Source organism: Abramis brama (genome assembly GCF_963993115.1).
Source record: "Abramis brama genome assembly, chromosome: 16".
In the NCBI taxonomy this organism is placed as follows: Eukaryota; Metazoa; Chordata; class Actinopteri; order Cypriniformes; family Leuciscidae; genus Abramis; species Abramis brama.
In genome coordinates, this window is record NC_139978.1 from 22,341,717 (window position 1) to 22,462,486 (window position 120,770).

The window sequence follows — 120,770 nt, forward strand, 5'->3', positions numbered from 1 at the left end:
CCCGAGTGAAGACTGTGCGCGAGCCACAAACAAACACAGTATCCGCGCCAATGATCGCAGCGGCACTTTTATCACTTGATTTAAGCATAAGGATGTACCGTAGTGTGATGACGATCCGAGATCCCGCGAGATCCATGTGTTTGGCATCTTGTCCTATCTTTTAAGTCATGCTACAGTAGTCTGAAGGAAAAAGTGCTTTATTTGTAATTTAAAATAATGGTGCTGATGATTTTTAGAGACCCCCACAGGTGTATGATTTTACTGCTTTCATGGGAGCTCATCCTCTCTCTATGGGAGCTCAGCTCCCACTGGCTCCCACGTAATTCGAACCATGAATATATATATTAATATATATATTATTTATTTTTTATAAACATTAACTTTAATTTACTGAATTATTAACTAAGTATACTAACTAAGTATACTTTTAAGTAAGGGTTAAATAAGGCCTCAGGTGTTTCTTAATGATTTTCACTTGCGTGAGCGGAGGCTGTAAATGGTTGAGAAGTAAACTGGGTGGCTTATGAAATGGAGAGATTAGAGTCCTGCTTTATCACTATTATAACCTTGAACAAAGCACTTTGTGTCTTTGGCTATAGTATTAGGCTACTTCTGTTCAATAGACCATAAAAGTGTTTCGCGTGGCTTGTGCATGATACTTCAGGTCTTCTGAAGTCTATAGTACGAGCAACAGACCAAAATTTAAGTCATTAGCCTATTCCTGGAAAATATTCCCCATCGCTGCACATTTTAAATCTCAACTCTATTCTGTGTGTTCGAACGTGGACACAATAAAGAATTGAGCTTCGGCAGAGAGGAAGATTATCAAGGGAAGAACATCTCACATAAATCTGAGATATGCGCTATATTTTATGGACTACTTTAATGGTGCTTTAACCCTATAAAGCCTACCCCAGATCCGGCACAGACCTGTCATTTTTATCCAGCACAAAATATAGACTAAATATCGTTTCTGCGTTTGATAGGAAAAATGTTTCATTCTTACATTTATAGTTTGAAAAGTTCACTCAGAAAAAAAACTTGATATTACAGTAAGCAATATGTAATATGAGGACGTGCAAGACCCTACATGTAAACAGGTCACGTGCTGCGTCTGTCCAGTCAGTAACACTGACACAGCAAATATGCAAAAAATTACTTTAACCCAGGGTTTAGGAATGTGCAGTGTGAAATGGCAGTTTATGAATACCAATGATTACATGTTTACTCCGGGTAGGCTATGAGCAGTGTGAAACGTGAATAAAAATAACCCAGGATTCTTTTTACCCTGGGTTTAGAATGAGGGTTAACTATTTCAAGTGTGAAAAGCCCTAAGCTATCACGATTTTTATCTTACTTTTTGCCATATAAATATCAACAACTGCATCAGATTGCATATTTTTCCTCAGTTTGAGCCTCTGAATAAAACAGGTGTTTTTTCCTCCCAGAGTATGAGCTCCATGAGCCTGATTTATCAAATATGTTACTAATCAAAAAGACTTTTAAAAAAATATATATATATTTAAAATATTTTGTCTAAAGGTTCAATAAACTGTTCCATTTTATTATTCATTTCTCTGACTATTATTTCACACGTCAGGCTTCACAGGGTTAATGACTTTCTTGTCCTTGACAGATGAGGTCATTATAAACTTCATAAAGTGCAACTTTCATTCATTCTGTAGATTTGTTACATTGAGAAAAATAAATGAGAAAAAATGACAAACTGATTCTCATGTGCTCAAGCTGATTGTACTTTTCAACTCATTGGAAAATCTGCATCACTGTTGCTATAATTAGTATATTAGCATTTCACTCACTATGTCATGCACTGTTCCACAAGGACTATAGTGAGAACACCTCACACACACATACAGACACACACACACACACACACACACACACTGAAACCGACTCCAGCCTGTTGGTTCTGGTTAAAACTTCCTCACACCAAGAGGAACATGTCATGCAAAAACACTCATTCACAAGCACACACAAATGCATTACAAACACACTAATCACATGTATGTATCTGTATAAATACACTTCTGTGAAGGGTTAAAAGTGATTTATAAGTCTTAACAGAGGTCACAGGTCAGTATCCATATACTCATTCAGGCCGTGATCAAATCCCATCAGGAATCGTCACATCTAAGGAATTCAAGACCCTTGTTCTCTTCCCATGTTTTACTGCATACACATATTCTTGAGCACATTGTTAAAGGTCAAAGCCAGCAGCCAGCAGATCTCTCATTTCCTTCACAAGCTTTTTGAAAAGCAACCACCCCTCTACACTTTCAAATCCCTTCCTTAAATCAGATACAGATGGCCACACAGCCATCTCCTGTCCACCAATCACAGCAGAGGCGGGTGTAGGCTCCACCTCCCGGTGTACTGAAGGGTGACAGGGTGCATGTGGAGATGAAACACCCCCTCCACATGCAGTAAATATGACGCGCATGACCATCACAACAAACATGCACACCTATATACACATGACAGGGATTGGCAGTGCGGTGGGATACGGCTGCTCTCGTGGTTTAGAGCAATAACTCTCATAGTCGGTATATAGTACAATACACCATGCAAGGTAAAAAACAAACATATATGTATAGATATATAAAAGTAGAAGTGCATCATTTTGTGATGTCTAATTTGCAGAGACAAGTAAGCCATTTGTTGGTCTGCATTGCAAAAAATGTAAATACTGTGCACGTGCAGTGGAATTAAAACATTGCTCTGTTTGTTTAAACAGTCTTGTCTGAAAGTAATCGTAAGTTTTGCTTCTTAATTTGGTGCCATGGTACTATGGAGGTCAATGGGCCCCGTCAACTGTTTGGTTACTCTGACATTCTTCAAAATATCTTCTTTCGTGTTCAGCAGAAGAAAGAAATTCATACAGGTTTGGAACAACTTGAGGGTGAGTAAATGATGACAGAATTTTCATTTTTAGGTGTGAACTATTACTATAAGTCATCTTGAGGGACCCTGGTTGAGAACCACTGCTCTACACCATTTTTATTTTGTACAGAGGACAAGACAGTCTTGCTGATATGTTATTTGGGCCTAGAACCTGTTTCTCAATCTGTGATCAATACATGTTGATGGGTATTTAGTGATCATTCTTGGCTTGGATCAGTGAAAGAACATAAAATCCCCAGTGGGCAACACATTCTTTAGTTTGCTCTATATGTGCATCTGAATTAGGCTTTTAAATCAGATGTGTTATACTGCATTCTGTACTATCTAGAGCATGTCACATGCTTCTCCCTCCACATGCCTCCCCTTAGTAACGGAAAAAAGAGCACAACTTCTCTGAGTGTCTCTGGTGAGCGTCATGGTGACAGTTGTGGTCCTGTATTGGCTATCTAAATGTATAACAGTATTTGCACTTTATATTTCTGTTGTACTGAAGGTCTTGTGATGCAGGGGTAGTGAGTTTAATCTGTATTCAATGGTCGTTTGACCTGAACTAATCTGTCCTCTAAACTGGAATCTTTCCACCTGGCTTTATCCAGTACTGTCAGAATCGCACAAAAGATTCTTACATGAAAATGAATCACTAAAACAACCATAGATATAGATTATTTTTGAATTGTGCTGTTCTTCGGGTTACGAATTCTGGAAATGACTTTGAGATAAGCAGAAGGGATAGGCTATTAGAACACGCTTATACAACATTAACCATGCCAATTGAAATCAGAGAGCCATCCACCCTGTTAAAGGTTGTGACCGACCGTATCCACAGTTTAATCACATTATTCTGTTGAAGTACTGCTCATCTCAGCTGCTGATGTAAATATTTGGTTTGTGTGCAGAAAAATAGACTTCTGTTTATCATAAATGGAACAGAAACCGGAGAAGATACAGGTGGTTTTCCTCATGAACTGCAGGGAGATGTTTTGAAAGGGACTTGAGAAGAGAAGAAGTGCAGCGTGGATAAACAGGACTGCGGACTAGCTTGCTTGTGTTGTGGGTTAAAGTTCCCACATGTGATCTGTTCAAACAGAGATGGGTCATTCTACATCTGCAGTAGTGAAAAAACAACAGATAGAGGGAGAGGATTTGGCTCTGTGATATGGGAAAGATGTACACTTAGAACAAAAAAAGAAGATATCTTGATATTTGAAATGACTGTTTTTGTTCATATAACATATGTCAGTGTGGCCAACAACACTGTACACTTTAATTCCATGGACAAAAAAACAGAAACATTTTCTTTTATGCTCCACAGAATAATTTTGTGTCATACAGGTTTGGAACAACATAAGGGTGAAATAAAAATTCAAAAACATCCCTTTTAAAATAATTGTTTATGGAAACTCCTCTAAAGCTAAACCTAATCTAGCTTTTAGCCTGCTATACGTAGATCTCTAACCAAATTATGTTATTGTAACCGGTCAACCCGCCTACGGTCCTACTGTTTCCGGCGTGGGAGCCAGGTGCGCTAACAATTAAGGACGCTTAAAACCGCAGCCTCACTCTGGAGACGCCGGTGAGTAGGACCCATTACATTTAGTGCCGTGACCCGGATTTGATTGAGGTTTAGGGGGTTGAGTGTAAACCTCACTCCCCTGGCCTCAAGAGTGCTAACGACTGATGCTAGAGTTTGCAGTCTTTAGCGTCCTTGTTAGCGCACCCGCCTCCCATGCAAGATGAATCCCGCTTGGAGCGGGTCGAGTAGGACTGGTTAGTGCTTGTTTCGAGCTGTGCTAAACATCATACTGAACTTAAAAAATGTGTTGAAAAGGTAATAATTTCACCTTTGAATCTAATTGAATTGACACATGGATCATGTTAGCAATAATGTTTTTGGACATATGGTACCTGTAGCGCATGACTATAGAGATCTGAGAGATTCCACTTGTATTGATGTCCACTCCTATTTAAAGTTGGAATGCTTGTGTGTGGGAGTTTCCTGGAATTTCCGTTTTTTGATAGAGTTATTACTCTTACTCCTGCTGGGGGGGGGGGGGGGGGGGGGGGGGATATTTTCATATTTTCTCTATGAAAATATATCAGCTTCAATATATAAAAAATATATCAAATCCTGATCATTGCTGTCAATCATAAACTAAAGACACACCCGGTAAACCATTGTAAACTGCATGTCTGTTGAATGTTCACACAAATGTTTCAGTAATTTCACAAATGCACAGTTGGAATACTGTGGTGAGAATGTCCAAATTGGACTATAATTATTCCAAATTAGACGTGCAAAGTCATTTGAAGCACACCAGAAATATTCATATAAACAGAACAAGTTGTTAACCAAGACTTATTTTCAAAAAAATTCTTTCATTTCAGTGTTCTTTTATATGTCAGTCTCTGATTCAGTATGCAGGAATTTGTTCTCTTTGCTGCTGAGACTGGAACTCATGCTTATTAACAAAAGGCACTAATTAATCTCTGCTGGTACAGCACAGCAATTTCACATGCTGTCAACTGTAAATGAGAGAATGGGAGACAGTAGAATATTGGTGAATACAAAAGAAGCTGCAGACATTAACTAGTCTACAAACATTAGGGATGCACCGATATAAAGATTTTGGCCGATCCTAATAACCGATAATTCTTTATATTTGAAAGCCAATAACAGATATATTGGCCAATAAATCTAAACCCAAATTTTTATAGCCTATAATTTTTGAAAGTCTGATTTCAAAAAGAAAAGTCTCAACATTTAAAGCCATGTCCCAAGCACACAATTATAATGTTCTCATTATAATTTTATGTACCCCATATGACAGACTTGTGCTGCATGTTGCATTTAACTGTATTTTCTTTTTTCTTTTTAAGTGATTCCAATCATATTTCAAGCAATTCAAAACCATCATGGTGAACAGTGCGCATCTGAAGTGTCTCAGCGGAAGGAAATAATCCATTTTTTTTCGGCTTAGATATATCGGCCAAATTTTCTCATCGATAGATTTATCGGCCGATATATTGTGCATCCCTAAAAAACATCCTAAGGATGTCTAAGCATACTTTTAAACAATAATTTTGCTTGAGATGTAATCTTGCATAAGAAATCATGTCTTTTCAAGGGTAGGCTACAGCAAAAGTAGCCTACTGAGAAAATGTAGGCCTACTTAAAGAAAGAAAAATACTGGAAGTAAAAAGTAGCCTATCCACATTAAATAGAATTCATAATAATTCGTAATTCACATAATTCGGCCAAAATACTTTTCAACACGTTTCAGTTCTGGCCTGGATTCAACTTCAGTTAAACTTTTACTTACTGATTTTTCAATCACGCATTTTTCGTTATCTTTAAAAAGAAAGTGGGGTTGTAAATAACATATGGCATTAACTTCAAAGGGTCGTCCCTGTGAAGTTTTAACATCACGTTCAAAGTCATCATAACTCCTCGTGTCCTTGTAACTGGAGACTATATTGCACCAGCGCTCGTGGGGCCGAACAGTAGTTGTGCGCATGCGCAGCAGCAGGGTTTCTATCATAGTCGAGCGGATGGGTAAAGTCACACCACACATATTCACGAATCCACGGAGCCATTCCGAGTTCTCCATGCTGCTCGGTGAACCGGGAGCTCACATCACAGAAGGATATCGCACACTTGCAACCGGAGCTGGTGAATGAAACGCGCAGGTATGTGTGTGTATTTACAGGCTGTGGACCACACGGTCCGGCTGGAGAGAGAGGGGTCCATTTAAAAGTGCATCTTGAGCTTTAGAAGAACACAATGAATTAACATGAACTCTGGTGGTGCGAGCACACTCTCTTTGTGATTCATTCGCGATGTTGTAGTGCGCGCAGACCTGCAGATTGAGACAGTTGTGGCCATTTAAGACGGGCTGTTGAGTAAAAGGGGGTTTGTAACCCTCCAACACCGAAACAGACCCTTCTCTCACAGACCAAGAAGTGGGTCTCACTCTCATTTATCACGTTGTTCGTTTTTCTCGCCGTTTGAGTTTATTGCCACGCTCGCGTATCACGCGCTCACGTGCGCAAAGAAGGATGTGCTTTGAAAAAAAAAAAAAAACAACAGCATCTGTTCAGTTGCGGATATATCCATTGTTTTATCATTTTGATAGTTATTTGAAGATTACTTTTGTGCTTTCACTCAGTCATTTAGTCTTAGGCTGGATCAAATCCTGATGAAATGCCTACCTAGATAAGTTTTTGAGCATCCGAGGCATGTGCTGTGTTTTTATATATGATCACCAGGTTTTGAGACATCGAGTAGCTTGTTTTTCAGAGTAATTTGGCCAGTTTGTATATTTCTTTTCAACCAATGTCACCAAGCAACTCAGACCAAAAGTGGGTAAGATAAACACTGATGGTCTGACTTTTAGAAACACACTGCTTGTTTTAAAGGGTTAGTTCACCCAAAAATGAAAATTCTGTCAGTAATTACTCACCCTTGTTCCAACCGCGTAAGACCTTCGTTCATCTTCGGAACATAAATTAAGATATTTTTGATGAAATCTGAGTGCTGGATCACTTCTCCATAGGCTGCTAGGTGACCGAAACTTGCTAGCCCAGAAAAGTTATTAAAGAGATCGTTAATATAGTCCAAGTGACTACAGTGGCTCAATCAAGTATATCAAGCGACGAGAATACTTTTTGTGCGCAAAAACAAACAAAAATAACGACTTTATTCCACTATTCATTTCCTTCTCTCAGTAATTACTCACTCTAATCACTCTAGAGCTGTCTTACTCCTCCATAGGCCTCTTGGTAATTGAAACTTGCCGGCCCAGAATAAAAAAAAAAGAAAAAACCCCCCCAGAAAGTTAGTAAAGACATCGTTAAAATAGTCGATTATTTTAAAAAAGTGACTACAGTGGCTGAGTCACAGTTGTTTTCTTTGTGCGCAAAGAAAACAAAAATAATGACTTGATTCATTTTTGGGTTTTTTTGCGCACAAAAAGTATTCTCGTCGCTCAATAAACTTATGGTTGAGCCACTGTATTCACTTGGACTATTTTAAACATTGTCTTTACTAACTTTCTGGGCCGGCAAGTTTCAGTTACCTAGAAGCCTATGGAGGAGTGAGGACAGCTCTCAGATTTAATAAAAAATATCTTAATTTGTGTTCCGAAGATTAACGAAATTCTTACGGGGTTGGAACAACATAAGGGTTTTTTGGGTGAACTAACCCTTTAAGCTAAATTAGAGCTCCGCTTCCATTCGTGAGAGGAAACCGACACTCTGAATAAACAAATATTTGGGTCAAAATTCTAGCTGTATTTATATAGTCCATTTTCATAATGGATTCTCATGAGGAGAATCTGATTTATTTTATCAGTTTTTTATTGCAGGGGAAAGTTTCAACATCTCTGATATTTCATCATGAGCTTATTGGTATCTGATTTATTTTATCAGTTTTTTATTGCAGGGGAAAGTTTCAACATCTCTGATATTTCATCATGAGCTTATTGGTATATCATCAATTTTGCAAGCTAATCTCATGAGGTTAAATGTAGGTCACCAAGTCACCTCAGATTTAATCAAACAGATCTCTACTCAATTTAGGAGAAGAACTAGCATGGTTGGTAGAGATATGTCAGTGAGGTCACACTGATATAAGGGCACAAATGGTGCCGCTCTGTGTGTGGTACTATCAGAAACCTGATATGACTTTGTCTCTGGAAATGGAAATTGGGCATAAGATGCACACACAATCATTACTTGACAAAAGAGGAACCTGAAACTATTTCAGTAATGAATTCCAGAAGGCTTCTGATGCAATTTCATTTCCAACTTTGACCCACATTGAGAGTGTAAAGATAATCTCCCATAAATAAAACTGCGTATGTAATGTTTGTTTAAGTCCATTTGACTGGGCTGTTATGTGTTGTTTGAGATCTAGTTGGCTGACGTAAAGTTCAGCGGTCACGTCAGATTTGGAATTGATCAAAGGTTCACACAAGGGTAAATGTTGAGGTTGTGGCAGAAAAACGGGTTTAGCAATTCAAAAGAGTCACAAGAGCACACAATTGAATTGATTTGTGTACTAGGATGCCAAACTAGTCTGTCACCATCAAGCGCACCGTGATGGATATTATATTTTGTTACAGGTATTGTTTAGTGCTAAGTTTATTATATTTCTTTTCACGTATAGTTTGTTGCTAAGACAAGCCACAAACTTATAGTGTCAGCCTGTGGTCGTTTGGCAGGTATACGCGTATAGGCTCACAGTGGTGGTTTGTGTGTTTGTGGTTATGTGCCCTGTATTAGGTGGCAATTGAATATGACAGAAAGGACGTTCTATTGTTGGCTAGTTATGAATGCCACAAACTCCGCCGCCACCTCGTCTACTGACCACGATACAGCCATTTCTTTTTTTCAAGTTGCGTGAACCAGTCGTTTAAAAAAGTTGTGCAAACAAATGATTTGAAATGTTGCTGACTTTTTAAATCTAGCGGGTTTGGTGTCTCGTGTCACAAATTCAATAATGCTGGTGACGATTCTCTCTGACCAATCTGTGATCTGCAGTGTTTACACGTCACACTTTAGTATTGGTACGGCGGCTCGCTTGGAACCTCAACTGAGGTGGGTACTAAAAAAAAACTAGGTACTGTACACAGTGGAACCCCAACACCCCCACCCCCCCAAAAAAGTGAGCCGTACCATGCAGTGTAAAAGCACCATCAGTCTTAACAGCGGGAATGTATTGGGTAACTTAAAGGCTGTGGTTTGATGAAGGGGGGAAAAGAGCTTAAAGACATGCTTTCTCATCATCTATCTATTGAGTGTGTCAAGTTTGAGAATCAAAGGGGAATTTGAATGAGAATGGAGCAAAAGGGGGAGGTGTGTATGGCTTGGTGCTGGTCCATCTGGCTGTTCTACTGTTCTCTTGGTGGTAAATGTTAATTCTATTGAGATGCGCACTCTTAAACACTTGTCAAAACCCTTCAAGCAGTGGTTCTGAACCTTTTTTTACTCCCAAGGCCTGCTTTGTCCACAGCAATATTCAAAGGCGCCATAACTTTTAGAATATATTTATTTATATTTAATTTCTACTCATTAAATATTTTAGAGCTTGGCATATCTTGTAAAATGTGTTCATTATAAAAATGCCCAAGATTTTATTAATGTACATGAATTGTACAGGTCTAGAAATCACACTTTTAAACTGAGGCCTCCTCATAAATCCTGGTTTTCCAAGACCATGGGAATCCTGGTTCTTCAAAGATTTTTTTTATTTTTTTAAGGGGGTGAATTAAAATAAATATCTTGTAGGGATGCACGATATATCGGTATCAACCGATATATGCTCATTTTTGATGTTATCGACCCAATAAGAAAATTTGGCTGATATATTAAAGCCAATAAATTATTTCCTTCTGCTGAGAGACTTCAGATGCGCACTGTTCGCCTTTATGGTTTTTGAATCGATTGATTGGATTCACTTAAAAAAGGAAAATACAGTCAAGTGCGACATGTGCAGCGCAAGTCTGTCATATAGGCTACATAAAATTATAATGAGAAGAGAACATTATTTTAATGGTGAGACATTTGTTTTTGTGTGAACAGTGAAGAGGAACTTAAAAAATGACTTAAACCTATGAATGAATGATTCTTTTACAAATTGGACTGATTCTTGTGCTCGACTGACTCCGTCATTTAATCCGTTTGCAGCTTTCAACAGCGTTTATCAGTGTAGAATAAATTTTGTTCTATTCCTCACACAAAGTTATTGTATGACTCAAGAACTTGTGTAGCAAATATAGCATGTTTCGAATGGACTATTATGGTACTTTTTAGAGCTTTTTTGCCTTTAAGCTTGAAAGCTTCAGTCCCCATTTTTTGTCCTTAATTGGCAATGTAATTTTCATATTTGTGGGATGAATTATTGCTTTAACTCTGAGTGGAAAGGAACTCTATCTCTCTTCACATGTAAAGGTTTGTGCTTTAGTAGTCAAATGTTTCCTCGTCAGAGCCCTGTGGAGACAAACAGAGACCTGTATATCAGTCAGAGACCAATGAATGTTGGGGGAGTGTTTAAACCCACCTCTCAGGACTCAAGACTTTGAAGGGGCAAGTGATTTTAATGTATTTGTGTAAGTGCCTGTGAAATTGTTTTAATGGCTATTCCTTATACTGTGTGTGTGCTACTTGTTTCACCCATTAATAATTAATCAGAGTCATATGAACGGCCCTTTCTATGAATTAATGATTGTGGGCCCACTTTTAGATTTCCATCAGGCATTATACTGAGCAGTCTGTTTTCAGAAGCAAATAACTTGCTGTGTGTGTGTACTTTGGCAGATTGAATGGATGAATAAAGCATGTCACTCAGTACCATCCTTTTTGCTCTACTGAGAGTGAGAGAAAAGGGATTGTGAAAAATAACATCAGTCTGATAGACTTTACAAGGCCTTTGGTTTCAATGAACTGTAAAAGTTCACAAAATTTAAAATGCCTGTAAGCAAAACTTTGACACATATGTGTTGGGCGTTCTCTGTCAGATTTCATAAGAAGAGGAAATGGTTTGAGGAGTTCTTCAGGGTTGTTGCAAAAATATACAAATATTTGCTCATGTTGTCGTGTCATTGCATATCATTCCATATGGCTTCCTTTTCTAATGTGGATGAATGTGGAGTTAAGCTTTCAGAATTCAAAGTACCATAAAAGTATGGACCATACATCATAATTTTTCTGAAGCCATACAATAAATGATCCGTTCATGAATCCGTTCTCTCATGAGCCCACCAAGAAGAGAAGATTTTCATTGAATATAGACAATATCAGTCTGTTCAGAAGACTTAGAATATAGCGATACTTTCATAATGTTGTTTTCAAATAAAATCTGAACCCTAATTTCTTTTGTGGTGTTCCAAGTCATACAGGTTTGAAATAACATGAGAGTGAGTGTAGTTTAGTCACACTGGTTAAGTTCAAAACAATGGAGTATGTCCTTCTCTATTTGCAAAGAACTTTTGACGTAAAGTCTTTAACCTAAAAGATTGTACTCCAAGGCATAGGCTACATATTCATTTTATCACACTTTCCCCCCTGACTTTTTGACCATTAATGACTAAACATTAACACTTGTAAATATTTCAGACCAAGAAGTTTCAGGAAACGATCACTCCCTTCTTTTGAGATGCAGCCAGATGTCATGCGTCTATTGTCTTTGGTGAAATAAGATAATTCGCTTCAAGGAACCATTGGCTAGTAAAACATTTTTGGTTACTCACCAGACTACTGATATAGTGTGTGTGTTAGAACTTAAGTAATTAGGAAAATACAACTAAATAAACAAACTACACCACAGTCCCACCAATTCAATGTCACCATCATTAAGCTTCCAACAACTCTTTCAGTTTTTATCTAAACACATTTTCCCAGAATGTTTGAGTTGGAATAGTTTGTAAGAGCACAATTATAAGCATAGCTCTCAAGCGCTCATACATTATTTTCACTCGCTGAGCACTCGGACTATCTATGCTATGCTAAACTTATACTTAGCCTCTTAACACACACACTGGCGAGTAAAATCTAAGAATCTGTTAGCCAATTGGCAATTAGCCAATGGCCAATGGCTAATAGACATTTTTTAGTCGCCCATATTGAAGATTTAGTCGCATATGTGAGTGATTTACATAGGGGGTTGTGATAAGCTTTAGTACTGCTCAATATACACTGTATAGCCTACTACCTGCTTTGTTTTTAAATAGTGCATGTTTAGCCTAATGTTTAAAAAAGTGGAGTCCCAGTTTACATCTTAAAATGTCTCAATTCTGGGCAGTCAAATCATGAGTCATATATTGAGCCATAGACATTGCAACATCTCATATTCATCCATTGTGAAGTGTATTGTGATTGTCAAAACATTTTAGTAACTAAACTGAATTTTATTAGGTTCAGTGGCAACATGTTACAATGTTTACATGGTACAATTTCTGGTAAGCTACGTTTTGTTATTATTGCTTGACACAAATTTCACGATTTCAATTAAATTAAATTAAATTCTTGTGATTTGATTTAATATTGACTCATTTGGATAAATATTAGGTACACAAGATAAGCGTTAATTTTTCTCAAGAAAAAAAAAATCTCACCTAATGATGTAAACATAGCTACAGAGAGCCCTATCAGCTATTATTTAAAGCAACACCAAGTAACTTTTGCTCTCGGGGTCCCCCTACAGTTGGGAAACAGTATTGTCTTCTACTACTGTCGTAAAATCTGTCATGGTTACACCAGGGGATACATGTGCATTTGTTGACAAGCCGATACCCCCGAACTCTGCAGAAGGAGTTCTCACGTCTTGGGCAGACTGCCTGCGTTGCGTGTGAAATGTCTTTATCCCAGGTACAGTGGCATATATTTCAGCATGTCATATGAATATACTTGGTGGTGGTGGTGGTTGGTGGGGGAAGTGAGGTATGCCGTAAAGCAGTCGAATTTTGTAGTTCTTTTTGTGCTCAGGTTACTACCCGAACCCCGAAGTTCCGTAGTGCCAGTAAAAGTGATACAGACATAGCTGAGGGCTCTCATTATAATGGCAGCTGTAAACTGGTTGACCAGACCAGTGCCCGGTTGCATAAAGTACCTTAAGTGTAATTTTCCCTTAAGTTCTCCCTTATGTTTCCCTTAAACCTAAGGGTGTTGCAGAAAAAAACCCTTAAGTGTTACTTAAGGGTTTCTTTAAGTGAAACGTCATAAACACTTAGAATTTCCCTTAAACGCTGTTTTAATCCCTTAAAAAGCGTCAAGTGTTGCATAAAACCCCTTAACGGTCATTTCCCTAAGTATAACTTAAGGTTTGGAAATCGTAACCTTAAGAGTAACGCGGACAAAAATAAGACGATATGGCTGAATTTATGGAACAAGCTGAAGATCATTATGTGCCAAGAATAATTTTTAGGGATAGGGAGAACCCTTTGGACCATCTTAGCGATAAAAAATGGTTGCAGGAATACCGATTTGATCGACGCGCAATATTTGACATCGCTAACAAACTAGACGGCGACCTTGACCATGTCACACATCGCAACCACTCTTTACCTGCGGTGTTACAACTGCTTATAGCACTGCGTTTTTTTGCAACTGGGAGTTTATGTTTTCCACGTGCATAAATCGTCTGTCAGCAGAGTGGTTCACCGGGTTGCGGGGGCTGTCCCGTCATTTAAACGCAACGGTCAAAAATTGTTTTTCTTTTACCATATTCGTCAAGAAGAATGCAATTCTCCTCCTCTGTCCAATTAGGCTTTCTTTTTTTGTTTTTATCCATTCCGATATCCTAGCCTACTTTATTTGATGAAACTGCGAAAGTGTTAGTGTTAGTGTTTTGCGTATCTATGGCAACAACAGACTTTTATAACGTGAATCCAGGATCGCTGTCGTGAAACACTTAAATGTTTCCTTTACCCAAGAGAACCGTTTAAGATATTATATGCAACACCCTTAAGTTATTCTCTTAGGTAAGGCGAAATCGCCCCTTAAGTATCATACTTAAGGGAAAAACTTAAGGTGCTTTATGCAACCGGGCACAGAGCTCTAGTCTAGACAGCTGCAATTGGCCATATCTAAAGTCTCATAGTCTCTAAGTGGGTGACTACATATTTATTTTGTTTATCTACCATGCTCTCTCTTATTAAACTGTCATTGGCTTTTCTGCATTAATTTTCTGTCTTTTAAACATTCCAATGGAAGATGCATTTAATGTTTACAGATATTTTGATGGAGGTTGAATTGAAGGTTTATTTATATTCAGTAAGGCAATCTATTTAAAATTCTTGGGATTTTGTTATTCTTTTGAGCATCTCAGAAATGCATACTCGTGTCTAGCATATATAAAGTTTTAGGTTTTATGATGGGTTTATTTGTAGTGATCTGTTTTGTCCAGTGCCAGAGAGCACGTTATGAGCACCTCCCCGACCTCCCGATAATTTTTAAACATGTTTAAAAAATTCGGGTAGTCAGCCCGATTTTCACCAGCTGTCCCCTATTGCCAAATCATACACAACCACGTCGATGGGGCTATACCTCAGTGGCAGCAACCATACAGCGTGCGCATACACTCTCTCTCTCTCTCTCTCTCTCTCTCTCTCTCTAGTTTTTATGTTAAAAGGAATGGCTACTGTTCTTTGCTTTTCAACAAATCATTTGCACACACATTTCTGTCATTTTTCTATCTGAAGCTTTGCCTGGCTGCATGCAACATTGACGGTCTCTGTGTTTAGCGCGAAAGCTCACGTGTTGCTCGCTCGGGATAAAATTTGTGCAGGACAGTCGTGCCGTGTACCAGCTGCTTTGACACGATTTTCAGTTAAACTGACTCGCAACGTGTGCAATATCTCACGACCTCCCGAGTGTCCGAACTCGCACCGTGTACGCCCGCCCTTAGGGACAGCCAAAAGTACTTATACTTTTATAATGGCTAATATTGATAAAACTGAAATTTAACAAAAAGAGACTGGGTTGAGTTTTGTCATTTTAAATTTTAATACAACGAAGATGATCTGTAATGTTGTTTACTGCAAAATCTGTTGTTTAGTACAAATGCACATATTGCCTGGACCATATTAAAATGTTTAATATTTTTATATTATATTTAAAACGAAAAGAGGCAGGTTTGTATATAATCAATACGCGTTGCCTGAACCACATTTGTGTGGCTATAATGTTTAAGATTTCTTTAAATTAGGGATGGGCGGACCGATACCAGCGTAATTCAAGTATCGGATTTTCCCGATCCAACCTGTGGAGATATCCGATATCCATGAGTCATGTCTGCGCTTTAACGTTGTCTGCTGAAATGACTCCGAAAGTGATTCCCGCCGGTGAGCCTGCTAGTTATGAGACACGCCCCCGCTCACGAAATCCGTTCCGCAGTTTGCGGCTAGCCAACATGTCGCTTCACACTGGAAACGCAAAGACAGCAAAATGCAATGTTTGCAAAGCCGTAATTCAGAGCTCTTTAAAGCTCCCTCGCGTCGTACAACACAACGAACGCAATCAAACATTTTAAAAGCAACACATTACTGTGCGTTCTCACCAAACGCGAATAGCGCGTCAAATTCGCGTCTACCGCGTCTAGTTGGACGCTTGAATATTTTGAATCCATTCGCGCGCCCAGTACGAAATTGACGCGCGTCTGAGGCGAAATCCGCTTGTCTGTTTGCAAGATGCTGATGTTGATCGAGCATTCATCGGGAGTTACCGAATCGGAGCGAGGATCACCCTTCAGATAGTGTGTGTGTAAGATGTTTACACTTGCACTTTTCTTATATTTCAAGACTCAAGTATTTGATTTTGACATTTTGGGAATGTAATAAATATTGACATGACAATCAATTTGAAACCCTTACAGTTGCATATTTGTTTTCAAATGAATGAGATTTTTCCTGTTAACAGGATTTTCTATTTTTCTGACTTCCTTTTCTGACCTTATTCTTACCTCAAGTTGCCTTTTGGGGCATACATACATGCATGCATACATATCATACTTGCCTGTTGAGAGAAGTTTATTTCAGCATCATATAAAATAAACAATAATGATAACAAAAATATTAAAGCAAACACGGCTCTGGTATCGGAATAGTATCGGTATCGGCCGATATCCAAATTTAGGTATCGGGATCGGATCGGAAGTGAAAAAATGTGGATCGGTGCATCCCTACTTTAAATCAAAACGAAAAGAGTTAGTATGGTGTTTTATAACATATTTCGTTGCCTAAAATATACACAGAGATAACCGGAGTAGCAGAGCGAGCTGAGTGATGCGCGCTGCATCCTTTACCCATATATGGATTGGCCAGAAAGTGGGCGGGGTTAGGATTTCCCAAGATTTTCAAAGATGGCGCCGCCCATACCCCCCATGAACGGCTTCAAAACCGTTCTTCAGAAAGTCTATGGGTGACGTCACAGACGCTTTGTCCATATTTTTTACAGTCTATGGTTATACTTCCCTGCAATATGTGCAATGCCAGTCACAAAAAGTTACATTTTGACTGTGCTCTCTGCAGATGTTCATTCACTTTTTTTGTATAAGCTGTTTTTGATTGTGGTATACAGCAAACATTTCAAGTCATAACTCTTTATTATTTAGTTGTGAATAAGAGCGGCTTTGTACGTTACTAATTATTCAGAATATGCGTAAGTCCACAAGCATTATGTTCAGAATCAGAATCAGAATCAGAAAGAGCTTTATTGCCAAGTGTGCTTGCACCCACAAGGAATTTTTCTTGGTACTGAAGCTTCCAGTGCACATATACAAATACAAATACAACAAGAAACATAGTAATACAAATTCTAAGAATAAAAATATATAAAAAATAAATAAAAATTGTATAAAAGTAAAAAAGTAGGGTCACAGTTGGGTTTAGTCCGAATAAACATTTACAGATTATGAACATATTTACAGTATTTTGAGTAGTATGAATAATATAAATATAAATATCACCTGAGTTAGAGAATATTGCACCAGACAGTGGGAGTCTAGCGCATGTTACAGATTATAAACATATTTACAGTATTTTGAGTAGTATGAATAATATAGATATAAATATCACCTGAGTTAGAGAATATTGCACTAGACAGTGGGAGTATTGCACTTACAGGCATATGCCTTGGGGGCATGTTAAGTGTTCAGAAGGGAAATGGCCTGTGGAAAGAAACTGTTCCTGTGCCTGGATGTTCTTGTGGCCAGTGATCTGTGTCGCCGTCCTGACGGTAACAGTTCAAACAGGTGGTGTCCAGGGTGAGTGGAGTCTGTGATGATTTTACCTGCTCTCTTCCTCACTCTGGAAGAGTACAGGTCCTGGAGGGTTGGCAGGGGGGCACCAATAATCCTCTCTGCAGTCCGGACTGTCCGTTGTAGTCTCCTGATGTCCAATTTGGAAGCTGAACCAAACCAGACAGTGATGGAAGTGCTTAAAACAGACTCAATGGTGGCTGAGTAGAACTGGATCAGCAGCTCCTGTGGCAGATTGAACTTCTTCAGCTGGCGAAGGAAGTACAGTCTCTGCTGGGCCTTTTTCACAATGGAGTCAATGTGATTTGCCCACTTCAGGTCCTGAGAGATGGTAGAGCCCAGGAACCTGAATGACTCCACTGCTTCCACAGTGCTGTTCATGATGGTGAGAGGGGGGAGTGCTGGGGTGTTTCTCCTTAAGTCCACAATCATCTCCACTGTTTTGAGTGTGTTCAGCTCAAGGTTGTTATAACTGCACCAGACAGCCAGCTGTTCAACCCCCAGTCTGTAAGCAGACTCGTCACCATTTTGGATGAGACCGATGACAGTGGTGTCGTCTGCAAATTTCAGGAGCTTGACAGAGGGGTCTTTAGAAGTGCAGTCATTAGTGTAAAGGGAGAAGAGCAGTGGGGAGAGAACGCACCCTTGGGGGGCGCCAGTGCTGATGGTGAGGGTCCTGGATGTGAGTTTCCCCAGTCTCACTAGCTGCTGCCGGTCCGTCAGGAAGCTGGAGATCCACTGACAGATTGAGGATGGCATGGAGAGCTGAGTCAGTTTGGCTGTGAGAAGATCAGGGATGATGGTATTGAAGGCCGAACTGAAGTCCACGAATAAGATCCGTGCATAAGTCCCAGGTCTGTCAAGATGTTGCAGGATATAGTGCAGTCCCATGTTGACTGCATCATCCACAGACCTGTTTGCTCTGTAAGCAAACTGAAAGGGATCCAGCAGGGGTCCAGTGATGTCCTTCAGATAGGCCAACACCAGTCTTTCAAACGACTTCATGACCACAGACGTGAGAGCGACAGGTCTGTAGTCATTAAGTCCAGTGATTTTAGTTTTTTTGGGAACCGGGATGATAGTGGAGCGTTTGAAGCAGCAGGGAACTTCACACTGCTCCAATGATCTGTTGAAGATCTGCGTGAAGACTGGGGCCAGTTGGTCAGCACAGGCTTTTAGACAAGCAGATGAGATGCCGTCTGGGCCTGAAGCTTTCCTAGTCTTCTGTTTTTTGAAGACTCTGCTCACGTCCTCCACGCAGACCTTAAGCTCAGGTTGGATGGCAGAAGGGGGGAGGAGAGGGGTTGCAGGAGGTGATGGTGGATGTGTGAAGTGCACATCAGAGCGGGTGTGAGGTGTGAGTCTGGGCTTCTCAAACCTGCAATAGAATGCATTGAGAGTGTCAGCCAGTTGTTGATTCTCCACAGATGGGGGGGATGGTGATTTGTAGTTGGTGATGTTCCTCAGGCCTCTCCAGACTGATGCGGGGTCGTTGGCTGAAAACTGGTTTTTCAGCTTTTCAGAGTAGCTTTTTTTAGCAACTCTGATCTCCTTTGTCAGTCTGTTTCTGGCCTGGTTATACAAGATTTTATCCCCACTTCTGTAAGCATCTTCTTTGGCATGACGAAGCTGTTTGAGTTTCCCAGTAAACCATGGTTTATCATTAGTGAATGATAAGAATGTCCTGGTAGGAATGCATGTATCCTCACAGAAACTGATATATGATGTTACAGTATCTGTGAGCTCATCCAGATCGGTGGCTGCAGCTTCAAAAACAGTCCAATCAGTGCAATCGAAGCAGGCCTGTAGATCCTGCTCTGCTTCATTGGTCCATCTTTTTACAGTCCTTATTACAGGTTTAGCTGATTTCAGTTTCTGCCTGTAGGTCGGTATAAGATGAACCAAACAGTGATCAGAGAGCCCCAAAGCTGCCCGTGGGACGGAGTGATACGCATTCTTTATCGTGGTGTAACAGTGGTCCAATATATTACTGTCTCTGGTAGGACATGTAACATGCTGTCTGTATTTTGGCAGTTCACGGGAGAGATTTGCTTTGTTAAAATCCCCAAGAATGATTAAAAGAGAGTCTGGGTACCTTTGTTCCATTTCAGCTATATGTTCAGCCAGCTGTTGTAGCGCTGCGCTCACACACGCGTCTGGAGGAATGTAAACATTCGCGAGAATGAATGAGGAAAACTCCCGCGGCGAGTAGAAAGGTTTACAGTTTATGAAATGCGCCTCTAAATTAGGAGAGCACATCTTCTTCAGTGTTGTTACATCTGAACACCAACTTTCGTTAATGAAGAAACACAATCCACCACCTCTCGTTTTCCCCGTTAGTTCCGCGATGCGATCCGCTCGGAACAGCTGGAAGCCCGGCAGATGTAGTGCGTTGTCCGGTATGGCTTCACTCAGCCAGGTTTCAGTGAAGCACAGAGCAGCGGAGTTTAAAAAATCCTTGATAGTGCGGGTGAGGAGAAGAAGTTCGTCCATTTTGTTAGGAAGAGATCGGAGATTCGCAAGATGAATACTGGGTAGTGCAGTGCGGAGGCCGCGCTCGCGGAGTTTAACCAGCGCGCCCGCGCGCTTCCCGCGTTTGCGTCTGACCGCGCGTTTGAACAACACCGCTGCCCCTCCAACGAGAATGTCCAGTAAAACGTCTGAGTTATCAAAATCTGTAAAAAACTTGTCTGGTGTGTGTTTCCTAATGTCCAGAAGTTCGTCTTTGGTGAAACTGATAGGAAAAGAATGACTAAACGCAGAACAAACGAACAAAAACAACACAATGACTGGAGAGCTCCACACCGAGGCAGCCATCCGCGGCGCCATCTTGGTTTTAACTTTTTTGTATCTTGTTTGTATGAGAGCTGCTGGTACATAATTCTATATTTTTGAACGAAAACGGTTTGTGAATTTGCTACAGCAAAATGTTTTTTTTGTTTGTTTTTTGTCTGAAGGATTATATTGCTCATTGGAAATAACAAGAGGATGTTGGTTAGAAGTCTATTATTAAATGCTAGAGATTCAGAATATGCTGAAGTTTGTATTAATTTACTACAAGTACGCTGCTAGTACAGGCACACATTTATTTTCCTGTTGGTTCTTTGCAATGTTGGGACATATGCTGGCAAATGTAACCTTACAGTTGACTTGCCAAATCACTTCCATTTGTTTTATTAATAAAATTAATATAGGAAGTATTGGAAGTAAGTCCGTTATGGGTCATCATAAATACTTTGCTTTAAAAGTACCAAGTAGTAAAAAAAAGAAATCGTTAATAATCGATAATCGTTACCCTCTGAATCATAATCGAATCGAATCGTGAGGTGCCTAGAGATTCCCACCCATCAATCGTCGACGAGAAGAGCAAGAGAATTCTTCACAACGATCACAGATGCAATTCCACCCCTGAACAATTAACAATAATTTACTGTTTATAAGCGACGACATGATTATGAAACTTAAAAGGTGGAATTCAGAATGAAGTGCATTGTGTCCTGTATGCACAGTATAAATAAATGAAAAAAATCATTAAGAACTTTGTTGGCTCATAATTTTTTATTAGAGCATTTGAAAAAGGAATGACTGCCGAAATGTATTTGCACCGTACTGAATAAATTATTTTGTGTGCTTGAATGTACCCTGTATTTGGCCCCTGAATGTAACATGTGGCCCCTTAATGGCCCCTGTTACAGAAAAATCCTAGAACCGCCACTGGGGACAGCGTAGGAAGTAGGGCTGCACGATACTGAAGAAAAATGCGATATGTGATTACTTGTTAAATAATGTGATATTCGATATGCGATACAATATTGCTTTAAGTGTGTATAATACATTTAAATTATATTTTAAATATATTTAAAAAACTGAAAATGAAATAAACAATATATGTTTCACATTCTTTCTTGGAAAGGAAAGCATCAGAACTCCTGAAAGTGAACAGCAGTGTTTTAGCATTACATAAATAGTAATGTCACAATTCTGACAATGTCATTTTAACATCAATTTAAACAAATAAAACAAAAACTATTTAAATACTATTTAAATTGTCAGACAGTGCGAGTACTGCAGTGAGTTGTTTTCTGCAGCTTATTGAGCTTAAAGGTGCTCTAAGCGATGCCGGGAGTCGTAACTTCTTGTTGACATTCGAATTGTTGTCAAACAAAACGGAGGCTAGCTAGACCCTCCCTCCTCCTCATCCCGTCTCCTCCCTCCTCCCCTCCCTTCCGGCATAAAGGAAAGTCAAAGTAGTCACTACAAATAAAGTTAAGTTTTACTGATACTTCATTCAATGTGTAATGTCGCCAAGTTAGATAAAGGGTTTTATATATTGCAGAACAGAATGCAGAAAAAGAAACATTATTTTAAAATCGTTTCGCCACCTGAAGCTATAACTATAGCTCCCATACAAGGACGCAATAATAGCAAGATAACGTAGCTTCGCGTTTCCCAGTGAGCATAAACAACGGCGGCATCGTAAACAAATTTAGTCAAAGTTGTCAAAAGCCTATAAATGAACATTCAAATTCATAACAAACAGTGGATGGAAACAATCATTCACACAAATTGTCGTCCTACTGTGAATTTGCTTGATCATTTACAATAGAGATTGATCGCTGCTAGAAACATAACATTATATGTTGTATTCACCAAAGTTAATGCTGACTGCATAGTTCTAGCTAATTACATCCTTGTGTTGGTTTGGCGAACATGAACGTCAGTTTAGAAAGAAATATGGATTTACCTGTTCTGCAAAAACAGAGCAACCTGAATGTGGATTGGAAGCCCTTCTGCCGGCGGAGTTCTCGCCACCTTTAAAAGGTTTTTCCGATGTAAATTCGGTATTTTGCGCGTTCCTTATCCTCGTCCCTTATCCTTGTCCCTCTTCTTTGCAATTTGTTCATCGGAACGTCGTCTCTTTGGTCGTGTTTCGGCCATAATTCAAACTTCCCTCTTCATGTTTCTCTCTCCTCCACACACCCACTTCATGTGCACTCGCACTAACCCCCCAAACCCCACCCTCAAATACTTCTTGTCGGTGACTGGCTGGAGCACTCTTTGTTGTGTTTCATGGTGCGGGTGAGCCCAGTTTGTTTTTGTTGCTGTTTGTGGAGCCTGTGGTGTCTACAGAGACCGCGTTTTTTTACAGTGTGTTCAGGGGACAGGCAGCTAGCGGATAATTAGGAGATGTTTGCTGTATGTGACAAAAAATGTTTTGGCCTAAAAAACGCGTGGCATCGCTTAGAGCACCTTTAACTCTTTTTAACATCAAGCAAATCACACACAAGCAACTTTTTGTAGTAGCCTATTAAAATGATTCGGATATCGCAAGCCGTTGCGATTAGGCTATGCAAAGCTCGATATGCATATTACGATATATACATTTGCGATATTTCAATAATTTCTATATATTGTGCAGCCCTAGTATAGGAAGTCATATTTATTAGACTTATTTAACCATTAAGCCATGCAAAACTAGAGATATGCATTCTTATAATTTTGTATACTTGAGTACTTGACAGATTAATCACTAGAGTACCTGTCAAGTTAATATGAGACTTTCTGCGATAGTTGGTGTTACACAGTATTCGGCCATACACCGTTTACATTACTTGCCCAACGCAGTCGTTGCCATCGTGGCCTAATGGGTTAGAGTCAGACTGGTAACCCAAAGGTTGTTTGATTGGCCTGTTGAGAAACAGATTTGATTTAAATTGAAAAGCATGAACTGACATTTCAGTCTCCAAAGAATTTCACTTAAAATGTTAAATTACATTTATATGGATATTTCACCGCTTGAAAGATGAATCTGTATTTAAATTCGGTCATTTATGTAGTAGAAATGTGACATTATTTTAGAAGTTGGTGCCTTCTAGACTGAGAAAAGCCAGAAAATGTATTTTTGGCTCATGTGGATGAAAGCCAACAACTCCCAGAATGCACTTGCTTCGCTGCCCTACGAGGCCACTCCCAAGCCACGCCTACCGGTTACAGAGGGCAGTATCGGAAGAAATGATACAACTAGGCTACTAGTTGACTCGAAACTGAAAATACGTCGTTTTATCTTGAGATCCCACCCCCTATGGGCGGGTTGAAAACATGCGGAACGAGCTCCTACTACTGGCTGTAGTCTCTAGCCTCTGGCCAAAAAAGCCTCCGATGACGCAAAATGACGATTTTTGCCTCATCTGAGTTTTTTTTCCAGACACACAATACAGAAATCTCTCGTCTCAGGGGGACATGAGGGACGGAAGCACGGTCGTTCGAAAATATTACCAGGTTTCCACCAATACAAAGCTTAATGCTAATTGGTGTAGTATCCCTTTAAGTTTCAGAGAGCAAAGTGAAAATCCACTGAAAATGTGAACAGAATATGGAATAATACTATCATGGTGTGTATGCAAAATGATCCATGTTTAATGGGATTTAATTAATGCTGGCTGATGATGGATCATCTATTGACCAACTAGTCAACCATTCTGACTTATCCCAACTTTAGATTAAATGCAACACCTGACCTACACTGAGAGGGTAAGAATCTGCTTCCTTTTAGTGCTGATCTCTTGTCTCTTGTAAAAAGCACAAGACCATCATCTCTCAACCTATGACTAGTCAATATCCTGCAGCTCCCAGTAGAGAAATATTAGGCCATAACCTCTTCGGTTGAGAGTCTGACTGATATACACACAGATCCACTTTGGAGAGCAGTTCAGGACATCCACAGACTCTCAGGAGACCGCTGAACCAGCAGCCTGTCCAACACTGCAGTCTCAGGAGGAAAGAGACTCTTCATGTCTTAATTGGGCCATACTGAAGCATTCTGGGAGATTTACAGGCTATTTAATTTTAGACATGGTCATGGTTCAAGCAGTTTTTAAACCAACATGATTTCCACATAGATATGGATGCATACATTGTGTAGATGTTTTAATAACATTGTACTGATTTTAAATTCATTTCTGACCCCTGAATATTACAACATTGTTTTGCAGTAACCAGAAGTATTAATCTTTGCTTATTTGTTTTTGCAGGGTTGTCACACTTTATTAATGATTTATAAATAACGTTATGGCAGTTAAGCTACACTGCCCTTACAAGGGCATATATGCGAAGTCAGCGGAAAACAAAAATGCTTATTTTTGCTAGATATCTTGAGGTCGCAACACACACGCACCTTAATTTTTCCTGTACCAGTTATAAGTAAGATTAAATGCATACGTTTCCAGAGGATTAAAAGAACAGCGGGTAGGAATGCATAAGTCTTATGTATGAGTTGATCTGGCTCCAGCTGATCTGGTATTCTGCTGGGGTTTTGGCCCCTCACAGGTCTCAATGGAGTGTGTTAGGAAACAGATCAGCACTTTAAAGTGCTCAAGCCTACAGATTTTTCCAGACTCAGGGGTTTTGTCAACATGTGATTGTCTTCATTAGCCCATTGCGCGTGAGTGAAAAAGCAACCGGGCATCCAAGTGAAATTTTTAATCATTTATTGCGGCTCTGTTTCACATCCTATGTGCTGTTTGGTATTTCTCATAGGAAATGTTGTTTTGTGTGTGTGTGTGTGTGTGTGTGTGTGTGTGTGTGTGTGTGTGTGTGTGTGTGTGTGTGTGTGTGTGTGTGTGTGTGTGTGTGTGTGTGTGTGTGTGTGTGTGTGTGTGTGTGTGTGTGTGTGTGTGTGTGTGTGTGTGTGTGTGTGTGTGTGTGTGTACAGTGAAAAAAATCCAAATAAGCAAGTTGTGAAGGTGATTGACAGATTTGCAGCCCAATTAGGATTAAGAGAAGGGGTTAATGCATCACTTCATTGGCAAACCAAACAGAGGTTAGTCTGTCTGTAGTCATAAATAAAACATCACAAGGAAGTTGGAGAATGTGGGATCACAATGCTCAAGTCTCCATTCTCAGTTTGTTTACAGAACAATTCAGCTACTGTGTCTTTGAGCTTGTCTGACCACAGATGTTTGTACATTTGATGGCATCAATACAAGATGAAATCACATACTGGATTGAAACAGTCCCATGCAAGTTGACATGAAATCAAAATCAAAAACCGTTCCCACAGTTTTGCAAACTTCTTACTTACGGATTTGTGGCCCGTCCCTCATTTTAGTTCTGTAGTCTATTCACACAAGAAGAACAAATGTTTCTGTATATTGTTTTATTGTGTGTTATTAAGAATAACAGTCTTAAGAATAACAACAGGTGAAAACTGGCCCGCCAGCAATAATATCTGGCCTGGGCCCGCAGCCAGATTATTTTGATAGCGGCTGGTTTTGAAATAGATCTGTCAGCAACAGTTACTCACAAAACCTTCATGTTTAGTGATTTTGCCTTCAAAATAAAAGTACGAGAACGTTTTTGCAGCAATGTTTTATTTTGAGATGAATTGAGAGCTTTTAATTAAAAAAAATTCTGCAATGCATTCAAAAGAGTCTGTGGATCGCTTTTTTGCAGATAAGACACACCGGCTTTGGATTCACAAAACTAGGTAGGATGAACGCATAGTCTTTCCATTCTTTGTATGCCCTATTTTCCAATAGATAGTGCCATTATCTCTCACCAGCTTACATTTTAACATCACTCTGCACACGACGTAATAGCATACCTCCAGCACGCAAACCAAAAAAAATGCAGTTTAGTACGTGAGGATGCCAAGGAATAATTCTGAGTGTAAAAGTAAGCTACGTCAAATAATTATTACAATAAGTTAGGCTCCATTGTGTAACAAGCAAATTAAAATGATACACATTTATTATTCACAATATGCAAAGAGGAAATAAAACAGTTTGTTAAGAGCATAACTCAAACATGCCATTAATGGGCTTATTCAAGTCCTCTTTTATTTTTGAGTTATTTTTATCCATTCTGCATCTCCCACATATGTGTTTTAGCAAGGTGGTCTGTGTTGCAAGTTGGTGAATGAAGATACTTGGCAGGTTACGTGTCACTACTGCTTTATTAATTTATCCAGTGTAAAACCCGGACACCGCCCCACAAATGTGGCTTTTTGTTAATGACCTTTTTTTGTTAATCCTACTACAGGATTTAACAACGAGCTCACTACCAGTTACAAAAGACACTTTTAACAGTCTGTCACAGGCAAATCTAGTTGCATTTTTCATCAATTAATTTCTTAAATGTTTAACATAATGACGACAGAGTTGCGACGGTTCCCTGCTACTTGAAAACAAAGAATGGCTGCTGCTGGAGAACAGTCTTTCGAATCGGCTTTGGCCGCGACTCTGGAGGACTTGGAGTTAAGTTTTTCTTTTGAGAAAAGAGCAAAGAACGGCACTTAAGTCATTCTTAAAAAAACGGAAGATGTGTTCGTAGTTTTGCCGGACCGATATGGCAAAAGTTGAATCTATCAACTAGCTCCGCTGTTGGGAAAACGCTCTGGTTGGTTGAAGCACTGTCCTATTGCGTGCAGAGTGAATTTGAAAGACAGCCATTTATCCCACCCCTCAGATTGAGCCGTGTCTATGGTGAGTTGCCAGACCTAAGATCTTGATGTAGGTCTGGCTTGCCAGGTGTGGAATAACAAATTTAAGAATCTATTTCAAATATGCTTCCGTACATAACATCACGGTAAATAATATTGTATTTAGCTTTTAAGGTTAAGATGATGATATCACACGAATGATTCGGCTCAGCAAAGTTGCAATTCCTGTTTTCTCCATTATAAGTTAAATGAGTCAGATCACTGAGGCTGTCACCTTTTGTTCTGCAAATGGCTTTCGGAGCCCAAATGGCTCTTGGAGCCCCAGCCCCAGACGTTGAATCATCAGGCTGATTGGATTAGCAATGCAATAGACTGTTATGCTGATTGAATTAGGATTGGCCAGACCCTCAGTCTAGGGTGTGTTACCTAAACCTGTATACTCATTTGCATGCTTTGTTTGGATTTGTCTAGGGATGGCGAAAACTAAACATTTTCTTGACCGACCACCGAGCCTCATTAGCCGGTTGAAATTGCTACGCTATTTGAAATAACAGCCATTTCGAGCCGCGCCTGCAGTTTCGCAACTCCGTCGCATCTCTCTGCCGCTCTGCCTCCCGCTTTGGCTACCTTTCTCACCCGAAGAGGCTTGCGGGTGTCGCGTTTTCAGGTGATGCATCATAGATGATGTGCTACTACTGTATTTAAGCACTGTATCACACAAGTTGCAACTTACATTTGTGTCATTCTTTTTGGTGAAGTGGTCCCACACACTACTTTTCTTTGCACGCTTCATCCTGCCGTCTGCCCTGGCTCTAACCTCGAGTGTTTTAGCCTGTAGTCTTTACTTTTCGCAAACCTTGTGAGCGCGCGAACCCAAGCGCTGTGACCTCGCGCCAAATGTTTTTATTGGTTTATTAAATACAAACAGGCGAGTTATGAAAAATTGAGTGTGAGGGATTTGTTCACTTCACACAAAAAGATCTTGGAATGAGATGGCTAACTGTAGTAGCGTTTAGTCCACTGTCTATAATAGCCTAATTTAGAGATCACTTCTTTTTTTTTAACCGACTACCGACAACTTTGATCGGTTAACGTTGATACGGTCAACCATCGGTCAAACGGTCATCAGTTAACATCCCTAGATTTGTCTCCACCTTTTTCAGTCCCTCCTCTTTGTAAATGTATAAAAAACTATACTGTAAAGAACTAAGTTAGACTGTTGGAAGAACTGTAGCAACGCAATGCGAAGTTCTCAATAAAGAATAACTTCTGTTTGAATGCGATCCCAACATCTCCTGGTCTCTTCTTTGAAGAAGGAAAAAGTTCCCTATACAGGCTAGCCGACCCCTGTTCTAGGGCTATAATTTGTAGTAGAGGGTGGAAGGATGGAATAGTTTTAAAGATTTTTACCCAATTTTACCCCTTTTTCTAATGCAAACATTAATACAAAATACATCAAACATTTTCATGACAACCTTCAGTCAGCCAAGGAGTATAAGCCTCCATTATTTCAGACCATAGGATTTATTGTTATTAGGCCTATTATTATTTTTAGGGCTGCACAATACATTGAAATATAGCAAATTTAGGCTACATAATGTGATAAGCATATCACAAATGCTTGCAATTTCTGAATGATTTTAATAGGCTACTTCTAAAACTTAGATTTTTCACAACTTTATGGTTGATGCATATAGCATAGAGAATAGAAGTTTACGTGTGGCGCCAGTGAAAGCTGCTCTTTAGAAATGTTGAGTTCAGCAGGAGTTTCTTTCTCAAAACAAGTGTTCTGCATTTCAGTATTGGCAGTGATGGAATATGTGTAATACTTGAAGATCGAACAGCTGCTTAGATGTCTCAGTGTCTCATTCATTGTTATCTGCACAACTCTCCAGTATTTTGGCTGTGTATAACAGTATAACAATAGATGTCGGTCAGGCGGTGGTTTTTCTGTAAACAACTATTGGGCAGGATACTCTGTTGTGTGAAACAGACTTTGTTGTTTGTCAAAAGTTTGGCTATTTGAGACTAGAGGTCTTCGCTGTGTCTAGTGGCAGAATGACAAGAGCCGTTCCCCACTAGAACAATATGTGCGCCCACTTTTAAAATGGAAAAATGTCTTAATTTTGGTATCTCTTTTATTTGTATTGGCTTAATGTGCGGTAACTGTTAGTCTCAGTTCAACCCTCTTAAATGTTTGGCACATCTTCACGTATTTGTTAGTGTCAGCTGCTATCTTGAAAAACAACCCTCACTCTAATATTTATGCCAAAAATCCCTGCTCACTGCACTCGATTTCACCAATTATAAAACTGCTGAATCTCTCATCATCCTTTGAATGGCTGGAGTGTACTAACATACTCTCATGCTTTTAGCTTCTTCAGACATACAACAGCAGGCCTTGAATTCCCATGAATTCAGTTCCCATGAAACAATTCCTATGATTCTGCAAATACCATATGACCTTATTAATAAACTGGTTTTAACACAAAATGAAACTACATTGTCATGATTTCTAAGAGATAACATAACCTATACTTGACTAGGCACAATATGTAAACATTTTTTATTAAAATATTTTAAAAAAAACACTAGAAGAATGTTAATTAGTTGATAACTTGCATTATCCCAAATGTTTCCAACAATGTTTAAATCCAAAGAACTTATAATTGTTTGCTCATAGCTCAACAATATTGTTTGAATCTCTTGTTTTTTTTATTTACCACAAGTTGCATGTTTATACCCAAAAAGTAAATTAGACAACACTATTTTGTCAAGTGGCTTACATAGCATAATCAGAAATAGCTTTATTTGTACTAACAGTAATACAGCTTTTTCTCCACCATACAATGTTTTAAAATAATTGCATGTCTTTTAGCAACATAAGTCATCCATCTTTTATTAATATGATAATTCGAATATCGATCTAGCTTACTGCAGTGTGCAACAAGTGTCTCATATTAGCCACAAGGCACAGAGTAATGTTAACATAATCAAATGTATTTTTATTATGATTGGTTTGACCAAGTAAAACAGTGCTTCGCTTAAACGGTAGCCCCTGAAGTGCACGTGTCACCCCACACATTACCCCACATTAGTTGCATCATAGCAGCTATTTGAGTTCTCAGGTAAGTAAGTTCTGCCTGAAGCAACAAATAGAGGACTTAATTAAAATGGGACTCCTTACCCCCATCTGTCCTCTCTGATATATGAACCTTCCTCCTATCTGAGGCCCTGGCAGTGATTTAGCCTTCACCCCTCCAAGCACACATACCAGCCTAGACCATGACTTTCATGCTCAAATAAACCTATTCTGTGCTCTAAAGGCTAAGAGAGACAGAAAAGACTGTTTGTGTGTGAAGGCACTTGTGCCAACATCTCTGTTCTTCTGATGGTTTTGATGTCTTTTGATGAGGTCTCGTATGTTTGTGTGTTTTGACATCAGCTCTGTTAAAGAGTAACTAACTATAGCAGTTACGCTCAAACTACAAGCTGTTTACACAGTGTTTTTGTTCACGCTTTGTTCATTCACATGCTGTACTCTTGCTCTGTCCGCGTGGATAACTTTCCCTGAATTGGATCTTGTCCAGTGTGATCTACAACAACGTCTGACACGGTTCACAAATGGTTAGGGTTGAGATCTGTCATGTGAATCCTCTTATTTCAGTCTATGCTTGTGTGCCTTCTCTAAATCCTTCTCTTTTTCTCCTCATAGACTGATCCAGTTCGCTTGAAGCTCAGCTGATTCTTCTCTTCTTCGTCATCATCCTCGTCAGTGTGTGTGTGTGTAAAGATGCCGCCAGCAACAGGAGGGCCGGTAGGCTACACTCCTCCCGAGGGCGGCTGGGGCTGGGCAGTGGTAGTAGGGGCCTTTATCAGCATTGGCTTCTCCTATGCCTTCCCAAAATCCATTACGGTGTTCTTCAAAGAGATCGAGGTGATTTTCAGTGCCACCAGCAGCCAAGTGTCATGGATCTCATCAATCATGCTGGCTGTCATGTATGCGGGAGGTCAGTTTTGTTTTACTACTTTCACTTCTGTCCTGCTTGGTACTTAAAGTCCCCCTGTCAATTATTTAATTCCTTAAAATTCATCTTTTATCGCCAAAATGGTACATTTAAATCTTTTTTTTTTTTATTAAAAAAATTATTCATGCCTTAAAATAGCTTGAATGTAACTCTACACCCTTGCTTCATTTAGCATACGTGGATCATTTAGTATAGTATGAATATGCAAACCCCCGCCTCCACTCACTCAAACAGGTTCGTCTACAGGTCGATGTATCAGAATGGTACCAGTATCAGAATTAGGTGAACACGACAACTCCCATGATTCCATGCTCCATCACTGCATCATCAAGTTACATCTTTGTTATTGTTTTGAGTAAACAACCTCTTGTGATGAAACTTACATACTTTGTAATTAGGCTTCCCATGAATGCCTGTTAAAAACGCATTCTGTGTGAATATCGTACTGTTTGTAGTGATTGAAATACTGAGGTAGGTGATATGGATCGAAAGTGCCCAGAACTTGCGGTTTGTTCACATAAATTAGTTTTCCTTCTTTTGAGAGGTGATCTAAATATTCATGGCATGAAACTGATGGAAAATAGACAGGCCTGTGCTGCAGTTCAATGCATGCGTTTCCCTCCAGGTCTCCGCACCAGCCACCTGACTGAAAACTATAGAGTTGTTCAATTCTGAGTTTTGTGTAAAGGCCCGTTCACACCAAGGATGATAACGGTAAAGATATAGTTCTAAAAATCATTCTAAATATAAGAGAATAGCTGAGTCCACACCACAGCTATAACGATAATAGCAAAGGGAAACGATATTGTTAGAATCACTTTCAGAATGATTTTGTCCAGCTGATAAAGGATAAAAACAGTGACAGCCAAACGATAATAGCAAAGGGAAACAATATTGTTAGAATCACTTTCAGAATGATTTTGTCCAGCTGTTAAAGGATTAAAAACTGTGACAGCCAATCAGAATCCACCAAACATTAAAGAGCTCAAGCATTTGAAGTGGCAGACGACAAAACTGCTGTGTGCGCTTATAATAAACCGAACATTTATATCGTCTGCTGGTGTGGATTCTAATAGAGTTATTTTTATAGTTCTCGTTCTTGGTGTGAACGAGCCTTAACTCTCTCTCTAGCTGTTTTGTTTCTTCTGTGTTCTGGTAGAGTAAAATAAGGTCAGATCTGAAACACAGCTGTATGTTTAAACAGGTTTTCATATAATTAAGCTGATTAGGTAAATGTAGGTTTAAACTAGTTTTCCTACCAGATGTTCTAACAGGCAAAGAAGGCAATCACCCTTCTTTACTTCTATGAATTTTTGGTTTAAGGGTTGAAAGGTTGCAGAGTCGCTTGACACTGTACTAGGGAGGATACAAACTTACACATAGTATGACTAATATTTGCAGTCAACTACCACGTCAGAGAAAATGTGACTGAGTACGCTGTAGACTGATGGTGTCACTTCCTGTTGTCAAGCGTGTGTGGTTTCCACCTCACTTATACACACTGACTACATTAGGTTCATGTTGCTTTGCACGTAGCCTGAACTCAACAAAGAGGCTCTTCCAGTCACGCATAATCTGAGAAAGGCAGAGCGGGGGAGGGGAGGGGCAGAGAAAGATAGTTGCTCTTTTCTTTTTTCTTTCTTGTGAACCAGTTGTTGTAAATGTGACTGAATTTAAAAAAGTGAATGTTTGAAAGGAAAAGTGTAGTTTAATAAATGTACAGAGTTGATGCAAGTGAGCATGTGCTGTAACCTAATGAATGAATCAATCTTTATTACTTTCTATCCTCTTTTTTTCTTCTTTCTTCATAAGGGGTGTTCACACTAATCAAAATGATGTCACTGCTATATGGTGTCATTCAAAAGTTAGGGGTCAGTACGTTTTTTAAAATACTTTTAATAAACAAGGATGCATTAAATTAAATTGATCGAAAGTGACAGTAAATACATTTTATTATTTGAAATATAAATCTTTTGCAGCATAAATGCTGTTCTTTTGAACTTTCTGTTTATCAAAGAATCCTTAAATTGATTTACTGTTTACAACCCTTTTTAACAACCAAATTAGCATATTAGAATGATTTCTGAAGGATCATGTGACACTGAAGACTTTTAACATTTCACAATATTACCGTTTTTACTAGAGTTTTTCTTTGTTTTCGTTTTTTTATCAAATAAATTCTGCCTTGGTCAGAATAACAGACTTATTTCAGAAACATTTGGAAAAAATAACATTCCTAAACTTTTGAATAGTAGTGTATGTTGTCTGCCATTTATAAAAAATTACAATATTAATGATACATTCAAAAAATACTCCCTTGACATTGCCAAACATGCAGCTTCTCCTAATGAGTAAAGTTTATATTATCTAAACTTTCAAAAATGAGTGTCTTTGATTTGACCAGTCTGTGACTTTTAGACCCTCTCTTGGTCAAACAAATTGTTGCCATACAATTTGCAGGTGAGAGTTCACCATACGTGAACTTTGGCACACTAAAATGAGAATATCTATATCATATTCAAACTACTTTTGTCTGCTGATCACATTTGACCTGAAATATTTACTTAAAATTCCCCTTGGGATTATAAGTTGTTCACAGTTCTGTGATGTTGGTTAATGGTCACATGACATGCTGCAGGTAAAGAAAAAAAAAGGATCTCTGTTTCCACATGAACCCTGCTCTTTTAAAAAATGCTGGGTTGTTTAAGCCCATGTTTGGGTAAAATTTGGACAAACCAAACATTTTTGTCCATATTTGACCTAAACATGGGCTGAAACAACTCAGCATTTTTAAAATCATGTTCTGTACATATGCTTTTGTATATGAGTGAATGAAAGAAATTGATTTGAACACAAAATCTAGTGTGGTGGCCCTTTTGTCCTTTACTTTTATTCAAGGTTTGGACACTTCTCATGTCAGCACTTATTGAATTTATGTAATATAATATCTCTTTGTGTCATGTATTGAGTCAGTAACTAAAAAGGTATTCTGCATCTGCGCACTCTAGTGTTGAATGCGATAATTGCAATTGCGGATATGGCAGGCTTGTCATACATTGAGCTGCATTCCCTTAAAGAGACGGACCACAAAATGATCTGGGTGACTCCAATTATTGAAGGGGTAAAATTGAAGATGGAACTTGACACAGGATCAGTGCTGTCAATATTATCATACATGGATTGCAAAGACAATTTACAAACACCTACACAGGTGTGAAAACTGCACCCATGGGAAAATTATGAGTCAGACCAAAATGTGAAAACAAAAGGTGTGTTTTAGGTCCTTATGTTCTGAAAAAGGGTGGAGTACCCTTATTTGGATGTGAATGGCATTCAGCTCAATTTGCAGCCTATAAAAGACATGCGAGTTACCCTCAAGGTAACATTGTGCTCTGTGCAGGACAAACTAGAGTATGTGCTTGTGCAATCCTCACACATTTTCTAAGATGGCATTGGAACACTGAAATGCATTAAAGCAAGGCTTACTATTGATACTGGTTTGCAGCCAAAATTTCACAAGGCACAGCCTGTACCATATTCGGTACGCCCAAAAGTGGAGGCTGAGCTAAAATGACTAGAAGACCAAGGAATTCTGTCTAAAGTAAGCTGGACTGACTGGGCTACACCTATAGTTCCAATTGTCAAGAAAAGTGGTGATGTAAGAGTCTCTGGTGACTAAGTGTTCCGGTGATGGCAGCAGCACGACTACAGCGTTTGGCTCATCCTTGGTGGTCATGACTATTCAATTGAGTTCAAGGGCACAAAGTACCATGGCAATACAAATGGATTGTTGCATCTTCCTCAGGAGAACCTAGATGATGTCAAAGATGACATTGATATGTTTCACATCGCTCAAATGGAACCATTACCTGTCACAAGTGCTCAAATACAAAGGGAGGCAATTCAAGATCCTGTAATGGCCAAAGTGTTTGACCTAACCATGAAAGGATGGCCAGCTAGAGGAGATCCACAACTTCCTGACTACTCAAACCACCGTGAGCAGCTTTCTGTAACACAAGGATGTGTCATGTGGAGTACCGAGTGAGTGTGCGAAGTACCCACTGACTTAGACAAAGGACATTTAGTTGTTGTTCAAATGAAAAGCCTGGCCAGAAGCTATATTTGGTGGCCTAGACTAGATCGCCAAATTAAAGATCTAGCTAAAACATGTTCTGGGTGTCACAGATCCAACGACAGATTCAAAAACAGATTAAACGACAGCCACAAGTAGCCACTTTACATGTGTGGGAATTTCCCACAAGTCCCTGGCAGCGAGTCCACATCGACTAGGCGACACCCTTTCTTGACAATTTGCCTGGTAGTTGTGGATGCATATTCAAAATGGCCAGAGGTATTTCCTGTCAAAAATGCTACACCTACACTGACTGATGAACTGCTCCGCACATTAGCCCTCACTGGCTTACCAGAGCAGTTGGTTAGCAATGATGGAACACCGTTTACCTCGGAGGAATTCCTGTAACGAATGGCCTGGCTGAACGCTTTATTCAGTCCCTGAATCCCATGGAAGGAGAGTGCCACTGTGAGAAAAGATTGCAAACTTTCTTTTGGCCCATAGGAACTCCGCTCATGCAACCACAGGTCAGTCTCCAGCCACACTCTTTATGGGAAGAAGTCTTTGTTAACGCCTAGACTTACGCAAATCTGACTGGTGCCGACGTGCAAACTAAGCAGTGTAGCCAAAATCCAAAATGACCTTGCAAGTTGGTCAAAATGTGCTTGCTAGAGACTATAGAAAAATCACACCAAAAGTGGCAACCAGGTAAAATATTGACTAAAGCCGCTTTCCGACCAAGTAGTTACAGGATCTTAGTTATAGGAACTGTCCACTTCTAAACAGTTCTATGAACTACTCTCCCCCAAACTCGGTTTTGCTGTTTGCGTTCGCACTGGCCAAGTGGCCATAGGAACTGGTAGGAGGGGTAAGGGAGTGACACAAGCACGGCGACTTTTATTTTGACGGAGCGACGGACCTTTACTTTGGCGGCGCTGAGAACGCCAGAGCAAACAATGCTCACATTCTCTGTGTTCATTAGTTAGCGATCTGTCTAACAGTACTGTTTATGTTATTAGATAGAATTGTTATAGAAAGTACACAGTATATGAAAAAAAAGTTATTAGTCTATGCCGTGTGGTTGATGTCCAGTGTTGCTAGCTGAGCAGAAATACATAATCATGTTTGACTTGGTCCCCTCAAAGTTGCGTTAGATTTTCTCTTAAGCATAAAGGTTTAGAGGCCCATCTATCACTGTTTTCCATGTTTATATCTAGTTTCTGGAGTAAATGTATAGGCTATAATCTGTGTGTTTACATATAGCTATTTTAAAAATGTCAGGTGCTGGTGTTTTGCGTGCGTTTGGTCATCAGCGTACACTAACGTCACGGGTAGTTCCTATAGTGCTGGTTTAGACCCTACTCTGAAGTAGGAGCTAAATTAGTTCCTCCAAATGGAGTTCCTAGAACTAAAGTCGTTCCTAGTGCATCTGCGCACTCTAGTGTTGAATGCGATCGATGCAATTGCGCAGTAAAGACGTGTTCAAGATGAGCTCCGATCTGAGTGTCTTCTTACTGTTGTATAAGTGTAAAAACATAACACTGTGTGATCTGTGGCTGTTTTCGGCCTTGTAGAGTGTTCGAGGTTTCTCCAGTGTTTGTGAGAATCACACTTCTGTGCTCCTGTACATTTTAAATTATCTCTGTAAAACTGCAAAAAAAATACTTTACAAGTAGCTCTCAGACTCAATATCTAAAAAGAAATATCCTCTTCTGACTACAGTTTTTCTGAACCAGTTTATATAATCGTGTATGTGTGTATTTGAATCACTGCTGTTTTTGTCTTTTTTTTCCCTTTTTTTGTGGGCTGGAAAGGATGGCCTGTTTGGTGCTACACAAAGCCTGTCAGAATAAATTAATTCAAGGAATGTGACTGGGGGACAGACAAATTGCTTTGAACTCTGATTGGCTGCATGGAACATACGGGAAAGTTCCTCCTCCTGATGATAGATTAGCTTTTATGGTGAACTGGCACATGTACATTTTGCAAAAAATTTGTAAACAAAGAATTTATAGTAGTTTTAGTGCTTTTTGTCTTTACTTTTATGTGTACTATAAGGAATTATCTATCAAGTATTTTTTTAAAGCTACATTACCTTGACATGTTATCATTAGCTTGGGTTGTGTGTACACAAAATTATATGCTATGACTTTTATGGAGTTTGCGCTAGATTCTTCTGCACTGTTTCAGATTCTCTCAATGGCTCTGTGATGGATTCTCAGATTCTCATTCTTTTCTGTGTCTGTTTATTGTTTAAAAGTCTTAGTTACCGTGACCAAACCTCATTTTAAAGTTATCCAATTTCAGAAAATTCTGTCATGAATTACTCAGCCTCATGTCGTTCCAAACCTGTAAGATCTTTGTTCATCTTCGAAACACAAATTAAGATATTTTTGATGAAATCCGAGAGCTTTCTGACCCCTCTATAAACAGCAACGTCATAACTTTCTCATATTTCTCAAACTCATACTTTAAAGGTGAACTAAGTAACTTTTTTTACCTTAACTGAACAGCTTCGGAGTCATTGGAATGGTTATATTACTTATTTCGGGTTGAATAGTGGTCGTTTCGCACCCCCCTGGTGCCCGTGAGCGGAAAATACGCACTTGCAACTTTGAGCCGGCGGGCCGCCGGCCGCCGCTTCAGGAAGTCTCGCGTGATATCAGGTCTCGCGATGTAAACAATTGCTTTACGGCCAAAAGAAATCTGCTAAAATGCTGTCATTATTGCGCTCCCTCACGCTGTCCGAACCCGAATGAAGAAGACGTTTTAAAGAATGTCCCATCTGCTTTGATGTCGTTGATCTATAGCCTCTGGTGTCTGAGAATCACCAACGAGTTTTTACAACAGTGTTGTCAAATATCTATTCCGAAGCTGTGGGGGGAGCTCTAGAGAGAAACCTGCGAGCAAAAAGCGAGAATACAGCGAAGAAATCCCGAAGCTACTGAGTGCTGCTTTAAAGGCCCAGAAAGGTTGTTAAGACTTTGTTAAAATAGTCCATGTGAATACAGTGGTTCAAGTTTAATGTTATGAAGCGACGAGAATACTTTTTGTGCACGAAAACAAAAATAACGACTTTATTCAACAATTTCTTCTCTTCCTTGTCAGTCTTCGAGCCTATTCACGTGAGCATGCGTGTGATGCTGACGCAGGAGCCGGCCAATACTGAGCCGGCCTTCTGGCGTAGAACCTGGAAGTGCTGCACTGTTTACAACGTGAACAGCGTCAGAGACTGAAAGGGAGGAGAAGTTGTTGAATAGTCTTTTTCTTTTTTTCGCACTTCTGATGCCACGGCCGCACAGAAAGAATAAAATGCCACGTAGAGGACAGATGCGAAATGTGTGGGGAGAGTAAAATCCGGTGAAAGCAGTTTACAGGTTTCATAGAAAGTTGCAGCCAGACAGCCAAATCTGTCGCGGTAAGAATACTGTCATGTTTGCGAACCAAATAGGCAATATTTGAATAACAAATACGAGAGGCAATGAGAAATGCAAAGACATCAAATTTAAGGGTTTCAGGGATGTTTAGATTACTATAAAAGTTCACATTCACTTTTTCTTGAAAATATTTAGCTATTAGATCTATTTAAATGCTTCAGTTTGTTTTCATATTATAATATGAAAACAAATTGAAGCATTTAAACTGATATATTATATCACTTCAAATACTTCATTTTTTTTCATACTATATTATATTTATTGTAAAGAATTGAACTGTCCTGCAGGAAATTTTGTAAATAGTTAAAACAGTTAACAGCACTGTAAAAAAAGATTCCTGGGTAACCTAAATGGTAACCTTAATTTAGTGACTTCTTAATTAACTGATTGTTTTCAAAAATATGATTTAATACCAAGTTACACCACGGTTTTTGCTCAGGTGGCGAAAAATGTCTGCCCAATAGAGAAGTTTTGCCTGGCAAGAAAAAAAATTAGAGGGAACATTGGTCAGAAACCTCTCTAATTTCATCAAAATTATCTTCATTTTTGGGTGAACTAGCCCTTTAAGGGTTACGCTGCTCTAAATGGGGCCTTTCACAAGAAGAGCACTACACTGATGAAGCAGTTTATTCACCAAGAAAAAGAGGAAGAAATAGCCGGGTTCTTTTTGTTTCTGAATGCTCTTTCTTGTACTTGTATTGCTGTCTTCTGTGATGCACAGTACAGCTCAGAAGTATTCACTGTGTATCTTTGAAACCGCTTATTAAATCTTGCAATTGTGTATTTGTGTGGGAACTCCTAATTCTGTCGAAGAAAGGAAGGTTGTATTAGGCTGCTTGTTTTGTCTGCTTTCCATAATGTTTGAGCCATGTTACTGAAATGAACAGTAGTCTCTTCCTGTTCTGATCACTTTGGGTCAGCTTCATTCTGCTGATTAAGTTCTTCTCCCTCACACCACCTCAGTTGATCACATGCCATGTAGTGAAGTTTCCTTCCTCTGAATTGTCTCCTGTGTCTTGCTTTGAAACAGTCAGTGGTGTGAATGACTGTGATGCCATCTTGTGGTGGAACTTTAAAAGGGTACAAAATGTAGCCTAAAACTCTTAAAGTGATTTTCCTTTTTCAACAAATGGTTGGTAATGTTGATTGTAAACCTCAGGGGGTCAAATTAACATTTTTTTATTTTTTTTATTTTTTATATATTCTATTCATTATAATATGTTTAGAATTGTTTGCAACCCTGTTACACAGGGTGATGTGTGTTGTTGTTGTTGTTATTATATTAATTTTTTTTTAATTAAAATATTTTTTTTATAAAATACCACAGTGGGTTGCAAATTTATGTTTAGCTCATTTGTTTGTTTTTACCTCTTTTTTTTTTTTTACCAACATATTTTCTGTTAAGATGACTAGTCAAGTTTACAAAAATGTTACCCAATCTAGTGTCTTATATTTAATTTGTATTTAGCTATATAAATAATCACACAAATCAGTTTAAACTGTAAGCAGACATTATGTCAGATTTTTATTTTATTTTATTTAAAACCAACTTGTTTTTTCTCAACAGGACCAATCAGCAGTATTCTGGTGAATAAATATGGTAGTCGACCCATCATGATGGCTGGAGGGGTTCTGTCTGGCTCAGGATTAGTCGCAGCATCCTTCTGTAACACAGTAGAGGGTCTTTACTTATGTGTGGGAGTTATAGGCGGTAAGTACATTGAATGACACTGATCATGAAGACAGGGTGAGTACAATTAAATAATTAAAGTTAAAAACTCACTTTCTGAATCATGCGTACAAGCTTTCTCTCCTCTCCTCTGTTTCTAGGACTGGGTTTGGCTTTTAATCTGAATCCAGCATTGACCATGATTGGCAAATACTTTTACAAGCGGCGGCCAATAGCTAACGGCATCGCGATGGCGGGCAGCCCGGTGTTCTTGTCCACCCTGGCCCCGTTGAACAGCTGGCTGTTTGAATATTTCGGGTGGAGGGGCAGTTTCCTCATCCTGGGAGGAGCTTTGCTAAACTGCTGTGTTGCGGGGTCGCTAATGCGACCCATTGGACCAAAACCACAACCTGCTATTCCTAAAGAAGATGGCGAACCCAAACGTCAAGAGAAAAAAACATGCCTTCAGACCGTCAACAGCTTTCTGGATCTGACCCTGTTTACCCACCGAGGCTTCTTGCTGTACCTGCTCGGAAACGTCATCATGTTTTTCGGCCTCTTCGCACCCCTTGTGTTCCTCAGTAACTACGCGAAGAGTAAAGACATTTCCAAGGATAAGGCTGCGTTCTTGTTGTCCATCCTGGCCTTCACTGACATGATCGCTCGGCCGTCCATGGGCCTGCTGGCCAACACACGCTGGATCCGTCCACGCATCCAGTACTTCTTCGCAGCATCTGTGCTGTATAATGGCATCTGCCACTTGATGGCGCCATTCTCCACCGATTACTTGGGTTTTGCCATTTATGCAGTGTTTTTCGGTGTGGCGTTCGGCTGGCTCAGTTCTGTGCTGTTTGAGACTCTCATGGACCTGGTGGGCACTCAGAGATTCTCCAGTGCTGTCGGGTTGGTCACCATCGTGGAATGTGGACCTGTGCTGCTGGGGCCGCCGTTACTGGGTAAGGCTGGGTGTAGACCAAAAATGACAAAATAATTCTCTCATCATTTACTCACCCTCATGTCGTTCCAAATCTGTATGAAGAATGTTGGCTACCAAACAGTTTTGTTTACCACTGACCATTTGATCATCCAAAGAAGGCGGCCAAGCAGGTTTGGATTGACAGAGTAAATGATGACAAAATTAGTTTTTGAGTGTAATATCCCTTTTAAAGACGTTTTTTTTTTTTTTTTTTTTTTAATGTTGATACATATTTAATTTATAAAATGCTTGAATATTTTCTCATCATTGCAAGTGTTATTGTGAAATATTAATATGACATGACAAAATAGCAACAATTTATGGGATGTTTTTAGTTTTTTCAGAATTATGAATATAAATAAAATTATAATAAATATATTAAAAATAATAAAACAATTAAAAATAAAAACAATAATAAATAAATATTCCTTAAATATATTAAAAAGCCATATTAATTAATATTATAATTAAATTAATATGTAAATATTGAATTTAATTGTACATGTTTTCATCAACAAAAATGTATGAACATGACATAATGACTAAAGTTAAAGGAATTTTAATCAAAAATATGAATATCAAATTAAATATTGTTACAATTAATATGTAAAATGTTTGAATATTTGGTTTATTGTTCTCATCAACTAAAATATTTAATATAATAAAACCTATATATATATATATATATATATATATATATATATATATATATATATATATATATATATATATATATATAATTAAATATTAAAAACATTTTAATTAATATAAATTAATTAATGTTAAATTAATATATAAAATGCTTGTATATTCTAATTTTACATACTCTCATCAACTAAAATGCTATTACTGAGATAAATGAGTGACTTGTTAAAATATTGACTAAATATAAAAGCTGTTTTTATTTATTTTTTTAAACTGTGACTAAAAAAAAACACTGTGTTTAAAAATGTTAAAACTCTAATAAGGCCCCGATCACACCTGATGCGTTTTTTGCAGTGAGAGGCGCCTTTTTTCAATTGGTTTCCTATGGCAGTGAGCGTTCTGCGCGCTGTTTATGCGCCTGCTGCGCCTCGCGTTTTTACAGTTGAAAAAAAGCAACTCCGAGTGGAAAAGGCGCCTGACGTCATCACGTTTTTTTCCACTGTCCAATCGAATGAATGGAGAGGCGGGCCTTCCGTTTTAGTGATGAAAGCTACAGTTGCTTGCCTTGAACGCCCGGAGAGTGCGATGATGGAGGATAAACTTGTGGTGCTCTCGCGAGTTACCTGGAGCTTAACGACTTCACGGACCGTAACTACCACAATGTTAACAGAAAGTAAATAAAGTTAATAAAAGGCTGATTTGACGTTTACTTGACTGACAGGACAGCTGTTTCAGTGGTTGCCTAGCAACATAAAAAACGCAGCGCACTGCTCGTTCTGTGTGATGTTACCTCGCGTTTTCGAACCTGAAAAATGAGTTAGGCCGTGTGTCCACCAAAGCGTTTTTTCACGCGGCTAGTGTGTTTTTTCAATTGTTTTCAATGGGAGCGCCGCGTTTTTAAAACGCCATGAGCGTAGTGAGGTGCTCAGCGTTTTTTTCACGCTGAAGCGCCGAGCGCTCGGCATTTTTTACAGGTCGCCGAGAGTTAAAGAATGTTCAAGGCGGCGCTCACATATCGCGCATAAAAACGCGTCGAAAACGTTCTCCTTTTTCCAAAGCGCTCGAGGTGGTTGCGCTTCGGAGGCGTCTGTCGTTGCTAAGCTTGGTTCTTGTCACGTGACCTGCGGTGCGCTTGCGGCATTCTGAAAAGTTGAGATGTTTTTATCTCGATGCGGCGCGGACGCGCTTGGAAAAAACGAGCGCGTCGCTCCGCGACCGCGTCGCTTCCATTATGAGCGCGCATACCGCGCGGCTACATTTGAAATAACGAACTTGCGCGCGCAAAAGACGCGATATGTGAGCAGGCCCCAACTTTGGGTAAAACGCTGCGCTTATCACTGTCACTTTTTACCCAACCGTCCAATCACAGTGGAGGAGGGGCGGGACTAAGACCACACCGACCAACCACAACATTCTGCTTGTACAACGTCAACAGATGACAACAACAAGCATAATAACGGGAAAAAAAAAACATTTAAAACAAGAGCCAGAGAAAATGCATTACATTGGATCGACATTTTAATATAGAATCAACACAGAAACAAAATATGTGTGAATTGAGATACTAGTAACATTTTCGCGGATCTTCCGTATCATAACAAGCAAAGTGTCTCAACTGAAAAAAACGCAACGCTTCCAAAACGCTCTCTAGCGCTCACAGCTAGGCGTTTTCAGCAGAGCGTCTAGTGTTTTCAGCTGGCTAAAAACGCTTTGGTGGACACATGGCCTTAGGTGTTAGCTAAGTGAGCAATTTGTAAGTTCCACAAGCCCTGTGGCACTTTCAGAATGTCCAGTCCTGACCAGTTTGTCTTGGCTCAAACAAAGACCAAAGATTGAGTCGGGACTTAACGTGCTTCAGCTTTAACTACACTAATCAATGAACGTCATCGCATGTCCTGTTCCAGTTACTGTGTAACAGAGATTGATGAAAACATTTTCCCATTTCTTTCCTTGCAGGAAGACTCAATGATATCTACCATGATTATAGATACACGTATCAGGGTTGTGGAGCCGTCCTGGTGGTCGCCAGCGTATTCCTGTTCGTGGGAATGGGAATCAACTACCGGCTATTGGACAAAGAGAAGAGGGAGGAGGAGAGAAGAGCTAGGCAGGAAGAGAAAGATGAAGAAACAAATGTAGACAATGCCCTGAACGAGAAGGCAAAGGAGGCGGATGGAGACGAATGTTATGCATGAGCATACGGAACGGTTGCCAAATGGAAAAAGGACACTAAAAACTGCGCACACATGCCAACAATCCATGTCTTCCCGTTCTGACCGTCCAAAATGATAAATGCAGAAATGTTCCCTCTAAAGCATTACTTAATGATTCAGCCAATTTTTGAAAAGCACAAAAAATATTTTTCATGCAATCCCACACACACCTCAAATGTTACTTTCATTCTCCCAACATTCATATGGGAGAGACTCTGTACCTTAATGACCCAATTCACCTTTTTCTGGTATATTACAACCATTACGAGAGCATTCCTAGTTTGAGACTCCAGAATTACACAGTTCATCTGCCTTTAAATGAAACTTGCAAAATGGACATTTCAAAATAGAGCAGATTTTCATAAGAGAATTGCCATGCGTGTCATTTTAAGGTGACGTGCGCACAGAATTTGTCGGATCAAGACATGGGAGAAGGATATCTATCATAGGAATAGTTTTTTGGACTAAAGGTCATTATTATATGTAGGATACACTTTTTTTTTTTTTTTAAGTTGTGTGTGAACTTTTTATGTTCACAGAGCTGTATTGTAGTTTTCTCTTTTTACAGAGCTGTATTGTAGTTTTCTCTGTTCCGATTGGCTGGTTGAAAATAGTGCCAGGCAATGCTAGACTGCCACATGAAGGCAAAACGCAGACGGAAAAAGTTTTTGGATTGATTCGATGTCAACTTTCATGCTCCGTTTTCTCTGAATCTGAACATAGTTTAGGAAAACCCATCTGTCATAGGACAGATCATAGACTGAAGTTCAAATATAAAGTTACTGTGTTTTGCCTTTTAGAGTGGCAGAAGAATTCACTGTTAGTTTCCAAGTGCAGTTTAATGTGGGTTTTTGAGAGATTGCTTCCTGCTCTGGTGATCTTATGATCTCACATTGCTCATCATCTGTTCATGCACTGTACTGCAACCATGGAAATTAACATGGTTACTATTTTTAGGAACTGCAAACACTACATTGCAAAGGTCTCACTTCACATGAGCAGTCTGTTGGAGAAGCTTTAGCTTCTATGTTTCCCTTTTAAATTTAGTGAAGATGATAATTGTTTTACGAGGATACATTCACATAGGGGATCCTTTTTAAAGCGTGTGTTGATTTGCCATTTTGACCATGTTGTTTTTAGATGTCTAGAAACTTTTAATTACGGTTTCCAACAGATCCTGTGCCTTTGATTGAGTGCCTTTCTATCTCCATACAGGTACATACAATACTAATTCCTGAAACCTCTTTTTGCAGAGCTGTTTATGATTATCAATAGGATGTCTATTGATTTTAATTTCATAGTCTGAAATTAATTTTTGTTTTGTGCCATATTGAGGAAGAGTAGAGTCCTTCATTTCAACCTGAGCCAGCATCAAACACGGTACTGAATTTGTTGGCTAAAGATAGACTTCATTTCAAGTTCTGCTAGTGCAAAACAAAGGTGCTTGTGCTTTTTATGAGTGCAAATGTTTCCGAAGCCATTTTATTGCTTCTGCTTTTTTTTAGAGTACATTTTGCTGATGAGGTGGAAAACAACACGACTTTCAGGTCTGCAAAAATAACAAGATACACAATCTCAAACATTAGTGGCAGTTTTGTTGCTGCGTTGAGTCACTTTCAGGTAAAAACATGCATCGAAAAAGCGAGAAAACACCACCACCTGCTGGCCGCTTCGTTGCGACACTGCGGCCTAACAGCAGGTCAATCAAAAATGCGGGTTCACTGCAGTTTCTGTGTAGTATTTTTGAGAAACATTTGTGTCCAAACACAAGTAAGTCATTATTTTCTAGTAACGTTTAGTCAGATGGGAGTTTTTGTATAGTGCACTTTAATTATAGTTACATTTAAGGTGAAAATAATACTGTTGAATTATGCTCATGCGACATTCACAGTGTAGGCAATTTATTTCGCTTTTTTCCTGAGTAGAAATGGATCGGTCTGGGTCCTGGGGGATGTTTGCTCCAGTTCGCTGGTAATCTCAGAGCTCAGCTGAATAATAGCAGCTGCTAGACAAAAAGCAGAAAGAGGTTCAGTTGAGTGTTAATGGCTCAATTTCAGTATCCGGAAAGTTCATCGCTGCTCGGACTGCACTTTGGATTACAGGAAGAGCTGACTAAACTCCGCTCGACTGTGTGCAGGTGGATTTCTTATTAGTTTTGGTAATTGTGCGAAGGACAAAAGACTCCTGCTGTACGGAAAATGGACCACCCTGAGAATTTTCCATCATCTTATTCCCACTTTTTCTTGTTGGCCAATTGAACAGAAATAACACTAACCAGAGTGCTTTTTAAACGTCTCCTGTCAGAAAGACGATTGACTGAGGTCAAGAGAGGCTGAGGTAGGAAGTATTTGTTTTTGACTGTATTTTGTGTGTTTTTGCACAGGGATTCCATGCAAATTCACGGTTTCATGATTAATTTAGGAAAGTGAGTAGAGAATGGCCCCTGTAAGGTGTATGTTTGGATGTTTTGTGTGGATGAGCAAATCAATAAACTTTTTTAAAAATGTTAGTGTGTTATTACTGAGTTTAATATATAAATTCTGATATAACTGTCATGTTGTTGTTGCATACACCCTGGGACTGGGAGACTGATAAGATGTGCATAATGGTAGTTAGACAGGTTGTGAGTATGGGGTAACTAGGTTTTCTGCTAGTTTTTAAAAGGGCAGCAATTATGAAACAAAACTAATGCAAAATGTGAAAAATTATGCACAAAAATATATGAAACCATTATAGCTGATAGATTATAGGCCTACATTTAAACCATGCACTTGCATATCTGCTCTAGCATTATCTACTATTTGTATTGCTGTCATTGGATTAATTGTTGCTTGTATTATTTCCATTTGTGAGTCCCTTCTGATAAAAAGCTGGAGGACATAAATAAATATTGAACAACAAAATCGCTGCTTTACATGTAATATAAAGCTTATGCTATATAAAACATGTTATATATAAAACGTGACAACTATCCCTAGTCTAGAAGGAAAAATACACTACAGTTAGATTAATCATTTAACTTTAAGTTTTATCACGGAGACATAATTTCACCACTAGATGGCGATAAACTTGTAGATCACGTTTTACCTGTATTTCGAGACAAAAAGGTTATGCAAAATAAGCGTTTTGTTTAAATAAGAAAGTACGTCGTATATCTTTGGAAACACAATAGCAACGCTATTGTTATACACTATAAATAGTGTATAAAATATATAAAACAAAAATCGCTGGGGCAGTTAAATCCTCGTCGGTTAAGTTGAGGTCGTCTCCATGGGAACCAATTTGTAAAACACAACTTATTCAGACAAAGCAAGAAATATTGCGTGAGCTGATTTGTAATGGGAAAACTGTTGAAACGGTTTGTGGTAAGAACGAAGAATTAAAGCTTGTTTTTGTTTTGTTTTATATATTAAGCACATTTTGCAGGCTGGGAGTTTTAGTAGAGATTTGTACATTTGGGATGTCGTTCACTATAAACCCTCTAGCAAATCCCAAAGGAGTGAAAAAGCTATGCGAACTGTGCCAGAAACCTGCTCAACTGAAGTGCACACAATGCCTGGTCACATTTTACTGGTGAGTCTGGAGCCTTCGGGTTATTCAATGATGTGTTTTGTCTTTATAATACAACACCTTATACTGGTAAAGGATACGCCATGGTGTAATTGCGCGTACAGACAGCAGGTGGCATTATAGGCACACATGTTACGCACGCATTCTTGGCCGTGTTACTGCAGCGATGGAAAGGTTGAACGAGTTCAAACAGCTGGAGGAGAAATTATGTGCAGAGGGAAGAGAATAGCCAGCCATGCGTGCTTAAAACCAACCAGGAAAAAAAAAAAAGAAAGAAATATGACTGGAAAAATATATGTTTTTAGTGTGCATCCGTGGAGTTTTCACTTGCCGTTTTTAAGACACCACGAACCACGACCCATATCTACGGTCTCACAGTGTCAACATGCAAATGTTAATCTAATCTACTATATTATAATTCGGTCACGTTTTTTTCTTTCTCCAGAAACAGAATGTTCTCGTATGGGCAGCACTTAAAGCGATAGTTAAATTAAAAATGTATCGGGGCGATTCCTCCGAGGAGGCAAGAGGGGCAGTGTCCTCCTCAAAAAACGAGATGAGAGATTAATATAATAATAATAATAAATAAATAAACTATTAATATGCAAATATTACAAAATGTGACTTTCGCTTTTGAATTAGCGCAGGAAGTTTGATTGACAGGCGATCTGACCAATCATAATCCGCCATCCGCCGAATCCTCTATTTTTTTCCGACAAAGTCTGATAAGTCAGGAGAGTATATCAGGAGAGTCGTTAGTATATTAACGTTGGAAGTTTTTAACTTGAAAAACGGTGTGTATTGACGTCTTTCCGCGGTTAAAACAGCATGCCTTCTTATGTTCATTCCTGTTTTTTTTATGCTATAAATTAACTAGAAGGAAGAGATGATCTGCTCATAAGCAGCTTTAACTGAGACTCTAGTCTACACAGCAATCTGTCAGACACATAAAAGAGCCACAGAATGGTATTTATTGTTTACTTTTTTTAAAATTGACAAAATTTAAAAGTTGAGGAACTTGAGGACTTTGTTTCATATTAAAAGTAGCGTTGTCTGTCAGCGCGTTGTCAGTGTATTTTTCAGTGCATGAGAACAGTGGGGCGTGAGAGCAGCGTGGCTTGTCGGACATAGCAACAGTAACTAAAGGGGGCGGGTCTTTGCGAACGGTCAATTCTGGGGCCGCATTTGCTTGAATGGTGGGTTATTATTATTATTGATGAAAAACACAACAAAACAATACAATGACAAAATCGCTTAAATAGGCGTTTTTCCATTTCGATTTGAAACCAAATCTTCCGCCATCCTCTTTTCAATCAAGAGTGAGGCGAAATGAGGTGAAATCTGACCCCTGCTTTAATATTTATATATATATATATAAACCAGTCTGATATAAACTACAGACTGTTTCTGTTGGGGTTAGGTTAAACTATCTGTATCTAAAAACAATAAAAGTCTCTTGAATGTTCTCATTTAGCTAGCAAAGTAATGTGTGTGTGTGTGTGTGTGTGTGTGTCCTGGTAAACCCTACATTATGGGGACAAAATGTCCCCACAAAGATGGCAATATCTCAAATCCTTGTCCTTGTGGGGACTTTTTTTTGTTTTGTTTTTGGTCCACATGAGAAAAAACAGCTTATAAATCATACTAAGTGAAGTTTTTTGAAAATGTAAAAATGCAGAAAGTTTTCTGTGAGGGATAGGTTTAGGGGTAGGGTTAGTGTAAGGGGATAGAACACACAGTTTGTACAATATAAAAATCATTATGTCTATGGAAAGTCCCCATGAAATATGGAAACCAAACGTGTGTGTGTGTAGTGACCCTGACCACCAGCTGACCGACTGGATCAGTATTCATGAAAAAGTGTGTCCGTTGCTGGTATCTATTCACGCACCTGCACCATTCGGCACACTGCAGTCCGACCAAGACCACCACCACAAAGAAAGAGTGAAGAAACAGGTTCATATGCACTCCAGCACATAAAATGGAGCAAATCGGTTTGTTAATAGGGCAGATGTCTGATAAGTGTGTGTTTTGTATGTTTTCGACACTAGGAGTATCTAATAGAGATTGCTCATTTAGAAGCGCAGAGGTGGGTGTCCAAGAAGAGGTTCCAGGATGTGTTGCCAGCCGCTCTCCTATTCCTGCGCTGGGCCATGCAGGTGTATGGGACCTGTGCTGTTGAACTGGTACCAGCTTATCTACTGCTTGCACAGGCTAATATAGGTGAGACATGCACAAAACTAACAAAAGACATGCACTAAACCTGCAAAAACCAACCCATGGCTGAACTAATTTGAATTCTCTCTAAGGTCCATTAGATAACAAACTTCACAGTTTGCTTAACTTTCTGAACTTCTCTGAAGGCTAACAGCCAATAACTTTCACTTCTGTAGAGAATGGAAACAAGAGTTTGCTAAAAAACCGAGGCTGACATCGAGCCCTATTTACTTCCTGTGGGACGGTCTATTGGTCGACTCAAGGGTGGTGCTTGGACATGAACTGAACGGAGAGACGTTTGTTATGTAATTCAGGATGTGGCAGACTAGTCATGCAGATGTGTACTGTCTGAGTGAAAACCTCTTTCACTGAAAGCTCTTTGACATAAGCATATGAAAGATTCATCTTTATGTGACTGGAGATTTGATAGTTGGCATGGAATAATTCTCTGACATTAATTTGCATATTGTGAATATGAATTGGGGCCTTGATCCATTAAATATTGGGACACTGATGACTCAGTTTGCTGTGTCAAGAAATTCTGCATCAAAATGCATCTGACATTTATAAACAACATCACAGTGCATCTACTTTATAGCTGTTACAAGAAAACGTATGTAAAAAAAAAAAAAATTATTCAGCCAGGCAATAAACAAGGTACAAAATACTTACAATATACTTGCATTTCTACTCATATATTTAATTATTATTATTTTTTTACAAAATACTTTTATCCAGAAAGGGGGCATGAAATTCCAATGACTTACATTGTTATAAAAGATTCTATTTTATAACAAATGCTTTGAACTTTGTATTCATGACAAAAATGTATAACGGTTTCCACAAAAATATTAAGCAGCACACCTGTTTTCAACATTGATAATAATAAAAAATGTCATCATAATCATCATATTAGACCACCAAATCATCATATTAGAATGATTTCTGAAGGATCATGTGACATTGAAGACTGATGCTGAAAATTCAGCTTTGCCATCACAGGAATAAATTACATTTTTAAATATATTTAAATAGGAAAACAGTTATTTTAAATAAATGCAGTCTTAGTGAGAATTGAAGATTTCTGTCAAAAACATCTTACCAACCCAAAAATGGTAATGTAAATATTAAAACCATAGAAAAAAATGACATAACATGCATACATTAACAAATAAATGAATAAATACATTTATTTTTCAAATCAATCTTATAAAACCCCTTAATTCCTAAATAATTATTTGCAGGATTGTTTTCTTTCCATGCACATTAGAAATAAAAGGTTTTAAAGACAGTAATAAAGCTTTGTCTTCATTTACACTTGCGCTCATCTTCTCACAATTTGAGAGACAGATGACATGACGACAATTCCAGTAAGTGAATATAGTAAGCAGCTGATGCTTCTCACTCACTTTGCCAATGTTGACAGTGAGACAGCCCTAGGAATAGCCAACTCCTTGGGCATGGGCAGCGCACTGTTGAACTAGGGAGCGGATTGAGACACACCCTTGATCATTAGGCTTCTGTCTATACAGATAGACACTTTATATGCTGAGAATCCACACAGTGGACTTTTTGACAACTGAGGAAACCAGGCATAAATATTTAAAACACTAGATGTCTATTCCAATAGAAACATCAAAGATGGTTGTATTGAGTAGACACAGACAGGCCCTCTAATAGCCAGGCTCACTCCAACTCAAGAGGCATCAAGGACCCTTTGTTCATAAGTGTATGTTGTTTGTGTGTGTTTAGGTTTAGGTTCTCTCTCCCAGGCTCATGAGTATCTGTCTAAGGCTGAGTGGACAGTGATGAAAACACCAGGCTGCAGTCACACTGTCCTTCATCAGCTACACAGAACCCTGGGCCGCTTGCACGCTGCCATGGGAAAATACACATCTGCACTCACTCACTTTGCCAATGACGTAAGTCCTAATATGCGTGGAACACTGTGATCGGATTGCATGTTCATAATAATGTACCAGTGGTATACTGGCATTAGATATTATTGTTTAATTTGAACTAAAAATCCATATTTCATGTCCAGTTATTTATGTCAATTATTTGTTTATCTCTTTAAACAGCCAAAGTTCATTTTGAGGTACTGACTAACTACATTCATTTTTTTGTTTTTATATATTTTTTTCTTTGTGCAGGTGTACTATGCCAGTGAGATGTTTGGTTTGGACAGTACTGTGACGTCTGGAGGATATTTCCTGATGGCTGATGTGTTTCTGAAGCAAAACAAGCCTGACGTTGCCCTCTCGCTCTATGCAGAGGTAGACGCACACCCACCTCCAGTGCACATTGAGTCATCTGTGTCTGTTGAACGTCTCTCATCGCATTGCGTGCGTGTGTACAGGTGGCGAGTTCATGGCACTCTCACCTGTGTAAGCTGATGGATGATATCAGTCGGAGTGGCACTCAACCAGAAGAATGTTTTGGTAAGTGGCATAAAGACAGAGTAAACCTGCACAAAGACATATCCGTCTCATCTCTGTGGACAGCAACGGTTTAATTGTTCATCAAATATCAAATGTATATATATATATTCATATTATGAAGGGCCTATTAGGAAATAATTATATAAAAATATGAATCGTGAATATGTAAATGTAAATCCGAATATTTATTTATAAGCCATATAATTGTAAATCTGAATATATAGTTATAACTGTAAGTCCTGAATATATAAATGCATATATTGTCTTAGGGACAAGATTTTAGCTCAGGATTGTGGTATTGAACATAATTTTACTCATTCCCACAAGTTCAATGCTTATAATGTGCTAAATTCCTGCAAACACTTATTAGCATGCAGGTTGAATGCAGGGCTGCCAACTCTCACGCATTCACGCAATTGACACTTTTCACACGCTCTCACGCCACACATCCATTTTCTCACGCACAGAAAAATTGCGGAGCAAAGAGGTACTTTTGATATTAAACTAATTCTCAGCTCATAGATTCTGTCAATTTTATTACGAAATTCAGACAAAAATACGTTTGGCGCTTGTAAATGTGACGTGACAGATCGCTGAGCGCCTCAGTTCAAGTGCACGTGAACCGATCATCTGTTACTTTTTTATTTAAAGACGCAGTACAACTTACCGAAAGTATACATAATATCGACCAATTAGTGTTTTTCAACCACGGAAAGAGGTAAATATAACAGCAGGAGAACAATTATGTCACATAACCTTACATTAACCTCAGGAAAGCCATTTAATGACCATAGCATGTTAATTGAATAGAAAAAATAGCTAGAGAGGAGATTTTGCTGAGCACTATATTACATATTTATTATATTTTTACTTATGTCATTAAATAATTGTTATTATAACAAAAACTGCATTATATTTAATTTATTTATTTATTTATTTGTTATTTTTAACCTTTAATAATACCAGTAGATTGGGCCCTCTATGTTTACAGCATTAAATAACATTTAAAATAAACATGTATCCAAATTAGTCAATATTGAATCAAAATCGGAATCAAATCACAAGAATGGAATTGAAATCTTGAAATTTTTGTCAAGCAATAAAAACTCTATCCTACCAGTCATTGTACAATGTAAACATTGTAACATGTTGTCACTAAACTTCATAAAATTCTAATTAATTACCAAATGTTTTGACAATCACAATTACACTTACACTTACCCCTGAAGGTGTCCTGAAGTATTTGGCACCAAGACTTTAGCAGCAGATTCTTCAAGTCCTGTAGGTTGCGAGGTGGAGCCACCATGGATCGAACTTGTTGGTCCAGCATATCCCATAGATGCTCAATTGAACTGAGATCCGGCATAAAAAAAAAAACGGACTGATCGCACCAGGCGACCTTCTTTCACTGCTCCAGGGTCCATTTCCGATGCTCGTGCCCAGTGTAGGCACTTTCGACAGTGGTCAGGGGTCATCATAGGCACTCTGATTGGTCTGCGGCTACGTATCCCCATATGCAACAGAGAGCAATGCACTGTGTTATGACACATTCCTCCCATAACCATCATTACAATTTTGTTTGACTTGTGCCACAGTAGACTTTCTGTTGGCTTGGACCGGATAGGATAGCCTTCGTTGCCCTCGTGCATTGATGAGCCTTGGGTGCCCAACAGCCTCCTGCTGGTTTGTGGTAGTCCCTCCTCGGACCACTGTTGGCAAACTCTCACCACTGCTGACACAAGCAACACAAGCCTTGGTGTTTCAGAGATAATTTATCCAGTCAATCAGATCTTAATTCCTGCCCATTTCACCTGCATCCTGCATATATATACATACATATAAAGATAAATTTGATTTAATATAGTTCATATCCTGACATAAATTTGACTTATGATCTCTCACGAAATGTCACATCTGTATGGTGCGGATTTAATTATTTATAAGCTTTTATGACAACCATACCATCATGATTGTGTGTGTATTGTATGTAGTTTGTATGAGGTCATCTATATATTTAGAGTCATGTCACGAGGTTGTGTCCTAGAGCAAAAGCTACTTTATTCTACTGATGACTAAGATCAAATATGACAGAGCCGCTAGTACGTGCCGCACTCCTGCCCTAGTTCTCTCTCTAAGCCTATTAACCTCAGCTGTGTTTTGGCTAAGTCTTCCAGTGACGTGGCTGGCTTAGCTCTGTGTCCATACTGGCTGGTCACTGGTCAGTACACTTGATCCTTCCTGCTCTCTGGGCTCTTAACGACTGACCTGAGGTCAGTAGACTGGCGCCGGTTCCGCCCTCTGGCCAGCCACATCACATTATAACTTCTGACCTGATGACTCTATAGCAGGAAACAGCTCAGCCGGCCTTGCTCTGCATGTCACATTGGATGTGACTGCACTGAGCAACAACAACAAGCATGACCTGATATCAATCAGGGACACAGACTAGCCAGTTTTATTTTTTATTGTCTCTATAGGGCAGACAGTCTGATCATGTCAGTGAGCCTTACATCACCGTTCAGTCAAGACACTTGTAAATGCAATAGGTATCATCATAATTACTCTTATTTTATTTATAAATGAATACATTTAATAGCAATTCAGTGTATTGTTAATGTATAAAAATACTATTGTTCATTGTGCATTTATGTTTGTTCGGAATGCACACAACTTGAAATGTTTAACTAAACCAATGATATAAGCGAATACTTTTCAATTATACATACACATGCATTTTTGTTAAAAACAATATTTTTGAAAGTCTTACCAAGGCTGCTTTTATTTTTTCAAAAATACAGTACAACAGTAATACAATGGAATATCATTACAATTTAAAAATACATTTTCTAGTTTAATTTATTCCTGTGATCAAAGCTGAATTTTCAGAATCATTACTCCAGAAATCATTATAATATGCTGATTTGGGGCTCCAGAAATACTTATTATTATTATTACTGATGTTGAAAACACTTGTGCTGCTTAATATTTTTGTTGAAAACATTTTTTAATTCTTTGATAAATAGTTTAAAAGAACATGATTTATTTTAGCTAGAATATTTTTTTTAATATTATGTCTTTACTGTCACTTTTTAGCAATTGCATGCAATCTTGCTGAATAAAGTTATTAATTCAAATACATTAATTTAAAAATATCTTACTGACCCTGAAGCTTTAGAACGGTAGTGTACATACGCTGAAATGAAACATTTTCATGCAATATTTAATTGAAATACACTAAAAATATTTGGAAACAAATTATTCATAGACTAGGTTGTTGTTAGATTTTTGAACTGGCTCAAGGGAGAGCTAGTATTTCTCTTAATGGACCGAGTGATCATGGTTATCGGCCGATTCAGACAATCTCAAAGTAGGAAAATATCGGCTGATTCGTCAGCCCGGCAAACAACGTCAAATGGAAACAACTCTGTATGGTGTTAAGTTTCAAACACTAGATGGAGGAACATACTGCTGAATATCTCATAGATTAGAGATTATTTAACAGAATTCATCATACAATTTCACAGGTATTTCCCTGGGTTACTCACCTCGCAAGATCTAACAGTGGTGAAGCTTTTATTTAATAGACACTTGAAACAGTTTTCTCAGATACTACACTGACCTGTGACCTTTGTATCTGACATTGAGATTCCTCTTTTGTGTGTTTGTATAGATGAGGCCCAGTGTGTAGAGGCTGATCAGATGTTGAGATGTCTCTTAGAGTTTGAGGAACAGAGTGTGAAACCTCGCCCTGACCAGTCCGTCTTGTTGTCTCATTCTCTGGCTATGCTGTGGTTGCTATGCAACAACTACACCAAGGTAAACAATAAAGATCGTCTAATGAAATATTCTATAAAGAAACTTCATATGATACATTTACAATATGCTCCTGAATTCAACACTCACCTCCTCACCACTGCCCTGCATAACCAAATTATAGTAAATAACCAAAACCTCGCCCAAACATCTAAATTAAATTGAAAGTGCTGAGATGAAACGTTTGAATCTAGATCTGGATGCATGGGTGTATATGAAGTCATTCTGTGCTGCAAACATGTTTAAGTTCTTGAATTCAGTGCAGATTAACACTAATAACACTAATGACTAAAGCCATGACCCTGCTATTCTGGTTGTAATGGGATTCTCCTTCAGGCTTTCTTCTACTTCCCCTACATTTTAAATCCCTAATTACTAACTAGTTTAACATCCCAGCTCTCATATCCAACTACAAAAAAAAAAAAAAAACCTTCCCATTTATTACCTCACATCTCCCCAGCTCTTATGCCAAATTGTTAACATCCCATTCATTAACATTCATCAAACTCTCTCAATTAAACAGCTACACTTGTCATACTACCAGATTAAATTGGAAACATTGGTCTATTTATTATAAGTTTGGAAATCAGATTTCCTTTTTTGTTTTTGGTATATACTCCTTTTATGTTTTTGTGTTTGTGTATATAGGCTCTGGAGTATGGGAAGAAGGCTGAGGTGTTGATCCAGGGGTTAAGTGAACAAAACAAACTGAGAGAGTCAATCCATAATCTCATACAACATGCTGAAAAACACTTGGAATGAGATTGCCCATTAAACCTATACACCACAGACCTCCAAAAAAACAAATCAAAACAGACCACAATTTACAGCACAATCAACAGTCAAACAGTGACTTTACACTGTACGGTGGCATCCTGCTTAACTTCAAATTCATTCATTAATCTATCATCAATGGATATTGGGAGATAATGATGTACAATTAAGGTGCAGTCACTTTAGTGAAATTTCACCGGCAAAAAGGGTCCATTGTCAATGGTGTACGAAGCACAGCTCACACAGAAGTCACTTTGAAACCTTTCTGCTGGTAAATTTGTGACTAACTCTAACCCGCTGCGAAATCCGTGTAGGGAACTCTTTCACAAAACTCCCAAGCGCATGGATTCCTATTGTATTGATTGGATTTTGCCTGCAAAAGTTTGAAATGTGACTGCACCTTTAGTGAGGCAAACAATAGCAAAAGTTTTATGGAAAAGGTCTGTCAACTGTGATGTGAGATAAAGACAAGCTGACACAAATTTCATGTTCTGGACATTTTTTGAATGTCTTTATTGGTATTATTGGTTTTATTACGTAATGACACATAACATCAATGTTAGCGTTCTATCACTAGTAATTTCTTGTTTTAAATTATACAACATTGCTTGGTTTTTGGCATTTAGGTTCCCACTAAAAAAAGGAAAACAAAAACAAAACAAGAGGCGCAATGAAATGAACACATGGAGTCTCAAAACATTTCCCTTTTCCATTCCATAGAACAGTTCATTAGCAGCAACTGTTTTTTTTTTTTTTGTGTGACGCTAAGTTAATTGCAAAGTCAGAGGAGTATAGTGGTACCTTAATACTCAGAATGAGTATTATTTCATATAGACAATGTTTTCCACTGAGCCAGATCTGATGACGCCATTTTAGCTCTCATTTCAGATTTAGGACTCCATTCTGAATTTAAGTATTTAGATTTGGAGTCGCACAGTTATTATACTAAACATAAGGGGAGAAGAAACTTCCTGCTCAATTCTACCGGAAGTGGAGGCAGAGTGTGTAAGAGTTGGACAACCATATGGTGCGTTATCGCAAACACCGAAAAGTGTCAGAGTTTACAGGGACACTTGTTCTTGAGTGGGATGAGGTGGAGGGTGCAAGTCTCTAGTGGCATGGAATGACGGAACACATCACACACAAGACGGCAAATCACGACGCTTGAGAGGGGGTGGTGAGAAGAGTGTGTGTGTGTGTCTCAGGTGGTCAACGTCTGTTCAGTCAAACTCACACTAAAACCCTTCGCCACTCTTCAGCCTTTCCCAAGCAAGATTATCGCATATAAACCAGTTTGTCCTTTTTCTCAACAAAACATAAACTTATAAATTAGGAAAACAAAAGACAACAGAACACTAAATATAAAACAAACAAGAAAAAGATTGCATTTAACCATCAGGTCTCACAGCATCCATTTCTTAATATTTTATAACGCTTTGTCCTTTTGTTTATTGATACACATAGGCAGGACTGTCTAACATGAATGTCACGTTTCCAAGGACAGAAATTTGATCAAGGCTGCTTCCCCGAGTTAACTCTAAAATTTCAATTCTATATTTCATCTTAATGTAAACAGTATTTCCTCTAAAGTCTGAACTCACATTTAATTGATTTAAACTATAACGTCTAACACGGCAAACCATTCTGAGCTGGTTTGGATTGTGAGTTTGGTCCATTTGAAGTTTGTTATGTGCAATTTAAGACTCAATGTAAATTTGAATATGCAAATATGCAGAGTAAGGATTTTTAGACATTTCCAAATTGAAAAGGGACATTAAAAGAGTCACTTAATGTTAAATAGAAGAATTAGACTTGAGGAATTTGCAGTGCTCAAATTAATACAATTCCTGGTTTTCTTTCAGGTTATTGGCTTTTAGACCACTGGGCTGAATTAAGAGAAGTTGTAGCACCCGTTTGAGTTGACACTTCAGTTTTATTGTTGCAGTATTTTTGTACAAACAAATCGTTGAAGACAAATAGCTTATTCATCGTCATCGCTTAGTGTTGGCAAAACGTTCAGCCCTTGTGGTAAAAACATTAGTATTTAAAAGTCTACTCTATTTCTATGCAACTCACTTGTTCAGACTCTAATATGTGGGAGATTTGCTTTTGGAGTGGCAGACATGCAGATTGACGTGTGGGCTTTAGCAGGTTTGAATTAGACATTGGATAAAGCAGCTTTTTTATTTTTAAGAATATTGTTCCCCATTCACATTATCTTCCATACTATTGATCTGTAAACAGAGTACATTAACCAATCCAAAATGGTGGACAGTGGAGGTTTCTAAAATGGCCGCCTCAATTACAGAATTACCAAGTAAAAGATGCCCATTAACCAATTAAGTTCCTATAGGCCAAATCATCACTTACACATTAAGGATGGCAATTCAAAATGGGTCCCACATCAGTCATTCAATTTTACAGACACCGGCAAAGCAAATGAAACCTTTACGCTTGTCTGATCAGCAGTAATTCATTTACTACAGGCAGCCATTGCAACAGACTAAAATAACTTGTACTCATTCATGCTTTTAAGAGAGTTGGGATGGATGAGAATATTCACAGCTTTCCAGTTTTTGTTCTTGGTGTCCCTCTATGTGTCTGTCTGGATGGGCTTTTTGAGGACAGGGAGGTATATGCCTTTGTATCCTGGTGGGCAGTTGAAATTTGGGTCCATTCATTTCCTTTCTCTCTTTCTTTCTCTCGCCCCATGCATGCAATGCATTATGCCTTCAGCCAGGCTTTACCACAAGGTTTGTAACAGACAAAATTCATTCATTCTCTCTCTATAATACAGAAGACTTTAATATGTCCGTGTGTGTGTGTGTGTGTGTGTGTGTGTGTGTGTGTGTGTGTGTGTGTGTGTGTGTGTGTGTGTGTGTGTGTGTGTGTGTGTGTGTGTGTGTGTGTGTGTGTGTGTGTGTCCGTCCTAACCCAAAGTATGAACATCAGAATCCAGTTTGTTGGTCGCTGAAAGGTTACATTTGGGAATAGTGTCCTGATAAAAACCACTCTACAGTGCATGCACCCTCAAATTACAGTGGCAAACGCATATTCAGCTGGTGCACTACAGCCAGACTGGAGTGCACACTATCTGGTGCACTTCCAAACTGCACTGTACACTCGTTTAATTCTATAGTCTGTCAATGGAGAAGAAACATCAGGGGAGCAGCCTCAGACGGGGGTTTACAGGGAGGGTTAGTATGATTACACGTGTGCATCTGTATGCATTTAATGTCCACTTCAGTATGTGTTGCTCTTTGATGTCTGTGTATCTGTGTGTTTGTGTGTGTGGCTGTAATTCCAGCTCACTCAGTCAACAGTTTTATCTCACTCGCGAGGAGGGAGTTGATATTGTAAGCGGGATCTGCAGTGACAGGGTTGGGGCCCGTTTCGTTTAGATCCCCCTCACTCTCGCTGGAAGTGGAGCTTGTGCTCATGGTCGACACGCCGTCAGGGATGGTACAGCTAGTGCCGGGTGGGCAGATCTCGTTGGGAATACACACCTCTGTGGGGATTATCACCTCAGGCTCGCTACTAGTTTCACTGGTGCTGGAGACCACAGACAGCAGCGACATCTTCCTGCTGAGGCGGTTTGGCAGGAGTGAGAGGGCGTAGTCGGCCACGATACCCGCCACGTCCATCCCGCACGCCTGGTCGAATGCGATGAAGCCTACGTTGGCATTAGCCTCGCACACCACAAAAGAACCATCGTTTAGCTGGAGCAGGTCGATCCCGCAGACGTCCATCCCCAAAATATTGCACACCTGCACGGCCAGCTGCTTCCCCTGCTCACTAAGGGGGCACATCATTCCCACCCCACCTAGAAAAAGGAGTGAAATCATGAGCAGAGGGGCTAATTATGATCAGTGTTGCTTTTGTTAACTAAAACAATTAAATATTCTAGATCTTTATTCTATATTAAATAAAGCTGAAATATAAAAAAGAAAAAAAGTATATGAAAATTATAAATGTTGCCTTGATCTGAAAATTAAATTCAATAGTATTTATTATTGTAATTATTAGGGCTGTCACGATTCCTTGATTAGAGTACTCGATTTAAAAAAATCCCTGATTGCAATTTACCCGTATCGAGTAACCAGCAAAATACCAGAAGTGGCGCATTCCAAGGACGAGAATCCATAAACCACATTATTAGATCATTTTGTAAGGCTGCAAGATGTATTAAAACTATATAAAAACCGTACTATTGTGAATTCACAAAGGCTGTGATTCAATTAAATAAATTTATGCCCTGCATGTTTAATATATAGGCCCATGCACTTGTGTCTCAGAATGGTTCAGTTCACTGTTAACGCTTTTCCACATGAACTGTTATCATTTACATGCGTGGAGCATGCCTCAAACCCCATCTCTGAATGTTGTGATTTTGGGTTGATTATAATGTTCATGTGTGCCATCAACAGCTTTGTAATGTAAATCATTTATAAACCTACGCTAACACAGGACAATACATCAATATGTTTCTAAATATGCAAACTGATTTCAACCAATCGTGATTTCAAAATGAAAGCTAAACCCTCACTCCGAGTTAGCATGTTTTGATGTCCACATATTCTTGTTCAAGAAATTAGTGGCTGTAGCATTTCTATCATAAAGAAGTGGCCAAATATTAAAGGGATAGTTCGCCCAAAAATGAAAATTCTGTCATCATTTACTCACCCTCAAGTTGTTTCAAACCTGTATGAATTTCTTTTTTCTGCTGAACACAAAAGAAGATATTTTGAAAAATGTCGGTAACCAGACAGTTGATGGACCCCATTGACTTCCATAGTAGGAAAAAAATACTATGGAAGTCAATGGGGTCCATCAACTGTCTGGTTACCGACATTTTTCAAAATATCTTCTTTTGTGTTCAGCAGAAAAAAGAAATTCATACAGGTTTGAAACAACTTGAGGGTGAGTAAATGATGACAGAATTTTCATTTTTAGGCGAACTATCCCTTTAAAGATTAAGTAACATTTGAATTAAATGTCGTTTGGCCAATATTAAACAAGGATTTTAACTGCTGTAAAGTGGGACAACAAGAGTCACCAGGCCATTGGTTCCCTCTGCAGGCATTTGTTATATTACATAATGTACATAAATTGATTGTTTATATTATGCATTTTAACAATGTTGTTCTATAAAACCATGAAATTACTTGCTTTTTATATATTATTTAAAGCAAAAATGAATGCCTCATTGTTATTATATATGTATTTTAAGTCATTATAAAGGCTATTGTTTATATCTGATTACTCGATTAATTGTCAAAATAATCAACGATTACATGATTACAAAAATAATCTTTAGGGACAGCCCTATAACTTTTTTTATATAAATCTTACATTTATATGGAAATAAAATAAAAACTAAATAGTTGATACAGAAATATAAAAAAAACATCCACAGACACAAAAAAATATCAGCAGGTATTAAAAAAATTATAGTAATTTGGGGGGATGCGAGTGCACAATTGCATACCTAGTGAACAGTTGCTCTGCATGCGTCCGTCGGTAGAGCAGCGCAACATGGACCCGATCACTCGCCCTCCGACCAGAACTACCCGCACATCCCTCCCATGGCTCTCCTTCACATACTCCTGAAACAGATATGGGGCGTCATGGCGAATCAGATGACATAGGTCTGAGAGGTGGTGCTTATCCCGGGCCAGGAACACAGCTTTACCTGCACAGATCAAAATGTGACATCATTAAAGACCAACTATGATCAAGTGCAAATTTAACAGTAGTGAGGTTTTGACTGTAAAAGTACTCAAAATGAATTTTTGGAACTACCTAAACAAAATGTGTCTACTTTTAACAAGTTGTGTAAAATTTAAGAAGTTTCAAAGTGTTACTAAAAGCTAAAGCAATGATTGACTTAGGGCTGCAACTAACGATTATTTTAAAAAAACATTAATTTCCAACCCTATATTCAAAAACGGAACAGACAGTGCAAATTCACAGTGCAAAGTGCACAAACAGGTTGCTCCTTGAACATCCCTGAGCTGTTAAAATAAAATAAATTAAAAAATTAGAAAAACATGCACATGCTTTACATCTGCCAAATATATGGGCTTTTTTAAAATAGTGCACCAAAAGATGTATATTTTGTTTAAAGGGACCTGAGCTGTCAGAACAATAAATAATTTATAAAAAAAATTAAGAAAAATACAAATCAGAAAACACGTCAGAACTTCTCTACACTACACTCACAGATGCACAAACTCTCTCACAAACTTGTTTTTTTGTTTGTCAAAGATGTTATAATCTTTAACAAAATGTTTGACATTGTCAAGCACATGCACACAAAACACAAGTCTCGCACAGTCGGATAATAGGTAATAATAATAGCAATAATAATAATTATAACAGGAGATAATATCTCTAGTCTATCCTAATATTAATTATAAATACAATGTATATAAAATATAAATACAATATAAAATAATAAAATAAAAATAAAACAAAAACAAATACAATGGATTGACCACCTGGTATGGTGTGTAAGGTATTTTGCAGGTTATCCTTTCTGAGCATATAGCGAAGTTTCTCTGAGTCATTTAGAGTAAAGAATGAAAAATTCAGTGCTGCAAATTGTGGAAAAAATATTCCCCTTGTCGTGGTAGGCTACTTGGGACAGACAAGAAAGTGTTTTCATCTTCTGTCTCTGATTCAAACCACAGTCTGCTAATTCAGTGGTAAGAATTTAATTGTTGGTTTTATTTATATTGTCCATTTATCGAACTTCCATGCCTCTTATATAGTAATTATATATTACTATGTACCAATTTACTAATGCTCAGACACACTCGGTCTCTCTCGCGCACTGTCGCTCGTGGAGTTCACTTCGCTTCCAGTCCGGCGCCTCATAGCTCTGCGCTCAACTTTTTTTTTTTTTTTATACTCAAATCTCTGCGACTTATTGAGTGGCGCAATAGCCGCGAGATACAACGAATCGATGATGAAACTCATAATCGATTCTTTTAATAATCGATTTGTTGTTGCAGCCCTAGATTGATTCCTCTGCATAAGAAGCAAATAGAACAAATAACAATCCAGGGTTAAATGCGTGAACCTTCATGTGACGACAATCTTGTGGAACAGTGTCAAATGCATCCCTTTCACACATTAACAGATAATTTTACACTCTTGATACATAGCCAGGTGTAGCAGCATGAATTTAGCCACATGCAAAACTTTTTTTTTATTAACACAAGGCGGAAGAGAAAATAATTAGTTGTAATTGAAATGATTCAACCCCCAATGCAAATCAGGTTTATTGGCAAAATTTACAGACTTTCAGCTGTTTGCAATGAACAAATCAAACAAAAGTAATTGAAATAGCTCAACGCAACAAATGTTTCAAGTGGTTTCCCCAAATGAAACTGAAAATACAACTTTTAATGACTTCTGCAGTCTCAAAATTATTCAACCCCTTCATGGCAAGCATCTTTAGTACTTAGAACACCCTTCTGCTGTTATGACCTGCTGAAAACAAGATGTATAACCAAACACCAGCTTCTGGTGGTGTTTGAGGAATCTTAGCTCATTCCTCATGAGCAATGGCCTCCAGTTCAGTAATATTCTTTGGTTTGCGTGCTGCAACCGCCTTCAAATCCCACCAGAGATTTTCTATGGGGTTCAAGTCAGGTGACTGTGATGCCACAGTATCTTCCAGGACTTCTTCTGCAACCAAGCCTTGGTGGAATTTGAGGTATGCTTGGGATCATTGTGCTGTTGGAAGGTCCAATGATGCTTCAGCTTTCTCGGCATGATGTTTTTTACTAGGATTTCCTGATAGTTCAACGAATCCATTTTGCCTTCCACACACTGCAGGTTTCCAGTGCCAGAGGATGCAAAGCAGCCCCAGAGCATCACTGAGCCGCCACCAGTGTTCTTTTCAGCATATGCTTCTTTCTTCCTCCTCCAAACATACAGCTGATTCATAGGGCTGAAACGTTACAGTTTTGTTTCATCACTCCACAGAACAGAACCCTAAAACTTCTATGGCTTATTTATATGACTTTGAGCAAACTGGAGGCGACTTTTCTTGTGCTTTTGGGTCAGTAGTGGTGTACATCTTGGAGTTCTGGCATGCATTTACTACGCGCCTTATTGTCCAGCTGAAACCTCAGTGCCTGTTGCCACCAAGTTTTGCTGCAGGTCTTTTGCAGTCACTTAAGGGTTTTTCTGAACCTGCCTTCCCAGAAATCTGATTTCAGCCGTTGATAGATTCCTTTTTCTGACCTGTCCAGGTAGTGTAACCACTGTTAGGAACATTTAGTGCCTTCACTATCTTTTTGGACCATTTTGACTCGGCCACCTTTTGACTTAGCCATATTTGTCTCAACAAACCTAGCTAGTTCAGATAATTCATGTGTTCTTGCTCAAGCACACCTGGTGCAACTAATGAAGCCCTTGATTAGTTGCATCAGATGTGCTTGAGACAACACCTGTATTGCAGATTTGTGCTGTTGTGAGGGATTCTACTCAGGGGATTTAATCATTTTGAGACTGCAGAAGACATTAAAAGTTGCATTTTCAGTTAAATTTGGGGAAACCACATTTGTTGTGGTGAGCGATTTCAATTACTTTTGTTTAATTTGTTCATTGCAAACAGCTGAAAGTCTGTAAATTTTGCCATTTATCCATGGGTTGAATAATAAATTTTGGTAGGTAATAGTCATCTATCAGATACAAGGAGATATGCAAGACACTAATTGCTGGGAGAGACCACTAGAGCAACCAGGGGTTAAGTGTCTCGCTCAAGGGCACAAAGGTGAAACAGCAGGATTGTGAACTCTCCCAGATGTTCAACCATCAGGCTGCCGCCACCCCACCCTATTCCTCCTGGATCAGAGGAAATCTTTCAAAACATGTCACAGCCCAACAAAGGTCAACATTGTGAGCAATTTTATTTTCATCTGTAGTTCAATCGACCGCATTTAGAGACTGGTTGGGCTGATCTGGGAGCATTTATAAAAATAAAATTATATATATATATATATATATATATATATATATATATATATATATATATATATATATATATATATATATATATATATATATATATTAAAAAAAGTATTTATATATTAAATCATTAATAAGTTAATGAACTTTTCATAATTTTCTTCAGGTGTGGCCACTGGTCTTAGATTTAATGAGGCAAGATCTTATCTCTTATCTCAAGACTCTTGAGTTAATCCAGAGCAGTTAGTGTAATTCTGTATTGTTGCTGATCATAGTCAACTACCATTAAAACAATAGCAGTCGTAAAAAAAGATTATGCTTTCAACACACACACCTCAAATTTGCTTGGGGAAAAGAAGCAGTGCAGGACAAAGACGCCTTATGTGCACTGGGAGAAAGAAAGACAACCTTTGTTTTTAAGGTAAGAGATGATGTTTCTAAGCTGCTTGATTTCAGAGATCCAGCAGTATATCTTTGAGGCGTTTGTGTTCTCAGGGCTCCTGAAGATCAGCACCCAGATCTTTAGTCTAATGTGGCCTGTTTCTTTCAGTCCCCAAAAGAGCCATTATGCACACAGACTGTTCTAGTATCAGTTATCTACCTCTGTGTCCACGAGCGTTCTTCACCACCACAGGGTAACCCAGCGGCTCAGCTTCATCAATCATCTTGCGGAAGTTGTCGTGTCCTCCTAGAGACACATGCATACACACACACACAGCTTAGTGAATATGTAATGAATGTAATTAAAAGTGAGATTTAATTTGAGTGCCAGATTCCTGAGCAAGACGCAAACAGCTCTAATGAAACAAGCAACACTGCGACATTCAATATCCACATGAGAAGAATTGCAACACTGACAGATTTTTTCTTTTGCCACACACGTTTCCCATTTCCTGGATGGCACTCAGTTCAACTACGTGGCCAGTTTTTGAAGGTTCATGGCTTAAAGATGTTTTAGGAAAATATGTTCTTCAGAAGATACATGACTGCCACATGTTAGACCCAGAGGTTGTGCTATAAATAATTGTATCACTTTGTAAAAATTTCCCTCATGATCTATTTTTATACTTTAAATTTGTTTTCAGTTCCCCTTAAAGAATGTAGATCTATGCCGTTCTACAGTGAGGAAAATAAGTATTTGAACACCCTGCTGTTTTGCAAGTTCTCCCACTTAGAAATCATGGAGGGGTCTGAAATAGTCATCGTAGGTGCATGTCCACTGTGAGAGACATAATCTAAAAAATAAATACAGAAATCACAATGTATGATTTTTTAACTATTTATTTGTATGATACAGCTGCAAATAAGTATTTGAACACCTGAGAAAATCAATGTTAATATTTGGTACAGTAGCCTTTGTTTGCAATTACAGAGGTCAAACGTTTCCTGTAGTTTTTCACCAGGTTTGCACACACTGCAGGAGGGATTTTGGCCCACTCCTCCACACAGATCTTCTCTAGATCAGTCAGGTTTCTGGGCTGTCGCTGAGAAACACGGAGTTTGAGCTCCCTCCAAAGATTCTCTATTGGGTTTAGGTCTGGAGACTGGCTAGGCCACGCCAGAACCTTGATATGCTTCTTACAGAGCCACTCCTTGGTTATCCTGGCTGTGTGCTTCGGGTCATTGTCATGTTGGAAGACCCAGCCTCGACCCATCTTCAATGCTCTAACTGAGGGAAGGAGATTGTTCCCCAAAATCTCGCAATACATGGCCCCGGTCATCCTCTCCTTAATACAGTGCAGTCGCCCTGTCCCATGTGCAGAAAAACACCCCCAAAGCATGATGCTACCACCCCCATGCTTCACAGTAGGGATGGTGTTCTTGGGATGGTACTCATCATTCTTCTTCCTCCAAACACGTTTAGTGGAATTATGACCAAAAAGTTCTATTTTGGTCTCATCTGACCACATGACTTTCTCCCATGACTCCTCTGGATCATCCAAATGGTCATTGGCAAACTTAAGACGGGCCTTGACATGTGCTGGTTTAAGCAGGGGAACCTTCCGTGCCATGCATGATTTCAAACCATGACGTCTTAGTGTATTACCAACAGTAACCTTGGAAACGGTGGTCCCAGCTCTTTTCAGGTCATTGACCAGCTCCTCCCGTGTAGTTCTGGGCTGATTTCTCACCTTTCTTAGGATCATTGAGACCCCACGAGCTGAGATCTTGCATGGAGCCCCAGTCCGAGGGAGATTGACAGTCATGTTTAGCTTCTTCCATTTTCTAATGATTGCTCCAACAGTGGACCTTTTTTCACCAAGCTGCTTGGCAATTTCCCCGTAGCCCTTTCCAGCCTTGTGGAGGTGTACAATTTTGTCTCTAGTGTCTTTGGACAGCTCTTTGGTCTTGGCCATGTTAGTAGTTGGATTCTTACTGATTGTATGGGGTGGACAGGTGTCTTTATGCAGCTAACGACCTCAAACAGGTGCATCTAATTTAGGATAATAAATGGAGTGGAGGTGGACATTTTAAAGGCAGGCTAACAGGTCTTTGAGGGTCAGAATTCTAGCTGATAGACAGGTGTTCAAATACTTATTTGCAGCTGTATCATACAAATAAATAGTTAAAAAAAAATCATACATTGTGATTTCTGGATTATTATTTTTTTATTATGTCTCTCACAGTGGACATGCACCTACGATGACAATTTCAGACCCCTCCATGATTTCCAAGTGGGAGAACTTGCAAAATAGCAGGGTGTTCAAATACTTATTTTCCTCACTGTATTTGTGTACATTTTATATAATCTCAATTTAGCCAATATGAACAATTTCAATAATTAAAAATGACAATTCATGCTTTGGACACGTATGGTCTGTTATTCATGTTTTAACAATATAAATATAGCACCTTTCTGAATATAAGTCACAGTCTATGTTTCTGTCTTCAACACAGTGATAGATAGATAGATATATAGTTCTTATATGCTGATTTGATACTCCGTTATTATCAATGTATATAATATTTTTTTTGAAACCAGTGATACTTTTCAGGATTCATTGATGAATAAAAGTTCAAAAGAACAGCATTTATTCAAAATAGAAATCTTTTCTAATGATGTCTTTATCAATTTTATCATTTTAAAACATCCTTTCTGAATAAAAGTATTAATTTCTTTCAAAAAAAGAAAGAAAATAAATTATTGACCCCAAATTTTTGAATGGTGGTGTAGGTTACATAAGGTGGTGTATATAAGATGCAAGTAAGTAAAATGTATTCCTTTATTTTTTTTATTACAAAGTGATTATTGGGGAATGATGCGTTAACAGACATAAAGATGATCTCTCACCGTAGGAGTACGTGTCTGGCAGAGGCACTCCATGCCCAGCGAGCTCCTGGAAGGTCCAGAACTTGTTGACACAGTTGAGGATGGCCTGAGGGCGGTTGACCAGACGACAGCCCAGCTTCTCCAGGTGACGCAGTACGGTGATGTCGCTGTCCGACTGGACCCATGGGGTCGGAACGCGCACCACAGCAACTTGCGGGTATGAGGTAACGATTTCCTGCCCAACCCGTAGACCTGAAAGAAAGAAAGGGAAGATAAATCACATGCTGCAGTACAGGCAGTGCAGTCTGTGTTTTGGCCGCCGCAGTATTGTGTGGAGGGATTACACTCATGTATCTGACCAAACCAATGAGAGCCAGACTTTCATTTGGATGTGTTGCCCCTTTCTCTTGCTCGCTCGCTCACTTACACTCAATATGACATATGAGCTGGCCTTGGCTCACAAAACACACGACAGCATCTCTCTAATACTAAATTGCGGCTCTCCTTCTGAGAGCAGTTACACAATGCTGCAGAAGGTCGCTTGCTTTGCCTCGCTATTGCGGCGTTCACGCTGACCCACTAACCCAGTTTGCACTGCTTTCTGTTTTTAATTAAGGTGCCAGTTTGGGTTTATGCTCACTTAGCACCAGCCTTCACTTAGTAAAATCTAAAATCAGTTTTAAAGTCAGCGCTCATTGGATTTGACTTAAATCTTGCATTTTGACTGATTACAAATACAAGAGCAGATGAAAGCAATCAAACTTTACTAAAAATTGCAAATATGTAATTTTGTTGTTTGGATGAAACAAACCACAAAATAGAGCATGACAAGAAAGGATTTCAGAGATTACATAAAGCCAAGCATTTGATTAAGTAATTCAAGAGACAACAGGAAATGTAAAACGGAGGATATAAAAGGAGTCATAAGGGAACAAGAGACAAAACATGAATGCGTCACAGTATTTCTAATCTCTCCTGCTTCTCCGCCATCTTAGGATGGAGCAACACACACAAACCACGACTCAGCATCTTCACTAGCAACTGCTACATCAGCACTCTCTTTTCCTCTCATGGATCAAAGCAGATGGGACTTGAATGCAGTTAAACGGGCATGACAGGACTATGGGATATATGGGATTTGGGCATATATGAAATGCAATCATTATTGATTCCCAAATTATATAACATTATGTATTGTATTGTATGTTGACTAACAGACAGTCATCTGCTTAGATTTTTTTACCACCTTGTTGAACAACCATTGTGAGGACAATAGCTCTGTTCCAAAACCTAGTTAATTCCCTAAATAGGCAGCATCCTAATTGTCACACCGTCTATGCAGAGTACCCTCATAAGTTACTCTGCAAAGACAGCATCTCAACGTTCTACACAAAACAGTGCACACACATTGGAAACTGATTTTAATAGAATTTGACTTTAGCATGTTGCTAACCTACAATCATAACACTAAAAAAATAATAAAAAATACAGGGCACACAAATATTGGGTGCAAAAATACATTTAAAATTACAACCAATTATAATATTAATTATAACCAAGTTTGGGGTCTGCAAGATTGTTTTAGTGAAATCTCTAATGCTCACCTAATGCTGCATTTATTTTTTATCAAAACAAAAAAAAAAAAAAACAGGATTCTTTCAAAACAGCATTTTTTAAATAAAAATCTTATGCAACAATGTAAAAGTCATTTTGATTTTTTTTTATGCATCTAAGTAAGTCTATATTCATAGTTGACATTTCTCTGTCCACCATCTTGGATGGTGTCAGTGGTCCACTAGGTTTTAAAACATCACAATTCTTACTCAGTATTTCACAACACTGATAAACATGGTGGTTGCACATTTATTTGTTATTTGGTTTTGAATAAACTAATTACCTGACTAATTCCCAATAAAATAGTACATTATATAGACCAACTGTAACCAGCCAGGTACACTAACAGATCTGACGCTCATACCAGTCTGACAAATTTCCGGAGGAAATGATAGTCATACACTCACTGCAGCACAGAGAATCAACCCTTAAAAGGACAGTTCACCAAAAAATGGAAATTCTGAGATCATTTACTCATCCACAAGTTGTTCCAACCTGTATAAATTTCTTTCTTCTGCTGAACACACAACATATTATAATGTTGGTACCAAACATTTGATGGGCCCCATTGACTTCCATAGTATTTTTTATTTTTTTTTCATACTATGAAAGTCAATGGGGTACATCAACTGTTTGGTTACCAACATTCTTCAAAATATCTTTTGTGTTCAACAGAAGAAAGCAGCAGCACTTCCCCTAACTTCCCCCTTCTGTCAGTCCTGCGGCAGCTGTCATTGTGGGTTAAGAAACATGACTGACTCTCACACTCACACACTGAATCCAGAGCAAGTGAGGATTTCAGGGTAACCTACTGTGTTAAGCACAGTATAGGCACAGGGTTAACCTACTTCAGAGGTAACTGTAAGGGTGAGGTGAGCTGGAATTAGATACAGGTATATAAACAGACAAAACAGTGCCTGGATAATACCACAATTATTCAATATAATCTGCCACTCAAAAGTTTGGGGTTGTAAGGGTGTTTTTTTTAGTCTTTCTTATGCCCATTAAGGCTGTATTTATTTCCTCAAAAATATAGTTAAAATAATAATATTGTGAAATATTACCACACTTAAAATATTTTTTTATTTGCAAATATTTTAAAAAGTCATTTATTCCTGTGATGGCAAAGCTGAATTTTTAGCATCATTACTCTGGTCTCGAGTGTCACATGAAATCACTCTATACTCAAGAATTTGATTCTTATTATCATAAATGTTGAAAACAGCTGTGCTGCTTAATATTTTTTCAGGATACTTTAAATAGAAAGTTCAAAAGAGCAGAATTTATTTGAAATAGTAAAGCCATGTTACAAAAGATCAGTCACTTTTGATCAATTTGATGCATCGTTGCTGAATAAAAGTATTATTTATTTATTTTTTAAATCTTACCTAAACTTTTTAAACAGTAGTGCAAGTGAAAATCCATTTGTTTTACTTAATTAAAATGCATTTCTGTGTGTTCTGAATACTTGTCATTCAGCTGCCAATGAGAGAGCAGTACTCAAAAATACATTACCATATTTAAATCCATCCTGTAGAATTTCAACCACAAAAATAAGCCATGTTGGCCTACCATTCATAAACAAGCTGGACCGCCATAAACAACTCGCATACACAAACACCTAAATCGTGCATGTTAAGGGCTAGAATTGGCATTTATTCCTGTATACTCCATGCTTTATTACACTAGCATACACCACAGAAACCGTAAATTCAGCCACAGTCATCAAACACTGAGGTTCCTAACTCAAGTGTACCAAGTGTAGATTTTTAAGACTATATTTAGCAAATTCAGCATTATTTTACGATTTATATTTGGTATATACAGTCATCTGTAAATATTTTTATTTTCTATGGTTTTTTTTCATTGATTCTTGAAGTGACAAACAGAGCAGCCCCTAAAATAAAAAGAGATAAGAATTTTGCATGCACAAGAGCCCTCGAGAAACTATTCACATGCGTACAGGAATATTTTGCGTGCTTGCGCTACAATTTCTAAATCTAAATCGCGATTTTGACAATTTTGTGATGTACTATCGAGAATATCCAAACTGGAACAAGCTTATGGACTGATCAATTTTCTCACTTTAAAACACAGTATTGCTTTAAACAATCAGTTGTCAAAATAGTCATTAAACTAGTGGTCGACCAATATTGGTTTTTGAAGGCTGATGCCGATAACTTAAAAGAGCAGACTGGCCGAAATAATATGAAAATGAATTAAAAAAAGAAATCTCTAAATTATATCGACTTACTTTAGATTGTAAATTCTTGATTCTGTAATCATATTACTGTATTTTTCATGAATAACGAAATTGTTTGGAAAAAATAATAAAAAGGAAGTAAACTTAGTAATCTGGTAAATTTGTGCGTACTGGGAATGTGTTTTTTTTTTTTAAAGACAAGGTAACAGTAATTTTACATACAGTACAGTGAAAATGATATGAATATGAAAGTGGGCAAATGAATATAGCGCAGCATAGTTTGAAATCAAGGGTTTAAAGTTTGTTGATCATGCATCTCCAGTGAAGCTGATCTGACAGTCACGCACAGTAACACGTTGCTGAATAAACCTGCAAGGTTTGTGAAATTAAATGTTTATTAGATATTGAAAGATTTGTTTAAATTATATAAATGCGCAAATGCTGACGGTAAATGAGAAAGTATTAATAGTGTTTGCCTTTATGTTACTAATAATATAAAAGCAAAAGCTATGATACTCTTTCGTAAACAGTTTACATTCTTTGATTAACGGTTCTATCCAGTAGCGCATTTCGACAAAACTGTTAAACAGAGACCACAACTAATAAAGACGGAGAATGTGACCGCTGTGCTCAGGCGCTGCCGTTCACAGAGCCTCTAATATCAAGGCCTAATGTCCAATTTAAGGCATCCTCTGTGACGGAGAAACCATGACATGAATGGGCTGATGGCACAATACGTGCCAACTATGTGCATTGTCCTATTTGCCAAGTTCAAGGGTCTTTAAAAAAGACTGGTACTGTAAAAATTGCCTGTTCAAAATTTATCTTTCGTTATGGCAGTACATCATATTTCAAGGCCTTAGGTCTGCTTTAACACATACTCTGTGGCGGCCAAGAAACCAAAATAGGAAATGGGCTGATGGCACAATAGGTGGCTCAGTGTGCAAAACCGTGCATTGTCCTATATGCCAAGTTTAATGGTTTCTCGTGTGCACACGAAAGTCTGTATATTTTTAATTTTTTGCAAAGGTCCTCCTTTTAGAGGCCATTTGTGTTTACAAATGTGCTACTTGCTTTTTCCCAGTTGAGATAAACAAGGGGAACTACTGGTACCTCAATTTTAGTGCACAACAGATACCACTGCTATCTAAACACTACACTTCTCAACCCTCCTCTATGTCTATAAAATCTTCCCTATGACTATTGATAGAAAGAAACGTCTTGGGAAGTAGTTGATTAAATCGTTCCAGTTTGAAGTTTCACTTACCACTAACTACGGTCTTATACAGTCACGTGTATGCATTATCTGCATGTTTGTTTGCTTTTCAGCAGGCTTGCAGTTTGTGCATGTGTGAGAAACTGGTGTTAGATTTCACATGTCTTAGAGGAATGGACACTTGACATCAAAAAGTAATGCACACATATCACTCACACCATCACACGAACTGAAAAATCACGCTGCCAAAAGTCCTGAACCCTGATTGCCTATTGATTGTTTGATTGCCGCATGTGGCGTAACACACAGCAGGTGATAAGAGAACACACACTCTTGTGGCACACCTGTCAACAGGTTCACAAATAAATTCAGGAAATTATTATTTAGGAATTATGGTACGTCCTCAAACAATGGTCTTTAATTGCAATGCTTTTACTGACATAAGTGATCATGATTATGTGCTGACCTACTCTGTTCCATGCGTCTCACGTTGATGATGTAACGCAGCAGAATGTCAGGATCTCTGGGGGTTTAAATCCCAGAGCTAACCAACTGTCAACCACCTCTTTATTGGACCAAGACAGAATCCAGGACAGCACATTAAACACACACAGACATAAACATGACAGGCCAACAACCTGCTCCATTTGTGTTGCGGTCACGTTCTTCATACAGCTGTCTACCTTTGCATTTAAGTAGCTCAATATGGTCTTAGTTCTTCTCTCCTTCTCATCTTGTCTATTCGGGTCTTTCTGTTAGACTGGCAATCCATTATGTCGCGAAGTCACACGACTAAACTTAAAGTAGCTGATTCAAGGCAGAGCTGCATTGGTGCATAGCCACTCCCTTTACCTCAGGTCCATGCAAAATGCTTTATGTCCAGTGCCCATCTGCACCACCTAAAATAAATGCTGTCATGTCAAAACAAAACAGCCACACCTTCCACAGTGGCAACACCAGTGTCAATAACTCATATTATTATCTTACGAAACACTTTGCAACTTGCTGTCAGCTTATTATTAAAGGGATTAGTTGATCTGAAAATGAAAATGTCACCATTCACTCACCCTCAGGTTGTTCCAAACCAGCATGTTTTACTTCCAAGAAGACGTTAGGCAGAATGACAGACTAGGTCACCATTCACTTGCATTGCATGGAAATAAAGATGCAATTAAAGTGAATGGTGACTCAGGCTGCCAACCTCTCACATTCTGCCAAACATCTCGTTTACCACTTAAGAAAATCAGCATGATGATGGTTTGGAACAACACGAGGGTGATTAAATATTAAGAAATGTATTATGATTTTTTGTGAACTATCCTTTTAATTTAACAGCATGACCCCCACACACGTTTTGTGCATTATATAAGGAGTTCTGTCAGATCAATTCAAGTCTTTAAGTGCCCTGAAGTCATATTTGGTAGTAACCAATACTGACTCCGATGTTTAGATGTTCAAGCATATAAGTGACTATTAAAACTAGACTGGTAAAACAAGATAATCTATGACTAAGAGGTAGGTGTGTGTATCTTTAAGCATCCAGGATACCACAAGTTAGACAATGTCTGTATTCTTAATATTGCTTGACTACCAGACCGTGATGCTATTACATCAGTAATCGTCTAAACGACCGACCAAACATCTTTAGACTAAAGTCGCATTTCAGTCGAGGTTTGCACGTGACGAATCGGTTATTTCATTTAACCCCATTGTTTGTGAAACCTCGCGCAAATGCGTCATAGCATACCAGTTTAATTCATTCCGATCAAAGCTTGCCGATTGTATATTAAAAAAAGCTTTAAAGACCTAAAACCATCGCGTGTGTAGCACCTGGATATAACGGGTCTTTGTGAACGTCGCGCCATCTGCGCTCGAGGCTTTATGTGATGATAATGAACGCGCTCGCGCCGCACACTCGTGACTGTTCGCGCGCACATGGTGCAACAATAAACGGTTATATGATATCTAAATGCTGATGTGAATATATTTATTTATTTGATATGAGATTAAAACGATTTTTCGACTATTTAAACGGCGTTCCATCCATCGGGTAGGCTGTGTTGGCGGACTGAAAGTGGGTTACGCGGTCACCCACCAGCACATCTAACGTTACACAAAACATTCACACGGTGATGCACATCCGCTCAAAGCAAGCGTGCTAACCATCCACACTGACCAGTTTAGCCAACTCAACAATTTAAACAACAACCATTTCAGCACTCGTACAGATGGAATGTATGCGTGTATGAATGTGTATGTGCGCGCGGCGGTTTTTACCGAGCTGTCCGTCCGTGATGGTCAGGACGATTTCATCCATTAGAAGATAGCGGAATTCAACATCGTCCTCGGCGCAGCGCTCCTTCAGAGCTCGCAGGATCTGGACCTGCGGGTATTCCTGGCTGATCCGCCGGTCTGTGATAAACCACACCCGGGAACACATGTTTTGGAGCTCGGAGTGCGGAACTTCGGGTAGCTTATCACAGGGACACGAAGCTGAACCCACACAAAGAGCCGCAACACGGTTTTAAAAACAAAACAAAACCCAGTTAATCCGCTCTAGCCAGATCCAAAATGAAGCAAAAACGCACCTAAAATCGATTTTTAACGAACACGCGGTGAGAGGCGGCAAATTTGCCTCCCAAATAAGCAAAAAATGATAACGCGCTCCCCCCCACTGAGGGCAACAGTAATTGCCCCCAACACGGGCTAACAAAAGCCTCGCTACAGAACTCGGTACCCTTTTGCTCACTTCGATTCAGACTTCAAAGATATACCGAAAAAAATCGCCACAAAATGGAGAGAGGGCGGATGAGAGGCTGGATGTTATGACGAGTGATGCCCCTGCTGATCTCCGGTGCTCGCGCCGCTCTCAGCTCTACGCCTCGTCTTTTCCAGCACGCGCTTCGCGTTTACAACTCTTTCCCTCGCGCTCATGCACAGCCCGCACCAGCCAATGAGCAAGAAGGGCTCGCACTCACATTAACCAATCGCAGTCCACAGTCCTCACCGCGAACCAATCGGGGGAGAGAACAAGAGGAGGCTCGAGATGTCCGCAGGAACCAATGGGAGATGCGGGGTGATCAAGGCAGAGGGGAGGGAGTGACGTATGCGCAGGCGTGCGCGCGCTCGTTCTCTGCTTGGATTTTTTTTGTTGTGTATGAGCGCGTGGCAGGAATTTCAGCAAGGGAGAGGGGAGGGAGTCTCCAAGAGCGCGCACTACCCCCGAACCGGTTCAGACCGGGCGTGGGGAGGTTTGGTTTGGTTTAGTTTGGATACCAACGCCTGTCTCGCTCATGCTACGTGTTGAAACGTTTTAAAAAAAAAGAACGGTTGAGCGAAGAAACCCCCCCACCCCGAGGAGGTGGGAGCGCGTCTGCAGACGCATCCTCACTCTTTTGTGTAGCTCAACCAGCGTTTTCTTAATGTCGTGGCAACCCCATAACAACAAAACACTGAAGATTTTTTTCTCTGAAAGATAGATGTCGGATATGTTTCAGAGCAACGTTAACGGTTTATTTTGTTGTTTTAGTGACAAATACATCACTTGGGACTATTCACACAATTCGTTACGGAAGCAGAACCCTTACTATTCTTATGTGAGATCAAATCATCCCACGACAAAATGACCCACTTTGGCTTTGTTTACACCCAGAAAGGCAGAGGGAGGGGCGATGGGGGAGAGAAATCAAGCATTATAGATACATTAAATACATTATTAAACCAGCCGGTAAATAAATGATGTCTTTAAGTAAAATCAAACCTGTCTCAAATGAATCTTTCTTCTATTCTCAGTGAAATGTGATCTGTACTGTTCACAGAAATAACACAATGCAGTAAATCCTCATTTCAGCCTTAAAGGACTGTTGGTCCCGCCCTTATTTTGACCTGACACGTCCATCAACCCCCCAGCGGCAATTTTCTTAGCCAATCAGCATTCAAGGAATATTTTCAGGGCGGAACATTTATGGCGTGATACTTGTTTATTTATGTCGATACGTACAATGTACATTGCACAGCCTGAATAATATTTATAAAACCGTGACCCATTCATGTTAACAAAGTGCTTTAATATGATGGACAAATTAAAGATTTTCTTCTGCAAATGCATTACAAATATATTTTTTCTAAACAAGAACAAGCACGAACTGATAAGAATGTAAATGTGTACCTTGAAATGCAATGTAAGTCGCTTTGGATAAAAACGCCTGCCAAATGCGTAAATGTAAATGTAAACGATGATGTGGGCTACTGTGATGTAAATTTCGTGGTGGTGCGATCATGCGGCGAGTCAACGCTGCCACCTAGTGGATATCATTACTATAACATCAGTACACACTTCAGATAGAATAAGCTTATTTTGGCATGATAAAAGTCATACGTAAAATATATAGAATGATAAATATAATATTTATTTATTTACTTGATTAAGTAACCAGTTGTGCAAGACAATAAACACTATCCATGATTCATTAACATTTCGTTTTAGTTATAATAAGTCATATTTAGATATATACACTATTATCGTCACAATATTAAGTTTGTGTTTATCAGGCTTGTGAGTGGTATTGGAATGCATCTGAAATGCCACTGACATCCTTTACCCTTGGGATGCATAACTGTTGGGTTAGAAAAAAAAAAACCCTGATACATTTATGTTTATGATACAGGGTGTAGTTTTGCTTGTGATATTATGCAATTAAAAAATCAAACACATTCATTAAATGAACTTAGAACAGAGCAATTTATTCAATCATTCACATTTCACATTAAATTGCTTCTGAAACCCTTTCAAAGCCTGAAAACGTTGGGTCAAGAATATTAGTGCCATAAAGCAAACTTTTAGGCAGAAAGTAAACAATGGATTAAAAGTTTTATAAATAAAGTATTATACATTATATTATATAAGTATTATAAAGTAGACTATTTAGCTACGTGTGCTAGCAAGCTTAACATTTTCAGTCACAACAATCAACCATAGTGTAAACTTTTCGTTGTTCATTAACTTTACCTGTTAACTTGTTCTTTCTCTCTCTCTCTCTTTCTCTCTATATATATATATGCATCATATTTATATCGTCATTATTGTTAAATCAAAGACCCTTTTAAGACTTTTTGTTTACTATCAGCATGGCCAACAAGACACGTCAACAAGACACATATTTGTGCTAAAACAATCATCTTTAGAGCTACATTTCCAGGCCTGATGGCTAATGTCTTATTTCATGAATAACTATCTTCCCTAATGCTACACAATATGTGCATTAAAAAAAAGAGACCTACTCATTTGACAGCTGACCAAATATGTTTATATTTCAGAAGGAGAATAGCACAAAAAGGGAGAAATGGAGAGAACTAGAGAGACTTTTAAAATATATTCATACATATTCTTTGTGAACAGAATATACATTTCTCCTGCCCCTTGTGGTGCAGATATATTATATTCTGACCCTTCCCTTCACCCATATGAAATATCTGGCATGCATGAATAATCTAAACTGCATCAATACAAACAAATAAAACACAACTAACACAATCTACAAAAATAGAAGCCAGAAACCATTACAACAAATACCTGTTTTCCAGTGAACCTCACTGAACACATCTCGTCTTCTCTTAAACACAGTATACATACATTAATAAATAATTGGAAGTAATTGACTGTATTGCAATGCATTTTGACAGGTGAATATGAACTACAGCATAAAGTGCATGAGACCCCCTCTCCCCCACTCTTCAGACTTTGATTTAACATGACATTTCACTATTCTAAAGTTTGAGGTTTATGTAATCCAAAGGTACTCAGCCTAGCTCCCGGAGATCTACTTTTATGCCAAATTTAGTTCACGGTTTAATCTAACACACCCAAACCAGTTCATCAAGGTCATTTCAAAAGGTAATTTCATGTGTTAGAGCAGAGGAGCTAAACTTTGTAAGAGGACATATCCAGAAACTGTGATAGCATATTAAAGGGATAGTTCGGCCAAAAATGAAAATTCTGTCATCATTTACTCACTCTCAAATTGTTTCAAACCTGTATGAATTTCTTTTTTCTGCTGAACACAAAAGAAGATATTTTGAAAAATGTCGGTAACCAAACAGTTGATGGACCCCATTGACTTCCATAGTAGGAGGGTGAGTAAATGATGACAGAATTTTCATTTTTGGGCGAACTATCCCTTTAAAATGTTTCAGATGGCAAAAGTATTTACATATGACAAGTTGATATGTTGACTGTGTTCTCATATGAGTAGATAACGGCATTTCATAATACTTACAATGTAAATAATACTTACAATGTAAATATTATAGCCTGCTGTGTTTGAGCCAGTGAATTTAAAAAGATAAAAAAAAAAAAAAGTAAGGACATTCTTATTTCAGCCATAATTTTAAGTTTGTTTCAACCATGTGCAATATTTAGATGCATATTTACAGGTAAATGTTGCACTAAGGGGGCATTTTAAAAAAAAAAAAAAGAGAAGAAAAAAACGGATACAAGTCAATAGTTTACAAGTCTCATTTCTTGACTTGAAGAATGACAGGATGCATGATGATGTTGTTGCTGTCTGGCTGTTTAAGGACTGTTGTTGTGGTGCTGGCCTGCTGCACACTGCGAGTAATAGGTCCTCCTACTCTCTCTCTCAACCTCAGAGACAAACGGTCCTCTCTTCTGGGCTGTAGCTTCACGTCGCCCACTCCCTGCTCCATTTTTCTACCTAAAACATGTACCCGAACACCCGGCTCCTGAGAAGTAACCTGAGCAACAGAGGAGAGGACTATCTTGCCTTTTTTACCAGATTGAACCACAGATGTTGACAGAATAGAAGATCTTTTGAGTCTAAAATCCTGAGTGGTATCAACTGCGGCATCTTGCTTGATGATTTGACTCTTTGTTATTATTTTTGGCCCATGGTTTGACCCTTGTGGCTTCGCACTCATATTTGCAATTTGTCTGCGAAGGCTCCCGTTGTTCTCCTGAGCTGAAACGATATTGAGTGTTCTTTTCTTGGAGTTTCTACTAGCCGGCCTCATGGGGCAGCTAAAAGCTACATGTTTCTTTAAGCTAGCATTGTATGTGAACTCCCTGCTACAGTGAGGACATGCAAAAATGTCTAGGTCATCCTGAGCAAAGGCCTTTCTCAGACCAGCAGGTCTACCCCTTTGCAACAGCTGAGATTTCTTCTTATTCAGGAGACTCATTTTTATTTTAACTGCCGATTCGTGAAAGGTCAGTTTTTTCGGTTGTCCGACCTTTTGAGAGAGATTCTGCCTACTATTATCAATCCTTGCAGTTGATAACACCCCATTTTGTGCTTTTGCAAACTGCTTAAGTGGTATAGGGTTCTTTTTAGGAGTGTAGCGCTTTTTGTCACTAGCATTAGCACAGGCTAAGATGTGCTTGTGCAGTTCGGGCATGTTGTCAAAACTCTTACCACACTTGGTGCAACGAATGGCTGTGCTGAAGGTCTGAGGGATGTTGTGGGTGGTAAAGTTGGTGGCTGATGCAGCCGTCATCCCAGTTGGCGTTCGATTATGGTATGGAAAAGGAGGTGGTTTGAAACTTGGGTAGTGTTGATTAATGCCTAGACGTACATCTGGGCCTTTTGGTTTGATCCCTCCAGATGCCATGATTTTTATTGTTGTAAACAGCTCTTCAGAAGTGTCCAAGTCGTCCAAGGCATCCTCCTCTGCTTTTAAGGTTATGTTGTCAGATTCTTGCTTAATTTCTTTGATTGGAAGGCTTGGATCAGTCATGTCAGTTTTGGGACTGTTATGGTTTTCAGGTCTTAACTTGCCATGTACTACTTCGGTGTGTGAGCACTCTTGACCGGGATGGAGATCTCGCTGATGCTGTTCTAAGTTGCAGAGGAAAGCAAATTCCTTAGAACATGTTTTACAAACATAAATTTTACCGATGCCATGATAACTGGAACGGTGCTCCAGCAAACCTGTGTCGCTCTTAAACAACTGTACACAAAATTCACATTTATAGGGCCACTCCTTAGAGTGTTCACCTACGTGTTGGCTGAGAATCTTCATGGACTGGAAGGGCTGTTCACAAACATTGCACATAAAGTTCTTGCAAAAAGTATGCAAAGGAGACAATTCATCTTCAACTGTGTTTTCTTGCTTAGAACAATCAGAGGACTGGGCTTTGTCCTCTCCCTCTTCTTTGCTCTCTGCTTTTACAACACTAGTGGAAGCCGTGAGGGTCGGTGTACCATCTGTAGAGCTTGATGACTGCTCTATAGAAACCGACTGAGTGGATGATTCAGAAAGTAGGGAGGTGTCTTGACTGAGAGGTAGCGGCTCAGATGGGACATAAGGTTCTTGTTGTAATGCATCGACAGGTATTTTATCTGAGAGGCAATGAACAGAATTAGCTTGGAGAGCTGGGAGAATATTTTCTGTAGATTGCAGTGCAACTGTATACTCAATAACAACAGTGTTTGGAGGAAAAGTCAAGGATGCGATGTTGGACTGATGATTAACAGGCAGAGATGGAGAAAACATCTGTGTGTCAGAAGCTAATACAGAATCTACAACCAACGTTCTTTGAGTTAGTTCACATATGGCAGGATCAGCGACCCAATGAGGGCCTTGTAAAGTCAGGGAAGGGGCTGCAGAGGACACCCAATCGGGGATTGTCACTTTCAAATCATCCTGTGAGAGATGTACAGGATTATCAGCGCAGTCTTCTACAGACGCTGTGGGTGGTACAGTGTCAGATACCAGGAAGGTTGAATGGTGAGTTTGAATGTCCTGATTGGGTTCCACTGTGGGAGTTGATAGAAAGGATACAAAAGTTGGAGATGAAGAAGATGAACAGTGACGTGGAGAGACTGGGGCAGTTTGATGGATACTGACAGGAGTGAGCAATGGAGGGGTTAAATGGATTGAGGCTGGAGGAAGAGCCAATTCAAACAAAATATTTTCAGGGTTAGGTGGACTTGCATCAGACACTGGCACAACTGCAAGGTTTGTTAGGTCAGGAGCACTGAGGGCACCTGCAGCAGCTGAATCTTCAAGAGAAGGATTGTCTACCCCACCATACTCATTCATAAGCACCTTCTGAAGCATACTAGAGTTAGGTTTATTCTTCCTCAGAGCAGGCTGAGTGAGGTAGACTCCAGTGGAGTCACAGTCTAAACTCTTTCCACTAATACTTAAGTCCAAAATGGACTCCGCTACGTCTTCACTGCTGTCTCGCTTACCTACAGAGTTGGAGAGGTCCAATGGCTGTTGATTACAGGAGTTTCCTCCTGTTCTTGATACAGAGCAGTCCAATGGCAAGATCTGTTGCTGCATTTGAGCTCCATCAGAGCTGTTTATGGGTAAATTTAAAGGCTCAATTTCTTCATTGCCCAAAAGGCTCAACTCGTGGCTCTCCGACTTTGACATCTTGGCTTTTGTAGAATCCTGATCTTGATTTTCTACAATCAGATCAGGGGTTTGCTGTTGTGAGCTGGGAGGCGAGGTTGTCCTTCTCTTAAATCTAGTTGTTGTTGCAGGTAAAACGGTCAGGGATAAGGGAGGACCCAGATTGTGGCCATCGGCAATTAACGCAAACGACTGATTACTGCCATCCTGATTCTGCAGGAGTTGCTTGAGTTTGGGAGACAGATAGACTGTTTTTTCCTTGTGAAATTCAACTGTCTCAATGCACTGAGGTAAATGAGCAGTGACCAGTGGAGCTCCAGACATAGAGGACAATGTTAAAGATGACAAGGAAGATGATGAGGTACTCAAGATGGATTCAGACTCTAATTCTGTTTTTATTTGTGGGAGTAAAGGTGGGGTCGACGTCCTTCTTTTGGCTGAGGATTGTCCAGACAGGTCAGAGATGAAACTGCTGTTACTGGTTTCTAATTGAAGAGCTTGTGTAATTTGAGCTGGACTGATTATAACAGCATTCAATCCAATCACAGCAGAGCTCCCAGAGTTCATCTCAATCACCTCACAGTTACTTACAGCACTCGTCGAGACAATTTTCCCATCTATGTAGAAGCTAAGATTCTCTGAAATGTTACTGGAGATGTCAACCATGTATTCCTTTTCCTGATCAATGTCCTCTGCACACCGTGGGTTAGGAGTCTGACAGTCCTGTGCTGTCTCAACAAGCTGCTGTCCTTCAGGTTCTTGAGCGATTTTGACCATCTTATAAACTCCTCTAGGAAGAAGCTGGCGCTCATGGATCCTGCGCTGATGTCTCCTTAGACTAGTATGAGTCCTAAATGCTTTTTTGCAGTACTTGCAGATGTGTGAGACTTTGAAAGCACAGTTTGTATCATCCCTATGTTCACCATCAGCTGCATTAATGCACTTGTTTGGCTGTGGGTTTTGTGATGCTGTTTTCAAAGGTTCACCACTGCCAGGGACATTCTGACTAGCAGTGCAAGTGGCAATTATGTGATCATTCATCTTCCTATTTCTTTTTTCATGCCTTTTCTCATGCCTCCGACGACTAAACAGCGTACTGAAGGTCCTTCTGCAGCGATTGCATTTAAACCGCTGTGTGTGGCAGGTTGAAAGAGCATGTGTTTGTATGTGACGCTGCAGGCCTTGACTACTTGTAAACCTTCTCTCACATCGAGGACAGGGCAATTTACCCTGAAGTTTAGTACTATGGTCAAGGTCAGCCTTAGTGTCATTTATAGGCAAATCAATCCTATAATCCTGTTTTATCATTCCAGCATGCTCATGGTCACTTGCCTGACAGGCTTGATTATGATTAGCTAGACTTTGAGACACAGACTGGCTTGCATTCTGGAACAATTGGGTGTTTTGTTTGTCTTTGCAATCCATCTTCTCATTGGTTCTTTCTATCTCTCCCCCTTCTGGCTGCAAGATACTATGAAGTGCAGCTTCATCAGAGTGGTCATCTTGAACCTCAGGTTGCTGGAGAAAAACCTCTGATGGCATACTATGTCTCTCCTCTTCCACAACTGAAATATATGAATATACCAGTGAAATAAGGAAGAATTGTTAATTGCTGTATGATTGTATATACCCTGTGCAATCTTTTCCAACGTATGTCAAAAACATTTCTAAATGTACAAAATGAAGAAACATTTTTAAACTTACTGTCACCTGATCTCCACATCTTCCTCATTGCCCTTGCTAACATTTCTTCTTGGGTATGTAGAAGAGGCCCCCTGTTGGCTGAAGGAGAAAATGACACATTTTTTGACAAAGATTTAATTTTAGAATGAAGCACGCAAAGACAATAGCCTACTAACTTAAAAATAACAAGATATTAATAGAGATATCTCTATTAATTGCATACTTTATCAGAATTTATGTTGAAAGATTAACCAACTGTTGACAGAGAGTGCTGATTCATGGCATGCTGCAATGTCACTCTTGTCTGACATCTTAAACTAACCTAGGATCAATGCATACACATACTCATAAATGCAATCGACATGTCTGAAAATGTATAGGCCTAAACAAAGGATAATTAAATCATCATCATCATCATAATCGCAACTTTTCAAATGAAACAAAGGTGGGCAGTTGCTGAATTACTGAAAATCTTTTTACTATTAAAAGCATATCTAGATTGCTATGACCTTAGACAAATATACATAAATTGGAATAACAAAACAAAAAGATTGATTAAGCCAAGCACAGTCCAGCAGTGCAGAGTGTTAAGAGCTAAACATTCTTTTTCCAAAAATACTTACTCTGCCCTTCAATAAAAAAAATTAGCATTAATGCAAACATACTTATGCAAAACAAAGACACATTTTACCTTGAAAACTGAAGACTGCTGTAACATTGGCTGAGTTTGAAATTAGCTACAGGAGTGAAATTACTATTGTAAATGTCACTGTCATCCTGAGGTTACAATATAAGTTATGATTTATGATTTGATTTGTGATCATGTTAATTGATGTAAAATTACATGCATCTGGTATCATCTGAATCAGAAGGCTCTATATCAACACTTTTTCACCTGCATGTTAAAAAACCCTTAAAAATCAGGGCTGGCCAAGCAGAGAGGGTTGAAACGCTATTTTCCAAAGTATTGTCACTTGATTGTACAAGATTGCACAAAATAGCACCATGTATACATTTTACACAATTCTGAGAATGTGATGTCTATTATGTTTTTTAATGGTTGTTGTGGGTGGTGAGTGGGTTGGCATGTTTGTAAATTAAATTACCACAACAAATCCATGCACAAAATGTAAAAATTGGTGATGCAATCTATACCCCACATTCGACCAGTATTACAAGATATACATTCAGATGTGGCTGAAGATAAATATATAGGAAGTGACATCCTCATGGGTTCATTTGTAGTCTACCTGTAAGACTATGGAGGTGTGGGTGGGGTCAGATAAACTTACCTAAGCTAATATTAAATAATCTCATTTTACTTCTTAGGATCACAGGGCGTCCTAATGCAGTAAATAGACAACTTATCAATGTCAACACAATGGCAATAGGCACGAGTCTTTGTCTACGATGCTCAAGAAATAACGTAATGCACCAATAACTGCCGCATTCCCGCTGTAACGTTACATATGCGGCGGATCGATTTACCACCGTGCAGCGGATGTTTATAATATTTTCCAGGCCTATTCAGATTTATGCATGTGTTCAAATAATTACGTAATTACACAACATAAATACATGCTGTCAGCGAATAGATTCAAGTGTTTAAAGCGGGAATAATCGTGTAAACATGTCTATTGTACAGTCAAGGCGCACATGTTGCGGGTGTCTGACAGCCCTTAAAATAAGAAAGCTCGTTTGGCACTGTCGCTGAGCGCAGACGGGAAGGTCACGGTCAGAGACACACGCTTCACGTTTAAATGCTTCGACATGCATTAAGTTAGTACGCCTGTATATCGCTGTGAGTTTTACGGCGTTATTACTTACAAAACAAACAAAAAAAGCATGCGCCGTTAGTCTCAGAGCTAACTCGCAGACAACATAAACGAGACTGATATCGCAAAACTTCGGCAAGCCGTTCTATGCCACATGATTTTGATTAGGTATACCCTTTTTGGTCTCTGTATTAAATTGGCAATACCTATGTATTGCTTACCAGCTTTGTTGTGACGCCTCGCTGCTTGAGTCTGGTGGGCACGCGCAGGACGGACGCGCTACTGCAGACTGCACTACTGACAAGGCGCATGTGCGAGATCTCATGCACCTGTACAGTACATGGAATATTACACGCAAAGCAAAAATCTCTTTACATTATTCAGTTATGTGTAATGAGTCAGTTTTAATTATTATTATTTTTTAAATTCTTATCACGACAAATATATATTTTCCCAAATGGGCAAAGGGACAACATATTGCCGCTTTTAACTGCATAATTAGGCTATTTTCAAATATTTTCAGGGAGAAGGTTTTATTGGCTAGAGATCTTGAAAATGTTGTGTTTGGAATGTTGTTGTTTGATAATAAGCTATTAAAAAAAAAAAAAATGTAAATGCATGAAAGCAATTTTTAAAAGGAGATTACAGGCCTACCAACACCCCCCAATGTATTAAAAATAAACTCGGTATTATCTACCAATACAACTGAATCTGAAGGATTGTCATTAATACAAAATATGACTAATTTAAGCATATAGTTTATACAATTACATATTTGTTTATATAAATTTATTTATATTATGCTATATAAATATGTATTGTGCTCAGTAAAAATTGCATAAACAAAATTGAAAATATTTTATGAAACCGTTTAGTTTTAGAAAATCTTTTATGAAACCAGTTAGTTTAACTGCTTCTATTTAGTTTAACTGCTTATATTGTTCTCATTTGTAAGTCGCTTTGGATAAAAGCGTCTGCTAAATGAATAAATGAAAATGTAAATGAAACTTGTGCAAATTAATTCCAAATTAGGCAACACCCACGATTTGCTGGTGTGTTTTCATCATCCATTGTGTCAGATGACAGCAGAAAAAAGCACATACTCCTACATACAACCTCGAACCTAAATTTCAATTATAGCCTATAGCCTACGTTGTAGGCCTAGTAGCTAATATAAATGTTTTTTTTTACTCGAGTGCAAAGGAGCACGTCTTTTATTGCCAGCAGGTGTGTGCTCATGTTAATGTATGCTATAGACATTAAAAACTATCTAAGAAAAATAAAATAAAAATAACTATCTTTGTTCTTATATCAAAATTAAAACGATGCAGCCTGTTCAATTTCAGAAACCCAAATTCCTGTAGTTATTACGAGCGACCACTAGAGGTCGCGATGTCCCAATTTGTACTGATGTATGCTGCGCTGAAAAAGTAATACCACTGCGTCAATACTCAATCGGATATCTAATGTGTGTGTTGTTGTACGTTTACGCATGTGTATGTTTCTGTGCCAACAAGTAGAACCCTTGGTCACATTTTTGTCTAAAGAGGAGTGGGAACCAACCATCTGTACAGTGTAGGCATAGCCTATATTGTGAAGTCTGGTCTGATATGCCATTTGTGGAATGTATTCTATATGCCTACTTTGGTATCTGTGGTCAGCGGAGTTCTGTTCTATTCAACAATAACGTATTATAGAACTGTCACATTACTGCTGCATTAATCTTCTCCTACTCATCCTTCATCTGCGGGTTGTCCCACTCTTATTCAATCATTTGCCTTCCACCCTCACACTTTCACCATCATACTGAACATTCTTTTACATTAGAAGAATGTGACTGTGTGAGAGTCAGCCATGCATGTGCCATGCATGTTCCTCTCATGTTAATGGTTGTGTGATCTCAACCCTGGATCAGCCACAGATGCTGTTGAGCTAAAGAGAGAGAGAGAGAGTACAGAGTATACAGAGTTTTTATACAGAGTTTTGAAGAGTTAAACTGAATGATTACTCTATTTAGATACTGCTCATTTAAATACAATCCAACTCTGTCACCACACACATGCCACACAATGAAAGTACATTTCGTTCAGCATCAAAGAACAGGAAAAAACTCAAAACAATTTCACAAGAGGGAGAATCTGAGAATTGAGTGTTCTCCATCTTCTCACTGTTACCTATGAACTCAAACATTTACCCAAAAGCCCCCAAATTTCTCACAAATCCTCATAATTACCCATCAACCCCTATAAAACTCGCTAAAGCTATACTGACTTTTGAGGTCAGACCTTCAGTGACCAATTTTTATTATTATTTTTATTTAATTGTTATTTTTTTAAGTTTATTTTGCAGAATATAAAATATATACAATAAAAAGCAGTTATACAGTTAATATACAGTGTTCATTTAAAGCCTCCACCTAAACAAAATGTATAGATAGATAGATAGATAGATAGATAGATAGATAGATAGATAGATAGATAGATAGATAGATAGATAGATAGATGTGTCTATCTATGAAAAAACACAAGTGTGTATAATCATTTAAATGAACAAACTGATGCACTGTAAAATACATAATGAACAAATAAATGAGGAAAATCGGTTACAAAGTCTTTCAAGCATCTTATAACATGTTATAGAGGAAAATTTTTTGCCAGATGGGATTTTAATTGCTACCCTTAAATCTTATCAAGTATTGACCTCTACAAGTAAGAAATTTAGGAGGATGAAAATCTGAAAATTCATGAGTTAAATGACAATGAACCTGAATTTCCTTTCACTTGAATATATCTTATAAATAAAGATATTAATATAAAAAATATATACTGTATATATATTAATGTCATAAATAATACATCTGATGTTTCTGAAAAAAAAGAGCAGAAGAAATATGACTCCGATTGGGTTGCAATCCTAACAAAACATTTCTGGATCAACTTTTTTGGAGAGTAGGAAAAGTGCTCACCCAAACTATTACAATATGAAAGTATAAAAATTAATCTATAAAAAAAAAGAGTAAAGATTGATAAGCCAGACTCAAAATGTTGTGTAATAAAGCAAGATATTTCTTGAATATGTGAAAGGGCTGAACTCTATCTGCATGTCTGTTATTTCCAGAATAAAATTGCCGTGAGAAAATCTTGTGTGCAGCAATGCAGCGCTGATTCATTTACAAGATAACAACGGCAACCTAGATAAGGACAGTGATTTTAAGATAATTGTGGCACCAAATGAATTGCGAAAATAACAACTCCTTCCAACTGTTCTTTTTGAGATCTTCACAAAACAAGTAATCTTGGGTTTTTCTAGTTATCTAGATAACTTTAGAAAAATGAACAAATGAACACTGTATATTTGTATATAAATATACAGTATATATAAATGCAGTATGGTCTGGTAAACTGCACAAGTGTCTAAAGGCTCTGCTGCCTCATACAAATAGGTTATGCTCACCAAGAACTAAACTTATATTGCACATAATGTCTCTATGTATTTCATTCATGTACTGAGAATGAAGAACACAGAACAATCTACAGGACACTGTGTGCGGTAGATACAAGTTTGTGCCAACTACTGACCATTGCCACACACATAGACACACTAAACAATAGTCACTTCTGAGCTGCGATTAGTGTTACACATACACAATGCATGTTCCGTCCACATGGCACAAAGAACTGCTTAACAAAAGAGAAGGAGAGAGACTTACATATCACAGAACACCAGATGTGAACTCAACAACAGCCTCCATCCTGACCCACCCAACATACACACACACATAAATTCAAATGTCAGCCTTGCTCATTACATCAGCTTCTCATGTACTGTTCATTTAGTTGACTTTTAACAACACAGAAATACATGAATGTAGAACATGGAAAATCTTTGAATCTGAATTATTACATTTACATACATACAAGTTCAATTTACACATCCTTTCGAGAAGAAAGGATCAAGTTGTTCTTGTCTGCATATGTGGCTGTGATGTGAAGATAGTGGACTCCTTTAAAGGGTCATGAAACCCCAAAACACATTTTTTGAGATGTGAACAGTACAGGTTGCACATGACTGAAACTGTTATCAATAAGTGGAAATCGGTTACTTTTGCGTTTTCCTGTGCAATTTCGTTCTTCCGAGTTGAAAAGCAAAGTCGAGGCAACGTCATGGAATATACAGATATACACTGTAAAAAATTAAACCGTGATTTTTATGGTAAAAAACCGGCAGCTGTGGTTGCCAGTACTTTACTGTCAAAAATACGGTAGCAACGTTATTGGTTTTACAGACTTAACTTAAAATTTACAGTATTAAACCGTAATTCATTATCTGATATAATGTGAATTTAACGTCCTATTGAAGTATTAATATCTGTTTTGTATCATTGTAATACACTGATAACCAACAATCACAGCATTGATGAGAGTCACATGATCAATCAAAGCTCATCACAAGCAGCTCTTCCACAAGAAATATAATACTAATATAATAGAAGCTGCACAGTGTCATTCACACAAACATTAAACACCATCATGGTAACACACATGCAATTTTAAAAATGCAATAAACATTAATTTAACAACATTAAATGTAACATAAAACCCTAATGTACATAACTGATTAGAACAAACTAAGAAAACTATGAAGAAACATAGTTATTTTAACAAAAATAGATCAAATGTGAAGTGTCACGCAGGGAATTGTGGAAATGTCAATTTACGGTTTTTCACTGTAAATTATACAATAGTTGTTGTTCTTTTTCACTTTCAAAAACTGTAAATTTAACGGTATTTTACAGTAAAATTACATTACATGTACCATTAGATCTATCACAGTTATTTACCGTATATATTACGGAAACTTTCTGTTAACCAATTAACAGTTTTTCACTGTAGCATTTTTACAGTCTTTTACCGTTAAAATCATGATAATTTTTTACAGTGCATGTGTGACAAACTCAGCTGGACTAAAAACACAGAAGCGATGTAGAAGAAAGGACAGAGTCAGCTCTACTTCTTGAGTCCTTCAACATGCACAGTAAGATGTTTCACATGTTCTATCAGTCTGTTCTAAGCTGTGGTGTGCTGGGGCTCTGGTGTTAAAGCAGGTGATGCTAAACGGATGAATAAACTGCTATATACAACTTATCTCTAATGTGCAGAGGCACTATTGACAAGTGGAGAACTTGTAGCAATGACCACACTCACACGTCACACCCTTATCCACCCAAAACAGCACACATATCCTTTAATAATCTGCTTGTGTCTTAACTGCCACCAAATGCTTTTTTATGTGTGTGAATGTATTTATTGCATAGGCTACATGTTTATATGTGTACTATGTTAATGTGCCTATATTTGTAAGTCATTGTGTATTTTTAGTCTACGTGTTTGATTGTCCTGTAATTATGAATGGCTGCATACCCATGTGGATAAATAAAGTATCAGTTAATCAATACACATACGCATTCTTATCATATGCCATCATTCAGGCTGTTCAGACCACACAGATTAGTGCATTACCGTGTGTAATATATATACTTGTGTGTGTGTGGTTATGGTAAATCCTACGTTAAGGGAACAAAATGTCCTCACAAAGATGGAAATATCTGAAATCCTTGTCCTTGTGTTGACATTTTTTGGTCCCCATGAGGTAAACAGCTTTTAAATCATACTATATTTTTTACATTTTTTGAAAATGTAAAATTGCAGAAAGTTTTCTGTGATGATACATGCATAAATGTAACACACAAATAGATATTTATAAGACAAGAGAATGTTTAAAAAAAATCTAAATGATCTGATAACTGAATAAGTGACCTGATTGTAGTGTTGTGTGAACCTCAGCATATCAGATGAGTCCAGTCTCTCACTGGTACTGTGTACATACCCTCCCTAGATATATATCACAGCGAGTGGACAGCACTGAGAGTGAGTGTTTCTCAAGGCCTGGGGAGTGATCAGAAACACTGTGAGACTCTGCACGTGTGTGTCATAGACTCTTCTCTGTGATACACATAATGATACGCTTCACTATTTTTATCATCTTACATGTATTTGTATTTGTGTGTTTGTGTTAGCAAGATTTCATAGGAATTTCAGAGGGTCTGTTTTGCCTTTTCCACATTTATTCAGTCTAAGCCACTTATAGTTCTGTGATGTCACAGATTTTACTTTTACACTTGTTTATCTGCAAAATTGTGTGTTTTTGTATTTCAGAGTGTGCACGTCCAGACATTTTTTGTGTGTTTTGGCACTTCACTTTCCTGTGTGTTCATGCAAGTGTATATGAAGGCTTTTGCTGGTCAGGAAGTGCCCTTCTCATTAGGAATGTACAGAAATCATTGTATCACAAACACACTGTTATAGAGCTCAGACAGTGAGCAGGACGTCAGAGTGGTCTTCCACTAAAAGAGTCCATTGTTCATTGCTAGAGAGAGTGAGTGGCTGGGCTTCTGCCTAAAACCACATTCAAACGCATACACACCCACATAAACACACTCAGAAGTGACTGTTGTACGTTACATGATTAGAGGGCTTAAGTTAATGTGGAGAGAATGAGATATTTGTTAAGAATATAGTTTATATTATTTATTATTTATATTAGAGTTTCAGTATGTAAATTATCAATACTGGAAGAATAATCTCAGGACCAAAATAAGAGGTTACTTAGAAACTTGAGTATTGGCAACTCTATTAATTTTACAAGTTGAGTACTTCGTTTAGTCAACTGAAAAACATAAGTACATTGAACTTAAACAAAACAGTTTTCTAACAAGCTTGTCGAGACAAATATGTGGAAACTGATTTCTCAAGCATGTTTTTGGACTATGGACTATGCATTTATTTGTATTTTTTAAATCTGGAAAATTCTCATAAATAGAATTATTTTTGTGAATTCTTTTGCTCAAAATATGTGTTCTTACGATAAAATAAATGGCACTTGATTTTTTTTTAATCTAATCTGTGGTGGACGAAGACATTCAAGCTCATATTAAGGTTCTTGGCTCATTTGAGTCGGATATTCACTGACTCAAGAGATTCACTCTGACTATCTGAATTAACAAGTTATACCTGCTTTGGCCTGGGCTTCATTATCCAAAAGCATCATAAGCATATTAAGTAGATTGTGGAGACCAAGTAAAAAGTCAGACGTGCTTTGGAATCAATGCAAGTAAAAGCAATGAGAAGGCCAAACATGAAAATACTATGGTAGAGTAAAAATACTTGAAAAATGTCCACTCTTTGAATAAAATGTTCTATATTAAACCTTAAAGGGTTCTGTTAGATGGTTCCAATAGATCATTTTAGGGTTTTCATCATGGAATCATTTTATGAATTTTGTTTTAATTGAATAATTTTGTTTTAATTTATTTTAAAATACATTTTAGGAATTAAACAGCTCGTAAACATACTTCATCACTAGCAAATAAATTAACTCGTTAACAATTATGTAATAATAATTTAAGACATGTCTCCTCATATAGAAATGGCTCTAGCGCAAGTTCTACTGGGAAGACTCTGATTCATTAACCACAGATCTAGCCAATCATCACTCGACATATGGAGTATATAAGCCCGGTTAACACCCATTATTTAATACATTCGCAGATACTGATGCCGGTGTACAGAAGTATTCGTTTTTAAAAGTACTTAAGTATCAAAAGTGAAAAATAAATGTCAATGCATTGTTTTATTATTGTTGCATTGTTGTATGTAATACTTACAGTACCTTATGCCTCTGAAGCAACCAAGTGAATACACCTATCAGTTAGTAGTATCTGTGGAATTAAGAGCTTTTAGAATGTTATAAAACCTATAGAAATTAAACAACTGAAAAACAGCCATAATCATCTTCCACCCCAACAAAAGAAGTACACATCTATGTAGTGGAGTAAAAAGTACGATATTTGTCTTTCAAATGTAGAGAAGTTAAAGTAAAAAGTTTCCAGAAAAAATAATATTCAAGTAAAGTACAGATACTCAAAAAGTGTACTTAAGTACAGTACTCAAGTAAATGTACTTTGTTACTGTCCACCTCTGTATATAGATAGTATATAGTAACTTTTTTACTGTCTACTTTAAATACTTTTTGGGGGCAGCTGTTTGGGACTCCCTTATTGTCCCTACTTAACCAGAGAGGTCACTTAAGAACATATTCATATTTACAATGATGCCTTTATTCATTGACTCTCTAGCTCTTCCTCTCTCTGTCAGTCTATAAGGGATTAGAGAGACAGAGAGGGAGTGTGTGGGTGTGTGTTTGTTTATATGAGAAAAAGAAGTGCATAGGCGTGTATGTGTGTGTGCCTATAAACCCAACCCTGTGAGGACCAAATGGAAATGATGAAACAGCTTTTCTTCTTCTTCTTCTTCTTTTTTTGAAAATGTAACAATGCAGAAAGTTTTCTGTGATGGGTAGGTTTAGGGTTTGGGGCTTGAAAATGTTATTACAGTTCAACTGCTTACACACAAAATCCTTACTTGTCACACAATTTCTGAAACCTGACACTCAAACACCAGAAACACACACCAAATCTGCAAAACCATATACCAATTCTTGGCCTTCGACTCAGTTTTCAATTTCATAAAACACTTTTTGCAAGCCACAACACACAATTATCTATGTAACACACGAAAATCTAACAGGAAGTATCTTGATTTCCTTTTTCAAAATGCCACACTAATTCATCAGAGCCTTTACTTAACACCAACCAATCATGGCTTTAGAATAGGCCTATAAATAGGCCAAAGGTCAAGTTATAGGTTTTTCGGACTGTGTAATACTGTATTCACAACCACAAATGATTACAGTAAAAAAAAAAATAGTTTGGTTTCAATCTTGCTTTCGTGTTTACTGTGAATTTTTTAACATCTCTCTGCCAATTACTTTCAATCTTGTACAAAAATGTACATAGAAGCCCATGAAAGAAGAGCTTTATGTTTTGAATAACTGTGTGTATATGATATATCCAAAATATAATGGCAAAGGTGTTTCCAAAGTAAGACAAATGTTTGCTTTTGAGATGTGTTTGTGATATTTTGAATGCAGTGCTTCATTTGAGGCATTTTGCATTTTGTGTGTGCAAATCTTGGATTTTTGTGTAAAGTTTTGAAAAAAAGAGGCAAGGTTTTGAAAATGTGTGTAAAAAAAACTGTAACACGGTATAAAAACCTTTACGCCAATGGAATGTCCTCATAATGACAGGAATACCAGTGTGTGTGTGTGTGAGAGAGAGAGAGAGAGAGAGAGAGAGAGAGAGAGAGAGAGAGAGAGAGAGAGAGAGAGAGAGAGAGAGAGAGAGAGAGAGAGAGAGGCTGGAATGCTGAGTAAAAGGGGCTGAAAGTAAACACAGACAAACAATGTTATCTGGAATCCACTAATACAACAACACAACATGGCAATACAACTTTGGAACTTTTTTATTGAAACTGAACAATAAAAACAAAACAAAACAAAAAAACACCACCCCCAAAATACAAAGACAATCACTTGGTTATAAGTGAATTCTGAGATCAAATGGTAAAATTAGATCATATAGTGACGGGATATAAAGAGGAATCTGGCAAAACAAAAAAATATATATCGTTGCAAACAGTTGCAGTGTCTAAAGTCCTTTCTCAATATTGAACATTTATTCTTCATCATTCAGTGCACCTATTACTGATCTCATAAAGCAAAGCCCGTCAGTAAGAAACACAAACCCAACATTGACAAAAAAGAAACGCAAACAACTAAACCATGCAAAATGTCTGTATGCTGTTAAAATGTTGTAATCCATGGTGAAAAACATCAGGATTTTAGTTATACATGCCAATAGCAGCTGCACGCATGAAGCTAAGCTGATTGGAACATAATAATGATGCGTCCCAGAGGAAGTGATGTCACTTTTGGAATGGGTGACAGTTAAGAACAACACAGTCAAGTCACTCCGTATTAATGCACTTCAAAAGAGTAAATCTCAAGCACTTATTGTGTGCTCCTCCCCTTAAATATTAATTCAAAAATATTAGTTAATGCCGCTAGACATTAAATTACACATCTTGAGCCTATTCTGAGAACAGAATGTGTCCACAGCATCTGCATATATGTATCATAAACTGTACATAATGCGTCATAGTCCTATTGGACACATCTGTAGAGAGGAAAAAGAGAGAAATTGAGAAAAATAATGATCTTGGATTGGCTTTTTGTCACGCATGAAGACATTAAGCATCTTTGTATATTTACATACAATACATACTCAGTGGAATTAAAAAAAACATACAAGCTTTTGCTTGCATGTGCAGTTGTTTGCTTATTTTTGTTTATTAGGCCCTTCACAAACTCACAGTTAGTGAGACCACATTCATTCACATCCTGTTACATTAATATGCATTAAAAAAGATATTATAACTTCCTGTGGCCTCCCACTGTTAGGGTATAAATTAGGTTTCTAAGGCTAAATAAGGGCCTTGAGGGCGTTGGGGAGGTGTTTTTGTCGGAGGGTTGGGGAGGGCATCTTTTTCATTTGGAAAGGGGATGGGGCACTCTCCTGCTCCCCTTATAGTCCTGGATGGATGGTGAGAGTGCTGCTTGCATATTGTTTAAAACATGAGAACAATAGTTCAGAACTTCCGCAATTTCTTCTTCTTCTCTTCCTGTCGTGCCTTCCTCTTCAGGGGCTGGGAAAGAAAGTCGACAAAGCAGTTTAGTACAAATGGCAGCAAAAGACACTTATTAAAGCTTTTTTGTAACATACAAAGATAAACAAACAAATAAATTACAGTACATTAATAGGTTATTGAAAATTTCAATTGCATTTATCAGTTTCATTCATGAGTTCAGATATACTTGACAGAAATTGTAAAAAACAAACAAACAAAAAAACGTGTTTTTAAGGACATTTGAATACAATTGGTTATTTTTGGCCCTCTTATTTTGTTTTTTTTGGGCAACACCATGTTAGTACCACAAATAATATAGCATCAACAGCGCTGTATTGCCACTCCATTTCACATTTGCAGTGTGATTTTCTAAGATGGTGAAGAGCGATGCTAACCATAGTAACCACTGTACTTCTGTTTGGCTGGTATAAAGATTCCATTATGACATAATTTCCTTGTTCGGCATTAGCCTTGATACTGTTCAGTGGTGTTTTTCTCCAATATTTGCCATTTAGATGAACATTGGTAGAAGACTTTTGGAGTAGCAACATAGTTGTGTTAAGCTGTTATACGTTTATATTTTAAGAGCAACTGTGTTACACTGATTAATCAGGATTATCTATGAAACAGTAAGACAGTTACAGAGATCAAGATGCTGTCTTGTTTTTGAGGCTTTCGTTTCTTTGCAGTCCTACAACATAGAAATCATTTACTGTCAGCATGCAACATTTCACCTCAGTCATTCATACAGAGAACATGTTCATAAAGCACACAGTATTATCAGTACAACATTGAAACTCATTGTCTTTCATTGTATAAGCAAAAAGCAAAAAGGTCTTGTAAATAATGACAAAATTTTCATCCCTTTAATGATATTTAAAAAAAAGTTATATACGTATATATAGGCTATTAATAATAATAAAATCATATTAAATCATATAATCATATTAATAAAAGGACTTACGAGTACTGGCCCATTCTTCTGACCACCATGATGATAACAGCAATGACAACAATCACTCCGACCAATGCGCCGATTACGATCCCAACCAACTGTCCCGTGCCCATACCTGGAATAAGGAAGAACACCAGATATCATGTCAGTGACTGCTCATCCTCACTCACACAGATTCTCAATTCAAATTCTCAACTGTAACAATATTTACACTGTATGTCTGTAGCATATCTCACCTTCTTCCCCCTCTATCTCTACAACATCTTCTTCTTTTTCAACTTCTGGTTCTGTTGACTCTTCTGTTCTGTTCTCTGTGACCTCAGAAGGGGCTTCAGTGGGGGCCACCTCTGCTGGTAGAGCTGTTGATTTTGCTGCATCTGTTGGGGCTGCAGTTTCTACTGGGATTTCTGATTGTATAACTTGTGCTACTGTGGAAACTGATGGCGCTTCTGTTGAGGCAGCTGCTTCTGTAGCTTCAAAAACAGGCACTGGTGTTGAAGCAGCCTCTTGAGGAGCTGATTCTTCTGTTTTGGCAATGACAGCAGTCGTTCCTGATAAAATTACTGGCTCTGTAGTCACCTCAGCCGCTGTTGGACTCACCAGAGTACCTGGTACATAAACAACAAAAAGGTTTTATAAAAATGTTATACTAGAAACCCACCCTTAGATGTTGCATTTCAACATAAGGGGAGAGCTCTGCATTAGAGAGTTGGAGGAAAATGGAGATACTCCAGAGACACTGTTTGCTGTGTTTTTTGGTTCTCTAGTGCTTGTATCAGATGGGTGAGCCAGAATGTTCTCATGGTTGTTAATAGTGAGAACATTCCAGCCTCTCCATCAGCCCAATAAACACAGACTTACACGTTCACTTAGACGTTACATACAAAACCATTCCACCAAAGTCACGCCCTAACTATTCAGCTCCACACTAATGAGATCACTTCCTTTTTACGTCATACCTTCAACCAGACTAATTGTCTCACTTCCTGGGTTAAGCCGGCAATAACTGCACACAAGGAAATGGAGCACTGGAGAAAAAAACATGGCAAAAATGTTCCTACAAAAAAGTTTCCTCAGTGGTTGATCTTAGATCTTTCTGCACCACTCACAATTACTTCAGCAACCATTACAGACACACAGCAAAAACTGATTTCAGATCTGTGCTGGCGTCAAAGCCAGATGGACTGCATATGGGAGACTTTCTCTCGGCGATCTGTAGGGAACCTCCCTTTATAATAACACCACTTCAGCTGCTGAAATACACAGTTTAAAACATCAAACTCAGCATGGGTTAAAACATTATCAACTCTGGGTTAATGGCAAATTAATGTTAGGGTTCTTTTGTAACAGAAAATTTTCATATGAGTTTCAAGAAGTGACTCAGACACTTTCAGCAGTGTGGAATTTAAAGGGTTTGTTCACCCAAATGAAATTGTGTCATCATTTACTTATTTAGTCTTTCTTCTGTAAAACCCTAAAGGGGAAATTCTGAAGAATATCCTGGCCTTTATTTTTTAAATGTCAAAATTTTATGATAGGAATATAATTTTTCAGTAGTCCAAATGACTTATTGTGAGGCCATATAACTTTGTTTGAGGTATAAACCCAAAGTTATGGTACTGTAAAAATCTATCTGTAGCTCTCCCTGCACGTTCAGGAGAGTTCATAAGAGAAGTAGCAATGCTCTTTTTGTGAACGAATCCTTTCAGTGTTGATCCAGTTCACAAAACCAGTTGGAATGATTCCTTCACAATGATCCGGTTTCGAAATTAATGACAAACATTATAGGATTATGATACGTTTATGGTACTTTTGAGTTCTTTTTAAAGTTTGAAATCTTAATTTCGAGAAGCACATTATACAAAATATCTTCTTTTACGTTCCACATAAGAAAGAAAGACCAACATGAGGGTGTTAATGACAGATGTTTCATTTTAGGGTGAACTTGTTTTAATAACATGTACCCACTCAGTTTGTAATTTTAAACCTAAATTTATATAACCTAATTAACTAGACTCCCAAAATAAAGCGTCATAACAATTTAAGACCTCTTACGTGAGAGGAGAACATTATTTAATTGTAAGGTGTAAAAAAAATAAAATAAAAATAACTATTCTGCTCCAAAGATCACTGTTGCTTTTCATGGTGCCACAATCAAACAAAACTATCCTGTTAATAGTGGGGTCAGAGATCAGAATGTCCTGGGTGTATGTGTGATTGTGTGCTTATATTAATGTTCTTGTTGACTGCTGCTAACAATCAGCTCATTATGTTTGAGACCCCAACAATTAGTTCTAAGTATGGCTCTCTTCCTTTCCAACCACCACACACACACACTCACGTAAATACACATGATGTGATGGGAGGAGCAGAGTATGCAGAAAGAGCCAGCTGTTCTCTCCCTCTCTTTCTCTGAGTTGTACACAGCAGCATGGGCAGAAACTGTAACTGTAATTTATGTAAAAAATAATGTAGGCTACAGTCAACCGCCTATTATCGAGAAATAAACCTCGACATGGTGATCAGGACCATGTCTAAGAAAAATATTTTTCTGCTAAGAAAAGTAGTCCACTACAATGTACAAACAATTGGCATTGCAGCAAGACAAACACTGCAGCGATAATATTATATAAGTCTCTGAGGGCAATTTTACGAAAATTTACAACTGAGACGCAAGATGGTGGCAGTCACATATATGTATTAACCAATCAAAAAGCAAGTCCGCTGTGTGATATGAGAGACTTGAAAGTAGCACCAGTTATTTTTAACGAGCAGGCGCAAACTTCAAGGCACAAGGCTTCCGGTGTCATACGCTTTAAATTATTTTACCTTATATATATATAAAGTTTGTTATGCTGCTTGTGTAACATGTATGATCTGTTCTGGTTGTGTTTTGGTTCTGTTTTCCCTGTTCCTGTTTGCCTGTGTGACTTAGGAACAATGCCACACGAACACGGGTATTTTCAAAACCGCAGCTTTTTCTATGCGGTTTAGCCGCTCGTCCACACTTAAACGCAGTATCAGGTCACTGAAACCGAACCTTTTTGAAAACTCCTGCCAGGGTGAAAAGTTTCAGAAACTCCGATTGCAGTGTTGTCGTATAGGCGGTGAAACCGGAGATTTTGGCTTGTGACGTCAGAATACGCGCTGTTATCTCCTTTGCTTGACGTCAGATTGTGCGCCGCTATCTCCTTTGTTTACACAAGGCGAGTCCGTAGCCAAAATATTGTCAGAATGCAATACTACGCAGGTCACTGCATATGACAACATGTTGTTAGCCTACCGGAACTGGTAATAACCTTTTTTTCAGGCTTCTAATTGGCCACCGTGGCTTTACGGTTAGGGTTATATCGCTTCATAGCGTGTTTTTGCATTTTCATGTGGACAGAGATTTTTTTTAAACCGTTTCGTAATAATTTTTTCCTTTTTTTAGTTAAATCAAAATGAGTGAACAAATAAGTTCAATGTGATCAAAAAATTTTAAACCAAAAGAACGAATTCTCCGGACAAACTGGTATTTGTTGTCATATTAGTTGAATTTTTTTATAGTAATAATCACACACACAAAAAAACCCACTGGTTTGTAGCACAAATAGTTTTACTGTTTACTGCACTTTGTTATTCTTCTAGTTATTTACCTACAGCAGCTAGTTGATTAAAAGTCATACATTCACAGGAAAAAGCTCACTTCTGCATTGAAAACAACATTGACATTGGTGATGAACCATCCATCCATTCTTCAAACCGTTTGTTCTTTTTGTGGATGGCGGCAGTAATAAGGAAATATCAGATAGCTGAATGCTGTAATTGACCAATCAGAATCGAGTAATTTCAGAGCACCATGCAAGAAAGGGAGATTTGAGACTGTGAGAAACAGCAAAGACTAACAGCCTTTCTGCTATACAAACTGCAATGAGTCAAAACCCACTAAAATAGTGCAGGCATGTGTGTGTGTCAGAGAAAAAGTACCCATTAAATGATCAAATTCAAATCTATGACCAAGCCTGAAACATTTCCCTGACAAAAAAAAAACATACCATAAAAGGGAAAGACAAGGAAAAGGAGAGACAAATATAGAGAAAAGCAGAGGGAAATAGAGCACAAGAGGCCAGTATTGGGTGTCTGTTGAACAATTAATTGAATTACTCTAAATCCATATAAAAAAGAATATCCATCAACTGCTTCAGCGTGTGTGTGTGTGTGTGTTTTCAGGCTGTGAGGAGTATGATGCTGGAATGTTTTTTGTACAAGAAGAACGAGTGAAGAACATCTCATGAAAGCAGATTCCCTCCCTCTCACTGATACACTTAAACACACAATTCATGAGTGGGCAGCAGGGGACGGAGCAAGTGGAAAATCTCTCTTATCACTAGAACAGGACACACACACATGCTTAGGCTCTCACACTCACAATCTCCAGGGAACAACATATCACAGACTAACACACTCATACACATCCTAATCTAAAATACAACAGAAGTTCAGACCTGAGGGAGACAAAACTCAATATCTACTCGCGCTCCACAATTCCCCACAAATCTAAATTCTAATCTAAATACATTTGTGAAGTTTACCGATATTGATTGTGAGAGCACTGATGAGTTGATTTAGATAAATTTTTTTTATCATTTTTATACTTATAAACATTTTAAATGAGCTTTCATTTTTATATTTTCGCTTTTCATTTTAGTTGAAGTTTTAACAGTGTTGTTATGTGCTTTAGTCATTTTTTATAGTTAATTTATAATTCTATACAGCTTTAATCTATTTTTTTTTTCTTAATAAATGCACCACTTTTGAGAACTTATTATGAAGTTGTTTGACAGTGACTTGAATGTATTTTGAGTTGTATGGAGCTAAAGATGAATTCAAAACAAATTCATTGAAAATCTGACTGCACTCTGAAGTTAAATGTGAGTTTGATTGAGCTCCGTGAATATAGGGCTGGGTTTGTGGTTGCATTCAGAGACCCTGAGAGAGTTTCAGGGTTCATGTAGCTAAATTAACACCCAGTACACCCAATACCTCGATGTGCTCTCACGTGTCAGTTTACCATTACTCTATTCATAACACACTCACACAACACATAACAGACAGAGTGTGCCATCTGAAAAGTTAAAAAGTTCATAGAACAACACAAAATTGATATTATTCCAAAATAACTGTATATGCTGTATATTAAACAGTGTAGCCTATAGAGTAGAAACTTTTAGCTGTCTGATGACGCCCCGCTTTTAGAACAGGGAGTGGCACCACCAGGCTGGGAGAATGGGAAAAATGGGAGACGAATGGCAGCAGGAAAAAAGAACGAGAGAGACAGAAGGAAGTCTGGAGAGGAAGATTGTGCACTGGTGACGCTCCTCTGATTGCAGGGAGTGAAGTTTTCCCAAGTTTGAAACTTGCTGAGTATTTTAATGTGATGTTTAGAGGGCTGTAACCGACCCTGAGCAGTGAGTCAGAGGCGCTGCAGTTTAAAAATAACACACATGCCCCACCAACCCACCTCTGAGAGGGGTGAAAGCTTGATACCCCGCCAAAGATGGTTACAAGCGAAGGGGGGTGAGAAGAGGGAGAGAAAGACGTACAAAATAAGCACATATGGGGCGTCTCTCTCTCTCTTTCTCTCAGGCCTGCACTGCTCTTAGATGTAACCAGCCTGTGTACGAAATGCTCAAATGCTTCCCTTAAATATAGAGTCGGCTCTATTAATACACATGTATAACCCTGTCCAGATTGAGAGAAACAGGGAGAAACGAAGCAATAAATCAGTGCTGACTAACTCAAAACTGGTTGGTATATAATGGTGTAACAATCATTGCACCATTACATCATTTTCCCATCACAAGGTCCAAATGAGAGGAACACTGTATCAGCACATACTTAGATGCCTGGATAATGTTTATCATGAACAGAAGGCACTGAAACACACACACATCAAACAAATATAATTTAGTGGAGATACTGTGTGTAATCAAACAAAACTAAATTGAATGAATGAAAGTTATGGTCACTAGAAACAGATGAGGAGAATGGGCAGAGTGTGTGAAAGAAAGAATAGCACTATGTGTGTGTGTTGACTTACTTGCTTGGATAAAGGTACAGAAAGGCCCTGCCAGGGCGACCAGCAACAGCAGTACGATCCTCATCTTGGTCACTGTTGGTCACTATCCTCCAACTGAAACTTTAACAAACTAAGAGGCTCCTGAAGGCACACAGCAGGCTCTGGATGAAATGCTGGCTCACACACACAGACGTGTGGCTTAAAGTTGGTTTGAATGGAAAGGGGCGGTGAGGTCTGAAGTAGCAGTCTGGACAGAGGCACTGAGAGCCAGAGTGAGAGAGAGTAAATGTGCTTTAGTGTGTCTACAGAGGGTGAGGGGGTTGGGCAATGGCGTTAGGTGGTCCTGCCTCCATGGTTTCAAGTAAGTCTCTGTCTGTCAGTCTTGCTCTCTCTCTCTCTCTCTCTACTTGACTATCACTTTCTCAAGATAGACTTTTACAAATTTTCATTATAAACCTGAAAAGAGCTCAAAAAAAAAAAAAAACAGTTTAATCCCTTTTCTTTTCTGTTTTATATTACTTTTACCATTGCTTTTATTTTTCTTAAATAGCCTATTCCCAAAAATCAGTCTAATGGAACCATGTAATCTTCTGAGAATGAAAATGGGTCTTTGAGAGGCAGTCTTAGCAATGGTTTACATGTTGTATCCACCTTATTTTGCAAAACAGAAGTAAGCTGTTCTGTGAATACGCAAGACTTACGATTCATTAGCTGCTATAAATAACTAATTAGTAAACAGTAAAACCTTTTGCATTACAAACCAGTGTGGTCGGCACCCGTTCTTACATTAAAAAAGGTAGGCCTATAGCCTACATAACATTTAAAATAATAATAATAAATCCAATGGACAAAAAATATATATATAGAAACTGTCTATTGGGTGTAGGCTATGTCTGTCCAGACTGTCCCTCATGACCACGCTGTGTCAAGTAATTGCGTAAAATTAAATATGGCGTCTATCTTGACTACTAAATTATGGTAATTTGGTGAATTTAGGATGTCAGTATGGACTGATGGCTTATTTTACGACTGAAAATAAGGGCTGACTACTGCCACGAGTTCTCAGGAAATCCTCCAGTACATCATCTTAATATGATTCCGAGGAATTGGCACAGAATTATTTTCAACCGTTAAACGTTTGAAATGCCCTGTGAGGTACTGTTTGTTTGGTGGTGTGAATGCGCCCATTTTATGCTGACATCTAGTGGCTAGTTAGTGTAATTACTTGAGCACAATGTTCCTTCTGTCTATAACAGCAGCCAAATCATCTCTCACATATCAACAAGACCACACAGAAAATACACATTTCTTAAAGACTGAGGGCAGTTATGCATTTTATTAACGGCACACAAAATTTGTGGCGGGTCATTCGTGTTATGTCTATATAGCTGGAGCCTAAATTTTTGGATTAAAATTTAACTAAAAATGGAAATAATAGATGAGTTTCCTTTACCACAATATAACAATAAAGTGAACATGGGGTGAATTTCAAATAGTGTTTTTGTCAAAATGTGTCAAACAAAACAAAAAGTTCCTAGCCTCAATTTGACATTCTATCCTAATCTTTTGTCATTTCCATTTAACTAAAAAAAGCATATTCTTTAATGAAATGAAGTGACATCATTTTGGTGGGAAAATGTATTCTGTGTCAGTGTTTTTCTCTCTGAAGCATTCCATTGTGTTACATAAAATTACAGAAACTGGTACGGTAATATCAACATTTTGACTAGCCTAAGTAAACTTAATCTGTCTTAGAAAGTTCAAAAAGGTGCTTATGGGCCATTACAAAGAGAAAGAGGACCATATGTTGACAGTTTTAACTGCCTTTTTGTTGTTGGATCCAGAAATCAGATTAATATAATGTACAACTTCATGGAGAAAAAAATACAAAATTAGGTTTTTTAGTGCTGAGTTTACATTTATGAATGTGAAATTTTGCCAAAAGAATTAATACATTTATAATTAAGTAGCCTACATCTTTTCTTTACTTTGACTTCTATAAAAGCAAAATACAACATTCATCCACAATAATAAAGTCTTTATAAATGATGAATCTGCTGAAGTTTTGCCAAACTGCTCTGGTGTGTGAGCAAAACCAAAAGAGGTGCAAAAGTTTCTGGGTGGTCTTCACAAAAAGAACAGTTTGATGTCTCTTTTAACCATGTAATGATTAGCAGGGTAATATCTGTGAATTATTCTGAACGACACTTCTTTCACCTTGTTTACTATCAAGTAGGCTATCTGTGAGGAATCATCCAAACCTTTTTCCAGTCAATGTCATTTACAAATCGGTTCCAATAAAATGTAACATTTGGAATAGAAACAATTTCTTTCTGAAATAATGCACGAATGTTCTTATTTTGAGGAAGTTGGGAAAAACAGATTTTTCCAGCTGGTGATTCAGCCACATCGGGAAGGGAGACAGAAGTAAGTGGAAGTCTGCCAGTATACCTAAAAAGCATGCTTGTGTCTGATGGAATGGCGTCAAATACGGCTGGTAAGGACTACACGACATTCCTCCCGGGTTAGAGGCATCACTAACCCTAAAATTTACATAAACCCGCCCCCAGGAACGCAATTTATAGATTATCAAGACAGAATATGCTAATCAATGACTAGAAGATAACTACACATAAGCTACATAAATTCACCAACTAACCATTCAGAAATGTCCTGTTGCTTCTACATGTTGTCACTTCTTCTTGAGTCTCTCCATCTTTATGACTTCGGTTTGAAATTTTCAGTGCATGTCTGTGTGAGGCAAAATGACACAAGCTGTTGAAGCTCCGCCCTCTGTGCAGCCAGCAGCAGCTCATTTGCATTTAAAGGAACTCACCCTCAAAAAGTGACAACTTTAACATGCTATATCTGTGGGGTATTTTGAACTAAAACTTCACATACATACTCTGGGGACATCAAATACTTATTTTACATCTTGTGAAAAGGGCATTATACCACCCCTTTAAACTAGCCTACTTTTTTGTTTTATTGCTATTTTATTGGAGTTTTTTTTTAAATTACTATATTTTTACCAATAATTTTAATATACAATTAGCACATTCTTCACATCCTTTCACATAAATACTCGAATAAAATAACTGCAGTACATGCAAAGACCAGTTAAACAAGCACAGCACTAGGTGTCTCTGCTGACCTCTTGTGGAACAACAAATATAACATGCATTTAATGAGTATTGCCACTAGATGGCCGTATATCTCTGAAGCAAATAAGCTTTAGTCCTACCATTGGGAACTAAATTGAAGTCCCATTTGATGTCAGTTTGCTTCTTTATGCATTCAGGGGGAGGGGGAGTTTTCTGCATTGTACATGTGTTAAAATACTTTTTTTTTTTAAAAGCAGAAAAGAAAAAAAACCTTGAACATTGTCCCTGTTATATGCCCCAACTTTAAAATAAACTCATTTTGGGCCAAAATTACCCAAGGAAAGGAGTTGGGATTCATAAGTTCTGTCATATTATTCAATTACTTTTACTGTTTTAGTTTTTTGCCGTGGTATCAATTCAGTATCGGTATCGAGGTATTGTAGTCGAATTTATTATACGGCTATGTGGAATACCTGATTCTGACTGGTCAATAGTGCCATCCAGCGGTATGTAAGGGATAATGTACATCCAGCCGGTTGTTATCTCAGAATAAAAAACGCCAGGGTGATCAGGACCACGACGTGAAGCGCTTATGACACGGCTACTTGCCACATAAGTAAATCATTACACACGAAATATTGATCTGAGTCTAAATATTTTATTAGCTCTTTAAATGCAAAGCTTCTGCGGAGAGAGTTCAAACTAGACGGACATTAAAGGGATATGGTACAGTCATACCACTTATTACACAGATTTTTCCACATAATTAATTATGGGGATAAGAGATATTGATCTGAGATTAAACTGTTTTAAACTCGTACCTGTTTGTTAACCTATAATCCAAAAGTGTACAAATAGGTACAAAACAATAGTCACAAAATGGCAGCAGCTGCGTTTGTATGAATCAAGATAGAGCGATACTGGATAGCATAATGAAATAATGAAATAACTGTACACAAAATATTGATTCAACTGAGTTTTAAAGGGCACCTATTATGCAAAATTCACTTTTACATGGCGTTTGAACATAAATGTGTGTTGGCAGTGTGTGTACACAACCACCTTATAATGATAAAAATCCACCCAGTGCTTTTTTTAAAATCCTCAAAAAACAAGCAGTGTCTCAGAACAAGCTGTTCTCAGATTCGGGGCAATGTGAGTCACTTTGCACAGGCCCCTCCCACGACTGTCGATTGACACTGCAGTTTGAGCATAGACCCGCCCTGAGTGAGCTGGACACAGTCCGCCAGTGTTTCAACGCCGGAGCAACTGTGGACAAGAATGTCTCCTAAGCGATTGAGGTGTTTTGTTGTTGGATGTTAGAATGAACATAGCAGTCGTCATTTACTCTCATTCTACGGATGGATCTGTTGCTGTTCGTGATCCAGCTTACAGTCTCCAGGGCGATAGGCCTGACGTTACTGATCACTGCAGTAATGAAAGTGAGAGCGCAGACTTTATGACAGCTCATCGAGTCGTTTTACAAATATAAAGTTTACCAGTTTAATAAGCACCCACTGAAAAGGTGTGTATATTTGTTTACTGTTAGTTGTTTTGTGCACTTCACTGTTTATGTTGATGATTATGAAAGGGAGAGAGAGAAAGTTTATGGATAAGACTTTAATGCGTACTTCTTATACTGTTTATTCAGCTCTTAAAGTGATTTTCTGGAGTAAAACTAAGGCTTCATCTTTTGTGTGATGTACAATAAACTTAATTGAACTCATATATTTTTGGCCATCATTACGACGGGGTCCGCTACAGCAGGCTTGTATTAATAGTGGATAAAAGCAGATGACAAATAACCGTAATTAAACTAAACTATACTTGTTATGTCTTCATACAGCATATATTCTCTGGCTCTGTGGGCATTATTGTCCGACTCCGGGTCGAAATGAACACCTACTGAGAGTTTCTGTTCTGATATTATCATTCCATATGAGATTGTCCTGACTCAGAGCTCGCGAGGCTCCGCCCCCTGGGCCGGCAGCAGCTGCTCATTTGCATTTAAAGGGATACACACTAAAACGGCTCGTTTTTTCTGAGCCCCAAAAAGTGACAATAGGGCTTGGGTGTTGTGACGTCATACTTGGCGTGGCGGCCATGTTGATGGCCTCGCGAATGTAAACATACAGCAAGTCGAACAAGGAGAAGCAGAGTTGGGAGAATTTACGGGGATACGTTAAATAGGGAAGCCAGGGACCAGTAACGTTATGTGGACAAAATCGGCAAAAAAGTGTAGTTAGTAGCTGTCAACCCTCCCGTTTTTTCCGGGTTTCTCACGTATTTGAGCTCTTTTCCCGCTGTCTTCCCGTTTTAGTATTTTCTTATAAAATATCCCGAAAAATGAAAATTTCAACATTCATCTTTCTGTTGCTCCCTGAGCATCCCTCTGCTGACAGCAAAAATTGACAGCAGAGGCAAAACTGCAGCATTAACTAAGCGAGTTGTGAAGCTATAGGTCTAACGTGACTTTGCTTACAGATTGGCGTGAAATCGTGCTCTCACAACAACCATGCTGTTATCTTAAAAAGGCCAATATCACGCTAAGGTTGCCTTCAAGTAAGCAAAACGATGCTTTGAAAACATCTGTTTTGCTGGAAGGGCAAGGGGGTAGCAAAAGGACAACAATACAGAGACTGACAGGTCCGATGGAAGGGCTAACATTAATGTTATGAGAGTAAGTTATTAAAATACGGGATATTTTACAGGAAAATTTGTCCACATACTGGTCCCTGGTTTCCCTATTTAACGTATCCCGGTAAATTCCACATCCTTTTCGGGATTTTAACATCTTTTTTCTTTCTTTTCTTTCTCCCAACTCTGCTTGTCCTCGTTCGACTTGCTGTATGTTTACATTCGCGAGGCCATCAACATGGCCGCCACGCCAAGTATGATGTCACGACGCCCAAGCCCTATTTATACATGCTATAAAAAAAATTATCTATTGGGTATTTTGAGCTAAACCTTCACATACACACTCTTGTGACATCAGAGACTTATTTTACATCTTGGAAAAGGAGCATAGGTGCCCTTTAAAATATTATTAGCTCACCAAAAGCAAAACTTCCACGAAGAAAAAACTTTTTAGTTTGCTGACTTCAGTAACCTGGATGAGCCTGTGTTACCTGTTTGTTAGAATAACATATCGAAGTCATAAATTTGGTATTGTGACAACACTATGCAAGAGGAGGTCTCTTAAGTAAGAGGAAAGGTAAATTAGTTTAGCCAAGAATGAGAGACAGAAGGGTCACTTGAAGAAAATATTCTTACATACACACAAAAATATGTTCACATACAAATTCCCAGGGGAAATGATCTTAGATGCTATAGCAGTATTGCCTGCGCTCCCTCTACATGCAGTAGAGAGAGAGAGAAAGCAAGAAAGAAGGAAAGAAAGATAAAGGAGGACAGAGTAAGGGCAGAAGAGAATACAGTTAGATCAATAATATATATCAATATTTACTAGTAACAAACTTGCACACTCGTAAAGGCACACGCAAGATGGCAGATGCTCCTCCGAGCCTCTGTCAGGTGACGGGTCCTCAAAGACAGCGGACAGAAGCCAGTGAGTATCTGTTTTTTTTATCTGAGAGGTTTATAAAAAGAAATCAGTAATAATAAAACACTATGGTAATCTTTATTGTTTTCATTTAAACGTTTGTATGGCAAAAACTGTTTTTGGTTCTGGTTTACTGTAATTCTGTCAATTTATTCAGTATATTTATTTAATCTAATGCTACTTTAATTCTATAAATTCAATTTCCTTCTGTTTATTTATTGTTATTTACACTTTACAGTAAGGTTTTATACTTTGCATTAGTTAATGCATTTTTTATACATGTTTTTTTTACATTATTAAAATTAGACGACATGAACACATGAATAGCTTCTAGTCTTTGTTACGTCTGATTGCATATGAATTAAATAAATCGATATCATTAAATATAAAGTGATTCATAAATGCTGTAAAATTCATTGTTAGTTCATGATGTGTTAACATCCCCATTACATTATATAATAAACTCATTGTAAAGTTTTACCAGAATTCTTAAGTAATTCTGTTCAGAACAGACTGTTGTTTTGTGGCTAATGCTGTTTGTGTCGGATTTGGACACAGACTGAGATGCTGATTGGACAGTGATTGTTACTTTAGAGTGTGACCTCAAGCCTTCAAGGATACTGTCAAATTAGCCTGAGAAAAAGAAATATATATATTTATATATATATATATAGAGAGAGAGAGAGAGAGAGAGAGAGAGAGAGAGGGCTGTTGTTTCACTTGATTGCTTGCATGTGTAGAAGGTCTACATCAACCTGATTCCTCTGGTCGAGGCAAAAGAAAAACTGCAGTGTAAGAATGTTAATTTTTCGCCATTCTCAGCTTTGCTGTGCACTTCTTTGACTTTTGTGATTACAAATGATGAGGCAGATTATTCCACACACGCACATTGTCTTTCCAAGATTGTATAGTTTCTGTACTTTCTGTAAATGCTGGATGTCAGCACACTCATTCGCCTGGCTGCATTCGCTCCGCTCCTTTACCCTGTGGGCTTTTCCCCCTGAGTGTTGTAGGATCACATCAGCAGAAGCCTCTTGGATACGTTTTCCCTGCAATGGCAGGGCCTTCTGCCCAGATGTACTCGAGTGGCCATCAGCACAGTGACCAAAGGGCAGCAGTTAAACATGACGTATCGCAAGGACCCTCACTTCAGATCATTTAAATGCAACACAACAGGACGTTTTGACATCACTGCAGTAGATTATTTGTGTATCTCAAAAGAACAGAGAGACAGGGGAGATGCTTCAGCTCTCTGACCTTTGGTGTCAGCTCTTATTATATCAGAAGCTTTATATAGTCTGTCTGACACCTTTATGTTACTCTCTCTCTCTCTCTCTCTCTCTCTCTCTCTCTCTCTCTCTCTCTCTCTCTCTCTCTCTCTCTCTCTCTCTCACACACACACACACACACACACACACTCAAACACTTTAGCACAGGGATTGAACAGCATTGAACGCTTGTAAACAACGCTGGAACGCTCTCTCTTCACACTTGTTTTGAGGTGAGAAAATATTAAAGGAAGATGTTTCTGCAGGCAAAATTCAAAAGTGTGTGTTGAAGTACAGCAGAATGGTCTATGTTGTGTATATTAATACCTTATATTTCACTTTTCCTTACTGCCTGCCTGCATGAACAAATACTAGATGATTCATTGGAATGGAATGGAATGATATGCAGTATATTGAGGAATCCTGTGATCAGTTTGTTTTGCTCTTGTTTAGTGATATATATGACCAATAGAGGGCGACATATATCCTCAGTGTAACTATCCAGATAGACAATTACCACGGAAGTAGACTACATTGCAAACATTTTTCCATATAAAATGCAAAGACTTACAAAAACTCACAGGTACTTTCATGCATAGTATTTATAGAACCTAAAAACACAAAAACAGATTCGATTCTGTTTGTAATTGAATTTACAATCAAGGCAAAGCATTTCTGCATTAGCCCAGACTTTCCCTCATCAGCTGTTTGCACAGTGAGTGTAATTTTATGTTTATCATAGTACACAACGAGTGGTGTATCATGACTCAATAGCAGTATTTTATCTGTTTTGCAGTGGTGGTGAAGATGCACGGACACATATTCATTTTGTTGCGGTTGAAAATGAGGGATGTGCTTAGGACTGATAGTCAATCTTTGCATGTCAAACATTCTGTTTCATCAGAGTCACACATCTGATATCAGAAATACAAGGAACCCTTGCTCTGAACTAATCTTCTTGCCTATAGTCTCCTTGACAGAGCTGATGCTAGAATTCATTGACATTTAGCCTATGTCGTCCTTCCTTCTCCCTGTCAGCATTGTTTAGATTCATTAACATGCATCTATTAAAGCACTCCAAAAGATAAGTGGTCTAATTTCACTCAAGCATCTGTCATCAGCTAATGAAATGCCTAAAGCTGTAGTGGTCTGTAACCCTCACAACAGACACAAGGTACTTCTTTAAATTGGTTTTGAAAGAGTTCCTCCCATTTTTCTTTTTCAGTAGACATGTATGTGTGTGTTCAGGTTTAGTTCTGTGTTTACACCTGACAGTAAAGAGCATAAAAGATAAGAGGAAAAATATGACTCTAAAGGCAATAAAGTATGTCCGTATATTTATGAAGTAATGTGTGAGTGATTCAGAAAATGTTTTATGGTGTGATAAATTCTGATGCGTGAGCTGCTCCTTTCGTTGTACAATTTAGATTTTACTTTCACTCATTACAGTATGCTAGAAAATGTTCCTGTCCTTTTGTGGATATTGCTTCTTGAGTCTCTTGACCATTATATTTATCTTTTTAAAATATTTTGCTTAATTTATTAATGCCTTCAGAAATAGAAAATATTGTACACATCTGCTTTTACACTGTAAAATTATGATCAATAAGTTATGACCACATGTTTTTACATTGCTTTAACTCATCAAAATAAGTTAAGTAATTTTTGTTATACAAGATTTAACTAATTTTAAGTCAGTTTAATTTAGTTAAATATTTAAATAAGTTGAAATGAATGAAACATTGTTATCTAACTTAACTGAATAATCTGTAAATGATTTACATATTGTGAATTCAAAATAAATGTAACCATGACGTATTGAATCAAATTAAAGGGACAGTTCACCCAAAAATGAAAATTCTGTCATCATTTACTCACCCTCAAGTTGTTTCAAACCTGTATGAATTTATTTCTTCTACTGAACACAAAAGAAGATATTTCAAAGAATATGTGCAACCAAAGTTGATGGACAGCATTGACTTCCATAGTATGAATAAAAAAATACTATGAAAGTTTGCATTTGGCACAAAATGAGGGTGAATAAATAATTACATCATTTTTGTGGGGTGTAGGCTACGGTTCCCTTTAAGACACAATCTCTTTGTGACAAGGAGATTCAGCTACCGGCCTTGATGTGCTGCTCATTAAAGCTTAACTTAATTTAAAACTCATTAAATTAAACAGAAATTAAATGCTAATTAACTTCAACTTAGTCCAAATGGAAAACAGGGATCACTCAGGGACTGTCAGTGTTAATACTGCCATTCATGTTAAAGTCCCCTTGTTGTCAATAATTTCATCGCATAAAACTAATCTTTGATCACCAAAATTACATTTTTAACCGTTTTTTTCCTTGAAAATAAATTCTTCATGCCATAAAATAGCTTGAATGTAACTCTACACCCTTGCCCCATTTAGTATATCGACTAATATGCAAATTAGCACCGCCCCCACTCACTCATACCAGCTCAGGGGTGCGTTTCCCGAAAGCATCGTTAGCCAACTATGGTCGCAAGTTCCCTCGTTACCAATAGAGTTCAATGGACATTGCGATGAACTTGCGACCATAGTTGGCCAACGATGCTTTCGGGAAACGCACCCCAGATCCACTCGTTGATGATCACACGTTGACGTGATTGTTACAAGGTAGTTTGTGACGTCAGAAACACCAGCGATTTCAAACTAATTTTTTGGTTTACTACAGGTTTAAACTTATAAATTTGCACAGGGTTTGGCTTAAAGCATATTTTGGGCATATAGGGTTTGGCTCCAAATAGACACATAAACAACATTAAAAGCTTTATTTTCACCACAGGGGGACTTGGCAAGGCTTCTCTTTATCAGCTATGCTAGTGCTTTAATTGTGTATGAATGTACATGTATGCTCGTTCTTCTGCAGAGGGTCAGTCTTTGTGCAGTTTGAACGAGAATGTTCCTTTGTATGGTTGGAGGAAGAATCTGGAAGGTGAAGAGCTGGTGTCACTGCTTATAAAAAGAGAAGCACTTCAGAGAGCCATGACGCTCATGACACACCTGCAGCTCAACGCACAGGTATGGCCAATTATGCTCCTTTATGTATTTTATATACATTATTACTTTATAGACACTACTGTTCAAAAGTGTTTTTGCAAGGATGCATGAAATAAATTTAAAGGAACAGTAAAGACATTTATAACATCACAAGCGATTTCTATTTCAAATAAATGCTGTTCTTTTGAACTTTTTTTTTTTTTTCTCACTTTATTTTGATTTTCTCCATAAACAGAATACATCACACAATTACAGATACCATCGAGATATCACATGTACTTAAATCCGTCTCTCTTGTTCATAGAAAGGACCATACAGCAAACAGAGACAGAATAAGGTTAAGAAATAATAAAAATGAATTATACAAATATTATGGATCTGTCATATGATGCAAATTACGTTTAAACAGCATTCCGCATGAGAGAATAAAATAATAACAACAGAAGTACATACATCTTTTGAACTTCTTATAAAAAATTATTTAAGGTTTCCACCAAAAACATTTTCCACCTGTTTTCAACATTTATAATAATAAGAAATGATTCTTGAGGATCAAATCATCATAATATAATGATTTCTGAAGGATCATGTGACACTGAAGACTGGAGCAATGATGCTGAAAATTCAGCTTTGCCATTACAGGAATCAATTACATTTTAAAATATTTAAACATAACAGTTATTTTACATTGTAATAGTATTTCACTGTTTATGTATGTTTTTTTGTTTGTTTGTTTTTTACTGTATTTTTGATTAAATAAATGCGGTCTTGGTGAGCAAAAAATATTTCTTTCAAAAACATTTGGTATATTTTTGTTCATAATCTGTAAAATTCCACAAAAAATATGCAGTAGAATGTTGTGTTGGTCAGTGTGAAATTGAGTGTTCCAGTATACAGTAGGTGTGAGAATGTGTTTGTGTTATAATGTGTGGTTGGACAGACAATTTCCCTATCCCATCTGCTCCGCCTGGCCGAATCAAACGCTGATGAGCTGAAACCTCCCCCCTTTCCCAAACCAGAGATCCATCAGCCAACCTGCCATTCAAGGCCAAAGGGGGGCTGGAAATGATAATGTTGCTGCCATCTTCCTGTCCTTTTCCTGCAATTTTTAATATCCCGAAGCACACTCTCACTTCTCACGGCGTTCACTCACACATAAACACATTTATTTCGAGTGAGCTTTTAATAGGGTTACAAGGTTTATCGTGACTTTATGATTAAAAACCTTGCCGATTCAAGCTTCACGCTACACATTAATGACCCTCGGTATGAATCAGGCCTAGACGGGACCTAGCAAGGTCCAGACTAATCTCAACGGTGAGTCCCTGGGGGACTGATAAGGTCTGCTAGAGTCAATTTGCTATTCCTCATCAAGCCTAACTCAGCACACACACACACACACACACACACACACTGGTCAGTGTGCAAAAGGCCCAGCTGGTTCTCACAGGGCACATGTCACAAATGACTAACGTATCCCATAATGCCATCTGCTTCTGATATCCCAGAAGGCCTCCAACCAATCAGAAACACATGGTCACCAAAGAAACACCTGACTGACATTAGAGGGCCGGCTGTTACCATGGTGATGAGCCCATCTCGGATGAGTGCCTTAAACTCCACAACAAATTGTTTTAGCGGTTGCGTGCATGTGTGTCAGGTTTGTGTTTAAGGTCTGAGTCAGTTTGAGATCGGGGCAAGATGCTTAGTAAGTGTCTCGATAGGTGTATATGCGAGGGTCTGGCTGGTCTATTGTGTCTGGATGTGGAAGAGCTACATTAATTGTCTCTCCTCTCCTCATTTTCCTGCTCAGCAGAGCGGAGAGAGAGAGAGACGGAGAGAAAGGGAAAGGGCAAAGGACAAGGGAGAGGAAGATTCAGAGGGGCATAAAGAGAAGAAGACAAAGAGAACCAGAGGAGATTAGCAAAAAAGTGTAAACAAGAAAAATGGGATCTCATTCTTTCTCTTAAATCTCATTAAAGCAAAGTCAAAAAGTAGTAATTAAAATCAGGCATGATGAAAAACTCTGTTTCTCGAATGGTGAGGATCTTTCATATCTATAAAACAGCAGCTGGATGAGAGACTCTGGCTCTGGGATTTAAAGCATTTAAAGGGAAAGTGAAAATTCTGTCATCTCTTAAATGGATCATTCACCCAAATACGAAAATTCTGTCATTGTTTACTCACCCTCAAGTTGTTCCAAACCTGTAAGATTTTCTCTCATCTTCGCAACACAAATGAAGATGTTTTTAATGAAATCTGAGCGATTTCTGTCTCTCCATTGACAGCTACGCAACTTTGACACTTCAAAAAGTTCATAAAGAGATCGTAAAACTGATCCATATGGATTGAGCGGTTTAGTCCAAATTTTCTATTTTGTTCTTTGCTTAGGGGTAAAATGAAGTTTGAAGTATCTGAGTACTGTCAGTGAACATGGATTCTGGATGTAGTGTTTAGATGAATATGTACTGCTTTCAAGAAACAAAATTAACACAAACATTATTTTTTTTGCACTAGCTCTGCGATTTGGCTCTACGTTAAGTCCCATTATGTTAATTTTAATAGCATTTCAAAAGCAGTACAAAAGATTGCTTTAAAGCAAGCAGCTTTACAGTATTAAACATGAAGAAACCATGTCAGTGTTTATCTCTAATATAAAGCAGCTTTCCAGTGTGATCATGTTTTTACTCACGTATGACCTCGAAGGATTGAACAGAAGAAATGAACCAGAGAAGATTTCCACGTCAATAAAAGCGGAGCCTCAGAGCACACCTATAATGTAATCACCACGGACCAGTGGTAGTTGTCACAAGGTTTACCAGTTGGAGTGAACTTTAACGGATAGACTGCTTTGGAAAGCTGTTTCAAACTCCCAAAACAATCTCCATACGAACATGATTTCACATCGGATCGTTCTACGATTTCGCTTGAAGTATATTGACCCGCATGCCGTTTTTATCCATACAATGGAAGTCAGTTTTAACCAAAATGTCTATCTTCAAAATACCTTCTTTTCTTTTATTAATGTGTAGAATAAAGAAAATCATACGGGTTGGGAACGACATGAGGGTGAGTAAATGATGACAAAGTGTTCATTTTTGGGTGAAGAGTGGCAGTTATTCAAGTACTGAAGAGGTCAGGGGAAAACAGTCCTCCATCAGGGAATTTTGGAGCTGTTTGTGACTGACAATAAACACATTGAGAGAGACAGCTGAATGTCACCCTCACACCACTCTGACAGCAGCCTGGAGGAAGTGATGTCATAAACAGAGAGAGGTGTTGTCATCTGTTTCAAAATACAAGCTGAATACATGTGTTATATTTCTCGCAGTGAGCTGCTCACCTCCAGTTATATATGTTACTCTTATTCTCTTTAACAGTGTTTTATCTGCTTGATTTATACATTCATCCACGTGACGTGAGCAGCAATTATTTGCAGCTGGTGGTCAACATCACGTATCCTAACAGGGATGTGGTCAGTGTGGACATTGGGACGTGGGACTAAATTAACACAGTAATGTAATATCTCATTGCTTACTGAACACTGTGCAGTACTGTACACTTGCTCCTTTTTTTTGTGCAACATTGTCAATTCAATGCATGAAGCAACGCTCACACAGAAGTCACTTTCAAAGCAAGCAGATTTCTGTTGGTCATTGCGGTGAATTCACATAGTACTTCAACCTGATGCAAAATCTTGCCCTCATTCAAAACTCCTGATTGTGCAGATTCCTATTGAAATGATTGAATTGTGCCAATGAAACTTCACAGAGCAATGGTAAATGTGACCTCACCTTTATGAAAAAGAAAAAGAGTAGTATGCTACGTTGTTGTCACATGAACTTCTGGCAGTCTGATTAAATAATGAGTCAAGAAAGTGATGTTAAAAATAAGAGATTGTTCATCATTTTGGAAATAGAAGGTCAGGTTGAGTCAAAGACTTATCTACAAAGATAGTGCACTCCTGTTACTATGAATGGGAGAAAGTGCAACGCACACTATGGCAGAATAAGCCCCGCCTTCTAAATAAAAGAGTCAATCGCCAATAGGTAAAGTAATTGCATCACTGCAGCTGAGTGAAATGCCTGCCCTAAAGGGGCTTTGATTGGGTGCATTGCATTATGAGAGAGTACAAATTGATGTGATACTCCACTGGTACACAATATTAAATGCAGGAGGTCATCCGAGTATTTTGTGCGTACTGTGCACAGTATACATACATACTGCTGAAGTAGTATGTTAACATTCTATACTGAACATAGTGAAGGTCACAAGAACAAAACGAATTCAATGGCAGCCATGATTCAGCTTTTCACTAAAAGCAGATAATATTGAACTGGGATCACAATAGAATACTTTTTAGAAGGTGATGGATGTTAAGAGGATGTTGTCAGATTGTTACTACCGGTGTGGTCAGTAATCTTTTAAGCCAAGTCTCAGAGAGTTTGACATTATGACATTGTGATTAACATGAAAGAGAGAATGAGCAGATGATCTATTGTGGTTCCACCGAGATGTGACAGGACTGGCCGCAGTCAGGAAGCTTTTGGGATTCACATTAATGTGGAATCGTTTTGTTTATACAGGGGAATGAAGAAAAAGGATTCTCAAGCAGAAAGTGGCATAAAGGGGATTTTTGAAATGAGTCCTTTATTTTGCTTTGGCTCTTGAACCATCTTACACACACACACACACACACACACACACACACACACACACACACACACACACACACATTCATACCATTCTCCAAAAACCGCACTATTCTGCTGTCTCAGAAATGATTGAAGTGAAGAATTTGAGTGGGTACAGTAGAACAAAACATATGCTCTTTCTCTCTCTGTCACACACATACTGTAGCCTAAGCCTCACAAACACTTTGAATGCCTCGGCTTATACTTTTCTCCCTTATGGTTTGATATAAAACAAATAAATGTATGTAGGAGAAGTTTGAAATAAGAGATGGAGGAGTGAGGATGGGTGTCACACATAAATACCTTATATGCCATATTAGCAAGGGTCTTTTTAAATACAATATTTTTCACATTTCACATTAA

The 120,770-nt window shown here is 38.3% G+C and overlaps 5 protein-coding genes across 6 annotated transcripts; 2 read left to right on the top strand and 3 right to left on the bottom strand.

Annotated features, from left to right (window-relative positions):
- Positions 1-6,425: 6,425 nt before the first annotated feature.
- On the top strand, positions 6,426-46,659 carry slc16a1b (solute carrier family 16 member 1b). Its single transcript, XM_084086964.1, has 5 exons — positions 6,426-6,609; positions 30,829-31,123; positions 40,218-40,361; positions 40,481-41,275; positions 43,897-46,659. Exons 2-5 carry the CDS (start codon positions 30,907-30,909, stop codon positions 44,133-44,135), a joined length of 1,395 nt encoding a protein of 464 aa, XP_083943090.1. The 5' UTR covers positions 6,426-6,609; positions 30,829-30,906; the 3' UTR covers positions 44,136-46,659.
- An 860-nt stretch (positions 46,660-47,519) lies between these two features.
- zmynd12 (zinc finger, MYND-type containing 12) lies at positions 47,520-59,891 on the top strand. Of its 2 annotated transcripts, XM_084086968.1 has the most exons (8): positions 47,520-47,726; positions 49,538-49,679; positions 49,775-49,946; positions 51,693-51,862; positions 52,094-52,216; positions 52,300-52,381; positions 56,052-56,197; positions 56,843-59,891. In XM_084086968.1, exons 1-8 carry the CDS (start codon positions 47,614-47,616, stop codon positions 56,954-56,956), a joined length of 1,062 nt encoding a protein of 353 aa, XP_083943094.1. In that variant the 5' UTR covers positions 47,520-47,613; the 3' UTR covers positions 56,957-59,891. The 2 variants fall into 2 exon arrangements, with proteins under 2 accessions (XP_083943094.1, XP_083943093.1); XM_084086967.1 differs by having other exon boundaries at positions 47,525-47,726; positions 56,052-59,891.
- Positions 57,451-77,157, bottom strand: rimkla (ribosomal modification protein rimK-like family member A). The gene is made up of 5 exons (XM_084086966.1): positions 76,532-77,157; positions 69,243-69,473; positions 66,552-66,638; positions 62,457-62,660; positions 57,451-60,791 (listed from the first exon to the last, which is right to left on the bottom strand). The coding sequence occupies exons 1-5, from the start codon at positions 76,692-76,694 to the stop codon at positions 60,277-60,279; spliced, it is 1,200 nt and encodes a 399-aa protein (XP_083943092.1). The 5' UTR covers positions 76,695-77,157; the 3' UTR covers positions 57,451-60,276.
- A 2,380-nt stretch (positions 77,158-79,537) lies between these two features.
- On the bottom strand, positions 79,538-87,367 carry prdm2a (PR domain containing 2, with ZNF domain a). The gene is made up of 3 exons (XM_084087457.1): positions 87,312-87,367; positions 85,337-85,414; positions 79,538-85,197 (listed from the first exon to the last, which is right to left on the bottom strand). Exons 2-3 carry the CDS (start codon positions 85,377-85,379, stop codon positions 80,768-80,770), a joined length of 4,473 nt encoding a protein of 1,490 aa, XP_083943583.1. The 5' UTR covers positions 85,380-85,414; positions 87,312-87,367; the 3' UTR covers positions 79,538-80,767.
- Positions 87,368-96,493: 9,126 nt separating this feature from the next.
- On the bottom strand, positions 96,494-105,078 carry pdpn (podoplanin). The gene is made up of 4 exons (XM_084087324.1): positions 104,771-105,078; positions 98,925-99,296; positions 98,698-98,803; positions 96,494-97,751 (listed from the first exon to the last, which is right to left on the bottom strand). The coding sequence occupies exons 1-4, from the start codon at positions 104,832-104,834 to the stop codon at positions 97,745-97,747; spliced, it is 549 nt and encodes a 182-aa protein (XP_083943450.1). The 5' UTR covers positions 104,835-105,078; the 3' UTR covers positions 96,494-97,744.
- Between the last annotated feature and the right edge of the window lie 15,692 nt (positions 105,079-120,770).

Excerpts from the sequence above, each read along its gene's own strand:
- pdpn (XM_084087324.1), bottom strand. The coding sequence starts at position 104,834 with ATGAGGATCGTACTGCTGTTGCTGGTCGCCCTGGCAGGGCCTTTCTGT. Across the intron at positions 99,297-104,770 it reads CTGTACCTTTATCCAAGCAA|GTACTCTGGTGAGTCCAACA; the intron begins GTAAGTCAACAC and ends TTTATGTACCAG. Across the intron at positions 98,804-98,924 it reads AGAGATAGAGGGGGAAGAAG|GTATGGGCACGGGACAGTTG; the intron begins GTGAGATATGCT and ends TCCTTATTCCAG.
- rimkla (XM_084086966.1), bottom strand. The coding sequence starts at position 76,694 with ATGTGTTCCCGGGTGTGGTTTATCACAGACCGGCGGATCAGCCAGGAA. Across the intron at positions 66,639-69,242 it reads GCCAGACACGTACTCCTACG|GAGGACACGACAACTTCCGC; the intron begins GTGAGAGATCAT and ends ATGTGTCTCTAG. Across the intron at positions 60,792-62,456 it reads GCAGAGCAACTGTTCACTAG|GTGGGGTGGGAATGATGTGC; the intron begins GTATGCAATTGT and ends TCCTTTTTCTAG.
- prdm2a (XM_084087457.1), bottom strand. The coding sequence starts at position 85,379 with ATGTTAGCAAGGGCAATGAGGAAGATGTGGAGATCAGGTGACA. Across the intron at positions 85,198-85,336 it reads GATGTGGAGATCAGGTGACA|TTGTGGAAGAGGAGAGACAT; the intron begins GTAAGTTTAAAA and ends CATATATTTCAG.
- zmynd12 (XM_084086967.1), top strand. The coding sequence starts at position 47,614 with ATGTCGTTCACTATAAACCCTCTAGCAAATCCCAAAGGAGTGAAAAAG. Across the intron at positions 49,680-49,774 it reads AAGAAAGAGTGAAGAAACAG|GAGTATCTAATAGAGATTGC; the intron begins GTTCATATGCAC and ends TTTCGACACTAG. Across the intron at positions 52,217-52,299 it reads CCCTCTCGCTCTATGCAGAG|GTGGCGAGTTCATGGCACTC; the intron begins GTAGACGCACAC and ends GCGTGTGTACAG.
- slc16a1b (XM_084086964.1), top strand. The coding sequence starts at position 30,907 with ATGCCGCCAGCAACAGGAGGGCCGGTAGGCTACACTCCTCCCGAGGGC. Across the intron at positions 31,124-40,217 it reads GGCTGTCATGTATGCGGGAG|GACCAATCAGCAGTATTCTG; the intron begins GTCAGTTTTGTT and ends TTTTCTCAACAG. Across the intron at positions 40,362-40,480 it reads ATGTGTGGGAGTTATAGGCG|GACTGGGTTTGGCTTTTAAT; the intron begins GTAAGTACATTG and ends CTCTGTTTCTAG.